The following is a 144,179-nucleotide window of genomic DNA, read 5'->3' as shown; positions in this document are numbered from 1 at the left end:
CTACTTGGGATTCACTTTTGAAGTTTTGTTGCCTTCTCTCAATAAATCCTATCTCTATAGTATTATAATGGTTGGATTTTCAACAGAAGTTGTTGTCAACCTTCTGTACTCTCCAGACAAGAGATATTTCCCAGCTTCTTGGGGAAAAGAGAGCATTAAACCAAATTTGATGTGATGCCCCAAACAGAAGTCTGAAATAGTTAAACCTAAAAGCATTCTTTTGATCAACCATATTCTATATAGTAATACTAGGCATTTGATAAAAGCCTTTTCCTTATCAGGATTTTATATGAATCAAAAGTCTAAATTTACTTCGTTGGAGGATTTTTGGTTTTGTTTCATTGATTGTGTGTGTGTGATGGTTTTCTTTGTTTTTTTTTTGTTTGTTTGTTTGTTTCATAGGAAGTTAGATGATGTAATTGAGAAAGCTCTGAGCCTAGAATCAGGAATACCTGAGTTCAAATCTATCATCAGACACTTAGCTATGTGACCTTGGGAAAAGCCTTTTTCTCTCAGTTTCCTCACCTATAGAAAAAGGGGATAATAATAATATCTCCCATATTAGGTGTGAGGATCAAATAAAATATTTGTAAAGCACTGTGTAGTAAAGCATCCATAATAGGTCCTATATAAATACTATATTATTGTTATTGTTATTGTTATTATTTCCCATAGAATGCAGTGTGATATAGTGGAAAAAGTAGTAGTTCTGGGGGCTGATTGCCTATATAGGAAATCTGGATATGCTTTTTACTACCTGCAAGCCTGAGGAAAATCACTTGACTTCTAGTTTAAATGTTTTAGTTTCCTTACATATAAAATGAAGACCTTGGTATATATAATATCTAAGTTCACTTTCAGTTCCAAATCTCGGATATGACATAATTTTAAAAAAAAAGTCAAACTTCTCTCAAATTAATCTGGAGGAGATAAAGAAAAAAAAACCTTTAATCCATTAAAAAATGTAATTACAGTGATTAGTTCAGTTTGATTTTATGGAAGAGGAAAGAACTGGCTCTGTCCATGGTCTATGAATCCCCGAAGCAGTGCATGCTGTCAGAAAATTCTAAAAGCATGAATTTTCCCTCCATAGGAGTCTGGCAAAGATTGGGATCTCTCTGGGAAGACAACATTTACTTTCTATGCTTAGGAATTTTAACCTTTAGCCAGGCTTAATTTGATATCTCCCGTTCTTTCTCCTCCCTCTCAAAATGTCATCATTTGGTTAGGTTGGTGAAACTTGTGTTTAATAACATATCACTAATGTGTGAATTAGTTCATTTGCGAGAGATTTACAAAACACTCAGATTAAATACATCTTATAATAACTTATTTGTTGCAGCCAATACAGCACTATTAAAAATGCAAATGACATTTCTTACTGACAAATGCCTTTCTCTCTTGAACTGAGCTGATTAGATGTAGACACTCAAAATTGGCACAGACAGATTGGCTTCTTCGCCAAGGTTTCATGTTAACCCCATAAATAATGCTATGTCAGGCAGACCAGATTCTCAGCCTGTAGGAAGCCAAGGGCCCCATTCTATCACACTGAACAGCCATGTGCACTGACTGACAAAAGCCCACAGATATGTAGTCTCAAGAAAACAGATTGAAACTAAAAAAGAATTTGGACTGTTAGCAACTGTAATGTAACAAATAAAGTAACCGAATGTTCATAGTGTCTCCAACTGACTTCATACTCAATATCTAGTCTTACCCATTCAAAACTGGTAAGAACAGGAATGAACAGTTGTTTCATAAAATCAAAGCTTTATATCTTCAAAGGAAGCCAACCTTCTCATTTTACAAATGAAAAACTCTCAGTCTGAGAGTTAAAATGACTTGTCTAATATCAAGTGAATAACTGAATGGAGAGACTTCTTCGGGTGGCATTTTCCTTTCTCTTTTTCCAAATTCTCACTTATCATTTTCCAGAGCAGCTTCTAAAGAAAAAGCTCCCCTTTAGGTCCCATTCCCTTTCAAAATTAAATTCTTAAGTGATAGAATGCCATAAATAATAATGACTCTAATTACCACCATCTTTGATGATTGATTTCATGGAATCAATTAGGTTTTTTTTTCTTTTATTCAAGGAGATAATTTAATGAAAATTCACATGCTTGGATTCATTTACATCTTGTACTTGTCACCTGAACATGAGATGAGATGTTTAAACCACTTTAGTAATGATAATGATGATAATAAGTCACATTGTAGTGAAATTTAGGTCAAGCATTTTTATCCCTTTTTCAGAAAAATGAATACATTAAGATTCCCACTTTAAGGGAAGTGATTTGATTATCACACAACTAAATACCGCTAGAACTGAGATTTGAATTCAGAACTCTTGACGCCTGATCCCGTGGGAATTCAATTTTGCTGTGTTCTCTGAAATAAAATCATTACATAATGGAATTTGGAGGCTGCAACATGGCTTCATTTTCTCTATCAAAATTTTAATTTCCAGCTAAAATTTTACATTTACAATTCTATCTTATTCATTTAGATATGAGAGAATCATTTGTTATAGTTTTGAAATTAAGTGACTGTTTTGGCTATACAGGGAACATTCTTTCAATTGTGAACAATCAAGACCATCCAATAACAAAATCTAGGATTTTTATGAAGCTTCTATTCCAGAGACTTAAAAACATTTTGCTGCATAGTTTAAATGGTGTCAATGCAAAAACTCTTAGACAAAGACATAATATTTTATAGCACAATTCCAGATTTATTACTGCAGAAGTAGCCAAGAAAAGAACAACAGTGAAAACATAGGAAAAATAAGAAAGATTACATTTAATTTAATTTGTGTATCTCCCAGAATGCCTAGAAAAATACTGTACATAAAATATTCATGATAAATCTTTGTTGAATTGATTTTAATTGTGAAAATTCTATAAATAGTTTAAATTAATTGGTTAGATATATAGAGAGAAAATGTTGAACTATTTGAAGACTAAAGGCTAATGTAATTAAATGAATAATAATTAACTTTTAGGTAGTATGTTGTGCTTTTCAAAGTGTTTTTTTTTCTCAACACTCCTATAAGGAGAATTTGGTGGAAAACAATGCTTGTATATTACCATTCTACATGGGAGCAAAATTATTTGAAACAGGGGAAACAACTCCATAATCACATTGCCAGAATCAAGGGTTGAATCTATGTGTTCTAATGCCAAGTCCAGGGTATTTTAAACTGCCACTTGAAAATTGAGCAAAATTCTATACTTGTACAATTCTTCAAGAACATTTGATTTTATCTTCTTCTACAACCCAGGTGGATAATACATCTCCTTCAAACGTTGTTTAACTCAATAACAATAGTCATTCCTTTATATAGAGGCACTGGTTGTCATAATGTATAAAACTAGCATCAGAATAATCTTAGTTCAAATCAAGGCTCAGCTACTTACTAATTATGTGACCTGAGACAAATCACTAAATTTTTCCTGCCTCAGTTTCTTTAGAGGTTCACTGTAATGTCTGGGATACATGCATAAAAGGAGTAGAGGCTTCTTTATTGTTTCTATCAAATGTACTGGAGGAATACTTCCAAAGACTTAACAAAAAATGTATTACTCACCTCTGATGCTTTATATGGTAATACTTGATGGTATTAGAAGGAACATAAAATAGATTGCTGAAGATTAGGGAATTTCTATGAATGATTAACTATTCCTAAGATCATCCTTTGACTCTTGCTTGATGATCTCTCATTTCCTGAGGCAGCTCATTAAGTTTTTGTATTACTTCAATTCTTAAGGTTTTCTTTGAAATCTACATTTTGGCCTTCGACCTCTTGCTTCAAGGACCAAATTTATTAAATATTATCCCTCTCCAAGGGGTCTCTGACAAATGCCTCATTTCTGAAATATATAGAGAACAGAGTCAAGCTTATAAGAATACAAAAGATTCCCCAATTGGCAAATTGTCAAAGGTTATAAACAGGCAATTCTCAGATGAAGAAATTAAAGTTATGCTTTATCATATGAAAAAATGTTCCAAATCATTACTAATTAGAGAAATGATAATTATAACAACTCTAAAATACCATCTTATACAGATATGTTAATATGACAAAAAAGGGAAAATGATAAATTTTGGAATGAATGTGGAAAAATGGGATACTAATACACTGTTGGGTGAAGCGATGAAGTGATAAAACCCTTCTGGAAAATAATTAGGAACCATTCCTAAAGAAACCTAAAACTATGCATACCCTTTGACCCACAAATACTAGTATTATATCTGTATCCCAAAGAGACAAAATATAAGGGGAAAAGGACCATTTGTAGAAAAACAATATTCATAGCAGCTCTCTTTGTGGTACCAGAGAACTAGAAACTAAAGGGATGCTCATCAATTGAGGAAGGCTGAACAATCTGGGTTTTATACAATTGTAGTGGAATATTATTGTGCCATAAGAAATGGTGTAATGATTAAAAAAAAATCCTCCCTGGAAATACTCATAAGGAGGCCTCCAAACTGAAGTGAACAGAAAGAGGCAATTATTATACATGGAAATAGCAACAAAGTAGGATGATAACTGTGAATAAATGACTGAATTATTAACTGCACTGAAGAGATCTGGGACAACTTTGAGGTACTCATGATGAAAAAGGCTATCTACTGCAATAAGAGGAAAAGAGCTCAAATGCAGATTGAAGCATATTGTTCTTCACTTTATTTCATCTTTGAATTTTCTCTAGTATAAGGGAGATGTCCTCTTTCACAATACAACAAATATGGAAATAAGTATGTTATGATAACACATATAAAAATCTATAAACTGATGTCTTTAAAAGGGTAAAGAGGTGGGAAGAAGGGGGAGAACATGCCACACTGGGTCAGAAAGTGATTATTAAAAATTGTGTAAATGTCATCTGGATAAAGTAAAAATTCATATAAAAAAGGAATTCTAGGATTCCTGGATAATCTGCTATGTTGATAAGGCTGTTTATTCATTATCCTTATTATTTTAGCCCACTTTTGCTTTTTCTGGCCCCAGTTTCCCCAGATATAAAATTAACATTTGCTCTAAAAACTAGGTGTTTCATCTAACCAGATCTGCCTTGGTTAGATAAATTTCCTGCAACAATAAAAATTCAAAAAAATGAGCTTCAGCTATGGACCTAAAAAAATTATCCCTCTCTCCTATGAAAGTACTTTGAATACTTGAAAATACATTATAAATACTTTATAACTCATTTCTTCATTCTAAGCATCTTTTTTTCTCTAATTGGTTTTCATATGATATGGTTTTTCTTCCCTCACCAACACAGTCACTTTCATCTGGATTTTTCTGGAGGGTTTCCATGCTCTTCCCAAAATGTAGAAAGTAGAATTGAACACAACACCTTAAATCAAAACTCAGGAAGTATTGGCATTGGTTATGCTTGTGTTATTGAAATCAGAACCTATAACTACCTCTTGCTTTCAGGAACTATTAAAAATAGTAGACAGGTTTGTATTCGTTGGTTGGTCAACAGATAGAAAGTCTTTAGCCATCCAATCAATAGCTTGAACCCCTCCTCCTCACAAACCATTCTACTGGAAACACTGTTCACCAGCTCTCTCTGTTATAATCACTTAAATGATTAACATATAATGCTCTATTTGGTGTTAATATGTCCATTTTCTTCATGTATAAGTTGCCCTAATATAACCAAAGACTATTACCCTTTAAATCCACTTCTTTATTCACCAATTTAAATTATAATTTATTTCATAACCCAAGAGAAAATTCAGTGTACTTTACTAGACATCCAGAAACTTAAAGGCTGATCCCAGCCTTTGTAGTGCTTGAACAAGAACCATTTCTCCATCACTGTTGACAAGTGTTTGAAAAATTCAAGTGAAGAGCCACTACTTTTTTTTGAGAAAGTGCATTTCACTTCAGAATTACTCTAATCTATGAAGAGTTTTCACTTACATCAAGTAAAACAGTCTCTTTGCAGTTGCTACACATTTTTTTAGTTCTGCATTCTGAGCCCAAACAATCTCCAATCAAGAACATCTCCAAAAGTTGTTCTTTTCTCCAGATGAATTATCATCTGTGTCTTCAATTAAGACCATTAACTGTTCTGCCTGTCCTCCTCCAGACTCTAGTTTGAAGATATAATTATTAAGATATGAATGATAGTGTAGTAGTAGCTAACACTTATGTAGTGCTTGCTTTGTACTAGGAATTATACTTAATAATCCAGGCATCTCAATAATCCAGATTTTGTTTTATAAGAAAAATTAGTTATATTATTATGTATCTCCTTTGTTCTTGAATAACATCCTTCTCTTAAGCCAGCCAAAGATGATTTTAGTTTTCTCTTCTATTATGTTATTGTTGACTCATTTTGCTGGCAAAACCCTAAAATTTTTCTCATTGTCCAATACCTGCTGATTCTCAAAGGTAAGAATTTCATGAGAAAATGTAGCCTTGAGAGGAAGAGACAAGGATAAAATACTGGACATATGTTCTCTGCTATATTAAACATTTTCTTGGAATTAGTGGAAAGACTGCCATTCAGGGCAAAGAACAGATTCTGAACAATGACTCAAGAGGACCAGACAGATGGATCTCAGCATAGGCAATAGGCCAAAAAAGATATAGCAAAAATATCAGTGTACTTTTTAAAGAAACTTTCACCAAGACATTTTCTATGAAATGTGAGCTAATACATTCACCTCTGTGAATTCTAAAGGGCAATTAATTATATCCTAGTATGTACTTAGGATAGTGCCATCAATCTATACAGGGATCTACTTAAATGACACTTTCCTTAATGTGATTACATAGTCATTGGGATTGGAATCTAGTAAGTAAAAGTGATCTACCTATGGGAAAACCAGATATTAGAAACCTAATGTCTCTCATTGCTATGCCTCCCAAACTCATCCATTTCTTTGTCCATGGTTTTAATGCTCTCCTTAATCAAATTTCTACCTATCAAATATTGCACAATTTTAAAGTAAATCAATTTCCCAACCCCAATGAGGATACTGGTAAAAAATAACTCACCATCAAGCTTCTCCTACTGATCCTTAGTCAACAAGCTAACGCACATCCCAGACCAATTTAGGGTCAAAGATTATGAGACGGTTGCATGCATGTGTGGGAGTCTGGTGATGAGTGATTGGATGAGAGGGTTGTTGTAGTCCTGGAGAAAGAAAATTAGCCTCCTAGGGAGACTATCAGCTAGAGAGAAAGAGTGAGATAAGAAGGAAGGACAGGAAAGATTGTGACTAGCATGCCTGTGAAAGACTGAGTGGAAGGATCACTGCACCATGATTAGGGCCTATGATCTCCCTTTATTATGACAAAGATAAAGACTTTTATAAGAAGTAGAATACTAAGCATTACGTCATTCTTGGGGGGGTGTTAATTTCCCACAGGATAATGTTTGTGAAAATGACTTCACACATGAAAGTTACCAGGGTTGCTATTACAGACATAAGCAAGTTGAGAAACAGTGATTGCTAATCTGACCTAGGAAAAGTTAGGTTTGGTACTTTCAGGCATGATGTTACAAGGACTTTTTTGCTCTTAAGAGTGAGAGGGGCTCAGGGTTGGATGATGACGTTTGGCAGAGAGCAGCAGTGCCTTTATGTGAGAGATTGGAACCTTGTCAGCAATCCAAGGCAAACATGGCTGCTTTTCTCAGTGGGCCTCACTTGAAACTCTGTGTGTTCTCTTTCCTGCCTAGCTTGTGATAATCAACACTAGAGAAGGGTTCTGAGTAGTTACCTGACCCTGCTCAAAAGAGAAAATGAGTAAAAACAATTACCTTCTAATTAGTGAGTTCACAGGTACAAGCTTACTCCATTTGGGTTTCAGTTACTCACTCCTGTAAAAATAGACACGAATCCAGGACTTCAATCTGCAGAAATCCTTGCTCCACTTCCCCAGAATGCCCTCTAATCTCACTGAATTCTCACTTGGGCCAAGAGCGAGATGGGGTATTTAAACCTGGTTGTGAATAGGCTCAGGCTCTTTTGGACTTCCATTTTAGAGCAGACGCATCACTTTTCATAATGTAGATGAGGTTGTCTAGACCCCTGGGCCTAGACACGTGCTTTCTTATTCTATATTTCTTTAAACCATTAACCTTTAATAAACCTCATAAAAATAATACTCCTTGCAGAGAGAACTAATTTCTAGCTGCCTCAGTTTCCCCTACATTTTAATCTTTACACTCCTTACTGGCAAAACATTTGACCCCTACGATTAATCTAGGAGTCTTGAATTCCTGAAAGAGACTGGTGAATTTTGGAGATTTGGGGAGCATTTGGTTGGAGGATTTTCTAGGATTTTTGGTAAAAGAAAATTAAAGTGGCATCGTAGTTGGAGATGAAGACAGAAATTCCCTCGATGCTTGAAAGAGTGTACTCACTTTTCTATGGTTATTAAAACTTTTTTCTCATTACCTCCAAAGTCAAAAGACAACTAGGTGATAGCACCTGCAAGAACATCCCATTTTCTTATTCTTATATAGGCCCTCACTATATCTCTACAATGATCTTGCCTTCTATTGTCCTTTATTGTTAGCAAAATTACTTTTGCATTATACCTCATCCTCTCAGATTCATTTCATTGCCTTACAATCAGGGAAATTTAGCCCTCCAGAGAACAGAATTTACTCTACCTATGGTCAATGTCATCACTATTAGGTGCATGTTATTTCATGCCTCCTAACATCCTGTGCCAAAAGCAGAGATAGTCAAATGTTATTTGTCACTGCCATTTTAATCATTCCTTCAAATTTCTTCTCTTATCAGACTCTACCTTTATTAGAGTTACTCTAGCCAGATATTTCATATCATGCCAATACTAGAAATAATCATGTTCATTGTACCCCTTTTATAATTACATTTGGAATACTGGTTGATCTCCAGGACCAAACAACTAAAAATTATTTCATTACTGAAACAACTCAGAGGTTTAATGGCTTAGTTTTGCCTGTATATCTACTATAGTTTGGGTAATCTACAAATATAGCCCCCTTTTCCAAGATAAACAAACAATTCTCATATTTCTTCTGAATTCTAATCCTGTATCACACAATGTCTACTGGATATTTGTTACCTAGATGATTCATAAGCATTTAAAATATAAATCTTTTTCAAAATTTAACTCTTTCTTCTTTCATTATTCTTATTTCTCAAATATTTTATGGTAAATTTTTCTTTCATATCTAATGAACATCCTCTGTGGGGCACAACATGCTTCATTCCCCATTTGTGCTATTAGCAGAAAGAGAATAGCACATTGCCCAGCTTTTGGAAATCATATGAAATAGATCATAACAAAAACAATTTCAATGAATTTCAGAGATCATCTTTTTTATTCATGAGAATTAAAAGCCCTTGCACAAGTTCAGCAGAGTTAAAATGGAGTTAAAGGGATGGAGTTTCAAATCCTAGTACTTCTATTCACTGTGTAACCTCAAGCAAGTTACTTAAAATGATTTGCTCACCAGCAAAATCAGGAAGTGCCATTGAAGTACTACTGACCATGTGGCTTCAACCATATTAAGATTTAATTCTGAAATATTTAAAAAAGTAAACGAAATACACTAGAACATGAAAATGTAATTCATTAGCTTCTTCCTGTCAAGAATATCCTTGTCCTTACGATAGCCCACATTTGAAACATTGAAAGGATCCTCCATTCTTAACTCTTCCTTTATCTTCTATGGGAATCTGTTGTTGAGCATTGGAAGTTCTACTACCACAACCATTATTTAATCATTTTACTTTCCTTTCATATAGTCATTGCACTAGCCCCTCAGGACCTATTGCCTGAATAATTATGGCAGCCTCTCCTCTCTCCAAAATATCTTCCATATAGTACAGAAATTGAAATTCATCAAATGCAGTTCAGACACCCCCCCCAACATGTGAGTCTCAATTATATTTAAGTAATTGTTTCTAATTACTTCTGTGACTCTCAATTATTTCTAAGATAAAATATAGATTCATTTTTTATATTTAAAGCCCTTTGAAGACTCCCACATAACTCTATGTAATTCAATCACAGTATACCCCAACACTTATTCCACATCCCACTTGCTGTTCATTTCTGATCTCTAGAAATATTCATAGACTTAGGATTTGGTTTAGATGATCAGTGATTAATGGTAGTAGGTCATCTGCTTTGATACCTACATCTCTACATTTGCTTTGTATCCATGTTACCTTGGATTAATCAGTTAACATCTCTGGGCTTCAATTTACTTATATATAAAATGAGGGAGATCTAGATGGATTCCAAGTTGTCTTGTAGATCCATATCAAAGATCCTATTATCATCTTGCAAATGGATTCAGGAAAGAGGTAACTAGAAATTCAAGTAATTTTCAGGCATTCTCTCATTCTTCCTCCTGCCCCAAAGAGAGATATAATCTATTGCTAGCAAGCCTTTTGAGGAATTTATTAGATAAATGTATCTCTTCTTCTGGTAGAACATTCTGAGATCATTGAGTCTGATCAATTAAAGTCTGATATATGGTACTTTGACTCATTTTGGTCCTCTGTGTATGAAGGACAACAAACACAAATGATATTGTGCTTTTTCTAGTCAGCTACTCTAAATACCCTAGGGTTATTTTTTATTTTTTTCCCAGGCTTTGTCATTTCTAAACATCAGTACAATTAATTTTTAAATGCCATTTCAAATTCATTTTTTCTTCTCCAAGCCAAAATAACTTCCAATTAAAATCATTTTAAAATTTTCATTGTCCCCTAAATTATTTCTGTTTGAAATATCTTCCCCTTTAATCCATATTCCATAGTGCTTACAAATTATTCTATATCAAACAGAAACTTAATTATATTATCTCATTCTTTCCCCATAAAAACCAAATAAGTATCTCCCCATTGTTTACAATAAAAAATAAAACATAATTATGCTAAGACTGATCTAGAAAATCTCAAAGTAGTCATAGCCTATTAAGTAATGAGCAATTGAAACAAAAATACTTCATTGCTCATAAAGATGAGTGAACTCTATTCTAGACTCTGCAACTGACTAAGCAACATTCCTCTAGCCTCCATTTCTTCATTCACTAATTGAAATGTCTTGATAAGGTGATAACTAAGTAATCAATCATGTTATGCATATAAGAAATATTCAATAATTACTAAAACATAAAATATAATTTCTTATTTTGCTTTCCATATGTGATTGGTATTATACATAAAATTTAATCAGCATAAAGAACTCTAAATTATTATTATCCTTTTATCAAGTCAGTTTAATAATTTTATGCAAATTATATTCTTAAAGACATGTCTAGATACCTAGTATATGTCAAAGGGAGAAATTGAACCAAGACCTTCTTTGTTTCAAAGACAAGCCTCTATTCACCATGGCATCATGCATCTTGTATTTCTCCATACAAATATCCCATATTTTATTTAAATTTAACTCATTCCTTGAAATTGCCACAGCCATGAAACTTGCCATATCCCTGAGCAAAAGACTTATCTTACACATAATGAAGCAAGCCCCAAAGCAACAAATTAAGTAAATGTAACCTCAGGAAACTGGACAGTTGATTACCTCTTAAATACCAGTGGAATCTGCTATCTTTCCCAAGGATATCCCTGACTTTTCAGACTATTTTGCCTATTATTGAGTCAAAGAAAAAGAAAGGATTGCTCTTGAAAATAGACATTTCTCTCCAATAATGTTGACTGTTACTAAACTTCCCTACCACACATCACTCTATAAGACAATAGAATTATGTCTAAGGAAGACAAATCTTTGAATTATAAGTTAGTATTTGGAAGAAAGCCTCTGTCAATGCCACTTGACAGACTTAAATATCGACTTTTATATTGCCTTGCCTAATATTTTGGACTTCTCAGACCAAGTGTAGCTGTAGAAGCACATCATATGATCTGTTCTGACTTAATTTCCCAAATGTATTATAATCAATTTCTCAGATTTCCTAGTTCAAGATAAAGCTTTTCCCAATGCTTCTGAACTGACCTATCTGATCCCATTCTATTATATTCACCATACCTTGTTCTCCTGGTCTTAATTACAGATTTCTTTAAAAAAATTAATACAATCCTCTGTTCTGAAAGTTTTTTGACTGTGAGTTCTGGTCACTTAAGAAAATCATAACATACTCCTATTTCTGACTACCGAATCATAATGCAAACCAGTCTGACCCCAACCAAGATCTACTCTTGAAAGAAAATTCTTGGTCTAACACAAAGCATTAATCTCCTATGAAAAGTCACAGTTTTGACCAAATGAAGGTGAAATCATTTATCTTTCTTCTGCTAAGAGGAGGAGCAATTAACTAACAAATTAGTGGTGAAGGTGTCAGTTATACAACATATGTTATCATTTTATTTAGTTTCTGCAAAAGGACAGACTATCCTGAATATAAATATAAATATATATGTATATATGCGTATTATACTTCTCTACCAAAGCCATGATTAGTATTTAACCACCTAGTTAGTCACCAAGCATCTTTTAAAGACATATTATGTGCTAGGCATTAAAATAAGTGCTTGGGTTACAAAGAAAAGCTCAAAAAATTCATATTTTAACAAGGGCGAAAAAAAGCTATAAAAGCCACTCTAGAAATTTTGCCTTAAAAAGAATAGGATGGGACTTCCGGTTAAGATGGCGGCTTAGAGAAAGCTGAAGTTCAGATCTCCGGAAAACCCTTCCCGACCGATCTCAAACTAGAAGCTCCTAAGGCGCCGAAATTCAAAACGATCAACAGCACAGACCCTGGGAACCCTCCTCCTGGACCTGGACCCGGTTCAAAAGGTACGGCTCCCTTTAAAAGCCAGAACCCGAGATCCCTCGGACCTCAGGGGTAGGAGCGCAGAGTCCAAGGCTCCCGGAAGCGGCAGCCGCGCGGGGCTCAGAGAGCAGGGTCTGAGGAACAACAACCCTCAGGGTCTTCTACCCAAGTCCCAGTCCGGGTGAAAGTTACTGCCTGGGGCCTCCGCTGCAAAGAGCTGGTCGGTCCGGGTGAAAGTTACTGCCTGGGGCCTCCGCTGCAGAGAGCTGGTCAAAACAACAGCAACCCTCAGGGCGGGCAAGACAGCCTCATGGGCTGGATCCTGCTATCCAAGTCTCAGTGAAAGTCTGTGCTCTCGGAGCTTGGGGAAGCGGCAGCCCATCCCCCCGCAGGCCAACGAAACAGCCTCACGGCCAGGGATTCTGAAGGCAACTTCCGGAAATCGAGCCAGGGGGAGAGTGTGGCCTCGTGGTCCAACCCTTCCATTCCAATTCCAGTGAGGCATATTCAGTTTAACCCAGGGAACGCTCATAGAACCAACATCTGCCCAGGACTAAAGCCTCTGATCACCAGACAAAGACAAGAAAAGCCAATCCTCCACGTTCAGAGATGACAAACTCTACAGAAACACAGAAGCCCCAAAATACCAAGAAAAATAAGAAGAAAGGGGCGACTCTGGACACATTCTATGGAGCCAAAATACAAAATACAGAGCAGATAGAAGAAGATATACAAGAAAATTCTCCAAAATCTTCCAAAGGAAATAGAAACTCTCCACAAACCCATGAAGAATTTGAATCAGAAAGGACCAAAAAGATGGAAGCCCTCTGGGAGGAAAAGTGGGAAATGATGCAAAAGAAATTCACGCATCTACAAAACCAGTTTGACCAAACTGTAAAAGAAAACCAGGCTTTAAAGCAAGAACTAATAAAGCAAAGCCAAAACACCAAGAAATTAGAAGAGAACATAAAATATCTCACCGACAAGGTGATAGATCTGGAAAATAGAGGGAGAAGAGATAATTTAAGAATAATTGGACTCCCAGAAAAGCCAGAAATAAACACCAAACTGGACATGGTGATACAAGATATAATCAAAGAAAATTGCCCAGAGATTCTAGAACAAGGGGGCAATACATCCACTGACAGAGCTCACAGAACACCTTCTACACTAAACCCCCAAAACACAACTCCCAGGAATGTAATTGCCAAATTCCAAAGCTATCAAACAAAAGAAAAAATCCTACAGGAAGCCAGAAAAAGACAATTTAGATATAAAGGAATGCCAATCAGGGTCACACAAGACCTTGCAAGTTCTACGCTGAATGATTGTAAGGCATGGAACATGATCTTCAGAAAGGCAAGAGAGCTGGGTCTCCAACCAAGAATCAGCTACCCAGCAAAACTGACTATATACTTCCAAGGGAAAGTATGGGCATTCAACAAAATAGAAGACTTCCAACTTTTTGCAAAGAAAAGACCAGAGCTCTGTGGAAAGTTTGATACCGAAAATCAAAGAGCAAGGAATACCTGAAAAGGTAAATATTAAGGAAAGGGGAAAAATGTTATCTTCTTTTACTCAAACTCTCTTCTATAAGGACTACATTTATATCAACCTATGTATACTAATATGTGGGGAAAATGTAATGTATAAATAGGGGGTAAAGAAAGACCAAATAGAATAATGGTTCTCACACAAAGATTCACAGGGGAAGGGGAGGGGAAGAAAACTCCTATAAGAAGGAGAGGAAGAGGGGGGGGTTACTTAAACCTCAATCTCAGGGAAATCAACTCTGAGAGGGAAAAACATCCAGATCCATTGGGATCTTGAATTCTATCTTACCCAACAAGGGTAAGGAGAAGGGAAAACCAAGGGGGGGAGGGGGAGAGGGAGAACAAAAAGGGAGGGAAAGAGAGGGGGGAGGGGGAGGGAACAAAAAGGGAGGGACTAAAAAGGGAAACATCAAGGGAGGGGACAAGGGGGACTGATTCAAAGTAAATCACTGGACTAAAAGGTAGAGCCGAAGAAGAAAAGGTTAGAATTAGGGAAGGCAATCAAAATGCCAGGGAGTCCACAAATGACAATCATAACTTTGAACGTGAATGGGATGAACTCACCCATAAAACGTAGACGAATAGCTGAATGGATTAGAATCCAAAACCCTACCATATGTTGTCTTCAAGAAACACACATGAGGCGGGTTGACACCCACAAGGTCAGAATTAAAGGATGGAGTAAGACCTTCTGGGCCTCAACTGATAGAAAGAAGGCAGGAGTGGTAATCATGATATCTGATAAAGCCAATGCAAAAATAGACCTGATCAAAAGGGATAGGGAAGGTAATTATATTTTGTTAAAAGGGACTCTAGACAATGAGGAAATATCATTAATCAACATGTATGCACCAAATAATATAGCACCCAAATTTCTAATGGAGAAACTAGGAGAATTGAAGGAAGAAATAGACAATAAAACCATACTAGTGGGAGACTTAAACCAACCATTATCAAATTTAGATAAATCAAATCAAAAAATAAATAAGAAAGAGGTAAAAGAAGTGAATGAAATCTTAGAAAAATTAGAATTAATAGACATATGGAGAAAAATAAATAGGGATAAAAAGGAATACACCTTCTTCTCAGCACCACATGGCACATTCACAAAAATTGACCATACATTAGGTCATAGAAACATAGCACACAAATGCAAAAAAGCAGAAATAATGAATGCAGCCTTCTCAGATCACAAGGCAATAAAAATAATGATTAGTAATGGTACATGGAAAACCAAATCTAAAACCAATTGGAAATTAAACAATATGATACTCCAAAACCGTTTAGCTAAAGAAGAAATCATAGAAACAATTAATAATTTCATCAAGGAAAATGACAATGGCGAAACATCCTTTCAAACCTTTTGGGATGCAGCCAAAGCGGTAATCAGAGGCAAATTCATATCCCTGAAAGCTCATATTAACAAACAAGGGAGAGCAGAGATCAATCAATTGGAAATGCAATTGAAAAAACTCGAAAGCGATCAAATTAAAAACCCCCAGCAGAAAACCAAATTTGAAATCCTAAAAATTAAGGGAGAAATTAATAAAATCGAAAGTGATAGAACTATTGATTTAATAAATAAGACAAGAAGCTGGTACTTTGAAAAAACAAACAAAATAGACAAAGTACTGGTCAATCTAATTAAAAAAAGGAAGGAAGAAAAGCAAATTCACAGCATTAAAGATGAAAAGGGGGACAGTACCTCCAATGAGGAGGAAATTAAGGCAATCATTAGAAATTACTTTGCCCAATTATATGGCAATAAATACACCAATTTAGGAGAAATGGATGAATATATACAAAAATACAAACTGCCTAGACTAACAGAAGAGGAAATAGAATTCTTAAATAATCCCATATCAGAAATTGAAATCCATCAAGCCATCAAAGAACTTCCTAAGAAAAAATCCCCAGGGCCTGATGGATTCACCTGTGAATTCTATCAAACATTCAGAGAACAGTTAACCCCAATACTATACAAACTATTTGACATAATAAGCAAAGAGGGAGTTCTACCAAACTCCTTTTACGAGACAAACATGGTACTGATTCCAAAACCAGGCAGGTCAAAAACAGAGAAAGAAAACTATAGACCAATCTCCCTAATGAATATAGATGCAAAAATTTTAAATAGGATACTAGCAAAAAGACTCCAGCAAGTGATCAGAAGGATCATTCACCATGATCAAGTAGGATTCATACCAGGGATGCAGGGCTGGTTCAACATTAGGAAAACCATCCACATAATTAACCACATCAACAAGCAAACTAGCAAGAACCACATGATTATCTCAATAGATGCAGAAAAAGCCTTTGATAAAATACAACATCCATTCCTATTAAAAACACTAGAAAGCATAGGAATAGAAGGGTCATTCCTAAAAATAATAAACAGTATATATCTAAAACCAACAGCTAATATCATCTGCAATGGGGATAAACTAGATGCATTCCCAATAAGATCAGGAGTGAAACAAGGATGCCCATTATCACCTCTACTATTTGACATTGTACTAGAAACACTAGCAGTAGCAATTAGAGAAGATAAAGAAATTGAAGGCATCAGAATAGGCAAGGAGGAGACCAAGTTATCACTCTTTGCGGATGACATGATGGTCTACTTAAAGAATCCTAGAGATTCAACCAAAAAGCTAATTGAAATAATCAACAACTTTAGCAAAGTTGCAGGATACAAAATAAACCCACATAAATCATCAGCTTTTCTATATATCTCCAACACAGCTCAGCAGCAAGAACTAGAAAGAGAAATCCCATTCAAAATCACCTTAGACAAAATAAAATACCTAGGAATCTATCTCCCAAGACAAACACAGGAACTATATGAACACAACTACAAAACACTCGCCACACAACTAAAACTAGACTTGAACAATTGGAAAAACATTAACTGCTCATGGATAGGACGAGCCAATATAATAAAAATGACCATCCTACCCAAACTTATTTATCTATTTAGTGCCATACCCATTGAACTACCAAAATACTTCTTCACTGATTTAGAAAAAACCATAACAAAGTTCATTTGGAAGAACAAAAGATCAAGGATATCCAGGGAAATAATGAAAAAAAACACATATGATGGGGGCCTTGCAGTCCCAGACCTCAAACTATATTACAAAGCAGCAGTCATCAAAACAATTTGGTACTGGCTAAGAAACAGAAAGGAAGATCAGTGGAATAGACTGGGGGGAAATGACCTCAGCAAGACAGTATACGATAAACCCAAAGATCCCAGCTTTTGGGACAAAAATCCACTATTCGATAAAAACTGCTGGGAAAATTGGAAGACAGTGTGGGAGAGACTAGGAATAGATCAACACCTCACACCCTACACCAAGATAAATTCAAAATGGGTGAGTGACTTAAACATAAAGAAGGAAACCATAAGTAAATTGGGTAAACACAGAATAGTATACATGTCAGACCTTTGGGAGGGGAAAGGCTTTAAAACCAAGCAAGATATAGAAAGAATCACAAAATGTAAAATAAATAATTTTGACTACATCAAACTAAAAAGCTTTTGTACAAACAAAACCAATATAACTAAAATCAGAAGGGAAACAACAAATTGGGAAAAAATCTTCATAGAAACCTCTGACAAAGGTTTAATTACTCATATTTATAATGAGCTAAATCAATTGTACAAAAAATCAAGCCATTCTCCAATTGATAAATGGGCAAGGGAAATGGATAGGCAGTTCTCAGATAAAGAAATCAAAACTATTAACAAGCACATGAAGAAGTGTTCTACATCTCTTATAATCAGAGAGATGCAAATCAAAACAACTCTGAGGTATCACCTCACACCTAGCAGATTGGCTAACATAACAGCAAAGGAAAGTAATGAATGCTGGAGGGGATGTGGCAAAGTAGGGACATTAATTCATTGCTGGTGGAGTTGTGAACTGATCCAACCATTCTGGAGGGCAATTTGGAACTATGCCCAAAGGGCGACAAAAGAATATCTACCCTTTGACCCAGCCATAGCACTGCTGGGTCTGTACCCCAAAGAGATAATGGACACAAAGACTTGTACAAAAATATTCATAGCTGTGCTCTTTGTGGTGGCCCAAAACTGGAAAACGAGGGGATGCCCATCAATTGGGGAATGGCTGAACAAACTGTGGTATATGTTGGTGATGGAATACTATTGTGCTCAAAGGAATAATAAAGTGGAGAAATTCCATGGAGACTGGAACAACCTCCAGGAAGTGATGCAGAGCGAGAGGAGCAGAACCAGGAGAACATTGTACACAGAGACTAATACACTGTGGTATAATCGAACGTAATGGACTTCTCCATTAGTGGCGGTGTAATGTCCCTGAACAACTTGCAGGGATCCAGGAGAAAAAAACACCATTCATAAGCAAAGGATAAACTATGGGAGTGGAAACACCGAGAAAAAGCAACTGCCTGAATACAGAGGTTGAGGGGACATGACAGAGGATAGACTTTAAATGAACACTCTAATGCAAATACTATCAACAAAGCAACGGGTTCAAATCAAGAAAACATCTAATGCCCAGTGGACTTACGCGTCGGCTATGGAGGGTGGGGGGGAGGAAAAGAAAATGATCTATGTCTTTAACGAATAATGCTTGGAAATGATCAAATAAAATATATTTAAAAAAAAAAAAGAATAGGATGAAGGATTAAATGTAGGAAGGACATCAGAGACCATCTAGTTCAATCTCCACACTTTAGATTTGAGGAAACTAAGGACCGAAACAGCTTAAATGACTTCCATGAAATCATACAGTAATTAACTGTGAATCCAAATATTCAAATTTCATGATTACATGTACAATATTAAAAAGAAAACTCTTACCTTCCACCTTAGAATCAATATTATATATTGGTTCCAATGCAGAAGAGTGGTAAAGGCTAGGCAATGGAGGTTAAGTGACTTGCCCAGGGTCACACAGCTAGGAAGTGTCCAAGCCCATATTTGAATCCAAGATCTCCTGTCTGTAGGCTTGGCTCTCAATCCACTGAGCTACCCAGCTGTCCCCCCATGTCTAATATGCTTTCCAGCACATCATTATATTTCCAAGACCCAAGGGGAATTATAGATTGGCTTCAACTATCACAGCTATCCATCTAAAAATTGCTTTTACAAAAGTTTGTTCTCCAGGTAGTCAGCATTACCCTAAAAGAGTTAGATATTTTAAGAGGAGTCTCACTTCTCACAAAGCATAAAAAACCCCTATTTTCCCCCTTCTCAACAGGAGTTTCTATCAAATTGCTTAATCTCAGGATAAGGCTTTAAAATTTCCAAAAAGGTTCTAAAAAGGAATTGCAAAGTGTGTCTGACCATTACAAAGAGAACAATGGCAATACCAAAAGCAGGGCAGCATTTATTTTGCAGCTAGTTTTGAACATTTCACTCAACAAAATGTATACAATGCTTTCATTGCCTAGTGAGAAAATTAGTCCCAGAAAGGCAACTGTATATGAAAGAGATTTGGAGATTTGAATTTTTTTAAATATATTTAATTGTAATTATACAAAAATATCAGCTAATGTTAAACATTTCCTTCCTAAATGTCATGAAAAGACAGGCTAGCAAATCCCAGGGAGAGAACAAGTTTTGATGGTCAATAAAACTGTCTTTTAAGAGAAGAATTTAGAAAGGAGAATTATAATTCATTTATAACTGTAAAAAATTTGGAACATATGACAATATATATCATTATTGAGAATATTTGAAAATATTATATATTAAAGATGTTATATCTTCATGCAATTTGTTTTGATGAATTGTCTCAAAAATACTCTCCCATGTTTCCTTCCTTTCATTTTTAAGGGGTTACATTTGAGAGAATAAGATAGTGATGGAGAGAATATATAATCTTCTAGACATTTTTTAATTAGAAAAACAATTTTAAAAAATTCCCATTGTGTACTACCAGATCTTCAAGCAATTATCCTAATTATCCCAAATATCTCTTGGCATTAAAAAATTCTTTAAAAAATTCTATGTACTCAGAGCTTGCACTTGTATTCTGACTCAGTTCTAAACCATCTAATATTATTTTTAATCTCATCATACTCAATTCTTATTCTACCTATCAAATTGTCTCTTCCTCATCCCTTTGCATAGGAAATACATCCTGGGTCAGTCCTGGTTCATTTCTTTTCTTTTTTCCTCCTTATGTTTTTTTTCCCCTTGATGATCTCATCAGTCACAAAGGTTCAATCATAGTTTCTATGGAGATAAATACCAATCACTCTCTGACATACAGACTTATTCTATCTATTCAGCACCACCAGTTACCACATATATTCCTATGTATTAATTTAAGAATTATTTTATTCTTCAATTTATTTTGATTTTTTGAACTAATAAAATTTATCCATGTGTCCAAGTCCCTCCCCTTCCCCACCCCACATCACAGAAGGCAGCATCCACAAGACAGACATGTTCATACAACTTATCTCTTTTATATTTCTACCTTTCAGTTGACTCTGGAAGTGACATTCACAATGTATTCTTTAAGTATTAAATCTGAAACTGTGTAAACATGTTCTCTTGGTTCTACTTATTTCACTTTTCATTATCTCATGTATTTCTTCCCAAGTGTTTTTTTTTAACTTAGCCTGCTTATTGTTTCTTAGGGCATTGTAGTCTATCACAATCCAATACTAAAATTTATTTTAGCCATTTCCCAATTGATGGGCATCCCCTCAATCCCCAGTTCTTTGCCACCATAGAGTGCTGCTTTACATATTTTGGAATATACAGGTTGCTTTCTCTTTTTCTTGATTTTCTTGGGGAAAGGGGCTCAGAAATTGTATTTCTGGGTCCAAGATTATAATTTTTTTTTATAAATCAAAAAGGGTAATTCTAAATTGCTCTCCAAAATGATTGGATTAGTTCATAGCTCTACCAACATTGTTATAGCATCACAATTTTTTCATATCCCCTCCAACATTTGTCATTTTGCCCCTATGTCATTTTAGGCAGTCTGATGGAGGTGAGATAATATCTTAAAATTCTTTTTGTTTTCATTTCTCTAATTAATAGTGAATTAGAATGGGCACATGATTTAAACATAAAGAATGATATTAGAAGTAAATTAGGTGAACATGGAATAGTATACCTGTCAGGTCTATGGGGAAGGAAAGAATTTAAGACAAAGCAAGAAATAGAGAACTTTAGAAGAAGTAAAATGAATAATTTTGATTATATTAAATTAAAAAGTTTTTATACAAACAATACCAATGCAACCAAATTAGAAGGAAATCAACAAACTGGGAGTACATTTTCATAACAAAACTCTCTGACAAAGGTTTAATCTTCCAAATATATAATGAACTAAGTCAATTGTAGAAAAAAAAATCAAGCCATTTTGCAATTGATGAATGGGCAAGGGGCATGAATAGGCAGTTTTCAGATAAAGAAATCAAAACTAACAGTTAGCACATGAAGAAGTGTTCTAAATCTCTCAATTAGAGAAATGCAAATCAAAACAACTCTGAGGTACAACCTCACACCTAGAAGTTTATTCAGTATCACAGTAAAGGAAAATAAGACATATTGAAGGAGTTGGGGGAAAATTGGGACACTAATACATTGCTGATGAAGTTGTGAACTGATCCAGCCATTCTGGAAGTCAATTTGGAATTAACCCCAAAGGACTTCAAAAGAATGTATGTCCTTCGATATAGCAATACTACTTCTGGGTTTCTATCCCAAAGAAAAAAAATGTAAATGGAAAAGATTCTGTGTGTACAAAAATATTTATAGTTGAGCTTACTGTGGCATCAAAAAATTGGAAAGTGAGGGAATGGTTTAACAAAATAACAAATATTATGGTGATGGAATACTATTGGTTATAAGGAGTGATGAACAACTTGATTTCTGTAAGAACTGAAAAAACCTATATAAACTGATGCAGAGTGAAATAAGAAGAACCAAGAGAACATTATGCACTGTAACTGAAAATTCTTGGGATGATCAAATGTAATTAACTTTGCTACTAAAAGCAATGAAATTATCTAGAACAACTCTGAAGGAATTATGAGGAAAGAATATTGTCCATATCTAGAGAAAGAACTTTGGGAATAGAAATCCAGAATAAAACATATGATTTATCACTTGTTTGTATTGGTATATGATTTTGGGTTTTGGTTTTTAAAAATTACTCTATTACAAAAATGAATAATATGGAAATATGATTTGAGTGATAATATATGTATGACATTGGGTATGGCTTGCCAACTCCTGGAGGTGGGAGGGAAACAACAAGAATCATGTAACCATGGAAAAAAAATTAATAAAAATTTAAAAATAGTGAATCGGAACTTTTTTTTTCATTTATCTACATAAAAGTTTGATTTCTTCATCCAAGAATTGTCTTTTCATCTCTTATTATTCATTATCCATTCATCTTATAAATTTGACAAAGTTATATATATATATACATATATATATATAATATTTCATTTTAACACCCAAGCATTGTCATAGAATCAATACTGTGAATTGGTTTCAAGTGAGAAATATGGTAAGGGATAGGGTAAGCTTTATAATACAGCTAGTAAATTTATGAATCCAGGAGAAACAGTTGGGAGCCAAGTGAGCAGTTGAAATGTGAAAAGTAGTTCTGACCTAGGTTGAGAGACCCTTGTGGCTTCTGGAGCTGGGGGAGAGTCTTTTGAACTAAGCTTTTAGCTGCTTATGGCTGATGGTGAAGACCCTGAAGCTTTTGCTGGCTGACTGATATTTATCGGGCTGGTTAAAAGAAGAATGAAGAAAAATATTTGTCCTCCAAACTCTCTGACTGTCCCTGCTAGTGACTCCTTGACAGACTTTGTGTCACAGTAGTGACAGGACTGTCATTTTCCCTAATATCCTCAAAACCAAGGCTCCTTGTATAGAATAGGGAAAAACCCTATCCTCCTTACCTCATCCTCCATCCTTTCCTGTCTTCCTCAATAAACCCCTTATTTGAGAAAAGAGAGAAAAAAGTATCATCTCTAAACCTCATAGTTCACCTTGAGTTACTTAGAAGGTGGCTGACTAAAAGGGGGGAGGGGAAGGGAGACAGGAGGGAGAGGGAGGAAAAACGGGTGGCATTTGAGGGAGGAGGGTAGGTAAAATCTTTGATCCATAAGTCATCTAGGACAATCCCCTATATATTTTAAATATGAGAACTCTATTCAAGAAACTGTCTAAAATTCTTCCTAATTATTTGCTTTTTTTTCTAATCTTGGTAAGGTTTGTTTTATTTGTATAAAATCTTTTCAATTTATTGTACTCAAAATTATTAATTTTACGTTTCACAAAGTTCTCCATTTCTTGTTTCCTCATAAATTCATCTCCTATCTATAAAACTGATATATTATGAGTTCCTTTTTCTTCTAATTTATTTATGATATCTACTTTTACATCTAGATCATGAACCCATTTAGATATTATCTTAGTGAGTATTGGTCTATACCAAACTACTTTCTAGTTCTCCCAACAATTGTAATCAAATAGTGATATTTTTATCACCCAAACTTGTATCTATACTTTTTTCAAATACAAGTATAAGGTGAACTTTTACTACTGTTTCTTATATATCTGTCTTATTTTACTGATATACCTTTCTATTTCTTAGTCAATACCAGATAGTTCTGAAAATTACTGCTCTATAATACAATTTAAAATCTGGTACTATCAGACATTCTTCCTTTATATTTTTCATAACTTCCTTTGATATTCTTGATCTTTTGTTCTTCCAAAGGATTTTTTTTCTAGCTCCTAAAACATTTTTTCATCATTTAATTGGGATGGCATTGTATAAGTAGGCTGCTTACTATTGTCATTTTATTTATATTGGCTCCTCCAATCCATGAAAAATGAATATTTCTCCATCATTTAGATTTGACTTTATTTTTGTAAAATGTGTTGTACAATTGTGTCCATGTAGTTCCTAGCTTTGTTTTCCTAATTATACACTCAGGTGTTTTATTCTCTATCTGATTATTTTAAGTGGAGCATCTCTTTCTATTTCTTATTGTAGGACTTTGTTAGTAATATATAAAAATGATGATAATCTATGTGGGTTTATTTTATATCCCACTACTTTACTAAAATTATTGATAGATTCATTGAACTTTTAAAAATCTTAACAGTGAATTTAATTTCAACATTTCTAAAACGGAATTACTTAGAAATAATAAAAGTCTATATTTCTTTGGATGATATAGCACTAATACAACAGTCAGCTTCCCAAGAGTCTGGGAAGGGGAAAAGGATATTTTAATTCCAATATTAGTAATTTTTAGTATAGTTGTTTATGTACCTTGTCTTCAAAACCAGGTCTTTTAAAAAAGAATCAAGAGTATCCATACATTCCCTCTGCAATAACATTCATTTGTATATATGTGTATATGTATATATGGGAGTGTGTATGTGTGTGTGGAACATTATTTTGTTAGTTTGTTTTTTATTATTTATTTTGTTATTATTTTGTTAAATTGCTGTTAGTATAGGACATCCATAAGCATAGTGCTTAACCTTTTTAAAGTATTTCCACAGGAAACACTGATTATATTCATTGCACTTGAAATAATCAATTATATAAATCCTGTAAAACTAAAACATAGGTTTGTTTTATGTATTGAACATTTAAAGAATGGCAATACACTCCAGCTTAAAATGTCCTCATTCATGCAAATATACTAGGGGCAGCCTAATGGAGTAAAAGTCCTACAAAAATACAAAGTAAACAAATCTATATGCAAATATAATCATTAGATTAAATTAAAAATATTTTGAAATCAAGGAAATCTTATATCTCTTTGAAGCATTCCAAAAGTCTATTCTCTCAAGTTGACGGCTAAAGTTATCAGTTCTGTTCTAGACCCTATTCATAGTCCTGTGTACTTACGTGAGATGCATGCAATGGTGGATGAAGTTGGTTCAGGAAGAGGATAATTTCTCAATAGTCCCTTAGACCATGGCCTGGAGGAAATAATCAAAAGTCAGAAGGAAGGTACTCTTTTGGGCCAGAAAGGTCTAGGGGTTCAAAAGGTGAATGTTCATATATGTACTCTCAAGTGTCAGATGATAGGTCCCTTATTACTTGTAAAAGGTCATACAAGTATCCCTAAAAGTTTAGAAGTCAAGGAAAACCAGGAATAAGAGGTAGATAGTTGAGACCCACAAGATCCTCTTAGTGAAGGAAGTAGTCCAAATCAAAGAGTAGATGGTGGAGATCCTATTGGTGATATCAGGTGAATTCTTGGGGATGGGGATGGAATTTGGAACCAGTTTAATTGGCACTGTCTCTTCAACTGGTGGTGGAACAGTAAAAATACAGGGGTCTTAAGACTCAGAGAAAAGGATTTACATACTATCCATCACTGTTGAGGGAGAAGAACTTCTTTGGTCACTGTGAAATAGAAATGTAAATCTGTGTGACTATTTCTTGTTGCTGCAGTGACTGAGGTACTCTGGCTTGAGACTAGAGAGAGCTGCTGGTAGTACGTGATACTTGCTATAAAGATAGAGAGAGAGATACTGTTACAGAGATAGATGGATGCTGCTGCAGGATATAGGGATGCTAGAGAGAGATGCTGCCACAGGGGAATGCTCTGGGGTTTGCCTACTGATCCCTACTGATGGTTGATAGATCAATCTATTTCCTAACCTCCTCCTCCTTTCACTCCCTCCCTTAACCACCCACTTCTTGAAGTCTTTGGCTTCCTCCCTCCCCCTCCTGAGTGGACTATAAAGATACTCTTTTTTTTCTTTTATAAGGTAAGGGGTTTATTGGGATAACAACAGGATGGGAAACTGAGGAAAGAGAGATGAAGGTTTCCCTAATCTATAACGAGGGAGAATTTGAGGGTTTGGGAAATTCAGTCCAGTCTCAAACTGTGACAGAGAGGACAACAATTTAAAATCTTTCTTCACAAAGCCACCAAGGTCTCTCAGCCTAATTTCAGAAGCCCCTCTCAAGGCTCCTTCAGCCTGGTACAGAAGCTACAATGTTCAGTTCAGTTTCTTCCCCCTATAGCCAGGCTTAGTTCCTTTCTTGGTCAAACCCCCCAGAGAGAGAGAGAGAGACAGAGAGAGAGACAGAAAACAGTTCCTCCTCTGGTCAGATAGTCAAAACCAAGCCAGACCCACAAGGGTCCTTCAGCCAGCCTCAACTGCCTTCTCCTGGGAACATTCCATTTGGAACCTTCTTCTTGATTGACAGACATATCCTCAGCCTTGTTTTTTGCATCTTGGCTTGTCTTGCAAAACCTCTCTCTCTTCAAGTCTCTATGACAACTGTTCATCAAAGGGACTGGACCAGGACTCAGAGGCAGATGCTCTTCCAAATATTTGAGGCATAGACTTCTGCTTCTATATTTCTGGTGGCTTGTTCTCCTGAACCTTCAAAGATCAAAAGGCTGTGCCTTTATCTAAATTTATGGATCTTGGATCAGGACCAAAAGAAGGCCCAACCATAGACCCAAATTCACTTCTGGTCCATCTTTTCAAATTAAGAGTAGCAGACACAAATTTTAAAAACAATTCCATCATCCTAAGAGGGATGATGCTCCATCACTCACAAGGGATAGATGAAAAAAAACCCTCTCAGCTCAGGGGGACTCTCCATGGAAGAATCTGATTTCCTGGTTTTCCTGGAGTTGATTTTACAATTATTGTCCTTCAAAGTATTGCAGTCTTTTGATTATCTTCTATTAATTTTTGTCTCAGGCTGGCTTCTTATCTTCTGCAAGTGTTGCATGAGCAATGAGCCCATTGTAAAAGGCCTTCTTCTCATGACTAGCAATCTGATTCTCATATGACCTTTCTGTTTTCTATAATTCATTTTCCATCTCCTTAATTATTTGTATGTAAGTTTTCATTTCTTCTATAAGCAAACTGACTTTCTCATCTGTAGTAGTCAGATTTTCTCCTCCTTTTGTTGTCTTTCATTCCTTTCCTGAGTGAACTCTTTCTGCAAAGACTTCTCTTTTACTGGCAAAATTCATTAAGAATTGCTACTTTTTGTTGTAGAGTTTTACATTAATTTTCTTATAGTGCTTATCATGATGACAGGGAAGAGTAATGTTCCAAATTCTTAATTTTTTCTTCCAACTCATGCCAAGCTGTTGTTTCATCATATATATGCATACATATATGTAAATATGTACATATGCATGTATGATATGTGTTGTATCTGTAATCTCCCCTTCATTGACTCTTTGGTCCTACTAAACCAGCTGACTCACTTTCACAAAAACTGCCTCATTTCCTATTTCTTTATATAATGAGAAAATTGCCAATAAGAATAGTCCCTATTAAGTGTTGTCAACTGCTTCAATACCTATCTGGTCATTGGAGAATGTGCAAATGGTTTGTCTCTGATCCCATGCTAATTATTATGAAATGCTAAATATGGTCATCATAATATGAAAGAATATGAGATAAGCCTATCTGATTGACTTTTTTCTTGTTTATTTCTTGTTTTTTTGTTTTTTGTTTTAAGTTACCTACTTCTGACAGGGTAAGGTTGAGAACCCCACTAGTATAATTTTACTATTTCCTTCTTAAGCTACCTTAGTTTCTGCTTTAAAATTTTAGATACTACATGATTTTGTGCATGTGCTGTCATGATATTTCATCATTCTTTATACTACCTTTTATCAAGATGTAATTACCTTCCTTATATCTCTTAACCAGATTTTTTTTGGCTTTATTTTTACCTTAGACAATGATTACTCCTCCTGATCTTTTTGTGAAAGTAGAAGTCCAGTAGATTCTGCTCCAGCCTCCTACCTTTACTCTTTGTGTATATATTTGCCTTAAATGTGTTTCTTGTAAACAACATATGGTAAGATTCTGATTTGAAATCCACTCTTCTATCTCCTTCCATTTTATGAGTTCATCCTATTTATATTCACCATAATGAATACAATCCATATATTTTCCTATATCCTGATTTCCTCTTTTAATCCTGCCCTTTCTGCTTTCAATCTTTCCCTTCACATAAGCATTTTGCTTTTAATCACTCTCCCTATTTGTTTAAGATATTTGAAAGCAAATTTAGGAAAAGAAAATCACCAACACCCTGAATCAAGAAAGTGGATCTTCTAGAAAAGATGTTGTAAGAATACCTACAGAAATCACATAATACATCAAAAGATCTAGAGTGAACTTTGGGATATAGTGAACTTAACTGAAGGGGGTTGAACTCTTATGCCAAAGAGGAGTACTCCTTAATTGGCTTTTTGTTAATGTGTCTATAAATCATTTTTTTGTTTTCTTTCTCCTTTTTCTTTTCTTTTCCTCTTATCCTCAAATTGTTGTAATTCCCTCTTTGTAAAGTGGAATATTTTATACACCTCTATTAAGAGATTTAAAAATACAATCTGCATATGTGGAATGATTCTTTGGGGAAACCTGACATGTTAATCTCTCAAAAAACCCAAATGAGAAAATTTAACATTCTGGTTTCCCAAAGAATCAAAGACAGTATTGCATGAAGGGAACCCCCTTCCAGGGATCACATAATGGGATTCAACCTGTGTCCCAGTACTGCTAATGCAAAATCATGTCAATGGGCTTGAGTTTCCAGACAGTGACCTAGACACTAGACTTGGAAATGATGGGGAAAGAGGGAGTTCCAGGAAGTGGGCTCTCTCTATTTGCTCTGGCTCAAGGTGAAAGGAAGGTGGCTGAGGGAGCCTTGTTGTGAATACCCACTTGGCTTAAGGGCTTTTCTCTCAAATTCTCTGCTTCTATCTGTCCAAGTAAATACTAATAAAATTTGTGAAAAATAAGGATTATAGTCCTCATTTTATTTATTACACTAATTTTTCTATTTCTTTATAGTGTCTTTTAATAACCACCTCCGATTTTTCCCTCCCTGATATTACTCCCTTCCCCTACACCCACTTACTTTTTTGGCTTCTACTTCACTATATGGTAAAATAAGGTTCTATACCTCAATGAAACTGCCTGTTCTTCCCACCCTTAGTCAATTCCAATGAGAATAAGTTTTAAGTAATGCCTGTCACCACCCTCATTCTCCCTTCCATTTTGAATAGTGTTTTCCCCTCAAAAGTCTCTTTATGTGATATAATTTATTCCATTTTACTTTTTCCTTCCCATTATTCATAGTAAAATATTTTTAACAGTAGTTTTATTTTTCCATATTGTGAAGATTGGATTTAGCTATCTCCTGATTGTAACAATGAAGATACTTAGCTCTTCCTTTATTGTGAAGATTGAATTATAATCCAGTCTATTTTTAGATTTTAATCTACAAAAGGTGGTAACTCAGTATCTGAAGTATATCTACCCATTTTAACTACAAAAAGGTGTTAATCAACTACAAAAGGTGAATTAACAAAAAAAAGGTGTTAAGTAACCAAAAAAGGTATAATCTAAACAAAGAAGCTGTGAACTAAAGAGTGGACAGTCCTGGAGAGGAGCATCTGCTGTGACTGGTAGACATGAAATTTAGGGGAGGTGACACAAGAGAAAAAGATCTTTAAAAAGAGGACCAGAGGTCATAAGAACAGATGTTTGATTCGAGTTAGATGAAAGAACTTTCCCTTAGAGAAGAGATTGGAAGATGGACACTCGAATTTGGCTGTGGAACTGGACCCCTGGAGAAGGTCATGCAAGAGACCTCAGACCACTTTCTTTTTAGATGATCACTGTTGGTGATTGAAAGGCTGACTTAGTAACCATGCCTTTCTCAGAAGTATAAACCCCTGAAAAGGGCCCATCATCTTGAGACTTCTAACCCTGATTAGGGCCTTAGAATTTCTACCTGGCTCAGAGGAAGCTGGAGTTTCTCTCTCTCTCTCTTATTCTTTAATATCTTCCTTGTATTGTAAATAAAACTACCATAAATTACATTTTACTTAGTAATTCATTTTTGGATTTAGAAATTAAATCCCTGGCAACCACCTATTAAATATATTCCAGTCTCAATCACAATTAAATTTAACAATATCATCATAAACAGCTTCATACTACACCCTATGTCTATGTATACTTTTTCTAACTACTATGATAAGGAGAACCATTTTTAAGAGTTACAGATATCATCTTTCCATATAGGAATGTAAACAATTTGACCCTGATGAAATCCTTAATTCTTTTCTTATTTACCTTTTTATGCTTATCTTAAATTTTGTACTTGGACATCAATTTTTTTGTTTAAGCATAGTCTTTTCTTAATGAATTCTTGGAAAACTTCTATTTTTTTTTAAATGACCATACTTTCCCCTGAAAGAATTTAGGCAGTTTTGACTGGAAGGTGATTCTTTGGTCATTCACGCAGTTCCCTTTCTTTCCAGAATATCATATTCTAAGCCTACTGATCCTTCAGTGTGGAAGCAGCCAGATACTGAGTAATTCTAATTGGAACTCTATGATATTTGAATTGTTTCTTGCTGTTTACAGTATTTTCTGCTTGGCTTTGGCATCTCTTTAATTTGGCAATAACATAACTCCTGGGAATTTTCATTTGAGGATTTATTTCAGAAGGTGATTAATAGATTCTTTCAATGTCTATTTTACACTCTTGTTCAAGATTATCAGGTCAGTTTTCTTGGATAGTTTTTTGTAATAAAATATATAGGATTTTTATAATTCATGACTTTCAGATAACCTGTGGAGTGGGAATTCTGAAAGCTGATGATGCTATCTCCTCTGATGGTTCACAGAGTTTGACAGTGTGAGTTATTTTGACTTGGACTTGGGTCTTTATTGCAGTGTATTCTTGAAAGTGCCAAGTGCTATGGATTTCTGGGTCTCACTGCAGGCTGGTGCCAGTGCCTCAAACTTCAAGGTATTGGTCTGGGGTCCTCTATTATTGGTGCAGCCTAGAGTCCCAGAATTCTGAAGTTGTTCTAAGCCCAGATTTGGAATCTGGTATTGGTGTGGGGGGTGGTCTGCCAGCATTCCTTTATGTGCAGTTTTGCTTCTGTTTCCTCCTTATCCCATGAAAACCAAATATCTCTGCCTACCTTTCAAGTTGTATTCTGTAGGAGAGCCCCCTCACTCCATCTTGCAGTTGGTTTTTGACTCCTATCATTTTGAGTCTCTTTTTAAAGATTAGTTTGGAAAGATTGTCAAAGAGTTTTCAACTTTCACTGCCACTAATCTGCCAACTTGACTCTTCCCCCCCCCTTTTAGAAATGTAGATAGAGGCACAGTCTTATAATATTTGAAGGTTCTAGAAAATAAGTCACCAGAAATATAAATCTAAACCAGAAGTTAACAGAAGCCTGACAATGAGATAAAAAGTCTTGAATATTCCCTGAAATACTTTAGCAGTAGCAGATGTGGGCTTTCTTTAGTTATACCACATTTGGAAAGAACTCATTGAAGACAAATGTAATCTTCTTTGTGTTTAAGTATACTTTTCCCATTTTCTGAATTCAAACTGCACCTTCACCTCCCAATATTAAGGGGAAAGTTAGTTCTTACATTATTGTTATACTTTTGAAGCAAATATTTCTTTCTAAAGGTGAGTTAATGTTAATGGTCTAAGCAGAACTGTAGTTCTAATCACTGGCTGCTAATTGTAGGGCAAATAGGAGTCTAGAGTAGTTATATTAGATAAAATCATCCCTAACTCATTGGGGCACATATAAAGCTGAAAGAATGATTTAATTGTGCACAGAGATTCTAAAGACTCATTACTTTTGGCTTTCTATTGACTAAATCCTATCATTAGAATGTTCTTCTCATTCACCTCCGACTTTTTTCATATAAGAAATTTTAATTTTTTTCCAGATTAGATGTCAATGCAATTGTTCAATATTCATTTTCTTATATTTTCCAATTCATATTTTCTCTCTCTCCCTCTTACCCCTTGTGCCTCCCCAAGAAGGCAGGTAATACAGTATACATTGCACATATATTATCATATTGTACATATTTCCATGTTTGTTACATTGTAAAAGATGACATATTGCCTTCATTTAATTGAATATTTCTAGTTGAATTTCAGAATTATTCTCTTGACTTTATTTTGGCCTCTTATTCTCTTATGCTTCAATATTTCTTTTTGGTATTATATTATTTTTATTTCCTTATTCCCTTTGCTGATTTTTTTTACCCAGCGGGAATTTCTTAATATATCTCTTTTTTATTTTAGCACTAATTTAGATCCTTTTTAGCTCTTTGGAAGAAATAAGGATGATCTCAGCTTGTGCATAGAGTGTTACTCTCTGTCTTCTCCTATGACTATTATTTTTTTTAATTTACAATGGTGGCATATTACTTACTTGCTTTGAAAAGTCATGAGAAACATTGGCCTAAAAATGTATAATCATTTTATCCCAAATTCCTTCCCAGAATATTGTCATCAGCTAGAACACACCTAGAAATACTATTATGTTATAAAGATGAAGACAATGATCCATCGCTGAGATCTAGCAATGATTCCTATTTCATCAAACAGGGAAAGTCACATTTCTAGGATCTTCTTGGTTTATATTGCCCTAATGCTTTGGCAGACCTAGACAATTGTTTGACCATCAAAATATAATGTTAAATTATGAATGACAATATTCAATAAATAATCAAATATGAAGTGGAACAAAATATTTACTCCAAATCTTAAATAAAGAGAGAAAGACTGTCCTGATATCTGCTACTTCCCTCTAATAAAGGCAGAGCATGGGGATAATAAGTGCTAGAAGTTATTGGTTATCATTTGGGGGGGTGGAGTGGAGGTAAACAATAATAATAGCCAGAGGAACATCAACAGCAGAAGGAACAACTAATACTAAAATTACTGCTCCCACTACCACCACTACCACTACTGCTCAGTAAATTTGCTAGGAACCTTGGCTTAGCAATATAGTTTAAACTTGGGGTTTCAAAATTATTCTTGCCCCTGAGTTACTAGTTTCTTTAATATTTTATTTTCAGAACTTGCATTATATTACTCAAAGTAGTTCATATTTTATTACTATCAAACTGAAAATTTGGTATCCACAGGGCAGTCATATCCTAGATGCTCTTCTTGAATGAACTTGTCTTATTGCTACAACTGAAGAGTTTTACTAACACATGATAAATGCATATTTTATTCTCTCTTCTAAGTGACTGTATTAACAATCTTCTATAAATAAACTTCTATATTCCAAATGACTTCTAAAGCAATTGATAGGGAAAACAGTACTGCCTTACCTACTTGAGTGAAAATCAAAATATTTTTTCTTGTTTTCATTCCTTTGTACAAATCTTAATGTTATTTCTGTTTCATAAAAATAGACCAAAGTATGAAGTGACAATAGCAGTCATGAAAAAACATCTATTTATCTCAATGCAGTTATACTAGGTATTACAGTGGATTGAACACTGGCCCTACTGTCAGGAGAACCTTATTTACATGCTATGACCCTGGGAAAGACATTTATCCAATACTTATCTGTTTCCTCAACTGTAAGGTGAGGATTATAATAGAATTTACCGCACAGGGATTTTGTGATGATAAAATAAGTTAATTTTTAAAAAGCCCTCTACACTGTGTCTGGCAGATAGAAGGTAATTAAATGTTTATTCCTTTTTCTTCTCTTATGGATGAAGTAGCATAAATCATATGAAATCAATGTTTAGAGTTCTGTTTGGCCACAATAATTTTGTTTCAAATCAAATAAATAGAAGTTTTAAAATAATGGAGAGTGGAATTTGGAATTAGGAAGATAGAGATTGGATTTCTACTTGTAATTATACATTAGCAATATAACCATTTGATCATTCTCTTAATATCTCAGTGCCTCAACTGACTTTCCACAATTTTATATTAAAGGTAAATTACTGGACTTCAAAATATCCCCTCGCAGAGCTAAATTTAATTTAAAAAATTGTTGTAATATTTATTAATACAAATAATGATTATTCATAATTACTACAACATATAATAATAATAACTGTTTATATAGTGGTTAGTATATAACAGGTATCACACTAACAGCTTCACAAGTATCATCTCATTTAATCCTGGCAACAACCCAGGCTTCTAGGTGCTATCATTATCTTAATTTTACAGGTGAGATAACTAAGACAAAAAGAGTTGAAATGGTTTACACAGGGACACATAGTTACAAAATATGTAAAGGGACATTTATAGTAAAGTAAAAACCAAGCTGCCAGAAGAAATAAAGAAGAAAAATGCAATAATTGTTTAGAATTTTAGAAAAGTTACATTTTAAACTTCTAGAGAATATAAAATTAGAATAGAAAGGAATAAATGTTTTTCTCAGATGTGTATGAGATATTTTTAAATATGCTTTATATATTGGGGCATAAAAATCACCTCCCAAATTAAAGATATTGAATTCAATAGATTTTTTTTTTTGGTATCAATTTTCCATTTATTTAAGTGTATACATATCACTGTATTCTGAAAGAATGGAGGCTTCTTCAGGAAGGAAGCATCCATTTTTTTTTTACTTTTAAACATTATTTTATTTGTTCATTTTCAAACATTATTCCTTGTAAACAAAGATCATTTTCTTTTCCTCCCCACCTCCTGCCACCCCTCCCATAGCCGACATGCGATTCCACTGGGTATCACATGTGTCCTTGATTCAAACCAATTTCCATGTTGTTGGTATTTGTATTAAGGTGTTCATTTTAGTCTTTCCTCAATCATGTCCCCTTAACCCCTGTAGTACAGCAGTTCCTTTTCCTTGGTGTTTTTACTCCCACAATTTGTTCTCTGCTTGTGGATGTTTGTTTGTTTGTTTGTTTTCCTCCTAGGTCCCTGCAGATTGTTCAGGGACATTGCATTGACACTAATGGAGAAGTCCATTACGTTCGATTGTACCACAGTGTATCAGTCTCTGTGTACAATGTTTTCTTGGTTCTGCTCCTTTCTCACTGCATCAATTCCTAGACGTTGTTCCAGTCTCCATGGAACTCCTCCACTTTATTATTCCTTTTAGCACAATAGTATTCCATCACCAACATATACCATAATTTGTTCAGCCATTCCCCAATTGGAGGACATTCCCTCATTTTCTAATTTTTGGCCACCACAAAGAGTGCAGCTATAAATATTCTTGTACAGGTCTTTTTCCTTATGATCTCTTTGGGGTACAAACCCAGCAGTGATATGGCTGGATTGAAGAGCAGACAGTCTTTTATCGCCCTTTGGGCATAGTTTTAAATTGCCCTCCAGAATGTTTGGATCAGTTCACAGCTCCACCAGCAATGAATTAATGTCCCTACTTTGCCACATCCCCTCCAACATTCATTACTTTCCTTTGCTGTCATGTTAGGCAATCTGCTAGGTGTGAGGTGCTACTTCAGAGTTGTTTTGATTTGCATCTTTCTTATTATCAGAGATTTAGAGCACTTTTTCATGTGCTTATTAATAGTTTTGATTTCTTTGGCTGAAAACTGCCTGTTCATGTCCCTTGCCCATTTATCAATTGGAGAATGGCTTAATTTTTTTGTACAATTGATTTAGGTCTTTGTAAATTTGAGTAATTAGGCCTTTGTCAGAGGTTTTTATGAGGATTGTTTCCCAATTTGTTGCTTCCCTTCTCATTTTGGTTACATTGGTTTTGTTTGTACAAAAACTTTTTCATTTGATGTAATCAAAATTGATTATTTTACATTTTGTGGCTATTTCTATGTCTTGCTTGGTTTTAAAGTCTTTTCCTTCCCACAGGTCTGACATGTATACTATTCTGTGTTCACCTAATTTACTTATAATTTCCTTTGTTATGTTCAAGTCATTCACCCATTCTGAGTTTATCTTGGTGTATGATGTGAGGTGTTGGTCCAAACTAATCTCTCCCACACTGTCTTCCAGTTTCCCCAGCAGTTTTTGTCAAATAGTGGGTTATTGTCCCAGAAGCTGGGGTCTTTGGGTTTGTCATGGACTGTCTTGCTGAGGTCACTTACCCCAAGTCTATTCCACTGATCCTCCTTTCTGTCTCTTAGCCAGTACCAAATTGTTTTGATGACCACTGCTTTATAATAGAGATTGAGATCTGGGACTGCAAGGCCACTTTCTTTTGTATTTTTTTTTATTATTTCCCTGGATATCCTTGATCCTTTGTTCTTCCAAATGAAATTTCTTATGTTTTTTTTTCCTAATTCAGTTAAAAAATTTTCAGAAGTTCAATAGATACTAAATAGATATTTATTAGATAAATTAGTTTGGGTAGGATGGTTATTTTTATTATATTGGCTCATCCTACCCATGAGCAGTTAATGTTTTTCCAATTGCTCAAGTCTAGTTTTAGTTGTGTGGGGAGTGTTTTGTAGTTGTGTTCATATAGTTCCTGTCTTTGTCTTGGGAGATAGATTTCTAAGTATTTTATTTTGTCTAAGGTGATTTTGAATGGGATTTCTCTTTCTAATTCTTGCTGCTGAGCTGTATTGGAAATATATAGAAATGCTGATTACTTGTTCAGTTTTATTTTGTATCCTGCAACTTTGCTAAAGTTGTTGATTATTTCAACTAGCATTTTACTTGATTCTCTAGGATTCTTTAAGTCATCTGCAAAGAGCGATAACTTGGTCTCCTCTTTGCCTATTTTAATGCCTTCAATTTCTTTTTCTTCTCTAATTGCTACTGTTTCTAGTATAATGTTAAATAATAGAGGTGATAATGGGCATCCTTGTTTCACTCCTGATCTTATTGGGAATGCATCTAGTTTATCCCCATTGCAGATGGTGTTAGCTGATGGTTTTATATATATATATATATATATATATATATACTGTTTATTTTTAGGAATGACCCTTCTATTCCTATGCTTTCTAGTGTTTTTAATATGGATGGGTGTTGTATTTTATCAAAGGCTTTTTCTGCATCTATTGAGATAATCATATGATTTTTGTTGGTTTGCTTGTTGATATGGTCAATTATGTGGATGGTTTTCCTAATATTGAACCAGCCCTGGTTATTAATTCATATTGTTAATACATATATAGATGATACAGAAAAATTTATAGATGACAGAAAGAGACAGAGTCATATAGATAGAGATAGCGCAATAAAGACAAAGGCCTTTAGACTATAAGTTACTTTGTGGAAGGGACTGTCTTTAATTTAATTAATTGTATCCCCAGTATTTAACACAGTGTTTTGAATATAGTAGGCATTTAATAAGTGTTTGATAAAATTATTGAATTTGAGTAAGAAGATATAGTTTATATAGAAAATGTAAATTGTGGAGAAAATTACACAAAAAGAGTTTGGAATGTTGGAGTGAGTATTGATTAACAGTGAAGGCAGTTGGAAAGGGTAGGGGAGACTTGGAGAGTGACAGTTGCTCTTGGGAGAAACACTTTCCTGGACCTCGAGACTGGAAGCAGCTCTCTCCCTGCCTCTTAGGATAGAAACTACCCCTATTCCTGGATATTTCCCAACTATTTTCTCTACCTGGATTCCTGTGAATTGTGCCATTAAACAAAAGGATTTAAGGGGAGCTGCTTGAACTGTAGGGTCGGTCTTTAGGGGTTTTAGCTGGAAAAGACAGGCCCAACCAGCTCTGAAGGTCAGAATCTCTTTTTCTCTTGCTGTCTACTGCTAAAGACTTTGAACTTGAGAAAACTAGCATAGATATAGTATAGAACAGGAATAAAAGAAACCCTCCACAAGTCTGTGAGGCCAGGGCTCAGCTCAAAAGCTAAGACAGACTTGAAAACCGATCTGTGCTAAAGTAGAGCAAATCCCTATTCCCTCTACCTTGATACCTTCGCAATTTGAATTTGTTATTAAATCGTCTTTAGTTAATTAAATACAGTCAGATAATATTTGTAAATGTGAGGGGAGTCTGAAGGGAAAAAGGTTTCTTAGGGGAGAAGGTTCTCTGTAATCTCACGAATGCTAAATCTTAAGGGGCCTGTGTGTGCCTCTCCCCCCTTTCACCCTGTAAGAAGAAGAGGTTTTTTTTTTTCCTTACAAAGTGCAATGTAGATGCAAATATGTTATTCATTACCATGGGATACAACTCACAATTGAATTAGAAAAGAAGGTGAAGAAATAAAAATAATCTATCAATAAAAATATTGTTCAATTATTATTTATGAAAATAGTTGAATGAGTATAGATTAAAATCATAGTTTTTTTTTTCTAATTGATAAGGTCTATGAGCATCCCTTGACAACAATATGTGCTTTGGGAATCCCTTGCAGGGATTAGCATGGTAGTTTGTATTTGTGTGATAAATATCCCTGTGTGAATCTAGCTGGTAATACAGATTTGAATCTATGATCTTCATGCCACAAAGAATAGGTTCTGATAAACTGGAATAGTCACCTAAAATACATCAAATGGTATACAATGGTTGTAATGTATGACTTTAATATAAAATAAATACTTCCTCAATCCATCAATAATCTGTGCTTTCCTGAATAGGAGTCATTCCTTCAATGCTGATCAAATTCTTTCAATGAATGAGAAAGAGAAAGAAGGAATAATGGAAAGAAGGAAGGAAGGAAGGAAAAAATGAACAAACAAATGCAGATGAAGAAATTAATGAATGAAAGGATTAAGGAAAAAATCAAGGAAGAAAGGAAGAAAGGAAGACATTTATAAAAGGTAAAATGAAAATGCTATTATGAAGCTTGTACTTCATGCCAACATTCTGGAAATAGAAAATGTAAGATGTTCTTTACTTACCTGGAGCTTATATTTAATTTGGTGAAGGAATACACATAATAGAGTTGAACTGTAGTTTTATAAAAACAGGTCCAGAGTGCCTTTGTATTGTGCAGTAATAAAACAAAGGTTAGTCTTTGAGAGTTCTGAGGGCAAGAACATTCATTACCCTTTGCTAACCTACTGAACCTTTCTTATTTTAGCTTAGCAAGTTTTGAAGATGTTACATGATCTGGCTGAAATTCAAAGTCTTTCTTGCTTGGTAGGACCTGCCAGAGTTTGTAATTGGTTGAAATAGACCTCTAGAAACCATAGTTGCCTAGATAAAAAAATATGAAAGGATCATAGTAGGACTTTAGAAGAAGCCTCTATACAATTGGAATACTTAGCAACTTCTTTTTTCCCAAAATCATTTTAATTCAATCATATAGTTTTATGATCATATAATTTAAAAATAAAAAACAATATCATCCATTATATTTGTACTGGAAATGGAAAAAAAATTAAGATTTTAAAAGTTTCCCATGAAAAACATACATAATACTTGCAGTATTTTTTCAATATTTTGCAACATCTTTAATTTGGAGAGACAGAAAAGTAGAGAAAGTGAATTGAGGAACAAGGGTGTTTGAAAGCTTGATGGACAAAGTAGACCATCTTCTCTTTCTGCAAAATTCCATGTATCTCTCCATCAGTCTCCCTGACAAACAGAACATTTTTCTTTCTCTCGGGGAGCTTAAATGAGTTGGTAAATGAAAATGGAAATTACAGCTTCCTAGTTTACCAGCACAGTGAATGAAGCCAGCAAAGCCCACTTAAGAAATGGAATGTTTGTGACAATGATTAAAGACACTGTCTAGAACTGAGTTTTAAGAAGACATCTGTGTTGTGAATAAAAATACCTTTCTTTCAGGAGAAAAGCACATTTGCTTTAAAATATAAAATAGACATCTTACTTCCTCTTTAGAACATAAGACTTGTCACTTATAATGTTATATTGAACTAATTAAACCATCAGTCATCTTCCATTATGGAGTCTCTGTTTGTTTATGGTCAGTCTTTTAATGTGATGAATGCAAAGTCATTTATCTTTTCCAAAGACTCCTCAGCCATATCTAAATTACTTTCCTTCAAATGGATGAAGATTTTTAATTCAAGTCCACATGTAGTGAGATATATAGCAGACTGTCTGACAGCAATTTGGACATGCCCACATGCCCATGACAAGTTCCATAAAGAACATGGAGATTCTTGCCATGCAAAGGACATGTTTACTTCTTCCTCTGTTTATTACTGTCTGAAAGTGAAATTTAATATCATCTGATAATTGAATATCTTAACCCAAACCAGACCTGAAAAAATTTCCATAATTTTATTTTGGAGCCAGTTTTAAAATAAATGTCCAAAATATGTTTACCCCTACCTCATTTTTGCCCAAATTGTAATTACTATATGAATCCTCCAATCAGAATTCTTAGGTTCTGATGAGATAAAATTTTAAGTTGGCCACTTTTCATTGTTGCTCCCAAAGGAGTTACATGAGCATATTAATTTTTAAGGATCTGACTTTGATTTGCAAATAACTAGCCAGCCAACAAGGTTTATAGTATTTGCTACTTCAAGAGAATTGATGTAAGCACTGAAGCAGGTTATAAAGGAAGGAGCAATAATCACAAGTTTTGTCCAGAGGATCCCAAAATATGTGGTTAATTATTATATGTCTAAAAGAATGACTAAGCAAAAGATTAGTGCTCTAGATTTAGTTCCCAAATTAATTACTCCAATGTGAAATTTGTTTGGTTTTGTTTAGCAAAGAACATAATCCAAAATCATGTACTAAAATTTCCCAAAATTCATTTCAACATATGCTAAATGCATACATTTCCATAGTTGTTAGACCTAAATATTTTACATTTAATAAAATAAAATATGATAAATACTTTCTGGATATGTGTGTGTACATTTATGAAGAGCATAAAAACACAACTGTGACCAAAAAATCTTGTTTGATTTTTCATCCATACTTATTTTTTATGTTCTTCTCTCCTCCATTAGCCATTAAGCGTAAGAGGAATACTTATTTTTGTTTTGTTTTATTTTTAATACACCTAGTACTTAGCATACAGTAAGTAGGTAATAGATACTTAGCAAATGTAGATTCCCTTGATCATATTTAATTTACTATTTGATATTGTATGGGGGGTGTCTAAAATCATATGGTTTTCCCTAGTTATTGTGATTGTTATCTCACACAGCTCTCACTTGTGACTCCCAGTAGCTGCTAGCATGCAGCAGCAGCCACACCCTGGGCATCGGCTTCGACAAGCCGGCTAAACCTTGTGAGGGTAGACATCAGGTTGTCGACCCCTGGTGAACCAGGGCTTTGCTCACCCAGCATGTGAAGACTGCTTCGGCTGAACAGACAGAAGAAACCAATAATAAGGTTCAACGGCTGAGATGGCGATGCAGCAAAGCACTGTGGAGTGCTCAGGGCGTGTTGGAGCACAAAAGACAACACGACCATCCAATGCAGCTGAGGAAGTCTCCAGGTGTGACCACTTTTCGTGCCACTGGACCCAGGCTTCCAACGCCGAGAGAGTGGGACTGTCTCTGTGCATCGGCTTTTCCACTTAAATCACCTTCACAAACAAGTGTCTTTGTGCACACTCATCTATCATAGATGAAAACACACAAAGACAATTGTCATCCTCAATTACCGAGAGACTACTACTACTGCGATTGTTATTATTACAGTAGCCTCATTCTTTTGATCTTTGTCTAAGGGGTTCAGATTGAAATTTCTCTCAACCAATTTACTATCCTGATATTATTTCTTTTCTATTTAATGGTGTAAACACTAGTACATAGTCTTTTTTTTTTTGTAATTAAAAAGGATTAGGGTAAAACTCATCATCTCTTGGCCAACTGAACTCTTCCTAGATAAAACACTACTAATAGAAATGAGACAGGAACACTTTATAATTGCTTTTGTTACTCTGACATCTGAAAACTATTTGGTTCTGATTTCCTGGCATTCAAGTCTAAAACCATTTTAACAGATTTGAAGATGGTTGAGAACCTAGTTCCTGTGAAGTAAAACAACTATATTTCATGTATGAAGAAACTATATATAAATATATATATATATATAGAAAATATTTTTGCCCTATACCTAACAAGCAGAAAAGAGCAAAATTAAGCAAATTCTAAAGCAATAAAAATTGAGAAAATTACCTAATGCATAATAACTTCTCCTAGAAGTAGAATTCCAGGTATGTGGATTAACATTGATTCATCCATTCTTTTTAAATAAAGGACTTAGTCATAGATATTTATAAAATTTTCGAGATCAGATTTTAGTTCTATTGTTTTAATATTACCTAGAAATTAATGTCTCATTTATTTTCTCTAGTTTGAAAAAATTCAAAGTTAAATTGTTTCTGAAGCCTTTTATCAAGTTTATGTGGTAGAAGCAACATGAAATCATATTGATTTAATTACTTATTTAAATTTATGAATCTTATAAGGGAAATATGAGATTAAATATTTATAACCATCCTAAAAGAATAAAGAAACAATATTTGTACTTATCTTGTCCTTGTTTGAAATTATTTATTCACTATATTGTGACAATGAGAAAAGATACCATTGACATGGACATTTTGGAGAAAATAAACTTTCAGAATCATTCCCAAATATTTATTAAAATAAATCATTAAATAAATCATTGAAACAAACATATAAATAAAATAAATGTGAATATAAATGCAATAAGGTAAACATTAATTCAAAGTTTTATATTAAACAAAATTCCCTACAAACCTGTGAAAAGAATGTATTATGATTTCCATTTTTATAGATATGAACCAGAGCAAGTCAGGGATTTTTCTCACATTCACTAGTAGGAAGTGGTTGGACTGAAACTAAAGCCACATTTACATCTTCTCTAGGTCTTGGCACTTTCTTCTCTACACTTTTCTCTCTAGAAAGATCTAATAAGACATAATATTTCCCTGGAATATTATCCAAATAAAATTTAGCACTTAAATCTCATTTTTATTTGTGTATCATATTTTTTAAAAAAACACAAACACACCATAAAAATCTCTCAGTTTTTTCACAAATAAAAATAATTTGAATACTGGATAACCAAATACTTAAGAATCAATATGAATTTTGAAAATAAGTTGTAAGCTCTCCATCAAAAAGTCCATTGTCATATCTTGATGTTAATGTCATAAACAGAGAATATTAAGCATATCACAAAACTGCAATAAAAAATCTGATCACTTTCAGTCAGCACAAATAATTTAAATAATGCATAGCAAAGATGTTATACAAAATACATTATTCATAAAATTGTTTCTACATATATTTGAAAATGGTATGTTACTGGCTGCCTTAGGAATTTGTGTCATGGTATGTTATGTTGTTCATAACTTTATACTCCACCACATTTTTTTTTTGCCTGAAGAGGATTCTTTAATTAGATTGTCAGTCATTAGCTCTATAACTTTTCCAGGTGACACATTTTCTTTAACTATTTCTTTATTCCATCTTTCTTTTTTATTGTTTGAATAGTGATTTTGGGTCTCTACTGTCTCCTGAATAGTCTTCCTCATAGATGCACTTTTGAAATTTGCTTTTCCTAACTTTAATAAAGTTCCCAAGACCTTCTAATGTGGTATTTGAGATCAGTGAGAAAAAGACTCTTTAGTAACTAGTATATGAATCAAATTCTTTTTATTAAAAAAATTCATATTTGCTATTATTATTATTATTTTTAAATTTGACTGGTACTGAAATAGAATGTTGATTTCTTAGGTTTTTGTCAATGGCTTTCAACTATGTAGGTATATTTATAAAGCTTGCTGAATTTTCTAACTTTGCCTATACCATTACCCTTTCAAATTTTGCTAATTTCATTTAGAATTAAACTCTCCATTAATTTAATCCTTTTCAAATACATGCTATGAAAATGAACTTGAAAGAATCAAAAGATAACATTAATTTGGGTTAAGTAGGAGAGGGCAGAGTCAAATATGCCTCCTTTATGATAATCCTGTCCCTAACAACCTGTTCAATTGGTTAAATTTGGAAAGAAAATAAAAGATACATAATAGCAAAAATCTATTTGATTATAGAATTTTGGAAAGTTTTAATATAAGTAATCTTAAAGGTTATCTAGTTTAACTATTATTTATACTTAATGAAACTGACACACAAAAAGTGAATGTGACTTGTCCAAAGTGTAGTAGCTATCAGTCATTAAATGACAGGACAGGGATTAAAACCTAAGCCTTCTAACCTAAAGTCTAGTTCTTTCTCCATTATAAACTAGCCTTTTGTTGAGATCAATAAAACTAGGAAAGAAAAACACTATATGTGATGTTGTGCACTCTGATCACTCAATTGATGTTACAAAATTGACTCAGTATAATTCAGTGCTCAATCTGTATCTTTATAGGGACAATCAGGCACCCAGTCAGCATCTGTAGATCTCATTGTTTATAGATCTTTGCCCTCCTTGTTGTCTATGGTGAGTGGTGGGGAACAAACAACAACAACAACAAAATCGAAATGGAGATGTTCTCAAGGTAATGGGAAAATAGGATGTGAATCTGTGAATAGAACATTACAATATGTTCAGTTAAGTTTTTAGTAAGTCACTATGTATCTCTGGCCTCTGGGATCCCTCCCAGCTTTAAAGTTACAATCCTATAAACAAACTAATTCAATAAACAAACTAATTCAATGGGTTTCAGTGTTGAGGATGCTAACAATGAAGTCCTGGGACAGAGTGCCCCAGTTTGGAGTTTTCTTAATGCAAAGAGACAATAATCTGTAAAAGCTCCTGCCTATCTCAACATTAAAATTAATCCCTGCTCTGAAGTGAGTTGTTGTAGAGACTTTCCATTAGACTATGAGCTCCTTGAGAGGAGGGTGTGTCTTTTACCTTTCTTTGTATCTTCATTGATTAGTGCAGTATCTATTATGTAACAGATGCTTTCTTTGGACCTCCCTCATATGGGAGCCTCCCTCATACACATTTGCTTGTTGTTTTCTCTATTAGATTATGATCTCTTTGAGAGGTTTAGCCCTCATTTGGTTAAATCTACAGGATTTAGCACAGACCAAGCACTCACTTGGTGAGTATTTATTACTTCAGTGTGTTTTGGCTGAATAATGAGGAACCATAAAATAGTCCTCAATATTCTTCCCAGCAAATTAGAGAGCTGATTCAAATTATATAGAACTGAGACTATCTCTTTCAAAATCAAGTAAAGCACACATACTCTCAATCTTTTTGCAATTGCAAAATATCAGCCTTAATGCAAGTTCAAAAGTTTATAAAGTTCTTTTGAAGATCTTCCTAGTTGCCAATGTCTCCATATCCCAACTGCTTTTTATTTATAGACATAGGACTCAACCAGTTATTTTGGTAGTAGTCGAAACTTGTGGTGATGAACTTCCTCCACCACTGCTATTGAAGCCTTCTTTGAAATGGAGTTTTAGAGTTGCTTATGTTAAGTCATTTATCAATTATTACATAGGTAGAATCACCAGAGGCCAGACTTGATTGCTGGCCTTCCTTATTCCAAGGTCATCTTTGTATGCACTGTATTACACTGTCTTTAATATGGATATAACTTGTTTCTTGTAATAGAATGGGAGCTGCTAGAGAACAGGGGCATTTCTTTCTTTTTTCTTTTCTAGCTCCGAATTCAGTTATAATTACAGGTGTATAAAGTAATGCCTAATAAATGTTAGCTTGATAGTGAACCCTTACTATATGTGAAGGTCTATCCAGAACATGGGATAAAAATAAATAATAAAATAAATTCATAAAGTATTTGTCCTCAGGATGTCACATTCTATGGAAAACCTATAAAACAGACAAAAGACACAGGCACACACACACACACACACACAGACAGACAGACAGAGAGAAAGAGAGACAGAGAGACAGAGACAGAAACAGAGAGAGAGAGAGAGAGAGAGAGAGAGAGAGAGAGAGAGAGAGAGAGAGAGAGAGAGAGAGAGAGAGGGACAGAGGGAGGATTATAGCACTACCTAATACAAACTGCACTAATATTGCTTGACAGAGGACCCAGAGGATAGATGACTACTCCTCCTTGAACCCCCAATGCACTCCCCAATGATTTTCAACTAAACTGTCATATTAAACAAACTTTTGCTTTCAAAATATAACCTCAGTTGGGAGTCCATTCTCCCACACATAAATATAGAATCCAGGCTGAAAAAGTTCAAATTTAGAGAACATAGACATCAAAGAAAGAATGTATTGTTGCAGGATGCATAGAAGCCATTTCCTAACCCTGAGAAATTTCATGAAGTTCTTTTTAGATGTAAAGCTTTCTGCTGTGCTATGAAGGCCAGGGCTTATAGAGCCATGAGGCTTCTTTTTGTCACTTATTATTATGGTTACTCGATTTCCATTAAGATAATTAAATATAACATAATAAGAGTTGTTTTCCAGAAATATAAATTAATATTATTCTTGTTGAATTTGTGAGATGCATAAATTCCTGTACGTATTTTCTGACATACTTTTATAGGTATTTGTGAAGATTCTTTTTAAAATCAAATTTTCAACTTTATATTCATCTCTTGTTACTATTATCATATAAGATTCTATCTATTTGTTTAAATTATTAAAATGTTTTTAATCATTATTCTATCATCCAAGGAACTAGTTGTCCTTCCTGTATTTCTATTAACTATGTTTGATAATTATGCCAAATTATTGATAAATTTGATTGGAAAACATTAAAAGACAAATTTGGGAACACTTTAAGAGAGACTGCCCTTCAATATATTGAACATCATGAATGAATGCCATTCATTCAACTACTTTTGATTCTACATAATTATACTATCATATGGCCCATTTAATCACATAAACTCTTTCCAGGTACTCCACAAGAATATCATGGAAGATTAAGAAATAGATTGCAGAAATCTAGCTCTATTACATTGTTATTTTCTAAACTTATTGCCTTACTAAAAAATCAGTCCACTTCAGTCTATTCCTAAGAAAACTGTACTTCTCCTTGGTGCTTACCACTATTTTTTGACTACTGAAAAAAGTATTATATTCACACTACTTATACATTTTGTAAACCTCAAAATTCCTTAGACTTATAAATAAAACAATTTCTATCAGAAATTGAAGTAAGCTTACTTTTAATTTAACAAATTATGTTACACTGTTTTGTAAAAATAGCATTTACTTTTTTAATCCAGTAAAATGTTTTGTGATTTTAAAGATTACCAACAGAAAGAATTAGATTATATTGGATAAAGCATTTACTTTAACTTACCATACAATACAAACTATGCTAAACAGAAAATGGCAAGCAAAAAGGAAGTATGTATTTTCCTTCAAGGAGCTTACATTTTGATGGGGAAAGATAGCATATGGTAGTAGTCTCTCTGTAACTGAGGATGACAATTGTCTTTGTGCGTTTTTGTGCACAAAGATACTTGTGCGTGATGATTTAAGTGGAAAAGCCGATGCACAGAGACAGTCCCACTCTCTCGGCATTGGAAGCCTGGGTCCAGTGGCACGAAAAGTGGTCACACCTGGAGACTTCCTCAGCTGCATTGGATGGTCGTGTTATCTTTTGTGCTCCAACACGCCCTGAGCACTCCACAGTGCTTTGCTGCATCGCCATCTCAGCCGTTGAACCTTCCTGTTGGTTTCTTCCACCTGTTCTGCCGAAGCAGTCTTCACATGCTGGGTGAGCAAAGCCCTGGTTCACCAGGGGTCAATGACCCGATGGCTACCCTCACAAGGTTTAGCTGGCCTGTCGAAGCCGTTGCCTGGGGTGTGGCCGCTGCAGCATGCTAGCAGCTACTGGGAGCCACAAGTGAGAGCTGGGTGTCAGGTGAGGGTAAGAGGCTGGAGAGCTGCCCTAGGAGGGCAAGACAAGCCCTCCATACAAAAGATATTACTCCTCCCTGAGCACCCGATACACCCCGATACCACACCATACAGCCTGATAGCATATGCTAGAGAGCTAAAAGGAAGTGCATAAAATCTTCTGGATAGTGAAGAGCTGATCCAGATTAGAAAAGAGCATGGCTAAAATGAAAAATTCCTTAAATGGAGTTTCTTAGAAGGGATCCTGTAAGAATCCACTGTAAGGTCTTGAGGCAGAGGTAGAGAATTAATCTAAAATCATGAACCATCTCAAAATAGAATTAATCATGGCATTTTGGATATTTCTTCAAATAAAGGTTTCAAGAAAAAACTCACTAACAAGAGGAAGAGGCTACAGAAGTTCAGAATGAATGACAAGAATCTGTGAGATTGTTAATACATTACATGATAGAATTAAGAACCTTACAAACTTACAAACTTTAGTGACTGGCCAACCCAAACAAAATGAAATCTTGAAAGGATAGTTTTAAATCCAACATGACATCAACCCAACAAGTTTTAGTGTATGTTTTCTAGCTAGAAAAATTTGGAGGAAAAAAAATTCAGAAAAAAATTTATGACTATCATTACCAATAGAGATAATATTCAACAATTTCCCCCCTTTTCTTTTGATTCTTTAGAAAATGATAGGTTTTTACCTTTTGGTAATGTAACTGATTATGTATTTAAGAAATCACAATTTCAATTTTCAAAATCTCTCTTTTCTTTTTTTTTGACATCCTGAAGTAGAAAGTGAAAGTCATGTTTGATCCAAAGGAGACATTAATTTAGGACAACGTAAGATAGTTAGAATGGGAAGTAGCTTGGATTCTTACAGGCAGATTTTTTGGTGGCAAATATTTTAATATTAGTCTCAATGTTCTCTCTTTACTGTGGGCCACTTTCTTTTAAAAGTAAGAAGCTCTCTGAATCATATTCATGTGCTACTTAATACTCTGTCCCTTCTCTCTTCTTTCTACTCTGCCTTCAAATCTTTGATGTAAAAAAGGAAAAGGGAAAAAAAAGGCTTCTAAGCCATTGTCTTGTGACTTTTACACGTAAGGTCCACATTTCATATTTTTAAATGATCATATAAATCTCAGTCACAAAATTTCAGAAACTACCCGAGTCTCTGTCTTTGAGAAGGTAAAACCATCTTTTTCCCCCTCCTTTAGCACGTTTTTTTTTTCCTATGATAAGTTTAACCATATTGCTGCCCAGTTACTGCAGTGTTCATTCAATATCATTACTCTAGCTCCTTCCAGTGGCAAAGCACAAACATGTCACAAAGGAATGGAGCTCTGAACAGTCTGTGCTATAGAGTTTAAAAGTGATTATGGCTGCATTTCAGTCTATTCCTTTTTCTTTTACTAAAAATTAAAGTTGAAGTCCTAATGGAAAAAAATTTCTAGCTGAAGTTCATTCAGAATTTGTAAAGGCATTTAGGTTAAGTAAACTGAAAAAAAAAAAAAACATTTTTCAGTCCATCTACACTAATATGTTGTCACAGACACTCAATGAAATAGTTCAAGTCCTGGCAACATTCCAGTTGATAATTCCATAAAGAACTTGGATTGTACATCGCCACAAAGGTGAATCTCTTTTGTACTGTAGGAAAAATCATTCATTTTCAAAACAGCCATATTTTTTTCTTTTTTCCTCTATTTCTTTCATTTTTCTTTTTCTTTGTTTCTTCTTCTCTTTTCTGAAATTATTTCCCTATTTTTTAATTATTCCTTTGTATTTTCTTTTTTCCTTCTTTTTACATTATTTGCATTCTTCCTTCCATCCTTTTTTCTTTCTTTCAATCATATTAGCTAATTTTTAATGGAATTTTAAACAAATACAAAGCATTTTTGCAACAAATTTAAAAGGAAAAATACTTTTATGGAAAGATATATATCACTCTTAAAATCTATGTTAAAAGAGAATTGTTTTACCTCAGATGAAGTAATCCATAATTCACAATGTAATAGAAATATTTTATGTGGAGAAATAACATGAAACAAAAGGTGAAGCATGTTCAAATTTTAAGATGTTTTGATAAAATTCTCAAGATTTATAAATTAATGGTGTTGAAAATTTGCTGAGAAAATAATTTAGAATAAATTTTTTCACAGGATAATATGATGAAAAGAAGTTAAAATTTGCTTTTCAATCATAAATTAATAAAACATATTAATAGCTTCTATACTCCAGATACTATACAAATGATCTAATATGCCAACTCCCCAAAGTAAAAAATATATATACTTCTATAGAGTTTATATTTTATTTGAAGAGAAAACATTTGTATATATAAGTATGCATTCTACAAATGTAAAATAAATATAACTCAATTGAATGATGGAGGGTCCTAACATTTGGGTGGTTAAATAATGGTTTAGTATAAAGGGGGATACTTGATATGACATTAGAAGGAAGGAAGAGAAATATATGAGCTTAATATCAGTGCCTTTTAAGAATGAGAAATAGCCAGTGTAAATATACAGAAATGGGAGATGTATAAAATCATGAAGGCTAGTTTACCTGAGAGACAGTGTACAAGGAATAAAGGTGAATATATAATGAATTTGGAAAGGTAAATTAAGGTAAGTTTTAAAGGTTTGTAAAGTCAAGCAGAGGAGTTTATATGTTACCCCGAGGCAATAGAGAACCTTAGAGTTTACTGAAGAGGGCAGTTGAGAGAGTCAGACTTGCTTTTAAGGAATCTCTGTGGCAGCTCTGTCAAGGAAGGGTAAGAGGGAAATGAGATTTGAATGAATGAATGAATATTATTTCAGTTTTGACTTTTTGCCATGAACCGTGCTAAGCACTGTTGCTAAAACAGGTAAAACTGTCAAGGACATAATACTCAAATTGGAGGAAATAAAATATAATAAACTTTCTGTTATAGGGCTGATGGAAACATGAAGTGTCCTAAAGTTTCCATATTGGAAGAAAATGGTAAGAGCCAAGTATACTTAAGTTACATGTGCAAAGAAAATTTAAAATGTTAGAGATCTGTAATATGTAGGCACAGATAGTGAAGACTGGAGAAACATAGATATTAGCATGTCATATACTAAGAACTGGTAGTCCTTCACCCCAAGGGAAGGAAGAGATTTAGTAACTCCAATCTTATGCTAGTCCATCAGCTCAGATGAATTCTCCCTGGAGAGAGCTGGGGAAGAGAGTATATAGGAAAGGGAAGTGGGATAAGAGAGTATCTGGTTGCTATCCAGTTTTCCAAAATATCATTAAGGAAGGGAGATGAATCAGGAGGCCATTAAAATAATCCAGCTGCTGGACAAAAAGTGCCTAAAGAAAGAAGACTGTCATGTAAACAGAGAGAAGGAGGAATTACAAGAGATACTGAGGAAAAATAAGGAAACTCAATGAATATGTGGGTGATGAAGTCAAAAAGAAGTCAAAGATAATACAATAGTTCTGCACCTAAGAGTAACCAAAATAGAAAGAGTGACATTTTTACAAGATGGTCATTTTCAGGGAAAAATCATGAAACTAAGTTTGCACATTTAAGTTTGTGATATCTCTGTAAATTCACTTTTGAATGGATATTACTGATGAAAATTAGTTATTGATAGAGAGAACAAGATAATGTAGGGAACAGAGTGAAGGGCCTGGAAATAGAAGAATTAAAGTCAACTTTAGCCTCAGAAACTTAATAGCTACGCAACATTTGGCAAGTCACTTAGTCTACCTTTTCATCATTTTCTGCAATTGTCAAATGGGAAGAGGGTTGCTGCTCTAACAATCTACCCATTATTTTTTTGGAATGACTTACTTTTGAAATTATATATATATATATATATATATATATATATATATATATATATATATATATATCCTAGCATATGTAATCAAGTGCCACTTTCTCCCAGTTTCCTGATCATCCCAGCCAGAAAGGGTCAAACTCTCATATTTACTGTCATAGTGAAGTTTATTGATGAAAACAGGAAACACCAAGTGGGTGAAGACAGTCTATTTTTCAAAAGTCAAAATGTATTTTGATGGATACCCTATAGAATTTTTATGATAATGCATCTATTCTAGACAGATAGAAAAGATGGACAAGAATCTGGTCCTACAGTTGAACAGGAGTAAAGGAGATGGCTCAACTAAATTTAATTGCTCCTTTATGGAACTCAATCTTCTCGTGAAAGCAATAGTCCATCTTCTATAGTAAAAATGTTTTCTGGTATTTCTATATGACTGCAAGGACCATAACAGACCATCAATATTTATGAACTTATGATCAGCATCAAACAGAAGACAAAAAGAATAATGAATTAGTGGAGGAGAGGAGATTTCACCATGTAGCTAAGCAGGGAACCCAAATAATAAAAGTAAAGCATACCATCAAACAATGCTATGACAGAAAGAGAAAAGTTGGTTATGTTTCAAGATCAAATGGTGAAAAGTGGCTGGCTACAATGCTCTCCTGGTGCCCTTGAGTGAGATTGAGGAAGGATTCTAGCACAATGAGTTGAAATCTTGTGAAGAACTTTGGAGAGAACCTGGACAACAGTCACAAAGGAGCAGGCATGGAAGGTTTGCAATTTGCCATATCATAAAAATTTTTGATATAATGTATTCACACACTTATTTAAGCTCTATTTTATTACATATAGATTATAAAATCCTTGATATCAAGGACTATGGCATCCACATCAGTATATTCTGAAGAATGTCTTTTTTTAAAATGTTGAACATTGTGGACCTTTAATTAATATATTTTGAAAGGAAGAATGCAGGAAGATAGAGTTAAGGAAATGGCAATATAATACAGAGAATGTTTTGTTACAATGTCATAATTTCCTATTACTTCCAAATAGCTATGTTAAAAATCCAATTTCAGCTGAATAAGTATTCTTGCAATGTGTTCTATTCTTTAAAGACACATTAAAGGTGTCAGATGCTAAACACAACAGTTTCTCATTATCTTGAAGGATCAGAAGTATTAATATAATGTCATATCTTAGAATCAGTTTATTTACTAACATAAAGCTGCAAACTCATCCCCCATATGCTTGTGACCTATGACCATATTCATTGTGACTATAACACATATTCTGTTAGGTAACACAAGTATTATAATCAAATGTGGCAAAAATGCAAATCACTTTGCAAACTTTTAAGATTATATGAATGTGAGTCATCATCATCCTTATCAAGATCATTGTCATAACTCCATGAAGAGACTGCTTCTTCCAACTTCCTTATCATACATATTAAGTAAATTGAAGTCCAAAGATCTCATATTTCAAATAGAGATGAGACTAGATCATTCCTGAGATTGTTTGCAACAACAATTTATGTATACATTTTGCCAAATCACCTAATCTTTCTGAAAGCCCATTTCCATTATATATCCTGGTATATATCATGAGGAATATATCCCCCAGACTTCCACCTATTCCTGATCCTCTACCTTTTTAGCAACCTATCTCATGATATAAAATAACCAATTCTGCTTTAACCCTAAAAAATATCATTTACTCACATTAATTTTTGAAAGTATCACAGCATAAAACATATGCTTCCCTTATTTACATTAATGATTAAATAGTTATTTAAACAATTAAACAAATGAATCAATGTATAAATATATCATTCTTCTTAAGGATTATATTTTAGTCCCCTTAATTTCCCCCTTCTCTTTATTTTTTTCCTTTTTTGTGCTTTTTAATAATGGCTGTGACCTAGTAAACTCTGTTGTGGAATATTAAAAGCAAATAGCCTACAAGTTAAGAGATATGTGTCATACTTGGCTATACTGGCAGTTAACTATTTAATCCTGTAAACATTGCATCCCTTCACTTTGCTTTCATTTGATTTAAGATGAAGAATACAAATTGCAAATTCAGAATAACAGATAATTTGACATGGTGAAATAAAAGGAAAGAAACAACTTTTTAAGACTTCAGGTTACCTGGGGAAGACTTCCTTGGAGTAGTCTGTAAAAATATTCTTTCTACTGAAACACTGCAAAAAGCAATGTCTTGTGAGATGAAACTAGTTGCAAACCAGTTTGACTACAAATAATATCATTCACCTCAATACACTACCCAGAGTCCAACTCTGCTAATGAGATTCAGTGCCAGCTCCCTGTTTCTCCCTTTTCCACAAAAGAAAGATATTTGCTCTCTGGGGCACAATGTAGCTGTGTCCCAATTTTACAGCTTTACAGATCAGAAGCAGCAGTTTTGTGGGTGGCTGTCAGTGGTGGATGGAGTGTACCCTTGGTAGAGTTTACATATCAGGCTATTAGGCTTGTAATGTACTTACAAATTCTTTGGCTCAAAAAAGGTTCTATTTAAATGTAAGACCAACTTCATTATCACTGACACATGAACAAGAGGAAGAGGAAAAGAGAGACAGAGAACATTCCATTAGCCAAATTATGCCCTTAAATATACTTGCAGAATACTCATTTATTCCTAAAGGCATGGTGGGCACTTGTATTTCTTTAAAGTGGTTAAGTTATCTTCCAATTAATCAGATAGAATAATAAAACTAATGTCCTCTCTCCAAAGCTGATTGGTTCACCTTGAAATCATCCCTGCTATTTTTTTCTAATTTAGAATTTAGAAAGATTGAAAAGATAAGATAGTTTTATTTCCAGAACTTTCTACATTCTTAGGGGAAATTATCTTTTTAACAAAGTGCATCAGCATCTGAAGTGTAAACACTTAGTTAACTTAAGAAGACCAAGATATTATCTAGTTAATATCTTCTAGTATACTGAGGTTTGCATACAGTCTGCTTTATATGTGTGAGGGGATTGTCATCTGTACAAAAGCTGAATAGTAGAGAGATTATTAATGATAAAAGGAACAAGTTCTTTGGAATTCTGCAACCAACAAATTCATTCAGTTATTTTTCTCCCCAGTATTCTTAAAGAATCTGTCAACAATGGAAAGGAGATTTGAAAACAGGTTTTAAAAGATTGGATTGTGACCAAGGGCATGTTACTCACATACTACTCATAATCTCTTGAATTCTCTTTAATTCAATATAGCCTCAATCAGATAACATTGAGGAGTTATTGAAAGTCTTATGTGTCTAGTCTAACAATTTAACTTTACAAAGACTGAGCTCATTTCTCCCTTTACAGACTTTATGAATCAGATGAAAACTGAAGAAAAGAGAGGAAAATGGAAAAGCTGCTAAGAAAGTCAAGATTTATTCATTATCTACCTAAGTAAAGATTCTTAAAAAGAATTTAAAAATTCATTCTATGAGTTTTTTTTTCCAAAGGTTATTTTTGTATGCCTACAAAAATTCAGTAAAAATATTCAATTTCTTTGATCAACACCAATATTTTCAGAAGTCAGGAATCACATTTTTCTCTTCAATGAATCATACAGAACAATAGCCACACTGGGAAATTTGGGAGCATTGTCTTTGCTTGGAAATGCCCTATCTCCAGTGAGAACTCTCTCTTCACCTTCCATTATTTATGTTTGCATGCTATATATTCCATTACCTAGTTAGTTAAATATGCTTTTGGAGAGCTCTGCTTCAGAATTGGGCCATTATTTACTCCCAAACATTCCCCATTTTTCTCTTAACTGTCCATGTTGTATTCCTTTCCTTTCTTTCAAGCCTATTATTTATTCTATTTTTCTCCTTTTCCAATCCTTGAGATATTTTCTCTACCTTTTATTTATTATACCATCTCAATTCACAATGCTCTTAAGAGTAAGGATATTATAGACTATATGGAAAAAATGACTAAGAATCCCAGTGTTGGAAGTGGACTAATAGGTTATTTAGTCCAGCTCAAACTTCAACAGGAATTGTGGAAAGGAAACAAGACTGACAGTTGGTGGGGGAAGGGGCATCTGGGAGTGGCAGTTGGGTCTTGTGACTAGCACTTCCTTCCTGTCAGGAATATTATAGAATTCATCCTTTAAAAATCTCAGACAATTTATTAGCATTTTTTGAAGACACTCAGACTTTAAGAACAAGGATCCATTGTCTCCTAAGTCATTCCATTTTTGGTATACACATTATTTGGAATTTTTCCCTTGTATTATGGAAAAATTTCCAACTTTTTAATTTCTTTTTTTTAATTTTATAATATTTTATTTGATCATTTTCAAGTATTATTCATTAAAGACAAAGATCATTTTCTTTTCCTCTCCCCCAACCCCCGTAGCCGACGCATAATTCCACTGGGTATTATATGTGTTCTTGATTCAAACCCATTGCTATGTTGTTAATATTTGCATTAGGTTTCCTTTAGAGTCTCTCCTCTGTCATGTCCCTTCAACTGCTGTAGTCAGGCAGTAGCTTTTCCTCGGTATTTCTACTCTCACAGTTTATCCTCTGCTTATGAATGGTGTTTTTTCTGCTGGATCACGGCAGATTGTTCAGGGACATTACACCGCCACTAATGGAGAAGTCCATTACGTTAGATTATACCACAGTGTATTAGTTTCTGTGTACAATGTTCTCCTGGTTCTGCTCCTCTCGCTCTGCATCACTTCCTGGAGGTTGTTCCAGTCTCCATGGAATTCCTCCACTTTATTATTCCTTTTAGCACAATAGTATTCCATCACCAACATATACCACAATTTGTTCAGCCATTCCCCAATTGATGGGCATCCCCTCGTTTTCCAGTTTTTGGCCACCACAAAGAGTGCAGCTATGAATACTCTTGTACAAATCTTTTTGTCCATTATCTCTTTGGGGTACAGACCCAGCAGTGCTATGGCTGGATCAAAGGGTAGATATTCTTTGTTGCCCTTTGGGCATAGTTCCAAATTGCCCTCCAGAATGGTTGAATCAGTTCACAACTCTACCAGCAATGAATTAATGTCCCTACTTTGCCACATCCCCTCCAGCATTCATTACTTTCCTTTGCTATCATGTTAGCCAATCTGCTAGGTGTGAGGTAATCCCTCAGAGTTGTTTTGATTTGCATCTCTCTGATTATAAGAGATTTAGAACACTTCTTCATGTGATTATTAATAGTTTTGATTTCTTTATCTGAGAACTGCCTATCCATGTCCCTTGCCCATTTATCAATTGGAGAATGGCTTGATTTTTTGTACAATTGATTTAGCTCTTTATAAATTTGAGTAATTAAACCTTTGTCAGATGTTTCTTTGAAGATTTTTCCCAATTTGTTGTTTTCCTTCTGATTTTAGTTACATTGCTTTTTTTTTTTTGTACTAAAGCTTTTTAATGTGATGTAGGCAAAATTATTTATTTTACATTTTGTGATTCTTTCTATGTCTTGCTTGGTTTTAAAGTCTTTCCCCTCCCAAAGGTCTGACATGTATACTATTCTGTGTTTACCCAATTTACTTATGGTTTCCTTCTTTATATTTAAGTCACTCACCAATTTTGAATTTATCTTGGTGTAGGGTGTGAGGTGTTGATCCAAATCTGACCTTTCCCACACTGTCTTCCAGTTTTCCCAGCAGTTTTTATTGAATAGTGGATTTTTGTGCCATAAGCTGGGATCTTTGGGTTTATCGTATGCTGTCTTGCTGAGGTCGCTTTCCCCCAGTCTATTCCACTGATCTTCCTTTCTGTCTCTTAACCAGTACCAAATTGTTTTGATGACTGCTGCTTTGTAATATAGTTTGAGGTCTGGGACTGCAAGGCCCCCATCATATGTGTTTTTTTTTTCATTATTTCCCTGGATATCCTTGATCTTTTGTTCTTCCAAATGAATTTTGTTATGTTTTTTTTTTTCTAAATCAGTAAAGAAACATTTTGGGAGTTCAATGGGTATGGCACTAAATAGATAAATAAGTTTGGGTAGGATGGTCATTTTTATTATATTGGCTCGTCTTACCCATGAGCAGTTAATGTTTTTCCAGTTGCTCAAGTCTAGTTTTAGTTGTGTGGAGTGTGTTTTGTAGTTGTGTTCATATAGTTCCTGTGTTTGTCTCAGGAGATAGATTCCTAAGAAGTTTATTTTGTTTAAGGTGATTTTGAATAGGATTTCTCTTTCTAGTTTTTGCTGCTCAGCTGTGTTGGAGATATATAGAAAAGCTGATGACCTCGGACTCAGCACTCTGGGTTGGGGGGATGGATCCTGGGACCTTCCCTTTGCCTTCCCCTTAGATCCGAGTGATCTCAGGCTCTGACTCTTGGGGGGCCGTACCTTTTGATCCAGGTCCAGGAGGAGTGTTTCAGGGGTCTATTCTGCTGTTTGTTTTGAATTTCGATGCCCTAGGAGCATTCCGTTTGAGATCAGTAAGGAAGGGTTTCTGGAGCTCAGAACTTTAGCTTTCTCTAAGCTGCCATCTTGACCAGAAGCCTCCAACTTTTTTATTTATATCCATTTCACCTCTGCATAATCAAATTTTATTTTACCACAGGTTTCCTTAGATAAGCAGATAAAATAAGTGACAAATGGAAGATATAACAAAGATATTAATCATCCTTGGAGCAATGAAATATCTTGATCTTAGGCAGAGGAATCCTCCATTAAAAGAACTTTTGAGGTGCTACAACATGCCTCCACCTTTGGAAATATTTTAAGAAACAAAAAAAACAAAGTGAAATAATTTAAAAAACTATATGTATATAAACTAAAGGAAGCAAAATGTGAGACAGAAAGATAAAAAAGAAAATAGGAATATCTGTTCTGAGACTTTAATGGAAGTGGTGATGAGAGAGAGCAGAAGACATATAACTTAGGGCATTTGGTAAAAGAGAGTTCAAATATATTTGATTCATCAAAAACCAAAATGAAGAATAAAACAAAGAGTTGTTTAAGCAGTTCATGAAGATAATCCAGTAAGCATATATAAAGAAATTTGTTTATCTAGAAGATAAAGTTCTGGTAGCCTGGTAAAAAGTAAAGAGATTTCAAAAAACTAATGGCATTGTGAGTGATAGGGTGAAATAGGAATAAAACCACACTGAGATGTAAGGGTAACCTGTCCATGGGCCATAGGCTTAAATTCTATTCCTCTCTGAGATACTAAAAAATCAAAATGATATGATAAAGAAGAGATGATCTTTGCAGGATAGTGAGTAGAACTTGAAGATATCATTGTAGAGGAACAGCACAGATTATACAGAATAAGATGACTTATGTCTTCTCCATAAAATGGCTAAATAATTTCAAATTGTTATCCAAATATTTAACCATCTTAAACTAATTTTCAGATTTAATGACTTGCACTAACTCTTCTAAATTTAGCTGACTAGTAAGACTACTAGATGCAATGAAGGTCTTTTTCCCACCAAAATTTTTCTTGTCTTTCTCCAAATATTCCCTTTCAAAGATAAAAGAAACAAATCAAATAAACAAAGAGAACCTCTGTTCTGTAATCCATCTCTCATTTCCTAACCCAGCGAGAAGAGCTAACCTAGAGTTTCAGTTCTTATATGTCTGTGAAAGAGAATACAAGATATGTACAGAAAGCTAATGACTAGTTTCTAAACAATAATGGACACAATTCTCAAGGGTTATAGATGCAGAGGCAAGTAGGATAGCAAGAGTTGACCCCATAATCTCAGCACTACTTCCTGTTAACTCATCTGTGTGTTATCTCTTTGTATTATCTCCAACCTCTACCCCTTACAACTTAACTCTCTTTGATGATATTTTCTCAAACAGTTTTTGCTGCTAGAAAAACAGCATATGTCTGTACCTGTGTCTGACCAGCAAAGCACAGGGAAATCCCTTTCCTCTATTCCCATAACTCTTTGCCTCTTTTTGTCTCTTCTTAACCTTTTCATTTGAAATTTTGGGCAACCCCTTTTATGGTTCTTTAAATTCCTCAATAAAATTTCCAGTGTTTTAAGGTAATATCATTAAAAAACCTTATTTTCCTTACTTGTTCCTATCATGCCTGACCATGGTCAGTCTTGAAACTAGATAGATAATGAGACCCCACTGTATCATTATGAATTCCTTATCATATTTTCTAGTGGCACAATGTTAGGAGAGATGAAATATTGGAATCGAAAAGTAAGGATCTGGAAAACTCTCACAATTCATGAATAATGTGTAAAATATGTAAGATGGAATTAGCTTGGCAAATTGTAAATTTCTGAATTTGTTTTTACCATCAAAAGTTTTTTTGTAATTTTTTATACTACCAAATATTTATTTCCAGGGATGATATGACTCTCAATTAACAATATTATAGTATGAAAAAGTATGAAAGGTGAGAATTATACAAATCAGAATGGAGAGGATCACATTGATATAAAAAAGCTATAATATATAACAAATAAGGAATTACCAACAAGGGGAACTTTAAATAACTGTCATCAAAAATAGTTTATTAAAAAAGAAAATGATCAAGCCACAAAAGTCAGGGATAATGCACAATCTGTATACTACATAGATATCCTCCCAATGTCAAAATAATTTAAGGAAGCCACCTCGCTGAACATTTGGTAAAACCCCCATTTATGATGACACAGACAAGTGGCAAAATTATATAAATGTAGATTTATTCTGATTCATTTGAAGTAATATCCTTATTGATGAGATAAAATATTTTCTCTTTCATAAATGTCATGCTTTAAGAATCAATTCATAAATTTTAGAAAGTGAAAATATGATTAGAGACACTTCTGGTGAAGAGGAGGTACATAGCATGTGAACAAAAATCAAATGAGATTTTCATCTGAATGAAGAAAAAGGGACCTCCATGAGGAAGGTTAAAGTTTCAATGTGTTCTGCTATGGTCTGACCACATTTATTATATTATAGTCTATTCTAGGCAGCATATTGTAGGTAGGGCACTTTCAAGCTAAAGAATACCTAGAGAATAGTGATAGGAATATTGAGGAGACTATGAAGCCATATAAGGATAGACCTTGAAAGCCAGCTGGGAAATTAGGATATTAAGATGGTAACATGGTCGCTGTTTGCAGGTATCTGTCATATGGAAGAGGGATTAGCTTTGTTCTGTTTACATTTAGAGGATACCACTAAGATCTATGAGTAGAAATTGTAGACAGATTTCTGTTTGGTATAAGGAAAGAGAACTGCTTCTAACTGTAAGAGTTATTCAGAAGTAGAGTGAACTGTTTTCTCATAAGATAGTCAATGGCCTCTAAAATAAATGTGTTTTAGGAAGGGAATTTCTTCACATATGGATATGTTGGACTTGATGATTTATGATGCCCCATGTTAATCTGAGATTTAAAAATTCTCTGATTCAAGATCATAATAATAATTCATAACCAGAATTGGTTGTGGAATTATACCCTTGAATTTAATATTAATGTAGAGATATCAATTGTCATCTTGCAAAAGCACACAACTACCACATTGATCCTTTAACTGAGGCAAAGAGATTATATTTTTGGTAACCAGATTCATAGTTTTGGGATTATAATATGTGAAGTGACACAGATCTGTACACTGAGAATTCCATTGAACTACAAAAAAAAAAGATGGCACTTACAATGATTTTAATTAAAAATATGGGCAGCAACAACTTGGGAAATATGCAAAAATGGAGTCTGGTTCATGAGATTAAATTGTCCTCTTTAACTTGAGCTCTTAGGCAAATGAGGTCAAATCCTGCAAAAGAGGCAAGACCATTCAACCAACTCAGTTATTATTTATCTCTTAAATTCTTGGTTTAATACTCTCAGAAAGACACTATTTGGAGATTCTCTGAAAATAATGTCATTTCCTCTTTATGCTCAATATGATTATTCCATTGACCAAAAGGAGGTAGTATAGAGTCAAATATTCTCTCTTGGTTTTGAGTTTTGGAAAACAAGCAAGAAACAAAGAGTTGTTTCCAGGAGGACTTAGGAGAGGACATTTGTTCACCAAAAGTGTAGGGGAGACAAAGGCTGGCACAAGGACAAAACAATCTATGGGGGGAGGGTGGTCCTTTTCAGCAAGTAGACCTTATAAACAGCAACTCACATCTACAAAAAGCTATTAGGAAGCAGTAGTCCCTTCAAGCAAATAGATATTTCAAAAAAAGGAAACCCATTTCCTACAGTCTATCATGTCTTAGGAGTCTGAGATAGATTTCTGTGGTCTGAACCTTTGGAAAATTTCATCTATAATATATAGATTTTTAGAATGGCTGTGTTGTTAGTGGGAGACTTGAACCAACCACTATCAAATTTAGATAAATAAAATAAAAAAATAAACAAGAAAGAGGTAAAAGAGGTGAATGAAGTCTTAGAAAAATTAGAGTTAATAGACATATGGAGAAAAATAAATAGGGACAAAAAGGAATACACCTTCTACTCAGCACCACATGGCACATTCACAAAAATAGATCATACACTAGGTCATAGAAACATGGCACTCAAATGCAGAAAAGCAGAAATAATAAATGCAGCCTTTTCAGTTCATAAGGCAATAAAAATATTGATAGGCAAGGGTACATGGAGAGCCAAATCAAAAATTAATTGGAAATTAAATAATATGATACTCCAAAATCAGATAGTTAGAGAAGAAATCATAGAAACAATTAATAATTTCATTGAAGAAAATGACAACGGCCAGACATCCTTTCAAACCTTGTGGGATGCAGCCAAGGCAGTACATAGAGGAAAATTCATATCCCTGAGTGCATATATTAACAAATTAGTGAGGACAGAGATCAAGGGATTGGAAATGCAAATCAAAATACTTGAGAATGAACAAATTAAAACCCCCCAGAAGAAAACCAAACTAGAGATCCTAAAAATTAAGGGAGAAATTAATAAAATTGAAAGTGACAGAACTATTGAGCTAATAAACAAGACTAGAAGCTGGTACTTTGAAAAAACAGACAAAATAGACAAAGTACTGGTTAATCTAATTAAAAAAAGTAAAGAAGAAAGGCAAATTAACAGCATCAAGGATGAAAAGGGGGATCTCACCTCCAATGAAGAGGAAATTAAGGCAATCATTAAAAACTACTTTGCCCAACTATATGGCAATAAATATACCAACATAGGTGATATGGATGAATATTTACAAAAATATAAATTGCCTAGACTAACAGAAGAAGAAATAGTTTTCTTAAATAATCCCATGTCAGAAAAAGAAATCCAACAGGCCATCACAGAACTTCCTAAGAAAAAATCCCCAGGGCCTGATGGATTCACAAGTGAATTCTATCAAACATTCAAAGAACAGCTAACTCCAATACTATACAAACTATTTGACATAATAAGCAAAAAGGGAGTTCTACCAAACTCCTTTTATGACACAAACATGGTACTGATTCCAAAGCCAGGAAGATCAAAAACAGAGAAAGAAAACTATAGACCAATCTCCCTAATGAATATAGATGCAAAAAATCTTCAATAGGATACTAGCAAAAAGACTCCAGCAAGTGATCAGAAGGATCATCCACCATGATCAAGTAGGATTTATACCAAGAATGCAGGGCTGATTCAATGTTAGGAAAACCATCCACATAATTGACCACATCAACAAGCAAACCAACAAGAACCACATGATTATCTCAATAGATGTAGAAAAAGTCTTTGATAAAATACAACACCCATTCCTACTAAAAACACTAGAAAGCATAGGAATAGAAGGGTCATTCCTAAAAATAATAAACAGTATATATCTAAAACCATCAACTAATATCCTCTGCAATGGGGATAAACTAAATCTATTCCCATTAAGATCAGGAGTAAAACAAGGATGCCCGTTATCACCTCTATTATTTGATATTGTATTAGAAACACTAGCAGTAGCAATTAGAGAAGAAAAAGAAATTAAAGGCATTAAAATAGGCAAGGAGGAGACCAAGTTATCTCTCTTTGCAGGTGACATGATGGTCTACTTAAAGAATCCTAGAGATTAGACCAGAAAGCTAATTGAAATAATCAACAACTTTAGCAAAGTTGCAGGATACAAAATAAACCCACATAAGTCATCAGCATTTCTATATAATTCCAACACAGCTCAGCAGCAAGAACTAGAAAGAGAAATTCCATTCAAAATTACCTTAGACAAAATAAAATACTTAGGAATCTATGTCCCAAGACAAACACAGGATCTATATGAACAAAACTACAAAACACTTTCGACACAACTAAAACTAGACTTGAGCAATTGGAAAAACATTAACTGCTCATGGGTAGGACGAGCCAATATAATAAAAATGAACATCCTACCCAAACTTATTTATCTATTTAGTGCCATACCCATGGAACTTCCAAAAATTTTTTTTTTACTGATTTAGAAAAAACCATAACAAAGTTCATTTGGAAGAACAAAAGATTAAGGATATCCAGGAAAATAATGAAAAAAATACAAAGGAAGGGGGTCTTGCAGTCCCAGATCTCAGACTATATTATAAAGCAGCGGTCATCACAACAATTTGGTACTGGCTAAGAGATAGAAAGGAGGATCAGTGGAATAGACTGGGGGCAAGCAATCTCAGCAAGACAGTATATGACAAACCCAAAGATCCCAGGTTTTGGGGCAAAAATCCACTGTTTCATAAAAACTGCTGGGAAAATTGGAGGAGAGTGTGGGAAAGATTAGGTTTAGATCAACACCTCACACCCTACACCAAGATGAATTCAAAATGGGTGAATGACTTGAACATGAAGAAGGAAACTATAAGCAAATTAGGCGAACACAGAATAGTATACATGTCAGACCTTAGGGAAGGGAAAGACTTCAAAACCAAGCAAGAATTAGAAAGAGTTACAAAAAGCAAAATAAATAATCTGGATTACATCAAATTAAAAAGTTTTTGTACAAACAAAACCAATGTAAACAAAATCAGAAGGGTAGCAACAAATTGGGAAACAATCTTCATAAAAACCTCTGACAAAGGTTTAGTTACTCAAATTTATAAAGAACTAAATCAATTGTACAAAAAAAATCAAGCCATTCTCCAATTGACAAATGGACAAGGGACATGAACAGGCAGTTCTCAGCCAAAGAAATCAAAACTATTAATAAGCACATGAAAAAGTGCTCTACATCTCTTATAATCAGAGAGATGCAAATCAAAACAACTCTGAGGTATCACCTCACACCTAGCAGATTGGCTAACATTAGAGGGGATGTGGCAAAGTGGGGACACTAACTCATTGCTGGTGGACTTGTGAATTGATCCAGCCATTCTGGAGGGCAATTTGGAACTATGCCCAAAGGGTGATAAAAGACTGTCTGCCCTTTGATCCAGCTATAGCACTGCTGGGTTTTTACCCCAAAGAGATAATAAGGAAAAAGACTTATACAAGAATATTCATAGCTGCACTCTTTGTGGTTGCCAAAAATTGGAAAATGAGGGGATGCCCATCAATTGGGGAATGGCTGAACAAATTGTGGTATATGTTGGTGATGGAATACTATTGTGCTAAAAGGAATAATAAAGTAGAGGAATTCCATGGAGACTGGAACAACCTCCAGGAAGTGATGCAGAGCGAGAGGAACAGAACCAGGAGAACATTGTACACAGAGACTGATACATTGTGGTACAATCGAAGGTGATGGACTTCTCCATTAGTGTCAATGCAATATCCCTGAACAATCTGCAGGGATCTAGAAAATACTATCCACAAGCAGAGGATAAACTGTGGGAGTAAAATCACCGATGAAAAGCAACTGCTTGACTACAGGGTTGGAGGAGATAAGACTGAGGAGAGACTCTAAATGAACACTCTAATGCAAATTCCAACAACAGGGAAATGGGTTCGAGTCAAGAACACATGTGATAACCAGTGGAATCGTGCGTCGGCTATGGGAGAGGGAAAGGTGGTGGGAGAGGGGGAGGGGAGGAAAAGAAAACAATATTTGTTTCCAGTGAATAATGTTTGGAAATGACCAAATAAAATAATGTTTAAAGTTAAAAAAAAAAAGAATGGCTGTGTTGTTTAAAAGCTCAAAAGTTAAAAAGAGAACATAGATTACCAAAGTTTGTAGACCTGGCAATGAAACAAAGTGCTATTAATGGAAAGAAATAAGCAAAAAAGAAAATACCAAATAATACTAAATTTATATCGTTCTCTTTGAACATCCTATATATAAAAAAATAATCCTTAAAATGCTTGCTAAATTAGATTACCATAACAATATATAAATGCTAAAAGAACTTATGAAAAATTTCAGTTTCAAAACAAGTTAAAATTTTAATTCAAAATTCTCATTCTCTCTGAGGAAAATGAAATGCTAAGGATATAATAGCAATACCCTTTTAGAGTTATACAGATGAAATCATTCTTTTTTTTTTAACTGTTTATTTTAACAAAGGGCTATGGTGGGATATTTGAATGTAGTAGGATTTGTCTCAATTTAGTTGCATATAACCATGTTGAGGTAAATTGGATATTTCATGCATATTGATCACTATTTTCAAAATTTATATTAGATCTCTTTTTGTCTATTGTTCAATGAATATAACTTTTAGAATATGATTTATATATAAGATTTGACCTCAAATTAAATAACAAAGCCAGATGATTGGATGTCTCTTCGAATAACAGGTGAGACCATATGTCATCCTTTTATAATCATAACCGATTTTACTCCACTAATCACACTAAATAAGTTTATACCTTGGTTTCACAAACTCTTGCAACATTTTCCAATTGTTCCCATATAACTCATATTTTCAAGCATTCCAAGACTGGAAACAAGCAGATGGCAAGCTCAATAGTCCTCTACTTGGTTGTTTGAATAACAAAATCCTACATAGATGGATCCTTAGTTCATATGTATATCTGTATTGATTTATCTAAAGACTCTCATGATTATAGAAAAATGTACAAAGAGGAGAAAGAAGGGAATCAGAGGTGGAGATGATGGCAGAGTAGCAGTACAGAAAGCTCAAACTGCTCTGAGACTCCTCTCAAACCAATCTTAAAATGGAATATCAAAATGAATACTGGATTCTCAGAATCAACAAGGGCATGGAATGAAATAACTCCTGTAGAAAACAAATTGGAAGGTAGGCAGAGATAATCTATCTCACTGGGGGAGAGGAAAGCGAGAAGTAAAACTGCACACAGAGGTGTGCGAGTTGCCCATTCTCACCTACTGCTCCAAGTTCTAAGCCCTAGCACAAGCCTGCAAAGAATCCCCAAGTCTGTGGGGTTTAGCCCATTCTAGCAGGGCAAGGTAAGTCACAGTACTCTGAGCCTTACAAGCCATCAGCAATCTCTAGAGGAGATCAAATACATAGCAGGAGGTGGCTTCCAGAGCTCTCAGCCCACAGGCCATCATATCAACTTGGAAGAACAGAAACTTGTGGAAAACCAGAATTAAAGCTAACAGAAGCAGTAAGAAAAAACAAACCTGATTTTTAAGAAAGTGAACACTGACTCAAAAACAGACTCCACCTTAAAGCTAAAAGTAAAAAGGGGGGAAAGGATGGGAAACAGCATAAGGAATCCCAAACCATAGAAAATTTTTATAGAGACAAAGAAGAATAAGACACAAACTCAGCAGGGGACAGTTAGATCAAAACAGCCACATGCAAATCTTCAAAAATAATTGGGAATTGATCTCAGCCCCTGGAAGAACTCTAAAAGAAATCCAATAATAAAATAAGAGAGGCAAAAGAAAAAGGGTAAAAGAAATGAAAGTAATACAAAATGAAAATAGCTTAAAATGAATTGGTCAAATGGAAAAAAAGGCACAAAAATCCAATGAAGAAAAAGTTTCATAAAAGTACAATTGGCCATATGGAAAAAGAGGGTGAAAAGCTCACAGAAGAAAATCATATCTTAAAAATTAGGATTACACAAATATAAGCTAATGACTTTATAAGACATCAAGAAAAAATAAAACAAACTCAAAAAAAATAGAAGAAAATATGAAATATTTCATTGAAAAACCAACTGACCTGAAAAATAGAGACACTATAAGAATTATTGGACTACATGAATGTCATGATAAAATAGTGTAGGCATATTATAAGAAATTATCAAAGAAAACTGCCCTGATATCCTTGAATAATAGGGTAAAGTAGAAATTGAAAGAATCCACAGATTATCTCCTGCAATAAATGCCCAAATGGCAAGTCCCAGGAATGTTATAACCAAATTCAACACTTCTCAGGTGTATAAATGGAGATTTTGAACCTTTGGCTTCATTCCCCAAAAGTCCTTAGTATTTCCCAAAATTCCCTATAATCTCTCCTGAGTCTCCACATTGGCAGGATCATGTTATTGGCACTTAACTGGTGGTAAATCCTCCCAAGTGCTCTCTTTTGGGCATGATACAGTAATCAGCAGTGATGGTGGTGAGTGGGGATTAAAAATGGTTAACCAGTCATGGGCACATGGTTTTTATTTTGTATCCTCTTCATTCCTTGATTTCTAATGATCTTTAATAAACCTCCTAAACTATAATATTTTTATTATTAAAGATATAATTTTAGATTTTACATAGATCAAGGACAAAATCCTGCAAGCACCCAGAAGAAAATGATTCAAATATCATGGAGCCACAATCAGATGTACATAGGATTCAGCAGCTTCCAACTTAAAGAATAAGAGGGCTTGGGAATATGATAGTTTGGAGGACAAAAAACTAGATTTATAAACAAGAATCACCTACTCATCAAAACTGAGTATATTTTTGAGGAGGGAAAAATGGACATTTAATAAAATAGAATATCTCCAAGCATTCTTGATGAAAAAAAATAGACTTAAACAGAAAATTTGATGTCCAAATACATGATTCAATAAAAGCATGAAAAGGTAAATAAAAAAGATAAAATTTAAGCAACTCAATGAGGTTGAATTTTTATATACCTATGTGGAAAGATGATATTTGTAACTCTTAAAATTGTCATTATCATAGCAGTTAAAAATGCATACATAGGAGAAAGTACTTTAGGATGTTTAGGATGACATAAAAAAAATCAAGTGGTGGAAAGTTGGATTACACTGAGAGAAAAGGGAAGAGACAAGTAAAATGGGGTAAATTATATCACCTAAGGAGATATTTTTTTAAATATCACAGTGGAGGGGAGGACAAAGGTGGTGGCAAGCAATACTTACAACTTATTCTCATTTGAATTGGTTCAAAGTGGTAATAATAACCAGACTCACTGGGGTATAGAATATTATGTCACCCTATAGAGAAATAGGAGTGGAATAAGAAGGGTGGTGTTGGGAAGAGGTGTAATATAAAGGAGGAGGAATGGGGGATGCGTGACTAAAAGCAAAACACTCTATGATGAATATTTTCAGCCAATACAAATACAAAAAAAACCACAAATAGATAATTGGATTATTGAGAGACAGAGAGAAAGATATCTCTCAGGAAAGCTGGGTCATTAGGTTTCTGCCTACCTAAGAAAATTGAAAGTGAGTTTTTCCCTTTTTTATATTATAACATTGCTCATTACATAATGATTTAATCAATGGATGGAATAGACATTTTCCTGCCAAGGAGAAGATGATATAATTTTTGACAATGGATGGGAGCTTCATTTTCTTAGCAATGATTGTGTTCTAGCTTCTTGAGGAGGTATCTCAGTTTCTTATTGAATCCTGATCAATTAGCATAGCCCTCAAGCTGATATGCTAAGTCACAACCTTATAGTCATAAAAGGTCCAAGATCACCATCTATCAGCTCAGATGTGTCTGATATTATACTCTAATAGGCAACATCTTATTGCAAAATGCTTCATAATATAGTTTATATCACCTAATTTATACTTAATAATGCATTAGATTTACTTAATAATCTAATAAACATATATTTACTATAATTCTAATGATCATACTATAATTATATTAGTCCCAGATTACTCACTTATTTTTGCCAAATACCAAATTGATTCTAATAGCTGGGGTTCTATTTAAAAAGGTCAAAGGATTCTAATTCTCTTGAAATTGTGGGAAAGTACAGAGTGAAAAGTGAAACTGCAAGAACAAAAGGGGAAAACAAGATGGAGAGAAATACATAGATGGTAATCATAACTTTGAAAGTAAGTAGGATGAACTAACCCATAAAACAGAACTGCTGTAAACCTTAAAATTTCTTAGACTTATGAATGTTGGAAATTTCCCCACTGGGAAATTTCATACTTGAAAAAATCTCCTACTGATAGTAAGAACTCTATTGGAATATGAAACTCGTTGTCATGGGAGGATCCTTCTCCCCCCTACTTAAGACTACTTTAGGACAGAAACCTTTTGCTAAACAATGGAAAGGGCTTTGACCTATGCTTAAGCATAGAACAGGAAGTTCTTTGAGTCATGATTGATTTTAGAATTGATACAATAGAGATACTTGGAATGACAGAACCAGGTCTTAGAAACTACAATCTCCACCCTACTCAGAGTAATAGGATTTAGGAAGGGCTGCAGCAAAGATCAAGATTTAATTATTTGAGAATATGACCTTCAACAGACATATGCAAAGGGGTCAGACCTCTGGGTGGTCCTGGGTTAAGCTAGAGCCACCATTGGCACAGGGGAGAGATCGACAGTGATTGGTAGATGTGAGAACTGAGGGGAGGGAACTTAGATTTTTTGCTTAAAGATAGCCAGGTCTGAGGAGTGGAGAAGGAAGTTGAGGCTCTGAAGGAGGTCTAAGAGGAGAGAGGTCCTGGAGGGAGAGCTCCTGGAGAGGTCTTGAAGGAGGCTGTGGAAGGAGAACTCAGGAGGAGTCAGGAGGAGGATTCTCTGGAAACATTTCTTGAAAGGAGGCTCTCTTGAAGGTGGAGCCTGAGGTTGGCATGAGAAGCCTTACCTAGAGAGATCTTGGGTGAGTGATAAAACCAACTGACTGATTTATCTCTTAGGACTTAGGTCTAGGCTTTATTGGCTTGAGGCCCTTCATTCTTATTCCTTTCTTACTTTCTCTCTTTTTCTATTGATTAATCAGTGTATTATAAATTAAATTTCTCTATAAAACCCAGTTGGCTTGAGCATATTCATAAATTGGGAATATATTCCCTGGCGACCATCTTATATTTATATAAAACCAAGACACAGTAGAAAACATATTTCAGCGGTCATAATTGTTATATAATTCCCTTGCTCCCAAACATTTTAATTATCACATTTTATGGCTCCCACTCTCTTATCTACAACTATTTAACGCTCAAAACTATTTTAAATCTAACACTGGATAACAAATTGGATTAATAAATAGAATCATACAATATGTTTTTTACAGGAAATACCTTTGAGGCTAGTAGACACACATACATAGTAAAGGCAAGTGTGTGGAGCAGAATCTTTTGGACTTCAACTGAGTTTAAAAAAGGCAATCATGATCTCAGATAAATTTAAAGAAAAATTAGGTCTAATTAAAAGAGATAAGGAAGGAAATTACATCTTAATAAAAGGTTATATAGACAATGAAGTAGTATCTTTATTTAACATATATGCATCAAATGGCACAGCCTCCAATTTTTTAAAGGAAAAACTAATTGAGGTTAAGGAAGAAATAGATAGTAAAACTATACTAGTGGGGGATCTCAACCTTTCCCCCTCAGAACTACATAAATCTAATCAAACATAAATAAGAATTAAAAGAAGTGAATGGAATTTTAAAAGATGTAGATTTAATAGATTTCTGGAGAAAAATTGAATGGAGATAAAAAGGAATACAGCTCCTTTTCAGTAGCACATGGTACATAAACAAAAAATTGCCACATACTAGGGAATAAAAACTTCACAATCAAATGAAGAAAATCAGAAAAATAAAGCCATCCTTTACAGATTATAATGCAATATACATATCATCAATAGGAGTCCATGGAAAGACAAATTAAAAATTAATTGGAGACTAAATAAGCTAATTCTTAAAAAAAAGGAGTGCATCAAAGAAAAAGTTACAGAAGCAAACAATTCATTATAGAGAATGACAATGATGAGACATCAAAATTCATGCAATATAGTCAAATCAGTACTTAGTGAAAATTTCACAGGTGACTCAGGGACATGTGCTGAGGGAGGTACAATAGACAAAGTAAGGGGGAGCAAGGATGAAAGGATACTCAGCCCAAGTCCAGAGACTTTCTGAAGTCTCTCTCATATGATTACAAATCATCCTTTTGCAGGTGTTATTTTTTTTCCTATAGTCACAATCTCCAGGTTCCAAAGGTAAAGTAGACTGGTCTTGGTCTGGCTATGTCTCTAGAAAATGAAAGAAACAATTCAAACCTAATATTTGGGAGTGGTAATCATGAAAAGCTGACATTACTTTTGAAGTAGATTTCACAAAGTATCAGGCATGCTCATCTAAATCCTCACTGATATTTATGGGCAAAACCTGACAGTTTGTCAGGTTCTGGTCAACTAACACTCTCAAATTGCCACAGAAAAATTAAATTAAAAAGTGTCAGACATCCGAGCCCACCCCAAAATAATCTAGATTTAAATGAATTTATAATCTTAACTATAGTTATTATGGTTAACCATAGTTATTAAATTCATATCAAATATTTTATCTTCTCCAAAAATCAATAATCTTAAAACAATTCAAAACCATGTATAATAGAGGTACATTTTAAGTATCAAATAATTGATTAGCCTAAAATAGTTCATATTTCTAATTCTCCTTAATAAAAATAAAATTGGATGCAATTCAATTACACCCAAATTTCTATTCCCATATGGAATTATAGAGAATTTCAATCATTCAGCATTATTCTTTACAAGACCTAATTATGTCAAATACTTCATAAACCCCTACAATTTTAAGCACTTTTAAGGGACAATCATTTGCTTTAGGCTCCAATCTATACTGATTTTACTAATTGAAAGACATTGAAACCAAATTCTGATTTAGACTTTAATATATTAAATCTAAAATATTAAAGATTTAGGATATTCCAAACAAATCAAAACTGGGTTTTACAACTACTAGTGTCACTATGCTTACTTAGCTCAGTAACACATTTCTCTATAATTTTCTTCTATTTACCCTTTTCAGCTTCTAATCTTTTCCTTTATTTCCTCAAGAAAAGTATAGTGGGAGTTCAGAGAGGACAGGAAGTTGTGTTGTGAAAGCCTGCCAAAACCTTTTCAGGACTGCTGATTCATGTTTTCATCTTTCCTTTCTTTCCACTGTCATCTATGGTTCTAGGAAATTAATGTGTGCACTAGTCACACCTCAGATTTCTCCCATTCCCTTTGATAGAAGCAGTTTATAAGAGGAACCTGGACTATTCAATTAAAACTCAAAATCCTCTATCTGCCACAAAGTTTTCTTTTTCTTAATGAAATTATATGTACTTATTCATTTTCATCTGTTTGCTTCACTCCTTAATAAAAAGAGTTGCATTTTACAATTTTCAACTGTGAACCTATAAAAACATAGAACCATTAAAATAGTTAAAAAGGAATACAACCTTAATCAGACCATTAACATTAGTACAATTTTATTTTCTAATTGAGTTACAATTTATTTAGTTTCCAAATTTTTCTAATTGGTTAGTGACAGTTCAATGTTCTTTGTTAGGCAAATAGATTGGAGTTGCAAAAGTTTGCTCACCAAAAAAAAAAAGTGAATCTAAACAATTGGAAAAACATTGATTGCTCATGGGTGGGACAAGCTAACATAATAAAAATGACCATCCTACCCAAACTTATCTATCTATTTAGTGCCATACCCATTGAACTCCCCAAAAATTTATTTACCGATTTAGAAAAAAACCATAACAAAGTTCATTTGGAAGAATAAAGGATCAAGGATATCCAGGGAAATAATGAAAAAAATACAAAGGAAGGTGGCCTTGCAGTCCCAGATCTCAAACTATATTACAAAGCAGAGGTCATTAAACAATTTGGTACTGGCTAAGAGACAGAAAGGAGGATCAGTGGAATAGACTTGGGGTAAATGACCTCAGTAAGACAGTCTTTGACAAACCCAAAGACCCCAGCTTTTGGGACAAAAATCCAGTATTTGATAAAAACTGCTGGGAAAATTGGAAGACAGTGTGGGAGAGATTAGGTTTGGATCAACACCTCACACCCTACACCAAGATAAACTCAGAATGGATGAATGGCTTGAATATAAAGAAGGAAACTATAAGTAAATTAGGTGAACACAGAATAGTATACATGTCAGAACTTTGGGAAGGGAAAGATTTTAAAACCAAGCAAGACTTAGAAAGAGTCACAAAATGCAAAATAAATAATTTTGACTACATCAAATAAAAAAGCTTTTGTACAAACAAAACCAATGTAACTAAAATCAGAAGGCAAGCAACAAATTGGGAAATAATCTTCATAACAAAAACCTCTGACAAAGGTCTAATTACTCAAATCTATAAAGAGCTAAACCAGTTGTACAAAAAATCAAGTCATTCTCCAATTGAAAAATGTGCAAGGGACATGAATAGGCAATTTTCAGTTAAAGAAATCAAGACTATTAATAAGCACATGAAAAAGTGTTCTAGATCTCTTATAATCAGAGAGATGCAAATCAAAACAACTTTGAGGTATCATCTCACACCTAGCAGATTGTTCAACATGACAGCAAAGGAAAGTAATGAATGCTGGAGGGGATGTGGTGAAGTAGGGACATTAATGCATTGCTGATGGAGTTGTGAATTGATCCAGCCATTCTGGAGGGCAATTGGAACTATGCACAAAGGGCAATAAAAGACTGTCTACCCTTTGATCCAGCCATAGCACTGTTGGGTGTGTACCCCAAAGAGATAATAAGGAAAAAGACTTGTGCAATAATATTCATAGCTGCACTCTTTGTGGTAGCGAAAAATTGGAAAATGAGGGGATGCCCTTCAATTGGGGAATGGCTGAACAAATTGTGGTATATGTTGGTGATGGAATACTATTGTGCTAAAAGGAATAATAAAGTGGAGGAATTCCATGGTGACTGGAACAACCTCCAGGAAGTGATGCAGAGTGAGAGGAGCAGAACCAGGAGAACATTGTACACAGAGACTGACACATTGTGGTACAAGAGAATGTAATGGACTTCTCCAGTAATGGATTTACAATGTCCCTGAACAACCTGCAGCCATCTACGAGGAAAAAAAAAAAAACTATCCTCAAGCAGAGGACAAACTGTGGGAGTAAAAACACCAATGAAAAGCAACTGCTTGAATACAGAGTTTGAGGGGATATGATCAAGGAGAGATGCTAAATGAGTGCCCTAATGCAAATACCACCAACAAGGAAATGGGTTCAGAGCAAGGACACATGTGATACCCAGACGAATTGCGCATCGGCTAGGGAAGGGGTGGGGGTGGGGTTTGGGGGGTAGGAAAAAAAATGATCTGTTTCCAATGAACAATGTATGAAAATGACCAAATAAAATAATGTTTAAAAAAAAGTGAGTCTCTAGGATAAATTTGAGTTGAATGGGTTCACCAAGATATTGAAAAATATGAGGAGGGATGATAATGTAGTCAATTTAGGGATGATAACTGAGAAAATATGAGGGTTGAAGAAACTAGAGTACATGATGAAGGTGAAGAACAAAGTCAAGGATAATAAGGGAGAGGGGGAAAGAATGATAAAAGTTGATGATTAGATGAAGGAATTTAGAATTCATGAGCTCTGAAGTGGAATATTTATATGAGATGACAAGCTTAATAGCATTGTAGTCTCAAAGAATCCGATGATATCTTTGTATTACCAGAAGAACAGGTGATGGAACAAAGGAGGTGACAGTCTTTTGGTAGGTCACTATTGTCAGAAAATGTCTTGTGTGTATTGTGTCCAGTTCTGGAACCTCATAAAGCTTAGGCTAGAGAAATAAAATTTAATGGATGATGGTTTATCACAAAGAATATAACACAGTGAATAGTTACTAATCATTTATTGATTGACTGATTATGGTTTTTTAGCATTTAAAATTTTCTCATGTGAAAATTCAAATGTCTTCCACTTGTCTTTGAGGGTAAAAGTAGGAGTAATAGGAAAAATTCACAGATAAAAAGACAATTTAAAGTAACAGAAAAAATGATCATTTTTAGAACTTGATAAAAATGTAATGGACTAACTTTCCCTTAAGTAGAGGTAAATAGAAAATGGATGCCATTTTGTTCAAAATATATCAGGAGCAAATTATAGTTCTCAAGAAACTTTCACAAGATCCCTTAAACATTAAGGAATTCATAGTTCTACAATTTAGTTACAGTGTCCTTGGCGAAATTATCTCTTAAATATAGAAAGGTAAGTATGATTACTGAAAACTGTATCAATATATAATCTGGAAAATTTTTAAAGGGAAAATTAGAAAAGAGACAAGCAAGTTAATAATTTCTCTGTCAATAGTAGCACTGGCTCACTACCAGTACTGGAGGAGTTGAGGATTTTCTTAACCCTGAATTTCTTAGTAAAGTCATTGAACCAAAACAGATAAACAATTGAAAAAAATAGAAATACTTACTACAATTAGATTTTAATTCTATGAATTGGGAAAATTAAGAAAGATTCCCATAAGAGACAACATTTCAATTCAGTCTCAAAGGAAATTAAGAATTCTAAGATGTAGTACATAGTAAATTTCAGGCTTATGGAATGTCTTTTGCAAAGACCTGGAGGGAAAAGATGGAATGCTAGTTTTAGATAGCAAAAAGTTAGCTGGATTTGTTGAAATACAGAGTGTATAAATATTAGCAACCACTGATAACTGCTATTAGGGAGGAAAAAATGGAATTACTTAGGGAAAGCATCCCCAGAGAAGAGATAGAGAGTCAGATCAAATTCTGAATTTTGCCAGAAGTACTATCACAGGATGGAGTCTTAGCTCCTATATGAATATAAAGACAATTACAAATATTGAGATCCTACTTCCCAAATTAGAGAAAGATCATTTATACAAAAAAAAATACTCCCTACAATTTTCCAGTATTAGGATAAGGGGCAAATATAAGTGACTGAACAAATAATAATTACACTGTCCCCTTAAAATGATTTCATTTATACAAGTATTTGTAATATATCTATTTATTGATTTGCATTCTCTGTTTCTAAAACAATCTGAATAAAATTTTGTGAGCCACTGAGGTAGATTCACCCTGATTAAATTTAATTTGATTAGCCATTTTTTCTTGGTGCAAGAATTGCAAAATAATTTACTCTATAGGGCATTATATTTCATGTATATGTATACATGCACCTATATGAAATTCATTAATACTATAAATTATATAATTCATAATATTAATTCATTAAAATGTAAACAATAATTTGGGATATTCATTGGTGAAATGAGATTCCACAATGACAAGACCACAGATCCTACTTTGTGTTAGGGAAGTCAATTAAATAAGCATGGTATGACTCTATGCAGCATCTTACTGACAAACATAAGAATGAAAAAGAAAAGAAATAAAAAATTAACCCACTAATATGCAGTCTAGTATATATATATAACCTCCTTGATTTGACACCTACTCTTGATTTATAGATGAATTAACAATTTCTTTTTTTTATTTCAAAGAATATAAATTGAACTTTCATGCTGAAACTTCCCATATATCTACATCCAAGTATTATAAAGTCCACGATTTAAAAGAATATAGTTTAGATGTTTAGAATCAAACCTCTAGTACATATTGCATTAACAAAACATTTGCTCATCATTTCATTGAAAATAGTTTTTTATTGTCTCTTGAATCACTTAAGAAAATTAATTTCTTTGATCCAAAGCAATAATAGATATTTTATTTTAGTATTTAATTTTTGAAAAGTATCTGCCATTATTCTTTTATTTTGCTTTCTTAACCACTGTATTTGATCATACAAGCACATACAAGTTGTAAAAGAATATTTATAGAGGCTTTTTTTGTGTGGGTATGGTGGCAAAGAACTGGAAACTGAAAGAATGGCTGAACAAGTTGTGGCGTGTGCTTATAAGAGAAAACTATTTTGTTGGTAGAGATAACAAGCAGGATTTAGGGAATTATATGTAGTGAAGAAGAGTGGCTTGAGTGTGTTATGGGGAAGTGATCCTGATTCACAAGGAATCCCACCTAAGGAAGTATCAGGCCCAGATAAATCTTTAGAAAATAAAGAGATTTATTAATAAGTTGCATGGCCAACAGGCAATATGGAGGTTGTCTCATCAAAGTAACAGAAGATGGAGTTTACATGGGTTTGTCTAGAGAACTGACTAAGAGACAGGTGACTGGGGGGAGAAAGGGAGTTTAGGTTGATATGTGACTGGCAAGGGTAGGTGACTGTGGGAAGGGGGCCTCAGTTTGACAATGCTGTCTATCAGTGAGATATGCAGATCTGACAAGTATGGAACACTGGTTATGATGGATGGTCTTCTCTGGCTAGACTGGTTCCCTAGGTCAGAAGCTCAGAGAAGCCCATGACGTATCCCCCGATCTTCTGGGTTTCTTACTTTCCATTCCATTTTCCCCTCTCATTTCTGAATCTCACTACAATATTGCCTACCTTCTTGGGTAGGGGGAAGGTGTTGGAAGGATAAAGAGAATGTAGATTGCTAAATATCCAAAAACAAATACTGAGAAATTGTATTGAAATTTTCTGGAAAAAAATAAAATGTATTTTTAAAAGTTCTCTGTCTTTTAAATTTTAAGTCCTTTAATTAAAATACCTATAACAAAGTTCAATGCAGGAAATAGTCCCAGATCAGTAACTATAATGAACTTTAGAAATAAGCTCTTATTGATATTTTATTTCCAAAGGGGAGAGTATAAATAGAGAAAAAAGTTATGCTTGTGTTTATTCTAAGCACCAGAAGTCAATTCAGAATTACTTGATAATGATAATAATAATGATACAGCACCATGGTCATAGCTAGTCTAGAACTTCCAGAAGTGCCCAAGTCAGAGAACATATTTGTGTGCAATTTTGTCTCATTTAAATCCTATTCAAGTCATCACCTTGTTATGTTATTGATCTTCTTAAAAAAATAAAGGATAAACAATGCAACCTCCATACCAAGCTACCAGAACTAAATACACTAGACACTGACCTCTCTACTCTTTAGGACCATAAATTTGCAGCTTTAGCTCAACCAGTATTTACTCCATTGCCAATAAGATTCCCTACCTCTTACACTTACAACATCACTATTGCCTCTAGATAGAGTTCAACAATTTAAAACCTTGTTGCTCCACACATTAGGTCTGTGTTTTTTCCATACCAAAACACCATTTCTTAACCACTACTCTCAATGTATTATTACCTATAAGAATGTGTGCTTCTTTATTTGTATGTCTATCCATGTCAAGAAGTGAATGGACCACTTGAAGTCTGATCATGGAAAAGTTATTTAGCCACTTTCATTGTCAGTTTCCTCACTTGTAAAAATGGTGATTTAGCACCTAGCAGTGTGAATTTCTTTGAAAATATTCTTAGGTAATATTTTCTAGATAAATGTCTATTTTTAAACTTTATTAATTCATTCACCTTAAGTTGTTTGAATTTAGTGTCAAAGGACCACATTGTTTCTGACTAGTACTGCAGGCATTCCCAAGAGTTAAACCATCATTTAGGAAGTTGCCTTCACTCTCTTTGACACAAGAGGAATCTCTTTACCACTATCTCCTAAATTAGTAATGGGCAGTCAGAAAAATTATTACTCAACCTCTTCCTATATGTAATCAGGGACACAGCTACAAACATCTTCCTACCTTAAATACAGCAATTCTTATTAGAAAGATAAAGAAGCTTTACTCTTAAATTTATAATGTATATTCTACTTTTCTATGTATTTGTTTAAGAATATTTTCCCCAGCAATAAATAATTACTATTTTAATAAAGGTAGATGGGACATATTAACATTTTGAGTGTTCACCAAATATATCAATGCCTCTGGAAATATTATTTTAGATCAAATAAATTAATTTTCTTAAATGCTTTGCAAGACAATAAAAAACTATTTTCAATGGAATGATAAGCAAAAGTTTTGTTAATGCAAAACAGAATGTGTTAGCAAATGAACTTCAACAAATTTTAGTTATAGATATCACCAATGTTAATAAATTGACAATAGTATTTTCTCGTTTAAAGAATGCTTTTTAATAATTTGTTTTATGTCTTTATATTTATTTTTATGAATATGATGCAATGGAAATTATATTGGATTTAGAATATGAGATCCTTGTTTTAAAACCCAACTTCATTTCTTACTATATTTTGATCTTAAAAAATCAAAATCATTAAGCTATCTGGGTCTCTGTTTTGTCACCTGTAAAACACGGGGGTTGGAATAACTTAACAACTGGAACTCTTCACAATCTGTATCTTTGATCATATAACAAAAGTTTAGTGGTAAATCTCTTCATAGTTTGTCTGAATCCTTAGGAACAAAAGCCAATCATTAGGACAATACCCAAAGTCATATGATTTTCATGTATAGTCTTCATGAACTTATTTATGGAAGTGGGATCAGTCTATACAATCACTCAATACTTCTTTTAGTAGGTTTCAGCCTTGAATTACAAAGATACCACACTGATAGCTGTTAAAATTTTCTTCCAATATACTTCTCTTCCCTTCATGTCACCAAGCCATTGCATATATTTCCTTTTTTTTAAGTGGGAGGCAAAAAAGTTGTGAAATTGATGAATGTATAGAAAATATTTGAACATATATTCAATCTTACTACACAAAATCTTCCTCCCTTGCAAAGGAATGAGATGAGGGTATCTAATTTTTTGTCTTTTTTTGGAGCCATGCTTGTTCTTTGTAATTTTCTGTTATGATCGATTTTTCTATTTGCATTATTGTCACTGTATGTATAATTTTCTTGTCTCTGTTCACTTCATTCTGAATCACATCATTTAATTGTTTCCCTCCTTTCTTTGTATTCATCATTTTATATGGAACAGCTATAATCCATTACCTTTATTTGCCTCAATTTGTTAGATCATTATTGAACTAGTAAACATCTTTGTCTACAAATTTCCTGCCAAAAGATGTACTGCTATAAATATTTTTGTATATTTTAGGAACTTTTAGTAATGCCTTCTTTGTCATAAAAGTATTTTTAATTTGCTTTCAAAATATTTATGATTTGCAGCTCTACCAATAGAGAAATAATATACCTATGTTCAAATAACTTATCTAATATTGACTCTTCCTATTTGTGTCATTTTTGTCAATTGCATAGGTGTAAGAAAAAAAGTTGGGAATGCCCTGGTATCTAATAAAGTCACATTGATTGAACTATCAATCAAATTCATTAGAAATGCAAATAAATATTTTTCATCAATATAGATGCCTTTGAACATAATTGGATGAACTTGATTAACATTTGTTTAGGAGGTGTGTACAGATAGATTTTGAAATCTTAGTAATATGTTGTGAATTATCTATGAAATATCGAGCCAGTTTAGAACTCAAAAATTTAAGATGCTAGCAGTGGTGGCCTTCAGTCAAAATACTGAGAAATGAGCAGGTGAGAGAAGGGAAGGAGAGCACCTTTTCTTTATTTTTTTTGTCCCATTCTTCTTCCAGTATTAGTAAACAATAGTGGATAAGAAAATTACTTTTACAGGTTTCGTCAGTATCTCAGCATGACAAAAGGTTTCATCAAATTGACAATTAATGAACCCATCTGTCTATTCTGGGATTGTCAATTTTTTGTATTTAGAATAATATTTTATTTTCTCCCCAACTATATGTTAAAAAATTTTAACATTCATTTTTTTAAAAAATTGAATCCCAAATTATTTCCCTCTCTCCCTTTGCCCTCCCCAAGAGAGCAAGCAATATGCTCTAGACTTAACATATGCAATCATATAAAATATGTTTCCATATTAGCCATTTTGTGGAAGAAATCTCAAATGAAAAAAGGAAGAAAAAAGGGAAATATATTTTGGTCTGAATTCAAAGTCCATCAGTTCTTTCTGTGGAAGCAGATGGTTTTTCTCATCACTAGTCTTTTGGGATTGACTTAGAACACTGTATTGTTGGGAATAGCTGAGTCATTCAGAGATACTGACCATACAATGTTGCTGTTCGCCTGGTTCTGCTCATACTTTGAATCAGTTCCTGGAAGTCTTCCCTGCTTTCTCTGAAATGATCCTGCCTATTATTTCTCATAGCCCATTAGAGTTACATCATAATCACATACCAAAACTTGTTCTGCCATTCCCTAACTAATTTCTAATTCTTTGCTACCACAAAAAGATCTGATATATAGATATCTTTGTATAAATAGGCTCTTTCCCCTTCTTGGGGATCTCCTTGGGATACATACCTAGATCAAAAGATATGCACAGTTTTAAAACATTTTGGGCAGAGTTCCAAATGGCTCCCCAAAACAGTAGATCAATTCACAACTCCACCAACAGTGCATCAGTGTCTCAGTTTTCACACATCTTTAGACTTATCCTTTTCTTTTTCTGTCATAATGGTCAATTTGACAGGTGTGAGATGGTACCTCAGAGGTGTTTTACTTTGCAGTTCTAGGACACAAATTCTTAGCTGACCAAAAGATAGAGGCAATTATTGAAAAAAATGGAAAAGACTGATTACCTAAAATTGAAAAACTTCCGCACAGGCAACATTCATGCATCCCAGATAAGAAAGAAATTGAGTGAATAAGAAAAACTTTGATATCTAATTTCTCTGAAAAGGGTCTCATATCTAAGAGAATTTGAAAACCCAGGACCAAGAGCCATTCTCCAGTAGATAGTCAAAGTATCTGAACAAATTTTTCAAAAGAAATGCTAAGGATTCATGGCCACATGGAAAATGGTCTAAGACACTAATCAAGAGAAACATGAACTAAAACAGGGATGAGGCTTCATCTCATCCTTGAAAACTGTCAAAAAAAAAAAAAGAAAAAAATGGGAAGCAATCCATGTTGAAGGGGGTTGTGGGAAGATAGGCACAGGAATGCAATGTTAGTGGAGTTATAAAGTGGTAGACATTCATGAAGATCTGATTTCCAATCCTTCCGCCAGACACTTGCATGCTTTGTGATTCTGAAAAGTCACTTAACTTCTGTTTCCTCAGTTTTCTCAACTGAGAACATTTAACTCAGCCAGTTATCAGATTGCTGAAAGTAGATTTTTAGAAGAACATAGAGCACACCACTTTGTCGGGATCCCATTCTTTGAAGTTGAGCTGGATGCCATTCTGACAAGCACAGGATGTCTCCCTCAGGACCTCCCTACCCTGTTAGAAAAGAAAACCCCCAGGCTATCCAGAAACTCTCCCCTTTCTCTTCAGCATGCTCAACCAGGGAAGTCAGCTGCTGACAGGTCTCCTCAGTCAGACTGAGGAGGGCTTGGAGGGTGGCTGATGGTTTTCCCTTTCTTTGTCCTGAGTAGTGCAAGGCACAGACTAGGGCGTTTCTGAAGACTTGATGACTTGGCCTAAGAAGTGGCGAAGAGGAAGGAGCTGGAGAGAAGACGCGGATGACTTGAGGCAGAAGATAGTGAGCAGCACCAAAGGGACAATTTCTTCTCTGAGGATGGCCCTCAGGCTCTGCTCCATGCCAGAGGAGACACTAGGAGGGAGAGAAGAGGGGGGCGGGGCGAAAGGGGTGTCTGTCCAGGTAAACTGAAGGAGAGCAAAGCCAAGATCCCTAGGCTGGGAGTCTGTCACTGTCAAAGGTGACTCCAGGGCTCCCCTTTCATTCTGGGAGAGGCGCAGGAGAATCCACTGGGGCTATGTAGGCAAGGCAGGAAAATCTTTGGAATCGGAGGAGGTGGAGTGGTCTGGGCGCAATCTTGACTTCCTGTTACCCAGAGGCCTCTTCGCTGCTCCTGGTTCCAGGGCTGGGTTGGAGAGATGGAAAAATATTCTCTCTTCTCCTCCGGATTTGCGATTTGTGGGTCTGCAGGGGAAAAGATTCACAAGAAGATGGAGAAAGCCTCTCCCCTCTTGGTCCACTGTCTCTAGCCACGTCTTCTTGCTCTGGGATTGTCAAAATTGTATAAACTCTACTGGTACTCATGGATTACTTATTGGTATGAGCTACTTTATCCCTATCCCAGGCCTGGGATTACAGTTAAAATTCCTTTTCTAGACAACAGCAAGTGTTCAAATTATTTTTGAAGAAAGAATGGGTGTTAAATTTGTTCTCCTTGATCCAAAAGCAATGGATACAAATTGACTTAAGGACACTCAGGGTTGATAAAATAGCAACCTTAATGACAATCAGAATTCTTAAAAAACTTGAAGAACTACCATGAGAAGTAGTGTTTCAGAAGTCACTGGATCTTTAAATGGAGGAAAAACAAATAATTCTTAGGTCCATGTTGTACTCCATTGCCTCCGATGTCCCTTCTGGGGTGGGTAGGGATCTTTGGGTTCTATAATACTTTTCCTACAGGGAAGAGTGAGCATAGTGAAATTAGATAATCTGTTTTGTAGGTCAGATTTATCAATTAATAGTCCAAATCCTTGGACAAGTCATTTACCTGTTCTGTAGGTCAGTTTCCTCACCTATAAAATGAGAATAATAATACATCATTACTGAGGTCATAGGACAGTTATATGGTACTATGAATATAGTACGGGGTCTGAAGTTAGTGTGTGAATTAAATATCTAGGAGACAAACCAGAAATTGGAAGTCTTACAATAAGTAGGCAGCACAGAATCATGGGTCTTAATATTGCCAGATTATATATATGTAAGACATCTCTAGCAGGAGACCAGCAGGCAGCAGGCTCTGCAAGGACCATACCAAGTTGGGAATCCTGGAAACTCAGTTTCTTGGCTCAGGTCCCTTCCTGAACTCAAGCCCACTCCTTGGCTGGCCTTAATTTATTTGGCCTGACAATGTGGTTAGCTGATCCCATGAGGAATCTAGGACTTGATTAAGCAGAAATAACTCATCTGGGGACTTTGAGTTAGATAAGCTAGAAATTTTCTTTTTCTTTTTCTTTCTCTTTACTAAAAATACTCATAAATTAATATACTCATTTGTATACTCATGGTATAAAGTCTTCAAGATTAATTTTTATTCAAAACATTAGGAAACCTCACCTTCTTGAGTTCAAATCTAGCTTCAGACACTTACTAGTTGCCTGACCCAGGATAAGTTGTTTAACCTGCTTTGTCTCAGTTTTTTTCAGCTGTAAAAATGAGTTAGCAAAGGAAATGGCAAATCTTTCAAGTATTTTTTCCAAGGAAACCCCAAATGGAGTCATTAAAAATTGGATATGACAATGTGACTGAAAGGACTGAACAATACTAATAACATAGCTTATAGGAAGCAATTTAAGTGTTATAGATCACCATCACCACAATCATCATCATTACCATTCCTCTTTCTATAGTGAAAAGATCAATAATTTTTTTAGAAAACTCGAAATTATGTCCTCGACATGTGACCAAAAAAAACTTAACCTAACTTCTATGAGCCTCAGTTTCTTCATATATAAAATGATTTGCTAATATTTCCTATAGCTATTTGACAGTTTGAATATAGGAGAATTTTGCAACTCTAGGCACTATATGCCAACAGTTGTCATTTAATAATAAAATAATAAAAATAACAAATAGCATACTAGTTTGTTCCAATTACTATCATAACAGCTTTGCAATTTTAAGGTTAAGGAAAACATTGAATCATTTCTGCATATGTCATTTTGGAGAATGCTTTTCTGTAAACTCCATACTAAAGCATTCTTTCCCAGGAAATCAAAGGCATAAAGGAAGGAAAGAGGTTGAATGAGATTCTTTTACAACTGGGGCCCCTATACTACCTGTTGATGAATTCTCTGTTTTTCTTGAAAGTTCTGTGTGAAGCAAAAACACCAGGGAATGAATAAGTTGCCTCTAACATGTGCACAAGAAAATAAAACAACAAGAAAAACAAACAATCAATTCTTATTTCAAATGTAGCCTGGGATTTGCCCTTTGAAAGGCCAATGCTCTAACAGCTTGTCAGTTCTCTATTCTAAAGGCCAGCAACCATGAAGTAGTCCACTAACTGTTGGTCACTCTCCTTGAAAACAAATAATATTTCTCTGTCTGTTTACAATGTAATCGGATGTACTGGTCCCAGCAGAAAATTTTGTCTGGTCTTTCTCATGGCCAACAAAATGGTATTTAAATAATTATTTGGACAGATATCAAATAACATGGTATCTCCATTTCAGAATTATCTTGAATATATATTTTTATCTCATAGTCTGAAGGAAATAGATGGCTTATTTTGTCTATGAACATATCTCTAACATATTACTGAATGTACATTTTATCACAAGCTATATTAGAACATTATCAACTATTTCCACAGATTAGGTCATAAGGCTGTATGAAACTGGTCAAAGACAGGAAACCTACTGAAATCAAGCTCTACTTTTAGATCTTTCTTTGTATAACCTTAAGCAAGTCAGTTCTTTTCCCTGCTAGCTTTAAGCTAGTGAATTTGCTCTGGTTAAATATAAAGGAACTACTACCTTTCTCTGGGGCTACATTTTTTTTTCTCCAGCACAGATATACCTTCTACTGAAAACAAAGGGAATTTCAGTAGTTCTCTAATTAGATTATTCAGAAGTTGTAAAAATGATCTGGACTCAAACATTTCTGAGACAAAATAAAATCATTTTTGATTTATTAATTTTATTCAATTTTGTGTATGTATGAAGAAAAATTAAATCATATCAACTTCTATGGAGAAATGATCCACTCTCCTTGTTATTACTAACACTATTTTCTTCAAGATCACAGGCAAGCCAGGCTAGTTGAAGCAGCAAAGTATACTTTGAACTTCTCCTTTGGAGTTTTTTTTTTTTTTTTGGAAACTCTGTATCAGTGAACTAGACTGAAGGAGGAGACTCTCCCAGATCCTGCATTGGCTTTCTGGGTGAGTAGCTGGCCTTCCTTTCCTGGCTTCTAGAGAGATTAGTTCCAGAGGGGCCTTCCTTTCCTGGGGAGGCTGCATTGGCTGAAATATGGCTGAAGACACCAGTGGGACCTCTGGCTGAAAATTATCAAACCCTGCCAGGACTGAGTTGGACATTTGAGCAACATTTAGGGTGGTAGGCTACACGATTCTCTACCTTCTTATATTTTTCCACTTTCACTCTTTCCAACTCTTTGTAAATAAAGCTGCTAACAGTCATTTTGACTTAAACTATAATATTTTTTAAATTGGAGGCCACAATATTGCTTTAGAACTTTCATATTATCATAAAACATGAATTTAAATTCTAACATATCTCAAGAACAAAAGAAGCATTTACCCTGCCACATTGTATACATTAAGCAGAGGAGCAATCATATGGAGATCTAACTAGGTACCTTTTTCTTTGCAGATTTTGTCAGCCTCCACACTAGCTCCTGAAAATAATATGAAATTCTCATCAATGAAATCTTTTGTCCATCCATTCATCTGCCAAAGTAATTGTCCTAAACAGAGGTCTAATTAAATTAACTTTTCTTTACTCTGACTCTCAGGATACACTTTTGGTATCTCATTGCTTCTAGGATTAGCTATTAAATCTCTTGATAGGCACTTAAGTCTCTTGATTACTTAATATTTGCTTACCTTTCCAAAACTTTTTACTATACTCCTCTCCAGGTATTATATAATCCAACCATAATAGCTTCCTTTTTCATTTTCCCCACATATAATATTCTGTCTCCCATATTGATGTTTTTGCCTTTTACCTTCCCTATTTTTGGAATGTTTTTCCTCTCTGGAGCCATCTATATGATTTTATGGCTTTCTTCAAGATTTTTCTTCATCCTCACCCATACTCAAACTTGTACTGCTTTACCTTTTTAAGATTAGCTCCCCCTTATTCCATATACATATCTTTTATTCAATCAATTTTTGATTGATTGGTTAAATATAACTTTCAGTTCTCAAAATGTATACCAGTAGAGCTCATGCCAAATCCTACTAAATTAGAAGTGTTTTAAGTATGAGCCCAGAAAGAACTGTTATCTATCATCAGAAAACAAGGTTTAATTCATAGAGGTTCAAGTATAATACTTGAGCAAAGGGGATATATGGCACTTTGAAAACTATACAAACCTGTGGAAATGATACAATCTGGGCAATTGAAGGCCTACCCACATAAATTCTTTAAAAAGAAAGCACATTTTATAATCTACATATATAGAAGCTAGGCCACTGAAGAAAGCTTAATCGGGCTACATATGGTCATATTTAAACTTTACAAGTTTCAAGAACCAATTAGAGACTTTAAAAGGCATTATTGATACAAACTTTAGAAAAGTAAGATGAAAAAAATTTCCTCTTTCCTATCACAGATTTTCTAGGTCATGAAACCAAATTTGTCAAAAGATAAATATCAGCAAGACTCTCCAAAAATTTTCTAGGATTGTACTTATAAGTAGAAATAACTTGGCACTTGCAAATATTATCCCACTTACAAAGTTGGATTTCTATTAACATTCAGAGTAGATAAAATAACTTTTAATTGCTTTCCACATTTACCCAGGCCTGATAGTCTAAATTTGGGTATGTCGCCAAAATCTCATTAATGCCCAAAATAGATATTGAAGGTCTAGATGAGTGAAGAAATAAATGGATAAATGAATGAATTTCCACCTCAGAATTTTTGTGAGTTGTTTTGGCACTTGATGTAAATGATACTTATTTTAAAGTTTTTTTTTACCCCTCTCTCAGTATCATGTATCAAAAGTTCCATTAGAGCAGAGCCATTTCTGTTTCTTTTGATACCAAGTCAAGTTCAGAAAATTGATTAAAGGCTATTTAATTATCAATAGCACAATCTTAGGTTTCTGTTATCTTTCCTATAAAAGTACTAACTTCACATTTGAAATTCAATATTGAATTTCGATAATGTGGCAAATTGTAATGGAATGTTTTTAAATTATGAATTCTAAATTGTGAATCATTTTTATCATTTTTAAATAAATATGTACAATCACTTCTCAGCCAAAATTTGGTGAAAGGTAAAAAGGTTAGTTTCTCACCATCAATTCTCCCAATCCTCTCTCAATTCTATCAACTTTCTCTTTTGTTTTTCCTTCCTTTTTTCCTTCCTTGTAGGGTAAGATAGATTTTTATTACCAACTGAATGTGTAGGTTATGCGATGATTGAATGAATTTTGAATTGAATTGAATTGAATGATGAAAGGTTCAAGTGCTCTCTACCACCATCCCAATTTCCCCTTCAATATAAAAACTTCTGCCTGTTGAACCTCTTTTATGTGAGATAATTTTATTCAAATTTTCCTCTTCCTTCCCCTTTCTTCAAATGCAATTCACTGTCTCACTCCTCAATTTTATTTTTTAAAACATCCCTCAATATATAACTAACACCTATGCCCACTCTCAATAGTATAGTAAACTATTTTAGTAATAATAATTATATAACTAAAGTCACATAAAGTAATGATACTCTTAAGAATCATAAGTATCATCTTCCCATGTAGGATGTAGGGATATAAAATGCTTAACCTCATTAAACTAATCATTTAATTTCCATGTTTACCTACTTATGCTTCTTTTGAGCCTTATGTTTGAAAGTAAAGTTTTATATTCAATTCTGGTCTTTTTATCAGGATTGCTTGAAAGTTTTCTGTTTTCTTAAATATCCATTTTCTCCTGATGGATTATGTCTAGTTTTCAGATTCCATCCTAATAAAATCTTCCATAAAATTATGTGGAAGTTATATTTTTTATTTTTTTGTTTATGTATTTGTTTTCATTCCATATTCTCTCCCACTCCTGGGATTGTCCACAAAACATTCCTTTTTTTTTAATTTTATAATACTTTATTTGATCATTTCCAAGTATTATTCATTAAAGACAAAGATCATTTTCTTTTCCTCCCTCCCACCCCCCGTAGCCGACATGTGATTCCACTGGGTATTACATGTGTTCTTGATTCAACCCCATTGCTATGTTGTTAATATTTGCATTAGGGTTTCCTTTAGAGTCTCTCCTCTGTCATATCCCCTCAACCGCTGAAGTCAGGCAGTTGGTTTTCCTCGGTGTTTCTACTCCCACAGTTTATCCTCTGCTTATGAATGGTGTTTTTTCTGCTGGATCCCTGCAGATTATTCAGGGACATTACACCACCACTAATGGAGAAGTCCATTACGTTCGATTATACCACAGTGTGTTTGTCTCTGTGTACAATGTTCTCCTGGTTCTGCTCCTCTCTCTCTGCATCACTTCCTGGAGGTTGTTCCAGTCACCATGGAATTGCTCCACTTTATTATTCCTTTGAGCACAATAGTATTCCATCACCAACATATACCACAATTTGCTCAGCCATTCCTCAATTGATGGGCATCCCCTCGTTTTCTAGTTTTTGGCCACCACAAAGAGCGCAGCTATGAATATTTTTGTACAAGTCTTTTTGTCCATTATCTCTATCGGGTACAGACCCAGCAGTGCTATGGCTGGATCAAAGGGTAGATATTCTTTGTTGCCCTTTGGGCATAGTTCCAAAGTGCCCTCCAGAATGGTTGGATCAGTTCACAACTCCATCAGCAATGAATTAATGTCCCTACTTTGCCATATCCCCTCCAGCATTCATTACTTTCCATAGCTGTCATGTTAGCCAATCTGCTAGGTGTGAGGTGATACCTCAGAGTTGTTTTGATTTGCATCTCTCTGATTGTAAGAGATTTAGAACACTTCTTCATGTGCTTATTAATAGTTTTGATTTCTTTGGCTGAGAACTGCCTATCCATGTCCCTTGCCCTTTTATCAATTGGAGAATGGCTTGATTTTTTGTACAATTGATTTAGCTCTTTATAAATTTGAGTAATTAAACCTTTGTCAGAGGTTTCTATGAAGATTTTTTCCCAATTTGTTGTTTCCCTTCTGATTTTAGTTACATTGGTTTTGTTTGTACAAAAGCTTTTTAATTTGATGTAGTCAAAATTATTTATTTTACATTTTGTGACTCTTTCTATGTCTTGCTTGGTTTTAAAGTCTTTCCCCTCCCAAAGGTCTGACATGTATACTATTCTGTGTTTACCCAATTTACTTATGGTTTCCTTCTTTATGTTTAAGTCATTCATCCATTTTGAATTTATCTTGGTGTAGGGTGTGAGGTGTTGATCCAAACCTAATCTCTCCCACACTGTCTTCCAGTTTTCCCAGCAGTTTTTATCGAATAGTGGATTTTTGTCCCAAAAGCTAGGATCTTTGGGTTTATTGTATACTGTCTTGCTGAGGTCACTTCCCCCAGTCTATTCCACTGATCTTCCTTTCTGTCTCTTAGCCAGTACCAAATTGTTTCGATGACTGCTGCTTTGTAATATAGTTTAAGGTCTGAGACTGCAAGGCCCCCATCATATGTGCTTTTTTTTTCATTATTTCCCTGGATATCCTTGATCTTTTGTTATTCCAAATGAACTTTGTTATGTTTTTTTTTTTTTTCTAAATCAGTAAAGACATATTTTGGGAGTTCAATGGGTATGGCACTAAATAGATAAATAAGTTTGGGTAGGATGGTCATTTTTATTATATTGGCTCATCCTATCCATGAGCAGTTAATGTTTTTCCAATTGCTCGAGTCTAGTTTTAGTTGTGTGGAGAGTGTTTTGTAGTTGTGTTCATATAGTTCCTATGCTTGTCTTGGGAGATAGATTCGTAGGTATTTTATTTTGTCTAAGGTGATTTTGAATGGGATTTCTCTTTCTAGTTCTTGCTGCTGAGCTGTGTTGGAGATATATAGAAAAGCTAATGACTTATGTGGGTTTATTTTGTATCCTGCAACTTTGCTAAAGTTGTTGATTATTTCAATTAGCTTTTTGGTTGAATCACTAGGATTCTTTAAGTAGACCATCATGTCATCTGCAAAGAGTGGTAACTTGATCTCCTCCTTGCCTATTTTGATGCCTTCAATTTCTTTTTCTTCTCTAATTGCTACTGCTAGTGTTTCTAGTACAATGTCAAATAGTAGAGGTGATAATGGGCATCCTTGTTTCAGTCCTGATCTTATTGGGAATGCGTCTAGTTTATCCCCATTGCAGATGATATTAGATGATGGTTTTAGATATATACTGTTTATTATTTTTAGGAATGACCCTTCTATTCCTATGCTTTCTAGTGTTTTTAATAGGAATGGGTATTGTATTTTATCAAATGCTTTTTCTGCATCTTTTGAGATAATCATGTAGTTCTTGTTGGTTTGCTTGTTGATAGGGTCGATTATGTGGATGGTTTTCCTAATATTGAACCAGCCCTGTATCCCTGGCATAAATCCTACTTGATCATGGTGGATGACCCTTCTGATCACTTGCTGGAGTCTTTTTGCTTGTATCCTATTGAAGATTTTTGCATCTATATTCATTAGGGAGATTGGTCTATAATTTTCTTTCTCTGTTTTTGATATGCCTGGTTTTGGAATCAGTACCATGTTTGTGTCATAAAAGGAGTTTGGTAGAATTCCCTCTTTGCTTATTATGTCAAATAGTTTTTATAGTATTGGGATTAACTGTTCTCTGAATGTTTGATAGAATTCACTGGTGAATCCATCAGGCCCAGGGGATTTTTTCTTAGGAAGGTCTTTGATGGCTTGTTGGATTTCATTTTCTGATATGGGGTTATTTAGGAATTCTATTTCTTCTTCTGTTAGTCTAAGCAGTTTGTATTTTTGTATATATTCATTCATATCACCTAAATTTCTGTATTTATTGCCATATAATTGGGCAAAGTAATTTTTAATGATTGCCTTGATTTCCTCTTCATTGGAGGTAGTTTCCCCCTTTTCCTCTTTGATGCTATTAATTTGTTTTTCTTCTTTCCTTTTTTTAATTAGATTGACTAGTATTTTGTATATTTTGTTTGTTTTTTCAATGTACCAGCTTCTCGTCTTATTTATTAAATCAATAGTTCTATCACTTTATTAATTTCTCCCTTAATTTTTAGGATTTCTAGTTTGTTTTTCTGCTGGGGGTATTTAATTTGATTATTTCGAGTTTTTTTTTATTTGCATTTCCAATTGATTGATCTCTGCTCTCCCTAGTTTGTTAATATAAGCATTCAGGGATATGAATTTACCTCTGATTACTGCTTTGGCTGCATCCCAAAAGGTTTGAAAGGATGTCTCACCATTGTCAATTTCCACGATGAAATTGATAATTGTTTCTATGATTTCTTCTCTAACTAAATGATTTTGGAATATCATATTGTTTAATTTCCAATTAGTTTTTATTTGGTTTTCCATGTACCATTACTGAACATTATTTTTATTGCCTTGTGATCTGAAAAGCCTGCATTTATTATTTCTGCTTTTCTGCATTTTTGTGCCACAGTTCTGTGACCTAATGCATGGTCAATCTTTGTGAAAATGCCATGTGGTGCTGAGAAGAAGGTGTATTCCTTTCTATCCCTATTTATTTTTCTCCATATGTCTATTAATTCTAATTTTTCTAAGATTTCATTCACTTCTTTTACCTCTTTCTTATTTATTTTTTGATTTGATTTATCTAAATTTGATAATGGTTGGTTTAAGTCTTCCACAAATATAGTTTTACTGTCTAGTTCTTCCTTCAATTCTCCTAGTTTCTCCATTAGAAATTTGGGTGCTATATTATTTGGTGCATACATGTTGATTAGTGATATTTCCTCATTATCTAAAGTCCCTTTTAACAAAATATAATTACCTTCCCTATCCCTTTTCATCAGGTCTATTTTTGCATTGGCTTTATCAGATATCATGATTACCACTCCTGCCTTCTTTCTGTAAGTTGAGGCCCAGAAGGTCTTACTCCATCCTTTAATTCTGACCTTGTGGGTATCAACCCAGCTCAAGTGTGTTTCTTGAAGACAAAATATGGTAGGGTTTTGGGTTCTAATCCATTCTGCTATTCTTCTATGTTTTATGGGTGAGTTCATCCCATTCACATTCAAAGTTATGTCTGTCACTTGTGGATTCCCTGGCATTATGATATCCTTCACTAATTCTCACCTTTTCTTCTTCAGGTCTACTTTTTAGACCAGTGATTTACTTTAAATCAGTCCCCCTTGTCCCCTCCCTTGATATGTGTCCTTTTTTAGTCCCCCCCCTTTTTGTTCCCTCCCCCACCCCCCTCTATTTCCCTCCCCTTTTGTTTTCCCTCCCCTCTCCCCCCCCTTGGTTTTCCCTTCTCCCTACCCTTTTTGGGTAAGATAGAATTCAAGATCCCAATGGATCTGGGTGTTTTTCCCTCTCTGAGTTGATTTCCCTGAGATTAAGGTTTAAGTAAAAATTCTCTTCCTCGCCTTCTTATAGGAGTTTCCTTCCCCTTCCCTCCCCATGTAAATCTTTGTGTGAGAAAGATTATTCTATTTGGTCTTTCTTTTCCCCCTATTTACACATTACAATTTCCCCACATTTTAGTATACATAGATTTATATAAATGTAGTCCTTATAGAAGAGAGTTTGAGTAAAAGAAGAAGATAACATTTTTCTCCTTTTCCCTTTCCTTCATATTTACCTTTTCAGGTATTCCATGCTCTTTGTTTTTTGATATCGAACTTTCCACAGAGCTCTGGTCTTTTCTTTGCAAAAACTTGGAAATCTTCTATTTTGTTGAATGCCCATACTTTCCCTTGGAAGTATATAGTCAGTTTTGTTGGATAGTTGATTCTTGTTTGAAGACCCAGCTCTCTTGCCTTTCTGAAGATCATGTTCCATTCCTAATGATCATTCAGAGTAGAAATTGCAAGGTCTTGTGTGACCCTGATTGGCATTCCTTTATATCTAAATTGTCTTTTTCTGGCTTCTTGTAAGATTTTTTTCTTTTGTTTGAGAGCTTTGGATTTTGGCAATTACATTCCTGGGAGTTGTCTTTTGGGGGTTTAGTGTAGAGGGTATTCTGTGAGCTCTGTCAGTGGCTGTATTGCCCCTTTGTTCTAGAATCTCTGGACAATTTTCTTTGATTATATCTTGTATTACGATGTTGAGTTTGCTGTTTCTTTCTGACTTTTCTGGAAGTCCAATTATTCTTAAATTATCTCTTCTCCCTCTATTTTCCAAATCTGTCACCTTGTCAGTGAGATATTTTATGTTCTCTTCTAATTTCTTGGTCTTTTGACTTTGCTTTATTAGTTCTTGCTTTAAAGCCTGGTTTTCTTTTTCAGTTTGGTCAAACTGGTTTTGTAGATGCATGAATTTCTTTTGCATTATTTCCTATTTTTCCTCCCAGAAGGCTTCCATCTTTTTGATCATTTCTGATTCATATTCTTCATGGGTTTGTGGAGAGTTTCCATTTCCTTTGGAAGGTTTTGAAGCATTTGCTTGTGTTTCCTCTTCTATCTCCACTGTGTTTTGTATTTTTGCTCCATAAAATGTGTCCAAAGTTGCCCCCTTTTTCTTGTTTTTTTTTTTGCAATTTTGGGTTTTTTGTGCTTTTGCGGAGTTTGCCATCTCTACCTGAGTCGGGAGGATTAGCTTTTCTTATCTCTGTCTGGTGTTCAGAGGTTTTAGCCCTAGGCAGATTGTCCATTGTAATGCTTGGCCCTTGTTTCTGTGCCTCAGCAGGCCAGAAGAGCCAGCACTCTGAGGGGGGATGTGCCACGGCTTCTGGGAGCTCTGAGGGCTGGTGATAGGATTAACCTCAGACTGAGTATGCCCTCAGGCAATGACATTCAGTGAGACTCAGTTGGAAGGATCTGGTCAGGGTGTTACAGGCTCTTCCTGTCTCTCTCTGTTTCCCTGCTGTCTGGGTGCCCCCTTGACTGGGTCAGGTTGTTTCCAGGAATCGGCCTTCAGCTCCAAGGCCCTTTTGCCAGCCCTGAGGGTTACTGTTGTTTCAGATGACCCTGCACTCTGAGGGGGAGGGGCTGTGGCTTCCTGGAGCTCTGAGGGCTGGTGATATGATTAACCTCAGACTGAGTAAGCCTTCAGGCAGTGACCTTCAGTGAGACCCAGATGGAAGGTTCTGGTCAGGGAGCTACAGGCCCCCCCCCTTGTCTCTCTCTGCCTCTCTGCTGTCTGTGTGCCCCTGAGACTTGCTCAGTTTGTTTTCAGGATGTGGCCTTCAGAATAGCTGGCTCCCGAGGCCCCCCTGCCTGCCCTGAGGTTCCTGCTGCTGCCTTGGACTCAACACTCTGGGTTGGTGGGGATGGGTCCTGGGACCTTCCCTTTTCCTTCCCCTTAGATCTGAGTGATCTCGGGCGCCAACTCTTGGGGGGCCATATCTTTTGATCTAGGTCCAGGAGGAGTGTTTCCGGGGTCTATTCTGCTGTTTGTATTGAATTTCGATGCCCTAGGAGCATTCCATTTGAGATCAGTAAGGAAGGGTTTCTGGAGCTCCGAACTTTAGCTCTCTCTAAGCTGCCATCTTGACTGGAAGTCCTGTGGAAGTTATATTAAATCATCTTTGCTCATGGATGGCCACTATATTATATTTTTTTATATATTCCTAGTCTCTGATATTGTAAGTGAGATTATAGAATTAAATAATTTCAGGATTCACAGTAGGCCTTGGAATCATTGTAAAGACTGAAACACAAAGCTAGAGTTTGTTCCATGACTAAAAGGATTCAAGATGCAACATTAAGTAAGTTTTACTTCATAAGAAAACCTTTTTATTTTAGAATTGATGATGCCACAAATGAAACATTTTAAAATTCCTTTGAAACAAATTTCAAGGAGACTGAAGTAAACAACATTGCCATAGTTTCCCTCTTATCAATTGTTTTTATTGTTTTCTGTTCTTAATGACTGCCTAACATTATGTGATATAAATTACAACTCTTGGCTCATTAGTAAAACTCATGTAATTTTATTTTAGGAATGGAATATATTTTTCCTATTCAAAAGAGTCTTTCTTCTCTCATGATAGAATGATTAAGTAGAAATTATGTCTCCATTTTCTTGTATACTAAAAACCTACTGAATAGTTTTTCTTCACACAGAGATATATTTTAATTACAGAGAATGTTACCCATTTCTGAACATTTTATAGAAGGCTCTAGGTTAAAAGCACACAGTCAAAATACTCTAAATCATTATTTATTAGAGAAATACAAATCAAAAAACTCTAAGATATCATTATGCACCTATCAAGTTAGTTAAAATAATAGAAGGGTAAAATGGCAAATGTTGGAAAGCAACATATATCTATAAAAATAGTAACACTAATAGAATGTTGATGGAATTGTGGACCCATTTTTTTCCATTTTGGAAAACAATCTGAATTGTTCCCAAAGAGTTATAGAACTGTGTATGCATTTTCAGTCAGCAATACTATTAGATTTATTTCCTTAAATGATAGGGGAAAAAGAAAAGAACTTATATGTTATAAAAAGTTTGTAGCAACTATATTTATCATGGAAAGAAACTGGAAATTGAAGGAATGATCATCAATTGGAGAATGGCTAAAATAGTCATAGCAAATGATTATTATGGAATACTTCTGTGCCATAAGAAATGAAGAAGAGGTTAACTTTAGAAAAAATATGGAAAGATCTTTATAAAGTTTTGAAGAGTGAAATGTGAAGAAACAAAAGAACATTATACAAAGCAATAGAAATATTTTTTTGAAGAATGACTTGTGAATGTTCACCTCTAGAGAAAACTGACACAAAAAGAAGCAAGATAGTTTTATATACACATATCTTTTCTTTTTGTTGTTGTTTTAGTAAATAATGCCTTCTCTAATTGGGAGAAGAGGAGAAAGAGGAGTTCCCTGAGTATTTTGATATAATTTCAATTAAAACAAAATAAACAAAAATTTCACATACATATATAAAATCAAATTTAGCAAAGTTACAAATAAGAGCTAAATATCTACCAAATCTGAGTTAGAAACAAGCTTTTTATACATGACATACTGCTTGGGAACTCTGATAGGAGAGAACACATTCTCTGCTATCATTGAGCATTACTGGACATGTTAGTCATAATTCAATACTTGTGATAATGTCTTAAAAAATTCATAACATTTTTGGCACAATTATATCTAAACCAGAGTTATGATATATATCAAGTGTTTTTTCTCAGAGTCAAATTTAATGAACCTTATACATTCCAACATGTCACTCAAGGTTGTTTACTCTTTACAAAATAACACTCTTATGAGTGTTAATTTTCAAATGACCAAATAAATTTATTACTTCATTACTATCTCCACAGTGATTGTCAATATCATTCCTCTCTCATTGGAATTTTGAACTTCACTCCTGAAGGTTTAGGCTCAGATAAGGCTACGTTTTCATGAACATTCTGTGAAGAAGGCACCTAGGTCACTGCATACTATGCCTCTGAGCATTGTTACCATCCCACCTTCTACTTCTAACTCTTGTCTATATGTGTTCTTCTGGATTACAATATAAGTTCCTTGAAGAAAACATTATTTTTATTTGTTTGTTTGTATTTGTGATCTCAATACCTAGCAAGGTGATTGGTAGATAGTAACGACTTAATTTTATCTACCTTTATCTTTGCCTTTTTTAATTTACATTGCTCAATTTCATCATAAATAATTTCTTCATCAGTATCTCCCCATGATAGCTTCACTCTGTATATTCCTTGTCAATCAATGATCATAATTAATTTTTCCCATAGAATTTGAGACTGTCCCACAGAATCTAGTAATATGTAATTATGACAAGGAAAACAAGAGCAAGAAATAAAGTCAGTAGTACCTATCATGATAGAAAGATAGATTGGAAGGTAGGTAGGTAGATCAATAGACAGATAGACTAACATATGCATATTAAGGGAAGGGAATAAGAATTTATTAAATGTATACTTTGTACCAGGAAGAATGCAAACTGTTCTGCAAATATTATTTCGTTTGATCCTTAGAACAATCCATTGAATGGTTCTAGTATTATTCCTGTTTTAGCCTATGGACACTTAAGCAGACTGATGTTAAGTGACTTTTCCATGGTTAACAGGTAGTAACTATTAGAGGTCAGGTATTCATTTAGGGGACTGCTGACTTTATTTCTTGCTCTTGTTAAATTTTTATGATTGAGACTTAATATATTAATTTGGTGGGCACCAGGGACTTAATTTCTAAATCCCGAATGAATTACTAAAGTACAATGTAAATTTATGGTAGTTTATTTACAATAGAGAGAAAAGATATTAAGGAAGTGATAAAAAGGTAGAGAGGGAAAGAGAGAGCTCTGGCTTCCTCAGAGCCAGGTAAAAATTCTGAGGCCCTAATCAGGGAAAAGGAATCTCAAGATCATGGGCCTTTCTCAGAGGTTTACACCTCCAGAAAGGCAGGGTCACTAAGTCAGCCCTTCACTCACCAATGGTGACCTTCTAAAAGGAAAGCATTCTGAGGTCTCCTGCATGAACTCCTCCAAGGGTCCAGTTCCACAGTCAAGTCGAAGTGTCCACATTCCAGTCTCTCTCAAGTATCTGTCTTCCTTCCAGTTCTGAGTGACTGATCCTTCACTCCAAGCCTGGATGACTAACTGTCCTCTTCAGTTTTTGTTTCCTCTATCTTTATAGACCTTTTTCTCTTGTGTCACCTCCCCTAAATTTCATGTCAACTATCACAGCAGATGCTCCTCTCCCAGGACTGCCCACTTATTCCCATGTGGGTCACAGACCTCCCACTCAATGCATGAAATGGGTGTTCACACCTTTTTGTGGTTAGTTATACCTTTTGTGGTTAGTTAACACCTTTTTTAGTTAGTTCATGTTTTGTAGTTAAAATGGGTAGATCTACTTCAAATACTGAGTTACCACCATTTGGGAATTAAAATCTAAAAATAGATTGTGGATTACAATTCTAGCTTCACAATAAAGGAAGAGCTAAGTGCCTTCATTGTTACAATCAGGAGATAGCTAAATCCAATCTTCACACCCTCTATCCACTGTACCAACTATCTGATGAGGGGAAAATGGATATGGATATTGGTCTTTTTTACATCTATATTACATAGATATGAAATAATTTTTATATCCAGAGGATATAGATATAAACAAAAATAGAATAGATAGAAAATATATAGATGAAGGTGATATAGATCATATAAATATTAAAATATATGATAAAATATATATTGTAGAGGAATATAAGGATGAGAATCTCAAATTAAATAGTGAAAAGTAAGAAAGAGGCTATTAGGGCAGCCAGGTAGTACAGTTGATAGAGGACAAGACTTAGATTCAAGAAGACTCATCTCCCTGAATTCAAACCTGGCCTAGGACACTAACCACATGATTAAATCTAGGCAAATCACTTAACTCTATTTACTCCACATTCTCATCTGTAAAATGAGGTGGAGAAGAAAATGATAAAACACTATAGTATCTTTACTAAGAAAACCCCACAACTGATTCACAAAGAATTGAACACAAGTGAAATGACTTACCAACATCAATGAATCTAACAGTAAATGTATCAAAATATAATACAAAGGAATAATAATAAAAATTCTTTCATACTTCTTAAGAAACAGCAAGGTTGAGGCAGAGCCAAGATGATGGAAAAAGTACACAGATCTACTGATTTTTACCAAATAAACAACTATGATATAATCATGAAAATCAATTTGAAAGCAACATAACTCAGAAAAATATGGAATGAAATATTTTTTGGCTCAAAACAACTTATACAGTTGGCATGAAAGATCTTTTGCTTTGTGGTAGAAGTGGAATGCAAAGCAGCATATGTTTTGTAGGCCCCACAATGGCAACAGGCCTTGGGGACTACTGAATTAGCAGTAAGACTTCTGGAGCTCTGAGCCACAAACAGAAAGGGGTGTTGTTGAGACAACTGCTCAGAAGGAGATCACAGGGTTCCATTGATGACTCTGAATGAAAGACTCATTTCCCATATGTAGATTCAGGTCACAGTCCTGGATTGAAGTCTCAGCATGAAAAGGAACAATAACACACATCAGTGCTTGAAGTTGCAGTAGAACAGGTCATAGTGCCAAAGTAGAAAAGAGTTCTTTTTTGTTGTTCAAGGACTAGAGCAAAGGAAGGAAGAGTATTAAATACACCTCTCCTAAGGTCATACCACCTTGGAAGCACTGAAAAATTATACATTCCCAGGGCTAGCTCTGAAGGAAGTTGCACAAAGGACCTGAATCTTGAAAGAATACTTCTTTTACCACAAGCAAAGAACCCATCTATAACAGGTTTTTTTAAGTTAAAGGAGAAGAAAATGTTTGGAATATGAGTAAACCAGAAAATAAAAAGAAACAACAGAAAAAAGTTAGTTTTGTAATAGGGAAGAACAAAATACAAACTCAGAAGATAACAGTCAATAATGCTGCATCCAAAGACGCCAAGAAAAAATACCAGTTATTAAGAAGCCCAAAAAGTATCAATAGAGGAGCTCAAAAAGGATTTTAAGAATGGGATAAGAGAGGTAGAAGAAAATAAAGAAAAAAAAAAGAATCAACAGTTTGGTAAAGAAGGTACAAAAAGTACTAAGGAAGATAATAACCTTGAAAACAGAATAGGGCAATTTGTAAGACACACAAAATTCACTGAAAAGAAGAATCTCTTAAAGAGCAGAATTGGCCAAATTGAAAGACATATAAATTCATAGATGAAAAGAACTTCTTAAAGGGAATAATTGTCCATGTGGAAAAAGAGGTTCAAAAATTCACTGAGGAAAAGGACTCTTTACAAAGTAGAATTGGCTAAATGAAAAAGGAGATTCAAAAACTCATTGAAGAAAATCACATCTTCAATTAGAATTGGACAAATGAAAGAAAATGATTCAATGAGGTATCAAGAAACTATCAAATAAAATAAAAAAGATAAAAAAAAATAAGAAATCATCTCATTGTAAAAACAACTGACCTAGACCTAGAAACTAAATCCAGAAGAGGTTTTATTGGACAACCTGAATATCATGATAAAAAAAAGACCTACCACATGATTTTTCAAGAAATTATCAAGGACAATTGCCCTGATATTACAGAATCAGAGGGTAAAATAGAAAGTCAAAGAATTTACCAATCACTTTCTAAAAGAGATCCCAAAAGAGTAACTTTCAGGAATATTATAGACAAATTCCAGAACTCCCTATTCAAAGAGAAATTATTGCAAGCATCCAAAAAGAAGAAATTAAGTTATCATGGAGCCACAGCCAGAATAGCACATTATTTAGTAGCTCCTACATTAAGGATCAGACATCCTGTAATATGATATTCCAGAGGTCAAAGGAGATAGAACATGAATAAAGAATCACTTACCCAGAAAACTTTATTGTACCCTTTCAGGAGAAAAACAGGCATTCAATGAAATTGAGGATTTTAAAACATTCCTGATGTAAAGACCAGAGCTGAATGGAAAAATTGACTCTCAAATAGAAGACTCGAGAGAATTGTAAAAGGATAAAAAGGAAAATGAAATCAAAAGATATTCAGTAAAGTTAAACTGTTTGCATACCACCATAGAAAGGTGATTCTTGTAACTTCTAATAAGTTTAGCATTAGTAGTTCGATTAAAAGGTATATACATAGAAAGAGATCAAATGTGTGAGTTGAATATGATGGGATGATATCTAAAGGAAATAAAATTAAAATGGGAAAATAGGAATATATTGGGAGAAAGGAGAAGGGAGAAATATAATGGAGTAAATTATCTCACATAAAAGAAGCATGAATGAGTGTTATAATAGGAAATGAGATAGGTAGAGAGGGAAGCACATTAATCTTGCTCTCACTGGAATTGGTTCAAAGAAGGGAAAACAAACAATGAATTGGGTATATAGACCAATCTTCCTCAATAGGAAAGTAGGAGGGGAAGGGGGAAAGAGAAGTAGAGGGCTAATAGAAAAGAGGGCAAATTGGGGGAGGTGGTATTCAAAAGCTAAACACTTTTAAGGACATATAGAATAAATGGAGACAAAAAACGATAGAAAGGGCAGGAAATTGAATGGAGAATAACACACAGTAAGAATAAAGTTTTAAAAATTTTAACAACTCTTCACGAAAGAATTGATTTTATATGCATATAGAAATGAGTTAAAAGTATAAAAACAGAAGTCATTCCTCAATTCATAAAAGGTCAAAGTATATTAACCAGCAATTTTCAGACAAATAAAACTCTCTATATTTATGTGAAAAAATAATCTTGTTTCAATTAATTAGAAAAAGGCCAATTTAAAACAACTTTGAGGATCAACCCCTTACCTGTCAGACTGGCAATTAGAAAAAAAAGAAAAATGAGAAAAGTTAGAGGAGGTGTGGAAAATCGAAACACTAATGTATTGTTGTGGGAGTTGTGAACTGAACCAGTCATTCTGGAGAGCAATTTGTACCTATCCCCAAAGGGCTATAGAATAGTACCCACTCTTTGACTCAGAAATTCCATTATTAGGTTTGTGTCCCAAAGAGATATAAAACAAAAAGGGAAGACTTTTATGTATAAAAATACTTAAAGTAAGTATTTCTATAGGGGCAAAGAATTTGGAATGTGAAGGGGTATCCATTAATTGGATGATGGCTAAGTCATAGTATATAATTGCAATGAAATATTGTGTAATTAGAAATGATGAGCAGAAATTCAGAAAAACCTGCAGTTACACAAACTGAAGCAAAGTAAAAAAACAACAGAACCAAAGAAACAGAAACAGCAATTCTGTAAGATGATCAACTGTAAATGACTTATCTATTTGGAGCATTATAATGATCAAAACTAATCCAAAGTATTCATGATAAAATAAGCCATTTTATTCTGAAGGAAAAAAAAAACCTGAAGGAGTCTGAATCCAGACAAAAGCAAACTTTTTTTTTCATTTTCTTGTTTTGTTTATTTTAGTTTCCTTCCACAAAAGGATTAATTTTGGTGTTTTATATAATAGCACATGTTAAATCTATATTACATCATTTAGATATCAGGATGGGGTAGAGAGAAAGAGGGAGAGAATTCAAGACTCAAATTCTTTTAAAATGCTGGTTGGTAATTTTTTAACATGTAATTAATTGGAAATTAAATAATATGATTCTCCAAATTTGGTTAGAGAACAAATCATAGAAACAATTAATAATTTCATTGAAGAAAATGACAGTGATGATATATCCTTTCAAACTCTTTGGGATGTAGCCAAAGCAGTACTCAGGGGAAAATTTATATCCTTGAGTTCATTTATTAACATATATATTAACATATATAATTAGGGAGGGCAGAGGCCAATGAATTGGACATGCAAATCAAAAATGTGAAAGTGAACAAATTAAAAACCTCTAGAAGAAAAGAAAATTAGAGATCCTAAAAGTTAAGGGAGAAATTAATAAAATCAAAAGTGATAGAAGTATTGAATTAATAAATAAGACTAGAAGCTGGTATTTTGAAAAAACTAACAAACAAAATAGACAAAGTATTGGTCAATATAATAAAAAAGGAAAGAAGAAAATCAAATGAACAGTATCATAGATGAAAAGGGAGAACTCACCTCCAATGAAGAGGAAATTAAGGCAATCATTAAAAACTATTTTGCCCAATTATATGGCAATAAATATGCCAATCAAGGAGATATGGATGAATATTTACAAAAATATAAATTGCCTAGATTAACATAAGAAGAAATAGAATTCTTAAATGATCCCATATCAGAAAAGGAAATTGAACAGGCCATCAAAGAATTCCCTAAGAAAAAATCCCCAGGGCCTGATGGATTCACAAGAGAATTCAATCAAACATTCAAAAAACAGCTAATCCCAATACTATACGAACTCTTTGACATAATAAGCAAAGAGGGAGTTCTACCAAATTCCTTTTATGACACAAATATGGTACTGATTCCAAAACAAGGCAGGTCAAAAATGGAGAAAGAAAACTACAGACCAATTTCCTTAATGAATATAGATGCAAAAAACTTAATAAGATACTAGCAAAAAGGAATTCAGCAAATGATCACAAAGGTTTTTCACTATGATCAGGTGGGATTTTTACCAGGAATGCAAGGATGGTTCAATATTAGGAAGACCATCCACATAATTGACCATATCAACAAGCAAACCAACAAAAATCACATAATTATCTAAATAGATGCAGAAAAATCCTTTGACAAAATACAACCATCATTCCTATTGAAAACAATAGAAAGCATAGGAATAGAAGGGTTATTCCTAAAAATAATGAACAGTATCTATCTAAAACCATCAGCCAACATTATCTGGAATGGGGATAAACTAGAAGCCTTCCCAATAAGATCAGGAGTGAAACAAGGATGCCCATTATCACCGCTATTATTTAACATTTTACTAGAAACACTAGCAGTAGCAATTAGAGGAGAAAAAGAAATTCAAAGTATTAAAAATGGCAATGAAGAGACTAAGCTATCACTCTTTGGGGATGATTCTACTTAAAGAATGCCAGAGAATGAACTAAAAAGCTAGTGGAAATAATAACAACATTAGCAAAGTTGCAGGATATAAAATAAAACCGAATAAGTCATCAGAGTTTCTATATATTTCCAACACAGCTCAGCAGCAATAATTAGAAAGAGAAATTCCTTTCAAAATCATCTTATACAATATAAAATACTTAGGAATCTATCTGACAAGAAAAACACAGGGACTATATGAAGACAACTACAAAACACTTTCCACACAACTAAAACTAGATTTGAACAAATGGAAAAACATTAACTGCTCATGGGTAGGACAAGCTATCATAATAAAAATGACCATACTACCCAAGTGTATTTATTTATTTAGTGTCATACCCATTGAATTTCGAAAAAACTTTTTTACTGAATTAGAAATAAACATAACAAAGTTCATTTAGAAGAACAAAAGATCAAAGATATCCAGGGAAATAATGAAAAAATAAAATGCAAAGGAAGGGGGCCTTGTAGTCCCAGATCTCAAACTCTATGATAAAGCAGTGGTCATCAAAACAATTTGGTACTGGCTCAGAGACAGAAAGGAGGATCAGTAGAATAGACTTGGGGTAAATGACCTCAGCAAGACAGTCTATGCCAAGCCCCCAAATCCCAGCTTTTGGGACAAAAATCCACTATTTGATAAAAACTGCTGGGAAAATTGGAAGACAATGTGGAAGAGATTAGGCTTGGATCAACACCTCACATCCTACACCAAGATAAACTCAGAATAGGTGAATGACTAAAACATAAGTAAACTATGTGAATACAGAATACTATACATGTCAGACCATTGGGAAGGGAAAGATTTTAAAACCGAGCAAGACAAAAAAGAGTCACAAAATGTAAAGTAAATAATTTTGATTACATCAAATTAAAACGTTTTTGTTGAAACAAAACCAATATAACCAAAATCAGAAGGGAAGCAACAAATTGAGAAACAATTTTCATAACAAAAACCTCTTACAAAAGTCTAATTACTCAAATTTACAAAGAGCTAAAACTATTATACAAAAAATAAAGCCATTCTCCAATTGATAAATGGACAAGGGACATGAATAGGCAATTTTCAGTCAAAGAAATCAAAACCATTAATAAGCACATGAAAAATTGTTCTAAATCTCTTATAATCAGAGATTATAAGAGGGGATTTTTTCTTAGGGAGTTCTTTGATGGCCTGTTGGATTTTTTTTTCTGATATGGGATTATTTAAAAATTCTATTTCTTTTTCTTTTAGTCTAGGCAATTTATATTTTTGTAAGTATTCATCCATATTGCCTAGATTGGTATGTTTATTGCCATATAATTGGGCAAAATAGTTTTTAATGATTGCCTTAATTTCCTGTTCTTTGGAGATGAGGTTCCCCCTTTTCATCTTTGATGCTGTTAATTTGCCTTTCCTCTTTCCTTTTATTAATTAGATTGACTAGTACTTTGTGCTGCTCCCTTGAGGGGGGTCACCCTGCTGTACTCGTCACCTCCCAAGGGCTCAGAAGTGCCCTCTTCTCACTTCAGAGGCACCCTTTGCTCGTTCATCTAGTAGTGAGCTGGCCCCAGCTCTGGCCCTATTGGTGGGGGTGGGGACACGCTGGATCTGCTTGCATTTGAATTTGGGTGGAAGTCCTTTCCCCCTCTTATAGACTTGTAAAGCCTCAATCCCACGCACCTTCACTTCTGGTCCCAGTTTTATAGCTCCTCAGCTCCTCGGATATAGATTCATAAGGTCTTTAGGGGTGATCCTTGTCTGTGTATGTCGGTGTGTGTCAGGGAGAGTGAGTAAGCCACATTTAGCTGTCCATCATTCTTACCCAGAACTCTCCCCCACCTTTTCTAAACTAATTCTATTTATATTTTGAAAAAGTCTCTAAAGTGATTACTTTCAAAAACCTTTAATTTGGCAGGATTTTGAAAATCAAAATAAAGTATACCAACTTGTTCCCATGTATGCCCTCATTTTCTTTTCTTTTTTTTTGTCCTTTTCAATATATTAATGAAGCTACTAATATTCTCTTTGCAGACAAATACTCACTAGAACTCATATGGCATTGGAAGAAAAATTAATATTTAAATACTTAAACTGATTTGCACTTATGTTTACTAAATTCATGATGTTAAATTGTGTGGCTTTTTCACTATTATTTTTAATGTTCATACCTTGGAAATAATCTTTAGGATTATATTATGAACATGATGTGAAGTCCTAGTCATTTACTTTACCCATACATTCTGAAGAAGAATAAACCAGAATTTACTGTTACAAGTAATTATGAGTTTCACACATTGCACTCATAAAATAATGGAATGGATATCTACTACTCTTATATATTGATTGATGAATATAAAGCACATAATTTTAGCTGTTGACTAAAGCAGCTAGTGGCTAGATTTCATTTTCACTCATCTTCAAGGTGATAAAAAATAATGCATATATTACTATATTTTACAACCTTATGTAAATGTTTCACACAGTTAAATAGCTAGAAAGTCAGAATAAAATGCTAATAGCAGAGAGAGAGTTAGTAAGGCATTCAGAACTTGGGTTGCCTTCTGAAATGCCTTGAGAAGTGATGGTAGATTGTTAGGTAAGTATTATTTTATATAAAGCTTCAATTAACCCATCTGCAGAACTCTTAGGGGGAAAATACTCTATTTAAAGAACTATTGAAACATAGCTGTCTACACCCTTGAAAAAATCAATGACCATGTGATGAACTCAGGTATCTTTTAGTCCTCACTGCCAAAGAGGATCATTTACCTTTCCATGGCATAACTGCAGATGTTAAAGAAATAATGAAAGGGATAGAGTACCCTCTATTCAATACAGAATATTTGTTGATGAAAAATGTTTGCTAAATTATCATATCTTGTGACTCTGATGCACTGGAAATCCTACTTCATCTGAATATGGTGGTAAAAGTGAGTTAGACCTTGACTTTTGTGTTCTTACATTCAATTACAGAAGGCACATTCATAAATATAGAATATTATGAATACACAAAGGAATGGAATGGGATTTAAATGGGGTGTTGCCAACTGGTGGGATCAAAAATGAAGTGATATTTTATCTGAATCTTGAGGGGAGATTAGGGTTCCAAGAAGTGAAGATAAGGGGAAAGAACTTGACTGATATATATGACAGCCTTTCCAAAAACATCAAATCATAAGATGAAATGACATGGAGGGTGAAAAGTAATAAGGCAAATCAGACTAAAGTGGAGAGTACATGGATGAGTGAATGTATTTTTCAATAATTATGCAATGATAAACTAGAAATATGATGATTCAGTATTTTAATATAAATAGGAAATCACTAAAGCATTGCTCAGTACCTGGTGCACTTAAAGTCTTATTGGTTCATTGATTAGATCAAATAATTGGCTGAAATATGTAGAGAATGAAAAATCATAATGTTATTTTGTTTTTAACTTGGTTCCATATGGGAAAAAATGTTCCAGTTGACAGGTGATAAGAGCATGAACTAAAGTTACTACATTGTGACTACATTGTGAGAAAGAAGGATGGATGTAAGAAATGTTTCAAAAATATAATGAGATCTTAGAGTACAGTTTATAAATGAGATCAAAGAGTTAAGGATTTAGAGGTATTAAAACTGGTTACTAGTACGTTGAAAATTGCAGTGTATTCAACTGAGATAGAGAAGTTATGAGAAGTTACAAGACCAAAAATTGCTTTGGAGATATGGATTTTGAGATTCCAATGGGACAAGCAAGAGGAGATATCCAATATGTAGTTGAAGAAAAGGGACTAGATCTCAGGAAGGAAAAAAAAATGGCTGGCTAAATAGTTTGGAATGATCCACAGAGATATTATAGTTAAGTCCATGGGAAATGATGAGATCACAAAAAAGTATAGGGAGAGAAGAAATAAGTAATTAGGGAAGTGCCTTGTTGAATGCCCACTAATAAGTAGTAGATTATGGGACATGAAATTTCAAAGGAAATTAATTAAGATCCAAAAGACAGATAAAAAGACACCACCAAAGGGCAAAATCATGAAAAACAAGGGAGGAAAAGGTACCTAGGAGAAGACATAGTCAGCAGTGTCACATCCTGCATGATTCACTGAAAACTGTACTCAATGTGCAATTAACAGACTAAGTCTTAGGTGTCACTTCCAATTTGGTGATCATGAACAATTTTTGCTTAAATTATTCAGGCCCCATTTTTCTTTTCATCTGTAAAATGAAGATGTTGGACTTTACTATTAAGTTCTTATTCAGTTCTAAATCTATAATATTATGCAACTTTATAAAAAAAACTATTGGTAAAAAGGTGAAAAGTTGGAGAGATGTCACTTTTAGGATTTGCAAAGACTGATGATTAAATGTTTTCTAAATGGCTCATGAACTGAAAGAAATGATAACTCATGGATTTGGAATGGAAAATGAAGACAGTCATTTGGCTGCTGAATAAGAAATCAGTAAATATATCAAAGGGAAGACCAATTCATCCCTCTCTATTCCTTGCAATTGACTTTGAAGAATGAAGAAAAAAAATGTTTGACTGCTTCCCAAGAGCCAGATAAAAGAAGTGTAGATGGACTGGCTAACATGACCACAAAGCATCTATCTGCACATTTCCCCAAATCTCTCTCTTTTATGTTAGCAATTCTTTTTTTGTAAGATTAGACATTGATGCAATTTTTAATAATTATTTTTTCACATTTTACAATCCATGTTCTTTCTCTTCTCCCCCAGCCTCCCTCCCAAAGCAGATAGGCAATATGATATAGATTGTACATATGCTATCATGTACTACATATTTCCATACTTGTCATGTTGGGAAATAAGACATCTATTGCTTACACTAGAGAAAAATCAATAGAAGAAAATAATGTGAAGAATGATATGTGTCAGTCTGCATTCAGACTCTATCATTTCCTTCGTTGGCTGTGGATAATCTTTTTTTTTCATTATGAGTCCCATGTAATTGTTCTAGAGTGTTGTCTTGTTGACTATAGTTAAGTCATTCACAGTTGATCATAATATACTATTTTACTATGTACTATGTACTCAAGGTTCTTCTCATTTCACTTTGCATCAATTCATGTCTTTCCAGGGTTTTTTGGTGATCATCATGTTGGTAATTTCTTACGGTACAATAATATTCCATTACAATCATATATCACAACTTGTTCAGGGATTCTCCTACTGATGAGAATTCCTTAAATTTCCAGTTCTTAGCATAAAAGAGCTTCTATGAATATTTTTGTACAGAGAGGTCCTTTTCCTCTGTCTTTAATCTCTTTGGGATACAAACATAGTCGTGATGGTGCCATGTAATTCCCCCACCTTACAAAAAGTATTACTCTGTGATGGTTTATACCAACAAACCTCTGAATTCTGAAAGGACAAGGGATTCTAGAATCATGTAACAAAGAAATTGCTATTTTACCAGAATAGCAATGGATGACAGTAAGGAATAGCATATGTTGATTAGAAAGACATAATATGTACAGAGATCCTTGCAAAGCCAAGCAGATTCCAACTGGAAGTGTGAATTAATCTCTCACTAGGTTTAGAAGCCTAACTTAAAAAAAAATTAAAACTCAGAAATTCAGCAGTTTCCCAAAGAGATATGGACAAACTATTTCTTGAGGTTTTTTTTAATTCCTAGGATGGGATTGGTTTGCTCATTCTACTTATACCATTGCAGGAAGCCAGGTGGTTCCTTACAGGGAAAGCCAAATGGCTACTATACATCATTTGTCTTTGAATAACAATGAGCACTCATATTTATAGGCTATTTGACTATTACAAGATGCTTTACAGGTCTTTCTTAGTTTTGTACCATGTTATCTTTCTAAATCAAATATTACTTTCCACATATGTATGCTATGGTCTAATTGAAACTGGAAGATTTCCCAAGACCTGTACATATTTAATGCTATTTAAACACTATCCATTTTTATTATCTTTTATATGCTAAAAAATCCCGTCCCTTTTTCCATTTGCTAAACTTTTACTGGGCTTTAAAAAAAAAAACTTAACCATCAAATAGCCCTTGAGATTGTTCTATTTGTCCTAGATGTTAACAAAAAATCTTCATTGTGCCTCACCTTGTGCTTATTTGCATCTCTTTTATTTACTCATAACACATTATTTTGTATTATTATTTTGTGTGTATAATATCCTCCTGTTAGATCCAAAGCTCCAAAAGGGTAATAAATGCATTACATCTTTTCCTAGCATCTTCCTACTAACTTAAACAGTGTTCTAGAAACATGAATACTTAATAATTTTAATGGATAGTGATTAGAAAGTTATTTGTCATTTTGATTAAACTGTCCCACATAAACTTGTTGAGATCATAGATAGTCATTAGAAGAATCTGGTGGGCATCTCCTTGGAAGACAGATTTGTGCATTAATACTTGAACTGAAGAGCCTTCAGAGGTGTAGAATGCTCTTTGCTGATTGGTGTTTTGAAATTCCAATAGATGAACTCTTAATAGGAAAATCAGCCTTTTTTGTAATATTTGAGTGAGATGTAAAAAAGCTTGTCATTTCCCCCTTTCTTCTTTGTATGGTATTCCATACTAGAGTGAACCATGAAACAGATTTGGAGTTTCCTCTTTTCTTCTGTCTTAGTAGATAAGAACCACTTACAGGAAAAAAAAAATAAATCACTTAGAAGGTGCCCTGTGCTTTCCCAAGTCTGCATTCCTTTACCCTCAAACCCTGGCTACTATTTCCTGCTTTTCTGTCTCCTTTTCAGTCCTGACAATTGCTTTTTTTGAAAATTCAAAAAGTTCCCAAATGATAAAGAGTACCTAAGAATAAGCAAGAGGTTCTGTTGTTCTGCAACAGCATTGGCCAAGGTTTTCAAACTTGCATGCCCAGACTAAAATTTCCAGTTGCCTGTGAGCTTCCTTCTACCTTCTCCCCCTAGCATTACCCAAAAGAATATATGGAAGAAGTGCTCACTTTGAGTTGCTGGACAGAAGGGCAAACCATTCAAAAAAATGTCCTTGGGTACTGGGAAGGGGGAATGGAGCAGCTTCTCAAGTGTCGGCTTTGCACATGTACCAAAACTTTGTCAATGCTGTCCTAGAAGATAATTTTCTTATCAAGAATTCTGACAAGAAAAAGATCATGCAACTAATCACAAAAGTCATTTCTATGAAATCAATATATATATATATATACATATATATATATATACATACACACACACACTTTACAGATGCAAGGACAATGTTATAGGTACAAGGTAAATGGGGAATATTTGTTTGGTCTCAAACTTTGAAGCCCAAGTAATAAAATGACAGGATATGATTTTTATCTCCACAGATGTCCAAAAATGCCCTTCAGATGTCTGCAGCTAAATCTATAATTTGTAAATTCCTACAATTTTTGAATTAATTCATCAAATTGAATAATGCTGCTCTGATTGATCCCCGTTGTACAAATATTCATTGAATAAAATTGCTTTTGCAGCTTTATAAGTTTAAAAAAACCAAATCTTCAGGAGACTTAGAAATTATTAGAGATGAGAGTAGGGAAGTCAAGTCTAATTCATCAGAGGCAAAATTAGTGTTAGACTTACAGTTAGGCTTAAGATATGGCAATGGCCTATAGTTCAGATGAGCCACCCTGAGAGAGATATGGAATAAAGGATTGGTTTTGAAATTACCTTTTATAAACACATAGTTTTCTATAAAATCTGTTTTCCACAAAACATAAATTTGTTTGTGGTATTGTATCAGAGGGACCAAAACTCTGGGGACAAAATTTTCAAAGCTTGCTTAGAACTTTCAAAAGCCTTTCAGTCTTCTGCATCATATAGGATAAATGAAAAAGGCCAGAGTGTTTAAAACTTTTAGAGAAAGAGGGAAACATACTGCTTCTTCATTTCGCTAAACAGAAAAGTGAGGAAAAATCTTCTGAATACCCTCCATAAATATCCATACACACACAAGCACACACATGCACACATTCCCTGTTTTAGTGACTCACCAAGGCCTTTAGACAGGAATACTTTTATGTTATTTAAAGAGAGAACATTCAAATGTAGACACACACACACACACACACACACACACACACACACAAACTGTGCATTTGTATTTATCCTTGTTAGCATCTTCTTTGAAGCTGTCATGAGATTCCAGAGGAAGTAAAAGCTATTTCAAGTGCTATTTTTCAAACAAATAACTTCATTTTCAGATCAGAGCAGAGGTTTAAAGTCCTTAAAACCTTGGCTTCTATCATAAAACATGGGTAAAAGCAGCCAAGAAAATAAGTGATTTTTACCACTATGATATTTGCATTAGCTCTCTGTTTCCTGATTGACTCAGAAACAATCCAGTTTGGCATTATTTAAATTTATTTCAAATAAATCTCTCACCTAGCCTTTTGTTGGGCCAGTTTGGTGGATAAAATCATTTGCCATGTATTTGGGGAAATTACATCAAACACCCAGGCTGTCCCTAACTGAATAGGTAAAACTCTCATACAATTGAAATCTGACATTTTTTTTCTCCACAAGATATTTTCCAGATTTCACCAATTATTTTGCTTATTTAACCAAATACTTTGCTTCATAGTTTTTCTTCTTATATTGGGAGACTTACAACTAAGAGAGTCATTGATTTCCTGAACGTCATCAGTAACCCTTACACTTTGGAATTACTCATCTTACAAACTCACCTGTTCTGAACTCTATCAGGAATCGTTTTTTTAAAGACACATCAAATAGTTTATTAATTCAGTTTATTAGAAATTCCAAGAAAATATCCATTGAAGGTTAATTTTAAATTTTTAAGATAATCACTGATGTCTTTTTTTCCCTTCTTTTAAACATTATTTTATTTGGTCATTTTCAAACATTATTCATTGGAAACAAAGATCATTTTCTTTTCCTCCCACCCCTCCGGCCACCCTTCCCATAGCTGATAGTGATTCCTCTGGGTATCACATTCTATCAGTAATCTTAAAGGAAACAAACAAGTAGAATCCATATCGTCAAAAGATATGTAAAAATATCTAGTCACTAAAATTCATATGTTGTACTGAAAAGAAATGTTCAGACCTTCACCTGTATCCTAATGACTTTTAGGATACACACTATTCCGTCATACTTAGATACTTAAGCTTTCATTGAGGTAGCTATATGAGTCAGTGTAGAGAGCACTGGACCCAGAGAAAGAAATATCTGAGTCCAAATATGACTTCAGTTTTGTGTGACCCAATGTGATTCCTGGCAAATCATTCTCCTCTGTCTATGTAAGTTTCCTCAACTGATAACTCTTACTTTCCAGTCTTGCTGTGAGTCTCAAATTATATATATATGTGTGTGTGTGTGTGTATGTGTGTATATATATGTATATGTATTATATTATATATATTACATATATATATATATAAATGCTTATTATAGCACTCAGTACATAGTAAGTGACATAAAAATGCTATTGATTGTTATTATTATTGTTGTTATTATTTGCTATATCCTAATGACTTTCACATTATATACTATCCTGTGTGACAAGGATATCACTTTAAAAGACTGATATATATTAATTTAAGGTCACCAAGGAATTCAGCTATGTAATTCCTAAATGAAAACTCAAGTCAGCAGTCAACCTTTTATAGAGTTTAATTACAAACAGGAGGAAGAAAGGAATTAGAGAGAGAGAGAGAGGGAGAGAGAAAGGGGAGAGAAGGGAATAGGGCTTAAATACCCCCTCTGTTTAGGCTGGGCCAAAAGGCCCAAGCCCTTAGATAGCTGAGGCAAAGAAAAGAGATCAGTCCCTATCACTCACGTGACCAAAATGGAGAAACAGTCTCAGGGGCCTCCACCTCCAGCTTCCTTCAGAGCAAGCTTCTCAGAGCACAACCTCTCTGAGCAAAACCTCTGCAACCAACCCTCCCTCATCCTCAGACCTTGCTATCTTTAAGGAAACCATCCAAGTTCCCTCCCCTCAGTTCTCACATCTACCAATCACTGTCCATGTCTTCCCTGTGTCAATGGTGGCTCTACCTTAACCCAGGACCACCCAGAGGTCTGTGGCTTTGCACATGTCTGTTGAAGGTCATATTCTCAAATAATTAAATCTTGATCCTTTGCTGCAGCCCTTCCTAAATCCTATTAGGCTGAGGAGGGTGGAGATTGTAAGTTCCAAGACCTGGTTCTGTCATTCCAAGTATCTCTAATGTATCAATTCTAAAATCAATCATGACTCAAAGAACTTCCTGTTCTTTGCTTAAGCATAGGTCAAAGCCCTTTCCATTGTTCAGCAAAAGGTTTCTGTCCTAAAGTAATCTTAAGAAGGGAGGAGAAGGACCCTCCCATGTCAATGGGGTTCACATTCCAATAGACTATCAGTAAGAAATTTTCCAAGTATGAAATTTCCCAATGGTGAAATTTATAAGTCTAAGAAATTTTAAGTTTTATACCTGTCAAATGTAGTGATCAGATTTCCTAGCTAATAAAATATGAGTTAGTAAAGTAGGGAAATTAAATATTTTTAAAAAGTAATAATCAGATGTTACAATATCATAAAAAACTGGAAACAATACTGAGGGTAGGGAAAGACAACAATAACATAAATTAGTCACGGGAACTCACTTAGAGTTTTTTTTGGAACATAAGTGAAAGGGAAAACCTGCTTTAAAAAGGGCTTCAATAAGCACTGAAGTGCAGTAGCATTCTAAAATAGAATAACATAATCTTAATGATAATCTTGAGGAATTATTTAAAAAGTTGAAATTCTATCTAGTATTATATGTTTTGGGAAGATAAAATTTATTTAAAAAAAGATTTATTTGGATATTAATACTATATCAATTTTAATTATACATTTTAATATGAAATTGAACATGATATATTTCTAATTTGTTCATCAATGTGCATTTCTTGGACAGATATTACAGATCAGTGATAAGCTGGGGTTACAATTATGTCAGATGAGGAGACTGAATTATATATACCATGGTGTGAATTAATAGCCCTCTAAATGATGAAGGAATGCTTATGCTCCCTAAATTCCATCTCTATGACATTAACCTCATCCTATTTGCTCTATTAGTTGTGAATTATAGAATATTATGACCATAGATGAGTGAAAATAAAAAAGAATACAAAGAGTAGAAGAAAGGCATAGTATGGAGAAGTATAATAAACTGCTATAATTTGTACCTAAGAAGTGAAATAAATGGTACCAGGGTAGGCATGAGTTATTGAAAGAGGAGGTAGTATGATTGAATAACTAAAATGAAAGGAAACAAATGGATAACCCAAGGGGCTCATTAGTAAAGCTTTATAAAAAAAGGATAAGCACATCTTCCTTTGGGACAGGTATTTGCTGTCATACAAGGATTCCAAGCTCTAGGCTGATGAAGGAGGCCTGGCATTAACTATAGTGTCACAAAATCCATCTTTTTACTTTTTAAAATTTTTGGTCATTACTTTCAGGTAGTCCAATGGTCTCTCCTGGATCTAATTTTAGGTTGGTTGTTTTTTCAATGTACTATTTCATATTTTGCTTTATTTTTTCATTCTTTTGACTTTGTTTTGTTGTTCCTTGATGTCTCATGAAGTCATTAGCTTCTATTTGCCCTATTCTAATTTTTAAAGTCTGAATTTCTTCCAGGATCTTTTGATCTTCCTTTTTCATTCAGTCAATTCCAGTTTTCATGGCACTTTTCTTCATTGGATTTTTGCCTCTTTTTCCATTAGGTCAATTCTATTTATTAGAAAACTCTTTTCTTTCTTGGATTTTTGTTTCTCTTTTCCCAGTTGGCCAGTTTTGCTTTATAAGCTATTATTGTCTTTCTGCATTACTTTCATTTCTTTATCCCATTGTTCTTCAACCTGTCTTTGATTTTTAATTCCTTTCTAAGTTCTTCCATTGCTTGCTACCAGTTGCCTTTTTTTTGTTTTTTTGTTTTTTAAATATATTTTATTTGATCATTTCCAAGCATTATTATTTAAAGACATAGTTCATTTTCCTTTCCTTCCCCCCATCCCCCATAGCCGATGCCTAAGTCCACTGGGCAATAGATGTTTTCTTGATTTGAACCCATTGCTTTGTTGATAGTATTTGCATTAGAGTGTTCATTTAGAGTCTATCCTCTGTCATGTCCCCTCAACCTCTGTATTCAGGCAGTTGCTTTTTCTCAGTGTTTCCACTCCCATAGTTTATCCTTTGCTTATGAATGGTGTTTTTTTCTCCTGGATCCCTGTAAGTTGTTCAGGGACATTACACCGCCACTAATGGAGAAGTCCATTACGTTCGATTATACCACAGTGTATTAGTCTCTGTGTACAATGTTCTCCTGGTTCTGCTCCTCTCTCTCTGCATCACTTCCTGGAGGTTGTTCCAGTCTCCATGGAACTCCTCCACTTTATTATTCCTTTTAGCACAATAGTATTCCATCACCAACATATACCACAGTTCGTTCAGCCATTCCCCAATTGATGGGCATTCCCTTGTTTTCCAGTTTTTGGCCACCACAAAGAGCGCAGCTATGAATGTTTTTGTACAAGTCTTTGTCTCCATTATCTCTTTGGGGTACAGACCCAGCAGTGCTATGGCTGGGTCAAAGGGTAGATATTCTTTTGTTGCCCTTTGGGCATAGTTCCAGATTGCCCTCCAGAATGGTTGGATCAGTTCACAGCTCCACCAGCAATGAATTAATGTCCCTACTTTGCCACATCCCCTCCAGCATTCATTACTTTCCTTTGCTGTTATGTTAGCCAATCTGCTAGGTGTGAGGTAATACCTCAGAGTTGTTTTGATTTGCATCTCTCTGATTATAAGAGATTTAGAACACTTCTTCATGTGCTTGTTAATAGTTTTGATTTCTTTATCTGAGAACTGCCTATCCATTTCCCTTGCCCATTTATCAATTGGAGAATGGCTTGATTTTTTGTACAATTGATTTAGCTCATTATAAATATGAGTAATTAAACCTTTGTTGGAGGTTTCTATGAAGATTTTTTCCCAATTTGTTGTTTCCCTTCTGATTTTAGTTATATTGGTTTTGTTTGTACAAAAGCTTTTTAGTTTGATGTAGTCAAAATTATTTATTTTACATTTTGTGATTCTTTCTATATCTTGCTTGGTTTTAAAGCCTTTCCCCTCCCAAAAGTCTGACATGTATACTATTCTGTGTTTACCCAATTTACTTATGGTTTCCTTCTTTATGTTTAAGTCACTCACCCATTTTGAATTTATCTTGGTGTAGGGTGTGAGGTGTTGATCTATTACTAGTCTCTCCCACACGGTCTTCCAATTTTCCCAACAGTTTTTATCGAATAGTGGATTTTTGTCCCAAAGGCTGGGATCTTTGGGTTTATTGTATACTGTCTTGCTGAGGTCGCTTTCCCCCAGTCTATTCCACTGATCTTCCTTTCTGTTTCTTAGCCAGTACCAAATTGTTTTGATGACTGCTGCTTTGTAATATAGTTTTAGGTCAGGGACTGCAAGGCCCCCATCATATGTGTTTTTTTTTTTCATTATTTCCCTGGATATCCTTGATCTTTTGTTCTTCCAAATGAACTTTGTTATGTTTTTTTCTAAATCAGTGAAGAAGTATTTTGGTAGTTCAATGGGTATGGCACTAAATAGATGAATAAGTTTGGGTAGGATGGTCATTTTTATAATATTGGCTCGTCCTATCCATGAGCAGTTAATGTTTTTCCATTTGTTCAAGTCTAGTTTTAGTTGTGTGGCTAGTGTTTTGTAGTTGTGTTCATATAGTTCCTGTGTTTGTCTTGGGAGGTAGATTCCTAGGTATTTTATTTTGTCTAAGGTGATTTTGAATGGGATTTCTCTTTCTAGTTCTTGCTGCTGAGCTGTGTTGGAGATATATAGAAAAGTTGATGATTTATGTGGGTTTATTTTGTATCCTGCAACTTTGCTAAAGTTGTTGATTATTTCAATTAGCTTTTTGGTTGAATCTCTAGGATTCTTTAAGTAGACCATCATATCATCCGCAAAGAGTGATAACTTGGTCTCCCCCTTGCCTCTTTTGATGCCTTCAATTCCTTTATCTTCTCTAATTGCTACTGCTAGTGTTTCTAGTACAATGTCAAATAGTAGAGGTGATAATGGGCATCCTTGTTTCACTCCTGATCTTATTGGGAATGCATCTAGTTTATCCCCATTGCAGATGATATTAGCTGTTGGTTTTAGATATATACTGTTTATTATTTTTAGGAATGACCCTTCTATTCCTATGCTTTCAGTGTTTTTAATAGGAATGGGTGTTGTATTTTATCAAAGGCTTTTTCTGCATCTATTGAGATAATCATGTGGTTCTTGCTAGTTTGCTTATTGATGTGGTCAATTATGTGGATGGTTTTCCTAATGTTGAACCAGCCCTGCATCGCTGGTATGAATCCTACTTGATCATGGTGAATGATCCTTCTGATCACTTGCTGGAGTCTTTTTGCTAGTATCCTATTTAAGATTTTTGCATCTATATTCATTAGGGAGATTGGCCTATAGTTTTCTTTCTCTGTTTTTGACCTGCCTAGTTTTGGAATCAGTACCATGTTTGTGTCGTAAAAGGAGTTTGGTAGAACTCCCTCTTTGCTTATTATGTCAAATAGTTTGTATAGTATTGGGATTAGCTGTTCTCTGAATGTTTGATAGAATTCACAGGTGAATCCATCAGGCCCTGGGGATTTTTTCTTAGGAAGTTCTTTGATGGCTTGTTGGATTTCAATTTCTGATTTGGGATTATTTAAGAATTCTATTTCCTCTTCTGTTAGTCTAGGCAGTTTGTATTTTTGTATATATTCATCCATTTCTCCTAAATTGGTGTATTTATTGCCATATAATTGGGCAAAGTAATTTCTAATGATTGCCTTAATTTCATCTTCATCGGAGGTGCTGTCCCCCTTTTCATCTTTAATGCTGTGAATTTGCTTTTCTTCCTTCCTTTTTTTAATTAGATTGACCCGTACTTTGTCTATTTTGTTTGTTTTTTCAAAGTACCAGCTTCTTGTCTTATTTATTAAATCAATAGTTCTATCACTTTCGATTTTATTAATTTCTCCCTTAATTTTTAGGATTTCTAATTTGGTTTTCTGCTGGGGGGTTTTAATTTGATCACTTTCGAGTTTTTTCATTTGCATTTCCAATTGATTGATCTCTGCTCTCCCTTGTTTGTTAATATAAGCATTCAGGGATATTAATTTACCTCTGATTACCGCTTTGGCTGAATCCCAAAAGGTTTGAAAGGATGTTTTGCCATTGTCATTTTCCTCGATGAAATTATTAATTGTTTCTATGATTTCTTCTTTAACTAAACAGTTTTGGAGTATCATATTGTTTAATTTCCAATTGGTTTTAGATTTGGTTTTCCATGTACCATTACTAATCATTATTTTTATTGCCTTGTGATCTGAGAAGGCTGCATTCATTATTTCTGCTTTTTTGCATTTGTGTGCTATGTTTCTGTGACCTAATGTATGGTCAATTTTTGTGAATGTGCCATGTGGTGCTGAGAAGAAGGTATATTCCTTTTTATCCCTATTTATTTTTCTCCATATGTCTATTAATTCTAATTTTTCTAAGATTTCATTAACTTCTTTTACCTCTTTCTTATTTATTTTTTGATTTGATTTATCTAAATTTGATAATGGTTGGTTTAAGTCTCCCACTAGTATGGTTTTATTGTCTATTTCTTCCTTCAATTCTCCTAGTTTCTCCATTAGAAATTTGGGTGCTATATTATTTGGTGCATACATGTTGATTAATGATATTTCCTCATTGTCTAGAGTCCCTTTTAACAAAATATAATTACCTTCCCTATCCCTTTTGATCAGGTCTATTTTTGCATTGGCTTTATCAGATATCATGATTACCACTCCTGCCTTCTTTCTATCAGTTGAGGCCCAGAAGGTCTTACTCCATCCTTTAATTCTGACCTTGTGGGTGTCAACCCGCCTCATGTGTGTTTCTTGAAGACAATATATGGTAGGGTTTTGGATTCTAATCCATTCTGCTATTCGTCTACGTTTTATGGGCGAGTTCATCCCATTCACATTCAAAGTTATGATTGTCATTTGTGGACTCCCTGGCATTTTGATTGCCTTCCCTAATTCTAACCTTTTCTTCTTCGGCTCTACCTTTTAGTCCAGTGATTTATTTTGAATCAGTCCCCCTTGTCCCCTCCCTTGATGTTTCCCTTTTGAGTCCCTCCCTTTTTGTTCCCTCCCCCTCCCCCCTCTCTTTCCCTCCCTTTTTGTTCTCCCCCTCCCCCTCCCCCCCTTGGTTTTCCCTTCTCCCTACCCTTGTTGGGTAAGATAGAATTCAACATCCCAATGGATCTGGATGTTTTTCCCTCTCAGAGTTGATTTCCCTGAGATTGAGGTTTAAGTAAAAAAAAAAAAACCCTCTCTTCCTCTCCTTCTTATAGGAGTTTTCTTCCCCTCCCCTTCCCATGTGAATCTTTGTGTGAGAACGATTATTCTATTTGGTCTTTCTTTACCCCCTATTTATACATTACATTTTCCCCACATATTAGTATACATAGATTGATATAAATGTAGTCCTTATAGAAGAGAGTTTGAGTAAAAGAAGAAGATAACATTTTTCCCGTTTCCTTAATATTTACCTTTTCAGTTATTCCTTGCTCTTTGATTTTCGGTTTCAAACTTTCCACAGAGCTCTGGTCTTTTCTTTGCAAAAAGTTGGAAGTCTTCTATTTTGTTGAATGCCCATACTTTCCCTTGGAAGTATATAGTCAGTTTTGATGGATAGCATATTCTTGGTTGAAGACCCAGCTCTCTTGCCTTTCTGAAGATCATGTTCCATGCCTTATGATCATTCAGAGTAGAACTTGCAATGTCTTGTGTGACCCTGATTGGCATTCCTTTATATTTAAATTGTCTTTTTCTGGCTTCCTGTAGGATTTTTTCTTTTGTTTGATAGCTTTGGAATTTGGCAAATACATTCCTGGGAGTTGTGTTTTGGGGGTTTAGTGTAGAAGGTGTTCTGTGAGCTCTGTCAGTGGCTGTATTGCCCCCTTGTTCTAGAATCTCTGGGCAATTTTCTTTGATTATATCTTGTATCAGCATGTCCAGTTTGGTGTTTATTTCTGGCTTTTCTGGGAGTCCAATTATTCTTAAATTATCTCTTCTCCCTCTATTTTCCAGATCTATCAACTTGTTGGTGAGATATTTTATGTTCTCTTCTAATTTCTTGGTGTTTTGGCTTTGCTTTATTAGTTCTTGCTTTAAAGCCTGGTTTTCTTTTACAGTTTGGTCAAATTGGTTTTGTAGATGCGTGAATTTCTTTTGCATTATCTCCCACTTTTCCTCCCAGAAGGCTTCCATCTTTTTGGTCATTTCTGATTCAAATTCTTCATGGGTTTGTGGAGAGTTTCCATTTCCTTTGGAAGATTTTGGAGCATTTTCTTGTATATCTTCTTCTATCTGCTCTGTATTTTGTATTTTGGCTCCATAGAATGTGTACAAAGTCGCCCCTTTGTTCTTATTTTTCTTGGTATTTTGGGGCTTCTGTGCTTCTGTGGAGTTTGCCATCTCTGAGTGTGGAGGATTAGCTTTTCTTATCTCTGTCTGGTGTTCAGAGGCTTTAGTCCTGGGCAGATTGTCGGTTCTATGAGCTTTCCCTGGGTTAAACTGAATATGCCTCACTGGAACTGGAATGGAAGGGTCGGACTACGAGGCCACACTCTCCCCCCGGCTCTCTGGGTCGGGTTGTTTTCTGGAAGTTGCCTTCAGAATAGCTGGCCGTGAGGCTGTTTTGTCGGCCTGCGGGGGGATGGGCTGCAGCTTCCCCAAGCTCCGAGGGCAGGGACTTTCACTGAGACTTGGATAGCAGGATCCAGCCCGTGAGGCTGTCTTGCCCGCCCTGAGGGTTGCTGTTGTTTCGACCCTACTCTCTGCAGCGGGAGCTCCAGGCAGTGACTTTCACTGGGATTCGGATAGAAGGCCCTGAGGGTTGTTGTTCCGAGGACCCTGCTCTCTGAGCCGGGCTGGGCTGCGGCTTCCCGGAGCCTTGGACTCTGCGCTCCTACCCCTTAGGTCCGAGTGATCTCGGGTTCTGGCTTTTGAGTGGGGCCGTACCTTTTGATCCGGGTCCAGGTCCAGGAGGAGGGTTCCCTGGGTCTGTGCTTTTGATCGTTTTGAATTTCGGCGCTTTAGGAGCTTATAGTTTGAGATCGGTTGGGAAGGGTTTTCCGGAGATCTGAACTTTAGCTTTCTCTAAGCCGCCATCTTAACCGGAAGTCCAGTTGCCTTTTTTTAAAAGTTTTTCATGTGGTTGCTTAGATCTCACCATCCCCTGTTGCTTCTGTGCTTTGCTCTTTGTCTTCATAGACATTTTTGAGCATTCAATGTTTTTTTTGCTGTTTTCTCATTTTCCCAGTTTTTATTTCCTCCTGTAGACCAGGAATTCTGAAAGTTGCTTGCTGATTCTATCTCCTCAGCTCTTTTGTAGGGATATGGACTGTGAGCTAATTTGCCCTGGGGTTCCTCACTCTAGCAACACAGGCTTGGAAGGGCCCAGCACTATGGGATTCTGGGTCTCACTGAGGGTTTGTGCCAAGGCCTGAGACTTCAAGGGGTGGATCTGAGGTGTTCTTTTGTTGGTGTAGCCTGTGTTCCAGGAAACCAAATTTAGCCTATGCCCAGTCAGGATAGGGATATATGGCACAATTAGGTGGGGTTGTGGTCCACCAGCAGCCCTCTCTGTGTAGGTTTATTTCTGGTTCCCCCTTGGCCTGTGAAAATCAACTCTCTCTGCCTACCTTTCAAATTGTGTTCATTAGAAAAGACCCCTCACTCTGTCTTGTTGTTGGTTTATGACTCATTTTTTTGAGTCATTTTTGAGGCACTTTTAAAAGATTGATTTGCAAGTATTGTCAAAGTGGTTTCAGTTTTCCCTGCTACTAAGCTGCCATTTTGTCTCTTCCCTTCTCTTCTACTTTCTAATCAGGGTTACTCCAAAGGCTCTGTGTCTAATCCAAATCTCCTTTAGAGAATGCTACCCTTTAATTTTGTCTCTGCTTTTCATTTCAAGCAACTTTAAGGGACTTTTCTCATAGGGCACAAATCGCCTAATAGTTTACATCTTGTAAAAGCATTTAATAGGTGTAAAGAACATAGATTTTATTAGTCAGATGCAATTTTCTTCCTATTTCTCTCTTTCATTAAAAGCTGCTGAGTGGTGCATTGGATAGAACATTGGACTTTGAGTCAGGAAAACCCAAGTTCACATCCTGACTCAGACATTCTCTAGTTAACTATTGGCAAATCACTTCATCACTCTCAGTCTCAGTTCATCATCTGTACATTAGAGTTAATTCTAGCATCTACCTCAGATTGCTTTTAGAAGTAATGAGATATCTTCTGAAACATTTTAACTTTAAAATCATTATATAGACGATAGTTATTGTTTCACAACTCTTCCTCACTATTCTATCATCGATGTTACTGACCTTCAATTTTCTGTTCTTTCCAATACAATAGAGAGCAGAATTTAATCTGGGCAAGAAAAGTTAGCACAGAAAGTCATCATGCTTTCAAGGGTCAGTGCTTGACTACTGCATACACAAAAAAGAAAACTATGAAGAAAGGACAATAAATGGGATAGATCTGAGTTGTTGTCTGGCCACATCTTTTAGGAGGCATGAAGATTAGTACAAATTAAAGAAGAATTGATTAATTATATTAGCTTACATAAACAGTTAAGAGAAAAATGATCTATGCTGTTCTTGTGTGTATCTGTGTTGGAGAGGAAGGGTAGATAGGACACATGTAGCTTTTTCCAGTTCATTCTTTCCTCAAGAGTGAGTGGGGCTTCCTTCCAAAACCCTAGTACACTAATAAAGGTGAGACTAAGATAATGGTAAGCATTTTTATGAATAAAGTATTTTAAATGTCATGTATTTGTATGAGTGCATACCTAATGCTATTATACACATAAAAGACTATAGTGGAGTATAAATAAAACTTTTATATAAATTGGGAAGCAAAAGCAATGTGTGATTCTTTATTGAGATACTTTATTGTGGTGGTCTGGAACCAAACCTGCAATATCTCCAAGGTTTGCCTGTATACCTAAACATCTTATCTATGTCAACCTATCAAGATATAAATGTATGTGTGTGTATGTATGTATGTATGTATCTTTCTATCTGCCTAGAAATTGAGACCTGGATATGGAGAGATATGGATAGAGAATCACCTATCTCTGTTTACATAATTGAAAACAAAGTTTTACTAGGTGTTAGTGTAAACCTTAAAATTTCTTAGACTTGTGAATGTTGGAAATTTTACCATTGGAAGGCTTCATGCTTGGAGGGAATTTCCTACTGATAGTGAGAACTCTATTGGAATGTGAACCCCCTTGGCATGGGAGGTTCCTTATCCTCCCTACTTGGAACTGCTTTAGGACAGAAACCTTTTGCTGAACAACGGAAAGGGCTTTGACTTATGCTTAAGCAAAGAACAGGAAGTTCTCTGAGTCATGATTGATTTTAGAATTGATACAATAGAGATACTTGGAATGACAGAACCAGGTCTTGGAACTTCCAATCTCCACCCTACTCAGCCTAACAGGATTTAGGAAGGGCTGCAGCATAGATCAACATTTAATTATTTGAGAATATGACCTTCAACAGACATGTGCAAAGGGGACAGACCTCTGGGCAGTCCTGGGTTAAGCTAGAGCCACCATTGGCACAGGGGAGACATGGACAGTGGTAGATGTAAGAACTGAGGGGAGGGAATTTAGATGGTTTCCTTAAAGATAGCAGGGTCTGAGGACTGAAGGGGGTTCCAGAGGTTTTGCTCTGAGAAGTTGTGCTCTGCGAAGTCTTGCTCTGAAGGAGGCTGGAAGTGGAGGCCCCTGAGACTGTTTCTCCATTTTGGTCATGTGGGTGATAGGGACTGATCTCTTTTCTTTGCCTCAGCTATCTAAGGGCTTGGGCCTTTTGGCCCAGCCTAAGCAGAGGGGGTATTTAAGCCCTATTCCTTTCTCTCCTCTTTCTCTCCCTTCTCTTTTCTCTCTCTCTCTCTCTCTCTCTCTCTCTCTCTCTCTCTCTCTCTCTCTCTCTCTCTCTAATACCTTTCTTCCTCCTGTTTGTAATTAAAAACTCCATAAAAGTTTGACTGCTGACTTGAGTTTTCATTTAGGAATTACATAGCTGAATTCCTTGGCGACCTTAAATTAATATATATCAGTCTTTTAAAGTGATTTCCTTGTCACATTAGGGAGGAATCTTATAATAATGAAACTGACTACGTACCTGAGATTGAATGACAGGGTTTTAGGGATGATCTTTGTGCTTTGTGACCACATTACACAAAGTAGGCTATTTCACCTCCTTAATCTCAATTCCTTACCACTGTCAAATGGAAATATACAATGTCTGTCACTTATTTTACAGAAGTTTTCCAAGATTAAAATGAATAATATTCATGGAAGTGCTACACAGATATGAATGTAACACTCTTTTGGGGTACCTCTAAAAGGCTTAAAATGGAACAAAATTAGGGAATAGTGGGATTGCCTCTTGATGGGCTGTATCCTTTCTAATATCTCATCTTAGAGTAAACATTCTCAAGTGTCTTTGACTCTGACTTTGTGAAGAGATGTAAGATAATGTAGTTGAAGATAAGGAGAACTAGGTCAATAAGGTAGAGAATGGAAGTTAATGGAACCAAAGAAGTACCTTACCTAGAACATATGTATATGATAAACTCTGGCACTGTCAGTTAAACTAAGAGGTGTTAGGAATTAATACTTCATGATGATGGGAAGAGCCCTAAGGAGTCATGGATGGATAATCCCACAGTGTTTGAGATATGAGAAGAGTATTGCTACTTTCTTGGAGCTGAGGAAAGTGTTGAGATCTCCTCATTAGTTATTTGCCACTTTTACTCTCTTACTTTATCAGTTCCATAATAAAGAGCTAGAAGGAAGAAGAAGCAAATCTCAGTGTTGCCTCCCCTTGCACTTAAAGTCAACTATGACCATTTCACAAATAATTCTTTTTGCAAATGGTCTTATTTTAAGGTGTTTTTTTTCAGAATGTTAGTGAGAATATATTAAAATCTGGATGGTCATACAAATCTGTGTAAATTCTACTTACTTAAATGTTAGTAGTGAATTTGGAAATGAAGAGATAGAAGAAATGGAAGGAAATAAATGTTTATTTATCACTTATAATGTGCCAGGGACTCTGTTAAATACTTCATATGTTATTTCATTTAGTCCATGAAGGAGAAGAGTTTTAAAGAATAGGAGCTGTATAACATAATTTTAATTTTGAGACTAAAAAGTGGCTGGTGTGTGTGTGTGTGTGTGTGTGTGTGTGTGTGTCTGTTTGTGTGTGTGTGTGTAAATATTTGAAAGAGAAAACAATATCTTAAAGGGAATAAATGGAATAACATTTGCAACTTCATTTATCCTAAGGTAGGAGCTGATGACAACCTTCAAGCCTCAAGCTGAGAAACCCAGAGGTAGGCTTAGTTTCACTTTTAAACCTCGAGGGTTCCAGACCACCACAATAAGTTCTCTCTCTCTCTCTCTCTCTCTCTCTCTCTCTCTCTCTCTCTCTCTCTCTCTCTCTCTCTCTCTCAATATATATATATATATATATATATATATATAAAAGTTGTGTTTATACACCAGTTAGTTTTTTAAGTATACAATAGTATTAGGTATGCATTCATACACATACATGACAATTAAATCACTTTATTTATAAAAATGCTTACCATTATCTTAGTCTTCAATTTGGTGTAATCTTTTTACTGGTGTGGGTGTTGTTTGGATTTTGATGATGGCTGAATGATCAGGGTGGTGGTTGTGCAGATTGGGTTGACTATGGCTTTATCTTAAAATAAAATAACAAAATTTGCTTTGCTAATTGACTCTTCCTTTTACTTGAAGACTTAGAGGCCATTGTAGGGTTATTAATTGAACTAATTTCAACATTGTTTTTGTCTCAGAGAAAAGGATATTCTGAGGAAATAGAGACTGAAGAAGGGTCAATTGATGGAGCAGTTAGAGGACAGGCAGCATTCATTGATTAAGATTATTGTCATAAAGGTGCAGTTCATTGTATTTCAAAATAATTATAATTATCATGTGGAAGATCATTTATCACATATCATAACAGATATAGCAATAAAGAAAAAGTCCAAACTATTGTGACGGTTATGAAAATGTGACAGAAAGACAATGTGAGCACATGCTTTTGGGAAAATGGCACTGATGGTCTTGCTTAGTTGCCATAAAACTTTAATTTGTAAAAAAAAAAGGAACATATGGAAAAAGCAATAAAGTACAATAAAATTAAGTATATCTCTGGGTGTATTTATATGTGTGAAAATACACACACACACACACACATATATATATATATACATATATATATATATATAATTTAATAGTTCTCAGGAAGTCAATCAATAAATATTTTAAAATCCCTACTATGCATTAAGCTTTGTATTAAAAACTGATGAGGTCTAAAATGAATTTTTTTTAAAAAGTCCCTTCTCTTACGTGGCCCAGAATCTAAAGGGGGGAGATAACATACATATATGTAGAATCAAAACATAGTTAGGATAAATTTGAGATAATATCAGAAGGAAAACATTAAGACTAAAGGGGATTAGAAATGCTTTTTTTTTCCCCAGAAGTTAGGTTTTTAACTGAAATTTGAAGGAAGTCAAGCAAGTCAGGAAGCAAAGGTGAGGAGAGAGTTTCAGGCATAAGCAAAAGACTGTGCAAATGCCAGGAGTTGCAGGGTGGATTGTCATGTGAAAGTAAGAATAAGGAAACCAGAACCACAGGATCACAAAGTACACAGAGAAAAGAAAAAAGAAGACTAGAAAGCTGTGAATCAGTCACATTAAAAAAAGCATTACAAGTCAAACAGTGGACTTTGTATTTGGTTCTAGAGGAAACAGGTATCAGCAGAACTTATTTACTATTGCAATTAAAGTCAGACCTGCATTTTTGGAAGATCAATTTGTTTCGGAGTAGAAGGAACATGGCAACAGGGAGAAACTTTAGCCAGAGAGACCAACCAGAAATCTATTGCAATAGTTGAGACAGAATGGGATGAGGACCTGAATCAAAGTGGTTATAGGATTACCAAGGGAAAGGCATTATATACCATAGATTTTGTGAATTCCATTTTTCTACATTTAATTATTATTTTGTTTTTCTCAATTACATATAAAAATTTAATATTCCTTTTTTTTAAATTTTGAGTCCAAAATTCTTTCCCTTCTTTCTTCTCTTATCTGCTCTTTGAGAAAGACATTTGATATACATTTTACATGTGCAGTCATGCAAACGATTTTCATATTAGCCATGCTGTAAAAGAAAATACAGACTAAAAGAAATAAAACAGAATAAAAATGAAAGTAAAATCTCAGAGCACATTTGCTCTTGTGTTTTCCATGAGCTAAATCAGTAATGGCAAATCTTTTAGAAATGGAGTTCTGGGTCTTACCCCAACCCCCAGATCAAGTGATGTGTCCTGCCCCCTCTCCCCACTGAGTGTCAGGAATGCCTTGTCTTCCCCATTACCCCATACAGGGAAGGGAGAAAAGGCTCCTATTGGGCTGCCGTACAGAGGGTGGACAAAGTGAGGAATGTTCTCAGCATGTATAGAGAAGGAAAGTGGAGTGGCCTGAGCACTCCACTTCCCTACTCTACTTCCCTCCAGCTCTGCCACCTGTAAGCCACCCACCATACACCCAAGTGTTCCCATTGGGCTGCTGGGTAGAGGGGTGGGTGATGTGAAAAAATGTCATCAGGCTCAGGGGAAAAGGGGAGAGGAGCATCTCTGCCCAAATCCCTTTGCCTTTCTAGTAAGAAACTCGGGTTGGGAGGGGGTCCTCTGTGTCCCTTCTTTAGTGCCCATGTCATAGGTTTGCCATCACTGACCTAAACTAATCTGCATAACTTCCTTAATTATTGTTATAATAGTAATAACTCTAGCCTCAACTGCACTCTTTGAGGGTTTTACAATATCCTTAAGGGAGTTGAGGGTTTCTAGTATCTCTGTCATTGGTTCAAAGCACCCATAAATTATGATTTCTTAATTTAAGGGATTCTTTTCATCCTAGTTCTATTAAACCAATTAACTATCATATTAACTATTTCAAATGTTTATTTCAAAGACATAAAAACAAAACATGTACAAAAATCACCCACCCAATCCCAACACGTGGGGGCATATTCTCCATGTTTATCAACTCAGTCTCTTAAGGAGAAGAAAGGGACAAGGTTTACAGGTTAGCTCAGTTCCTGTATCTTGTAATTTCACTAAGTTCCCTCTTATAGAATACATGGAAGGGAAGAGATTAGGAGGTAGAGAAAGGTTAAGTGCTCAGGCTCTGATGTGATATGAATCTGTAAACAAAAATGAGATCAAGTGTCATCAGCTGCCAAGCCAAAAAGCACCTTCAGCATAAGAGAGTTCATATTCATAAAGAACTTTATGGATTGTAATGTATACATACATAAGTGCACATACATACATACACACATAGATAGATAGAAAGATAGATAGATAGATAGATAGATAGATAGATAGATAGATAGATAGATAGATAGATAGATAGATGATAGAGAGATAGATAGATGGAAGAGAGAAAAAGGGATTGTATGGATGAACATGTTCACATGATAAAATTTTATTCTCAACAAAGACCAGTGAAGATGATATATTACTATTGATATCTCCCTTGACTGAAGCTGAATCTCAATCTTAGATACTACAAAGTATCTAAGTAGTACATGAAAGCCAGTCCTTCTGTTTCCAAATATAATTCTTTTTATGAGCATGCACACATATCACACACACTCACACACACACACACACACACACACACACACACACACATCCTAAAACACATAAGAAAAAAAAAGGGAACCTGGCCACAAAACATTTGAAGGAGCTCTTTGGTGAACTGATCTAATTTCAAATATTCTTAGTACATTGTTTCTCAAAGATACAATTCTATAATACTTCCTATTAACATGAAAAAGGGCTGCCTTCTTATAATAAGCATCTTTTCCTGGTCCTTAGAGTTGTTACAACACTATGGTTTCTTGATCAATCATTCCACATTATTTAAGTGCTTAACTTACTATGTACCACACATTGTATTAGATGACACCTGGCACAAAAAGTCATTTCCCTCTTCACATAGTCCTTTCAAAGCTCCCCATCACTATTTTCTGAGGTTATGAGGATTGACTCTTTTCTAGAGCCTAAAATCTTTGCTTTTCTCCATTGCTAGAAGTTCCATTTCCTGAAGTTCCATTTCCTTGGATGACTATTAGTCAATGGCCATAAAGTTGTCATGTGAAAAGTGGTTCTTGAATTAGACACAAAATAAGATAGAGATTCTAAAAAAATAGGAATGAAGAGAGTGTTTTTCTGATGTGGGAGACATCCTGTGAAGAGGGAAATGGAATGTCATTGTAACCCAGATTTTAAGACTTAAGTATTTGCATAAGAGTCTCCTCATTTGGTGAAGAGAAAGATGATTTAAAACTATCTTCCAGCATGAATAATGGAGTTGAAATGAAAGCTCTGAAAGAGAGGAATTCTTCTTCCTCCTAGGGATATATGGGTATGTGTATGTGTGTATATGCATATATGTGTGTATATCTACAGTGCATACTTATATATGCATCCTCTAAAACCATAAATATGTATACATGTGTATGTACACACATATTTTTTTCATATTTTCAGTGTGGTATAAATCCATGAGGAAAGAGATAAGACTTTGGACATTAGATATACAGGTGAAAACTTTCTCCTAAATATGTCCCTAATTTCTAATTTTCTTCCCTTAGAGATTTAAAGAATTTCCCCATTTATGAGATTGAGGCATCTCTTTTAGTCTAGCTGAAGCAACTCACTCTCAAAGGGAAAGTTCATTTGTTCTCTGTATTTTCTGGCATATTCTAATGAATATAATATCCCTTATTTCTACTTATTGTGTGTTTGGATAAATTATTATATTCACCACTCAATATCTGTGATAGGATTTTTTAAAAAATTTGCTAAGGAGTTAAACTAGTGAATATAAGCTTAGTTATTCCTTTCCCTTTAAAAGACAATAATTAGGGAAGCAAGTCCCTTTATTGCTTTTTGAAACTCATTCAATAATGTTTATTGAACCCCAATAAATAATGACCCTAAAAGAGCAATATTAAGGGAAGTACTTAGATATAATCCTAGTGTTGTGTTCTTTTTTTTTTTTTCAGAAGAGAACAGCAACTCTTTTTGTGATCCATGAATTATGTCATCTACAAGTAGAAATAAAAATTTCCCTGGGTAGGGTGGGCAAAATTTAAGTGATAACTAATAATGACTCCCTCAAAGCCACATTTAGACCACTCATAAGAATAAATATAATCAACATGGGCATCACAAACCATACATTATAATTGAAGAATAGTCATTTGGACAGTTTGTATAGAGCACAGAGTAATTAAAAGAATGTGAAAAGATAGGTTGGAACCAGGAGGCGAAGAGTTTAAAATGCCGAAATGTTATCCCAGAGGTATGGGGAGTGATTGAAACTTATTGAATGAAAACCTATAGCACATGTGTCAAAGCTGGCCAGCAGAAACCTCTTGTTGGGCACATGAATCATTGCCTGCTGGAGCAGCTCCATTTCCCCTCTTCACCACAGTTCCCTGCCCTTCTGCCCAGCAGTCCAATGAAAGTACTTACTCCCTCCCCTAAGCATAGCACCCTGACCATTCCACTCTCTTTCTCCCTCTCCTATCTGGGGTAAGGTGGGGGGTCATCTGGGGGTAGGGGTGGCATGGAATCCAGTGTCTAAAAGGTTCTAAAAGGTACACCATCACTGTAATAAACTATCTTACATTAAGAAACAAATTTTAGCCAAAAAAGCCCAAATTAAAGCAGTTTATATTTCATTGAGATTTTGCTCATTCCACTAGATCAGAAATGGAAAGAATAAGAAAAGACAGGTTTTCTAAAATTATATTTATTAAAATATTCTAGAACAGTGAAATGTGTTTGTGCCATCACTACTTCTGGACAGAGTCATCCTTATATATAAAAATCTATTCAATGGAGCGTTATCTATCTGCCTTCAATACAATACAAATATATGTATATTCATATGTACATATATACAAATATATATTTCTATAGTCATAAAGATATATATGTCTTCCACTGATGAGATAACCTTCTAATACCATAGGGTCCATTTTTCAACATATTATACATTGAAATCCCAAAGAAAGATCTCTTCTTTCAGGAAAATAGTCCTCAACTCAGAATGAACATTCTCACTCCATGAAGACTCTCATTTCATTAATACATTTAGTCATGTTATGACAAAATAATTGAGCAAACCATTACTTAATCACATTTAGGTTAACAATAATGTATTGTTCTTTCCAGAGGGGTTGACCTTTAAAAATATCAGTTAACTAAATATAACATGTTTCCAATGAAATGTCAGGCATCAATAACTGGCTATTTAGGAATGTACATGGGAAGGGTTACTAATAACTATTCACATTGTTAAGTACTTATGATTTACACAGGTTTTTTCTTCCAACAAATATGAGTAATAGAACTACACACATTATTCTTCCTATTTTAGAAATAAGGACACTGAGTCTCTGAGTAATTGCTTAGAAACAGAGAGCAAATAAAAGCTTGAGGTAGGAATTGAACTCAGGTTTTCTGATTCTAACTTCAGCACTCTTCATTATATCAAGGTGATTCCTTCATCCCTTTATAACACATTACCTATTCATCCAAGTGTACCCAGCATGGATTAGGCTAATTCTGCCTGTAGAGCTATTTGTATAGGGAAAATATTTCACTGCTACTGTATGTTTAATCATAATCTCTGTGTTTAGATATATTTGTTCTCAGCATAAGTCCATCCAACTGAATACCAACATATGAATATGTATATGTGTCCAACTACTACTCCAATAATAAAATTGTATTTCTAAGATTCTACTCATAAAATGTGATGTTGTGCTTAGTTTTCATAGCTCCCCCCCAAAAAAAGTGCCTCTTATTTAATGACTTTATTATAAAGAACCATTAATGGAGAGTTATTCACACAACAGATGCTGTGAAGATATCTGCTGATTCTGTATGTTTCTGGTTAACCCCACTGTGCTAGAGCTTCAAGTCCAAAGGCAAGAGAGCATAAGTTCTCCCTAAGCAATGCCTAATGTGAATAGCAGAGCTGTAAATCCTAGCTAATGGGAGACAACATGTCTGCTGTGTTCAAACTCTTACAGTGTTTGCTTGTGATGTTCCTGTGTAGCAGAATGGAAAAAAGGAAAGAAACAAAAACCAGTATTCATTTTTGCAAACTCCACTCACATATCCAGGTTGGGGATAATAATCAAGTGTTTTTCAGTTATAGCAAGTAAATAAGTTAAATGGTCCCTCTGGTTGTTCATTAAACTTCCATGGTATATTCATCAATTACCCAACAGCTCAAATAAAACAGAGGTGAATTAGCTTTGTGAAATCCATTGGAATAGCCAAAAGGAACGTAAAGCATTAAAAGTGTTTTCATTGGTTTAAAGTTCATCTCAAATACAATTAGCTTGAAGTCCAATTTTGAACTGTCAAGGGGAATATTTACAATAGCACTTTCAGATCATTATTGTAGCATTCCAATGCAAATAGCCACAATTTAATTCATTATCACCAACATTATATCTTTATTTTGCCACCAACTGCTGCCTGACATTTCCCAGGCTACAGCAAGAAAATGCTAATTAGACCACAGTGCACTCCTACCCTTTCTTAACTTTTTTTTTCTCTTAACAGGACAGATGTAAAATGGGCTGCTTCTTCCTGTCATCTGCTGCCTGCTCAAATGCCCTCTAGCTATGCCATGGTTCTTGGTCCTTATAATATTAGGACTTCACAAGGGAAATCCATCCCTCTGGATTTTTCTTTTCTATGTATTGTGCCTAAAATTTAGACCTGGATAATGAAATGACCCCTTCTTAATACCACCTACCCATCCTCATTTAGACACACTAAAGTGATCTCTGGAGTGAAATAGTATGAGCATTAATATGCAAATGAACTGCCAAGAAAGTTCAGATTTGCATTTAGACTGGACAAAGGGGAAGGAAATGGCTCTCTCATGCTGTTCACTTGCATCATCACAATTTCACCAATTACTAATCCCTGGAATGATGCCAGAGAGGATTTACTCACAACATCCCATTCATGCGTAGATGAATTTGATTCAATTCACTACAAACAAAAAAATATGCACAGAAAAACAACGTTGCCTTTTCACACTAAACTTAAAATTTAAAAGATTTGTAAAACCTCAACAGTTTCAGTGGGATATTTAATTTTTGAATGAAAGCAATTATTGAGTACAAAATTGAAGATTTTTTGCATATTTTGGCTTAGAATTCAAGCCTAAGGAGAAATGATGGATTCCCTTCCCCTCTCATGTATGCATTTTGAATATAAAAACACAGTTCTACACAAAGAAATCATTTTCTCATATTTTTGAATATGAATATCTATTCAAATGATGAATTCCAGGTTCATTGAAAACAGTTAATAATTAAACATAATCAACAATCACAAACCAATTTAAGCTTTAAAGGAAGATTACAATTAGTCAAGCATACCTAATGTGGGATTAAGAAGTGGGCAGCAGGAGGATATAGGATCATCTCTATTCTCAACATGAATATGTGAGATTTAGGTTCAGTTTATGCAGCATTCTTTTAAGTCTTTGGATCCCTTAAATGGAAATACTTTTTAAAAGACTGATAACACTGAAACTTTTCTTTAAAACAAAATGAACAATAAAAACTTCACAAAACATGTTTCTTGAGACTCATATTAATCATCCAGTCATTATTATGTTTCATTTTAATGATTGGAAATTTCAGACCTGAAAAAATCAGTTCCACCTGGCTTTTTTAGATATCCCACTAGGCTGGTGCTTTAAAATATAGAGGTCCTGCTGAAAATGACCATGCCCTAGAGCCTCTGACTAATAGCAATATCAAGGTCCTTTTTATGTTTGCTACTGAATCCTTCTTCTCCCCATCCCATCTCAGCCAGCAAATAAAATTTCATAATAGCATACCTCATCTCTGGTCTTTTGAACTAGCTTTTGGATCTAAGATCATTGTGTCTTTTAGTCCTGATGTCTCACTTTGAAGTATTCTTTTACAAAAAAAAAAGATGAAGCCCAAAGTTCATCCTCAAAATGGGAATTTCGCCCCCTCCCCTATTAAAGTAAAGGAGAAATGTTGGTCTCTTTGTGGCACAAAACCACCTTTCCTTACTTTGAGGTCTTAGAAAAAGGCCTGGGCAACTAAAAAAAAAGACTTTAAATACTTTATTTAGTGTCACCATTATTTCAACAAGTAGATATTAAATATCCATTTTAGAAGCAGGTAAACTGAAGTACTAGAAGTGCTGGAGTCTGAAGAACTAGAAAAATTCAGTTGGTTTGTTATTTTTTTTTTCATTTTAATTCATATCCACTTATCAACTCTTCACCTCTCTGTCACTATTAAGGCTTGGTAGGATGTCTGGGTGCCTTCAAATGACTGAAGTCTGAAGAAAAAAACTTTCAACATCAGAATCTTACTATGATACAACTTAGTTCTGGCATAAGAGCTCATTGAGAACATAAAGACCATCAGCTACTATCCTTTTAACTTACCATGGCTGTGATGTATCAGAATCCATTAAATCCATCAATAATTCAAATATCAGGCAAGTCATTTTAATCCTTCCTCTCTTTCTTTCCTCATTTATAAAGTATACATTACAAGTTTATTATAAGAAAGAAAAATTCATATAAGAGTTTTTGTTAATTTTAATGTGTTAAATGCATGCTAGGTGTTATTTTATTAGTACCATATTAGTTGAGTTTTTTGATAACGAGGTTTTATACTTCTCTCTGGATCTCTAGCCCTTAAGGCATGTTGCCTGGCTATTTAAGAAGCACTTAATGAATGTTTGTTCATAATTGACTGATCTTGGACAAGACATTTAATTTCTGTTTGCCTCAGTTTCCTCATCTATAAATTGAGTACATTAGACTGGAAGGCTTTTGATATAGTTTTCATTTCTCATTGTAGGAGCCAATGAAAAAAACAAAATAAACCTTCCTGTCACAAAGCAAGAAGTTCTTTCCCCCAAACACAAAATACCCTCTCTCACATACTCCTCAAATCTCATTTACTCTGATTATGAGGGACTTTTTCTACCCTATTCCTTTTTAGCACCTTCAATCTTCAAATTTTTTCCTACCTTAAAATATATCCAGTTTTCTCCTTTTTAGAGAGTTTTCTTTAATTCTAATGTTATTGAATTTAAATTCTATTTACATTATGTTTGCTGATAATCCTCAGAATGTAATGGTTTTTAGATAGTCAGTTCCTAATCATCTAGAATTTGGCATAGAGAAAGCATTTAATAAATACTTGAGGAATGTCCAAAAATCTATTATCTCCATGATTGGAATTAAAAGTCAGTTTCTAACTTTTTTAATGACATCAGATTCTCAACATTTTATGGTAAATTTTTTCTCAATGAATTGAATACATTCTTTTCATTTTCATTCCCTCATCAAGGCAATCATTTAATCATTAATTAAGGAATTACGATACCACCTTGATTCATAAAATTTTGGATTTTACAATTTTGATGACTTGAAATTTTAACCCCTGTGGAATCAGTACTGCAAGTCATTTGATTATTTCCAGTTTATCCAGTATATCTTGTTTGTAAGTGTTTTATCCCTTAGTAGATTTGGAGATCTTTTAGAATCACCTATCCATTAATATGTAACTCTTTCTGTGAATATTAGAAAGCTTATTGATTGAAACTTACCATCTATATTTCATATATATCTTAATTTATCTTCTAATTTTTATATCTTCATCCATATCCTTACTTTATATTGCCATTTCCTATCTAAATTGGAACCACGATTATTCCCAACCACCCAACCACACTACCTTTTGCTTCTCAAGAGAGTATAACAAATTCTGCCTTTCTAGGGAAAGAACTTCAAAGCATAGTATTGGATTGTTTCTTCAAGGTTTCTTTGCCATCATTTCAAAAATTACCTCTGTTTAGATAATTTCTGAATCTTTACAGTTTTCTGATATATCATCTGAGCAATAATTTTATATTTCCACTTATGTTTACATTGATTTCTTTCTATCTTTCATAATATTTATTGGCAAACAAGTTATTATAAATATTTGACTTTAATGGTCTTCAAGGAAGTGAATCTCTTATTTTTCTTTTTTACATTATCACCTATTTCTCCACATAGACATTTAGACCTATATTAACACTTGAAATTACCAACATTTGATGCTTTAAAACTTCTTGATGAAGGGGGCAGCTGGGTAGCTCAGTGGATTGAGAGCCAGGCCTAGAGATGGGAGGTCCTAGGTTCAAATCTGGTCTCAGACATTTCCCAGTTGTGTGACCCTGGGCAAGTCACTTGGCTCCCATTGCCTAGCCCTTACCACTCTTCTCTCTTGGAGCCAATACACAGTATCGACTCCAAGGTGGAAGGTAAGGGTTTAAAAAAATTTTAAAAATAAAACTTCTGGATGAAGTACTGCAAAATGTTCTTTTGCAACATTTCTCATTACTGTCCTCTCTCTTCTTTTTCTTCCAATTTTCCTTTCCCGCTGTCATTTCCCTATCTCAGGCTCTGATCTTCATACAAAAATAAGTAGTAAAATGTAAAGGGTATTTCATTTAGATTAAATGTTATTTTTTCAAAATGGAAAATATAGCATAATCTAATCTAATATATATTATTATATTGATAAGTCATACTTTCCTACTGAAATATTCATTCCTTAGAGATAATATTCATTTATGAGGAAAGATGGATCCAGTGACAGTCATGGTCATATAAGTACTATGTAACAGAGCCAGGATTCAAATTTGCTCTTCCAGGTGATTTCAGGGCATCATGATGTAGCCAAAAATATATGAAAATACAGGGTAACTTTTGACTGATATTAACTAACTATTGACTGATATTAACTATGTTAATATGATGGTAGTTATGGCTACTATCTACTCTTTTTCCCCTTGGGTTAGACACCCCTTTAAAGATGAAGCAAAAAGAGCCTTGGATAAGTTTATTTCTGCAACTAGTATGTAGGTAGACAACTTGCCCTTGAAAAATGTAATTGGATTTCAGATAATACAACTGATTATAATATTAGCTTAAGGAAATGATTCCAGTGAAGATACATGTGTTCTAAGGCAACTGTTTGTTTCCTCCTATTTTTTTTTTCAAATAGCATCACTTTTCAATTAACAAATATTTATTTTAACTACTTTCCACCTCCTCTGGAACTAGGGTAAGGTAGAGAAGAAAATCCTTATAACAAATAAGAATAGTTAAGCAAAATAAGTTCTCACATTGGCTATGCCAAAAAAAAATCACATCTTGTATATATCACCTTTTTCTCAGGAAGTGGATAATATAACTTTATGATTAGTCCCTCTGGATTTGTGATTGGTCACTCATTGAACTGATCAGAGATGTTAAGTCTTTCAAAGTTATTTTCAAAACAATGTTTTCCAAAACTTAATATAACATTCTAAAATTTAGACATATGAAAAAAAATAAAAATCAGCTAGACCAACCCCCTCATTTTATGGATGAGAGGCTAAATGACTTATACCAAATCACATAGGTAATAATGCAGTATGAAAAGTGTTGGACTTGAAGTCAGAAATTTTAATTGATCCCAGCTCTGCCATTAAGTACTGCATGACTTTGGGAAAGTCACCTAATATCTTTCTCAATTTTCTTCTATCCGTAATATGAGAGGATAAGATTATTTATTAAAGCTTATCTCAGCTCTGTGTATATGCTACTAAGCTTTAGAACTATGATTATCTACTACATTCTCTGATTCTACATCTAGTACTGCATCATAATCTATTGAGTGAGAGAATAAATGAATAAAAATCATTCATTAAGCTCCCATTCCATGTGGGTTGCCCCTCTTAGGGTTCTTGGGCTAACCTGCCAATAGGTGGCAGTTTCAACATGGGCCCCTTCTCCAAAATTATTGACCCCCAACAATGATTGTTGTGGAGTCTGAAATAGAAACAGCTATGTTATTTTGGGGTGTGCTATTCCCAAGCCCATATGTATTCATTGTCATTAACTTTTTGCTCTATTGTGTTCTTAAGGGAGGTAGTGATTGATGTTTGACTTGCCTATCTTGTCTCTTCTTTAGGGTATTTTGCTATTTTAATTATTAAAGTTTGGTATTATGAATATTATTTCATTAGCAGGTCTAATTATGAATTTTAGGAATTGACCTTCTCTCTTTGTCTCTCCATTTATGCTTCTATGTCTGTTTGTCTCTCTCTTCTCTTTCTGATTTAAGATATGGAACTGTGATGCATTTGAAATTAATCATTTTATCTGTGATACTTTTAATAAGTTTTGTTTTGTATTTCAATAATAACTGTAAGTTCTGTTTTTGAGGCAAATATAACCTATAGGGTTGCTTGAATTATAAAACTTTAATACTTTCTTTATTGAATTAAGTTATAATGTGATAAGAAGAAACCTGATTTAGAAAAGATAATCAAGAAGCTTTCAACTGCTTTTAGTCTATTCATGTTTAAGCAGCAATAGATATATTGAACAAAAAGCTCTTTCTCCACTGTACTTGAGAAGCTTAGAGGGGTAGATAATTCTGAGAAGTTACCTTCATCTTAACTATTTAAGCATTATCTTTTAGAAAAATAGATGTAAATGTTTTCTTGTCCAGAAATATAATGCTAGAACAGTGATGGCAAACCTTTTAGAGATGGAATGCTGGGTCCCTCACTCAAACCATCATCCAGACCAAGTCCCATGCCTGTACCCCCATACCAAGTGCCAAGTGCACTTGAGGAGGAAAAAAAGTTCTCCCATTGGGCTGCTGGGTGGAGGGGTAGGTGAAGTGATTAATGTCCTCAAGTAGTGATGAGAGGTGTAGAGGAGTGGCCCAAGCACTCTGTTTGCCCCCAGCTCTGCCACCTGTGAGCCACCCACCTTATCCCCTGTGTATTCCCATTGGGTTCCTGGGCAGAGAGTCAGGTGAAGTGAAAAAATGTCAGGCATGTCAAAGGGAGCAACTCTGTGCAGATCTCTCTGCCTTTCTAGTAATTAATTCCTGGGGGAGGGGGAAGGAGGGAGGCTGCATACCCACAGAGAGTGCTCTGCATGCCATCTTTGGTACCCATGGCATAGGTTCACCATCACTGCAGTAGAAGACCATAAATGAATGGGAAAATGATGTTGCAAAAGACAAAGTGTCTTAAAGCATTCTGAAGTCATGCTTGAGTTTTAGTGTTTAGTTGCATGAGAAAGAGAGAGATGTGACAACAGTAATTTAGGCTTCTAGATACTGAAAGTTTTTCTTCCTCTAGCTTTAGGATTTATTTCTCAAAAAAAATCCCATTTTTATTGTGATAGTCATCATTATGATAATACTCCTATTAATAGTATGTGGAAGGCTCCTGGGAAGAATAGACCATAAATACTGAATAGTTGTCACAATATGATATTTTGGACTGAAATCTTAACCAAAACAAGAAGTATACTTTAATTAAAAGCTCATTAATCATAAGTGAGCAGGATTTTTAGCTAGAAAATTTCCATTGCAATATTTATTCTGTCATATGTTTCAACTTCCTCATTTTACAAATGAAAGAAAACACATGGCCAGTGAGGTTAGATGATTCATCCAAAAGCTTATTGAATGTGCATAGCATATCCAATATCAGTATTCTTTCTATGTTTTTTACTGTTTTCTTTGATGATCAATTCTATCTCTTTATCCATTTGGCCTGGTCTTCTTTTAAAAAAATCTCTTTTCTTCAGTAAATTTTTGCTTCTTTTGCCATTGGGCCAATTCTGATTTTTAAGATAATTTTTCTTCAACATGATTTATGCTTCTACCAAGTTATTAATTCTCTTTTCATAATTTTCTTGCACCACTCATTTTTTCTCCATTTTTCCCTCTACCACTCTTTCTTTAACTCCTCAAGATTTGGGGTTTTTGAAAGCTTTTTTTTTGAGGTTTTGTTTTAGCTATTTTCACAATGTTCTTTTCATCAGAGCTCATTTTTTGGTCTTCCAAGCCACTAGAGTAGCCTTTTATATAAAATTCTTTCTTTTGTTGGTGTTATTCATTATACCAACTTATTTCTTCACTCTCAACTATATGGTAAAGTTACACTCTTCTCACTTGGGATTGGGAAGGCACTGTGTCAAGCTTTGAGCTTTTTCATGTTGCTGTTTTCAAAGTTAGTTTGGGGAGTCTGCAAGTTTTCAGGGTTTTCAAATTGCTATGTCATTGTTCTTTTGATCTGTACCATGTTCTTTATCTAGGAAAATCTCTTAATTCCCTATAGTGGTCCTCTTAGTCCTTCAACTAAGACTAGGGACCCTATTCCTCTATGGCCAGATGAAAAATATTCCTTTCCATCCTGAAACTACAACCCATAAATGTTTATCAGGAAAATAAGTGTCAATCAGGATCATTTGGACCCAGTACCATTAAAGATTCCCCATAATGCCTTTCTGATCAATCATATGACTCTCTTACCATCTCCTGGCTGAGAGCTCCCACTGCTACTACTGCTGCTATTGCAGTAGCCTCCAAGACTCACCACTGGTTCTCCTGCAGCACTCTGGACCTATACCTAATGCAGTATTATAGAACTCTACTACAGCTTTTCTAATTTGCCTTCGGTTAGAAAAATATCTCTTACGCACCTTTTGCTGGCTCTGCTACTCCAGAATTTGATGTGAAGCTTTATCTTAAAGTTGTTTATAGAGGAATAATGGGAGATTTCTCCTGGGTCCTAGCCTATACTCTACCATCTTGGTTTATTTCTACCCCCTGCCACTATACACATGTTGATAACATGAGTTTTTTTCTCTATAAAGGCCAAAATCTAGAACGTGGTTGTTACATCTACCTCAGCTAAGTGAAGTATACTCTTTAGTCAAAAAGTTTTCTAGAACAGAATTGGATTGACATATAACATATGACATTTTGTCAACTCTGCCAGAATCCTGACATCTCTATGCCTATAACAACGCAATGCTTATGCAATGATAAGTAATTGGGTAGCAGTAATGGAAGAGAATATGATTGACCAGCAAGATGATCAAAATTAGTAGAAAAGTAAATGTCAGATTCCTGTAGATCATTTGAATTCTGCATTTGGGAATAAAGAAGAAAGTTCATGACTCATCCCTAATTATCTGCAATTAAACAAAAACATTTTTTTAATTTTTAAAGTTATAAGTATTACAAACATAACACATGTAGAAACCAAAAATGTTAAAACATTATCCTCATAACATTTCTATAAGATAGGGAGTAACAATATTATCGTGTTTCTTAGATGAGAAACTTTCACACAAATAAATTCAGACCTAAATAATTGAAATCATATTAATTGTTCCTGGGTAGGCTAAACTAATATAATAAAAATGGGAATTCTATTGAAATTAATGTTTTTGTTCAGTGCCATAACAATCAAACTACCAAATAATTATTTTAAAGAACTCGAAAAAAGAATAACAAAATTCAACTGGAAGAAGAAAAGTTCAAGAATCTCAAAGAAACTGATGAAAAAAAAATGTGAAGGAAGTTAGTCTAGCAGTACCAGATCTCAAACTCTACTCTAAAGCAGCAACCATGAAAAAAATCTGGTACTGGCTAAAAAATAGAAGAGTAAATCAATGGAATACATTAGATATACTATATATAGGGATAAATTACCTTAACAATCTAGTGTTTGATAAACCCAAATATCCAGATTTTGGAATAAGAACATACTACTTAACAAAACTACAAGGAACATTGGAAAACAATATAGCAAAAACTAGGTATAGGCCAATTTCTCATACCCTATACCAAGACAAAATTTAAATGGATTTTTATTAAGATACCATAATTAAATTAGGGCAACACAGGATAGTTTACCTGGCAAATACTTGGAGAAGAGAAGAATTTATGACCAAACAAGAGGTAGAGATGTAATAATAATGTATAAGATGTAATAAGATGTAAAATTAATAATTTTGATTTTGTTAAATTAAACACTTTTGTACAAGCAAAACTAATATAACCAAGATTAGAAGGGAAACAGCAAACTGGGGAAAATTATTACAAATTTCTCTGATAAAAGTCTCATAGAGAAATAAGTC

The sequence above is a fragment of the Monodelphis domestica genome, chromosome 1 (genome assembly GCF_027887165.1).
Source record: "Monodelphis domestica isolate mMonDom1 chromosome 1, mMonDom1.pri, whole genome shotgun sequence".
Taxonomy (NCBI): domain Eukaryota; kingdom Metazoa; phylum Chordata; class Mammalia; order Didelphimorphia; family Didelphidae; genus Monodelphis; species Monodelphis domestica.
Note: the sequence above shows the minus strand (reverse complement) of the source record.